This window comes from Anomaloglossus baeobatrachus, chromosome 2 (assembly GCF_048569485.1).
Source record: "Anomaloglossus baeobatrachus isolate aAnoBae1 chromosome 2, aAnoBae1.hap1, whole genome shotgun sequence".
Taxonomy (NCBI): Eukaryota; Metazoa; Chordata; class Amphibia; order Anura; family Aromobatidae; genus Anomaloglossus; species Anomaloglossus baeobatrachus.
Window position 1 is genome coordinate 280,353,520 of NC_134354.1, and position 144,179 is coordinate 280,497,698.

General features: G+C 45.4%; 1 protein-coding gene across 1 annotated transcript; it reads right to left on the minus strand.

The window, feature by feature from the left end:
* Positions 1–13,167: 13,167 nt before the first annotated feature.
* Positions 13,168–113,183, minus strand: RNPEP (arginyl aminopeptidase). Its single transcript, XM_075333799.1, has 11 exons — positions 112,776–113,183; positions 106,757–106,897; positions 106,326–106,471; positions 105,974–106,090; positions 68,622–68,857; positions 63,994–64,107; positions 40,477–40,589; positions 37,444–37,552; positions 32,203–32,427; positions 16,596–16,738; positions 13,168–13,517 (listed from the first exon to the last, which is right to left on the minus strand). Exons 1-11 carry the CDS (start codon positions 113,127–113,129, stop codon positions 13,368–13,370), a joined length of 1,848 nt encoding a protein of 615 aa, XP_075189914.1. The 5' UTR covers positions 113,130–113,183; the 3' UTR covers positions 13,168–13,367.
* Positions 113,184–144,179: the final 30,996 nt, after the last annotated feature.

A 144,179-nucleotide genomic window follows, 5' to 3' on the forward strand; every position in this document is an offset into this window, starting at 1 on the left:
GAGATAACCATGGTTAACTGAAGAGAAACAATGATACCAAGCACCAGCCTCCTTTTAAAGTGTCCAGTGGTGTCATTCTTACTTAATCATGACTGAATGATCGCCAGCCCTGTCCTCATCAACACCCACACCTGTGTTAATGGAACAATCACTAAAACAATGTTAGCTGCTCCTTTTAAGGCAGGAATGCAATGATGTTGAAATGTGTTTTGGGGGTTAACGTTCATTTTCTTAGCCAATATTGACTTTGCAAGTAATTGCTGTTAAGCTGATCACTCTTTATGACATTCTGGAGAATATGCAAATTGCCATTAGAAAAACTTAAGCAGTAGACTTTGTAAAAATTAATATTTGTAGCATTCTCAAAACATTTAGCCATGACTGTACAACATGACCCTCGGATTGTCAAAATTAGAAGTGATGATGACTACTGGGTTGCCACACTATTAGATCCCCGGTACAAGTCCAAATTTTGTGAAATAATTCCAGCCATAGAAAGGGATGCACGTATGCAGGAGTATCAGCAGAAGCTGTTACTCAATCTTAGCTCGGCTTTTCCACCAAACCCCAGTGGTGCACGGAGTGAATCTCCCAGTTGTAAATTGACAAACATGGGATGGTCTTGTCATCAACAGTCTAATCATACCAGCAGCACCGTATCTGGTGCTGGTAACACCAATTTTATTGAATCGTTCCATAATTTTTTTAGACCATCCTTTGCAAGGCCAACAGAGACAAGAAGTCTGACACATAGTCAACGGCTGCAGAGGATGATACAGGAGTATCTCCAAATGAACATCGATCACCATGACTTTGCAACTGGAGCCTTGCTCATTTTGGGCTTCAAATCTTGAAAAATGGCCTGAGCTTGCCACTTACGCCTTGGAGATACCTGTCTCATTGTCTCACCAGGGAAAATCTTTACGGCTACAGGCCTTTGTTGATTGTGGCTCTGCAGCTAATTTCATAGACACTATTGTAGCAAAAGAGCTGGGTTTGACTTTGCTAAGGTTAAATGCACCTATTAGAATATCTGCTATTGATAGGACCCCTCTCACTCAGGGTGTGGTTACTTTTGTAACTACAGAGATCTCCATGCTTGTTGGTGCTCTGCATGTAGAATCCGTGTCATTTTTTGTTCTTGAGAATCTGATGTCAGCAGTGGTATTGGGCATGCCATGGCTGCGCAACATAACCCGGTCATAGACTGGCACCAGGGTGAGATTGTGCGCTGGAGCCCTGAGTGTCAGGAGACGTGTATGTCTTTATCTGTTAACCTGACTAGAGCTGAACCTATCTTCATACCTTATGCATTCAGGGAATTTGCTGATGTGTTTTCTGTATCTGAAAAATTACCTCCGCACAGGGATTATGACTGCCCCATAGATTTTGTCTCAAATTCCCGACTCCCCAAAGGTAAAATGGATAATATTTCTGGTCCGGAGCGTCAGGCCATGAAAGATTATATAGCAGACAGTCTGCAGAGAGGGTTTATCAGACCATCCAGGTCACCAGTCGGCGCTGGATTCTTTTTCATTGATAATAAAGATGGTGGCCTCAGACCTTGTATTAACTACCGTGAACTTAATGCTATACTGTAAAGAATCAGTACCCTCTGCCACTCATCCCCGATCTGTTTAACCAGCTCATAGGAGCCCGGTGGTTCACCAAGCTAGATCTCAGGGGAGCATATAACCTAATCCGCATCAGAAAAGGAGATGAGTGGAAAACGGCATTTAACACTCCAGAGGGACACTATGAGTACTTGGTAATGCCTTTTGGGTTAAGTAATGTGCCGGCTGTCTTTCAGAACTTTGTCAATGACATTTTCAGAGATATTTGTGGTCAATATGTGGTGGTCTATCTAGATGACATCCTGATTTATTCTCCTGATGCTACGTCTCATGTTCAACATGTATGCACTGTACTCCAGAGACTCAGGGAGAACTCCCTATTTGCTAAATATGAGAAATGTGTTTTTTTTTAGGCAGAGGTAATTTCCTGGGTTATATTTTGCCTGCAGAAGGCTTCCGCATGGATCCCTCTAAGCTTTAACCGATTAAGGAGTGGGTGCAACCCAAGTCTCTGAAAGCCTTGCAGCGTTTCCTTGGGTTTGCTAATTATTAGCGCAAATTCATTAGAGATTTTTCCAAAATTGCCAAACAGCTCACCGATTTGACAAAAAAGGGGGCTGATGTGGTTAATTGGAAGCCAGAGGCGATCCATGCCTTCTCTACATTAAAAGAATGTTTCTCCTCAGACCCGATTCTGGTTCAGCCTGACCTTATGCGTTTGTTTATTGTAGAAGTCGATGCATCCGAGGTTGGAGTGGGAGCAGTGCTATCACAAGGCACTCCGTCTCTCACTCAGCTTCATCCTTGTGCCTTCTTTTCCTGCCAGTTTTCTCCCACAGAGAGAAATTATGACATTGGTAATCGTGAGCAGTTGGCGATTAAATGGGCATTCGAGGAATGGCGCCACTTCCTCGACGGCGCCAAACATAAGGTCACAGTCATCACAGACCACAAGAACCTCACTTATCTGGAATCTGCTAAGAGACTCAATCCTAGGCAAGCTAGGTGGGCATTGTTCTTCTCCAGATTTGATTTTGTGGTAATATTCCGGCGGCCTGGTACCAAGAACACAAAAGATGATGCACTTTCCCGTAGCTTCTGTCTCTCTCAGTCTGAAGACTCTGAACCAGTGCATATTTTAGCTAAAGGCATTATTATGTCATCTGTTTCCTTAGATTTGATAGAAGAGGTCCATAATAGCCAAGACCAAGCTCCTGAAACCACTCCTGTCCATAAACTGTTTGTCGCCCCCTCACTTCGCCTACGGGTACTCCAGGAATCCCACAATTCTGTGCTTGCAGGCCACCCTGGTATAGGCAATACACTCAGACTAGTAACCAGGAATGTTTGGTGGCCAACCGTAGTGAAAGATTGTAAAGACTATGTACTGGCTTGTGAAACTTGTGCTCGAGCCAAGGCACCCCGTACCCGCCCTGCCAGATCTCTCCAGTCCCTACCTACTCTAGTAAGCCCTTGGACACATCTCTCCATGGACTTCATCGCTGACCTTCCACCCTCAGAAGGGAAGACTTGTATCTGGGAAGTAGTGGATAGATTCAGCAAACAGTGTCATTTCATTCCTCTGTCCGGATTACCCAATTCTGAAACTCTTAGCAAGTTGTTTATTAGGCATATTGTGCGGTTACACGGGGTTCCGGAAAATATTGTTTCTGACCGAGGAACACAGTTCATCTCGAAATTCTGGAGGGCGTTTTGTAAAAAGATCAATATAGAGCTATCTTTTTCATCTGCCTACCACCCAGAGACCAATGGTCAGACTGAACGTTCCATTCAAACCCTTGAACAATATCTCCGCTGTTGTGTCTGTCCGTCAGTCTGACTCGGTGGAATATCTGCCGCTAGCTGAGTTCGCCATCAATAATCAGTATCAGGAATCCATCAAGACTACCCCCTTTTTCTGCAATTTAGGGTTGCATCCACGTTTTGGTTCTTTTTCTTCCGCTGTGGTGGATACTCCTGAGGCTGACTCAACTGTGGACAAACTGAAGGCTATCTGGTCTGAAGTGATAGAGAACTTGAAGAAGGCAAAGGTTGGTCAAGCCTCCTCTGCTAATAAGAGACGTTCCAAGGGCCCTAGCCTTGGCGTTGGGGACAAGGTATGGTTATCAACACGGAATATTAAACTCAAAGTCCCTTCTGCTAAGCTGGGTCCGAGGCTTATTGGACCTTACGAGATAATCGAGGTAATTAATCCCACAGCTTTCTGCCTGCAACTTCCCCCATCCTTTAAGATATCGAATGTGTTCCATAAGTCCCTCCTCAAGTTACATCGTGTCCCCATTCACCCAGTCAGTGACCCCTCTCCTCCTGTTTTGGTTGAAGGTAACTTGGAGTATGAGGTACAGAGAATACTTGATTCCCGTATTGTCAGAGGGGCGGTACAGTATTTGGTGCATTGGAGGTCTTACAGCCCTGAGCAGAGGTCATGAGTCCCTGCGAGCGATATTCATGCTAAGGGTCTGGTCCGGCGGTTTCACCTCCAGTTTTCTGGCAAGCCGGGTTTTGAGGGTCAGGAGACCCCTCGTGGAGGGGGGGGGTACTGTTACGTCACCACCGGAGTCCGCTCCAGCGACTTCTGTTCCGATCGCCAGGCGACGCCATGTTCCTGCCGTGGATGGTGCTGGTGATGGGAGAGGAGTTGATGCCAGTGGCACCGGAGGGCGCAGGCTCCGATCATGCACTGGGCTGGGTTATCTTGGGATCTGCACTACCACTGGCTGACTGTGGGTGGTGTGTGTCTTCCAGCTGAAGTTGCAAGCGTTCAGCTACAGCCAATGGGAAGACACCACACCCTTCTTAGTTCCCCTCCTGTCTGCTGACCTCTGCCAGAGATAGTTCTAATTTCCTGGCTCCTGATCCGCCCTATTCTGTTTTGTGATTCCTGTGTGCTGACTTCTGCGTGTTTTCTGACTACCCATCTGCCTGCTGTTTTTGTACCTCGCTGCCCGATCCGGATTTGACCTCTGCTACGTTTTCTGATTACGTCTTTGCTTGCCGATTCTGTCCCTGTTCTGCTATTCCTGGTTTGACCCTTCCTGACGACTACTCTCATCAGACTGCAGCCTTCCACAGGTTGTGATCTCCAGGGCCCTGTGTAATTCCAAATCCCTGTATAGGGGTTAAAGGGTTTCAGGGTTCTGGGGGTCCTGCTTGGTGAGTGGCTTCCCTCTAGCCTGTCCATTACATCCCATCTGAGTCTGTTGATCCAGGCAGGCGTTACAGTCTCTTTCTCCAGCTGTCTCTTTTCAGGGCTATCTCTTTCCCCGGCTGTCTCTTTTCAGGGCTGTAAACCAGCAAGGTCTTAAATCACATAAATCTCCTAGGAGACACTAATATAAAACTTAACATTTAATATGTTGATTAAAAAGTGAACAGGGTCACTGAAAAACGTGACATACTAAACACATATATAACAAATACATATATGGTGTTAGATCACAGCCCCACGTATTATCAAAAGAGGTGCACTAGCACACCATCACACTCAGTACCAATGTCTGGCCATTCGAGAATCAACACCAATATATATGACACATTTATATGTCCATATGAGCATCATGGACATGGAAACCTAAGAATTAACCCCTTGTTTAACTATCCTAGGAACTCACCACCTAATATAGGGGTACCCAGGAATAGAAGGGGAACAGGTCTCCCAAAAATAGCGGGCTCTATTAATGCAGCAAACCTGAAACTCGACTGTCATAGATCGAGTAAACTTGCTTCCTTGATTTGTTAATGCATTTTTGGGTGAAAACTTCCATCAATGTACACATAACTTCCGACGCGTTTCATTAATAATCCTCAGGGAAGTCAATAATCCAAATTAGAGGGTAATACCACCGTCATAAGGGCAAGCATCCCCGGTGGAACCCCAGTGCTGGACTGAAAATGAAATAAAAATAGCCATAAGTCCACCACTCTAACTATAACAATGTATCAAAAAAAGAACCCAAACAGGGCACTCACCCAAGAAACAAGTTCTATAAGTCCTTGTGCTAGGCCACATCAACTGCCCATCTATGAACGCACACTAGAACAAATAAGACTCTATTAAACCACCACTCATTGCAGAATCATAGGGGAAAAAGATCCCGAAATCAGGAACACTCACCAAAGCACGTCCTCCACATGTATTCTGTTCAAAAATGTGCCGCGCTGCCGGCCTCATGGGCCGCGCCATCTTATATCACGCGCGCATGCGCAGTACACCCCATTCAATGGTATGACGCACAACCGGAATCACCCGAAACCGGAAGTTAGCGCGTCATCATTAACCGCCGCCCACATCATCACATGATGTAGGCCGCCTATCCGGTGACGCTAAATCCGGAAAATGGAACGCAAGCCAGGTAAACATCATTAAATCGCGTCGTTACCTTACTAATGCTTGCGCTCCAATACTAAAAATCTTTATGATGGGACAGAGTTTGTAATATTCTCCGACTATGTGATAGTGGGGTTACTCTGATCGATTCCTGTGGAGGGGGTGTCTTTTGCCTTAACATCACTGTATTGTAGTGGTGTGTTTTTATCTGAGGAGTATTGCATTCTGCCTGTGATGAACTTGAAACGTTGTGAATTGAGCTTGCTCTCGTTCACTGCTAGTGTTTTTTAGTATTGGAGCGCAAGCATTAGTAAGGTAACGACGCGATTTAATGATGTTTACCTGGCTTGCGTTCCATTTTCCGGATTTAGCGTCACCGGATACACGGCCTACATCATGTGATGATGTGGGCGGCGGTTAATGATGACGCGCTAACTTCCGGTTTCGGGTGATTCCGGTTGTGCGTCATACCATTGAATGGGGTGTACTGCGCATGCGCGCGTGATATAAGATGGCGCGGCCCATGAGGCCGGCAGCGCGGCACATTTTTGAACAGAATACATGTGGAGGACGTGCTTTGGTGAGTGTTCCTGATTTCGGGATCTTTTTCCCCTATGATTCTGCAATGAGTGGTGGTTTAATAGAGTCTTATTTGTTCTAGTGTGCGTTCATAGATGGGCAGTTGATGTGGCCTAGCACAAGGACTTATAGAACTTGTTTCTTGGGTGAGTGCCCTGTTTGGGTTCTTTTTTTGATACATTGTTATAGTTAGAGTGGTGGACTTATGGCTATTTTTATTTCATTTTCAGTCCAGCACTGGGGTTCCACCGGGGATGCTTGCCCTTATGACGGTGGTATTACCCTCTAATTTGGATTATTGACTTCCCTGAGGATTATTAATGAAACGCGTCGGAAGTTATGTGTACATTGATGGAAGTTTTCACCCAAAAATGCATTAACAAATCAAGGAAGCAAGTTTACTCGATCTATGACAGTCGAGTTTCAGGTTTGCTGCATTAATAGAGCCTGCTATTTTTGGGAGACCTGTTCCCCTTCTATTCCTGGGTACCCCTATATTAGGTGGTGAGTTCCTAGGATAGTTAAACAAGGGGTTAATTCTTAGGTTTCCATGTCCATGATGCTCATATGGACATATAAATGTGTCATATATATTGGTGTTGATTCTCGAATGGCCAGACATTGGTACTGAGTGTGATGGTGTGCTAGTGCACCTCTTTTGATAATACGTGGGGCTGTGATCTAACACCATATATGTATTTGTTATATATGTGTTTAGTATGTCACGTTTTTCAGTGACCCTGTTCACTTTTTAATCAACATATTAAATGTTAAGTTTTATATTAGTGTCTCCTAGGAGATTTATGTGATTTAAGACCTTCCTGGTTTACATTTTGAAAAATTAAGGTTGATATCAACTACGTTTCTGCTATTATAAAATTATTTGCTCAGTATATCACATGGCGGGCTTTCTCTCCTCCGACCTGGACACCAGGCAGTGGGCTAGTGAGGCGAGGGACGTCTTTTCCGACAGAAATTTGGTCCTTAAAAAATATACTCCAACTATGAATGGAGCTTTTAAAGATCTAACTAGGGTTTACAAGGAGAGGATCACCTCCTGGTGGGAGGTGCAGTCCCTTGAAAGTTATTTAAAGGACAAGATAGTGCCTAGAAATCTTAGGATTACTTTACAACCTGGCCATAGGTACAAAAACGCTGATTTCACCACGAAATGGGAGAGGGAGGCTACTGAGAGTTCACTTAGAATGATGAGGTTGATCTTGGAGGAGGAGAAAAGAAACCTTGGGACTTTGGAGGAGTCCTTAAAGGAGCATATTGACACAGTGAGGAAATTCTCGGGTGAGGCCGATTTTCCCAATAAAGAAATAGTATTGCAAGGAGTGATTGAAAAGTTTCAGTACAAACTAAAGGAGAGGAAACATCGCTTCTATATCAGAGACTTGCAAGATTTCAAAGATAATAAGGCTTATGTGTATGTTGGAGGGAGGAATAATTATTATAAACAAAGTGAGACGGAGTTGTCCTCCACAGATGCTGAATTATCTGAGAATGAGGGCAGGGGAGGTGTTTTCAGACCCCCACATCAATACAAAAGATCAAGAGGTAGGGGAAGGTCAGGTTTTAGGGGTTCTGCACAGAACCAGGGAAGAGGTGGTTTTTTAGAAAATCAATACTACCTCCGCAGCAAAAACCCGGTGAATCTGTAGCTGTGGTGAGGGCTCCCCAGGTTATAAACCTCTCTTCTAGGTCCCTGAGTAATGGTGATCTTGCGGTACTGAACAGGGGTTTATCATTTGTACCCACTACGGATTTCAATGAATTTATGGCTATTAAAGACTTACACCTTTTCGCGAGACAATTGAAGTGGAAAAAGTTTTTCGGTAAACAGTCAGATAAAACATGTGGTGAATTAGGAATATCTGAGGACTTACTGCAGGATGTGCGCTTTTTGTTTCATCTTAGTGATGAGAACCCCAATGACAGAGGTGAGGGCCCGTTCACATCTTTGAAGAATAGTAGTAGTAGGATGCCCCCTGATGGGACAGAGGTTGATGTGGTTGATGTCTTTGTTAACATGGTAACGGAGGACATTGGTGGTGGTCTTCAATCACATTCGGGTAATTATAATCTAACCAAGTTTGAGATGCAGTGTCTACGCAGCCTTGAAGGTGACTCTAGCATTACGATTAAGCCCTCTGATAAAGGGGGCAACATCGTGATTATGGATTCTATGAAGTATAAGGACATTTGCTTGGGCATTCTGAATGATGAACAAACTTATGAGAAATTAATGTTCAATCCTATGGCTACTTTCAGGGCTGAGTTAAAATCACTACTTGACAGGGCTCTCGACGATAAGATCATTGATAAGAATGAGTTTGAGTTTCTTTTCCCTCTGTTCCCCATACTATCTACCTTTTATGTATTACCCAAGATACATAAGGGTTTGGATCCTCTCAGGGGACGTCCCATTGTATCGGGGGTGGGTGGTCTCACTGAGAAGTTAAGTATATATGTTGACAGGATACTGCGTCCATTTGTAGTGGCTCTTAACTCTTTTTTGGGTGACACCACTGAATTCCTGAGGAAGATTGATGATGTCTTTCTTGAGGAGGGCATGACCCTCTGTAGTATTGATGTTGAGACACTTTATTCCTCTATCCCGCATGATATGGGGATAGAGGCGGTGAAGTACTACCTAAATTCGAGAGGGAATCACATGTCTGCGCACAATGAGTTTGTGATTCAGGCCCTTCAGTTTTGTCTGACAAGGAATGTGTTTTCTTTTGGGGGGAAGTACTTCCACCAGCTCAGAGGTACTGCGATGGGGAGTTGTTGTGCCCCATCGTATGCAAACCTTTTTCTGGGCTGGTGGGAGGAAACCATGGTTTTTGGAGGTAACCTTGACACGGAGGATGTAGTTTTGTGGGTCAGGTTTATCGACGACATCTTTTTGATTTGGAAGGGTCATGAGGATGGTTTCAGGGACTTTGTGGGTTCTTTGAATAGTAACAACATGGGCCTTAGATTTACCTTTGAGATGCATCCTAATAGGCTGGCTTTTTTGGATGTCTTGGTAGAAAGGGGACCGGAGGGTAAGCTAATGACAAGTACGTACAGGAAGGAGACATCATCCAACTCTGTTACGATGGGAGAGTGCACACCCTAGGTCTCATAAAAAGGGCATCCCAAAGGGCCAATTCTTAAGGATGAGGCGCAACTGTTCTAGTGACGAGGCCTTTAAAGTGCAGGCTGAGGATCTAACCAAGCGGCTGGATGAAAGGGGCTATCCAAAAAAGGAGGTTGAGAGAGCCTTTAAATCAGTTTGTAACATGGACCGTAACGAGATTCTTAATCCAAGACCCAAGAGCAAAGAGTTGAATGAGCCGTTGAGGTATATCACCACATTTGACAATGGGGCAATTGGCCTACGTGAAATCCTTTGTAGGCATTGGCCGATCCTGAAAATGGACCCAATTGTGGGAAAATACGTACCGGATCATCCTTCTATAACTTATAGGAAGGCGAGATCTTTGAAGGACAGATTGGTCCACAGTTTTTTCAAAGAGGACAGACCACCATGGTTGACCTGTGGGGTTAGAGGTTGTTTTAAGTGTCACAACTGTAAGAACTGCTTCCTCGTTGAAGAGGGTAAGACTTTTCGTGGTCGGATCAATGACAGGACATTTGAGATTAGGTCACTTATCACATGTAGGACTAGAGGTGTCATATACAGGGTGACGTGTCCCTGTAATAAACATTATGTTGGAAAGACCATTAGGGAACTACGAAAGAGAATTGGCGAGCATAAGAATGACATCAGAAACAGGAATGACACCCCATTGGCTAGACATGTCAATACATACCACAATGGAGATGAGAATTGTATCAGGATTATGGGCATTGATCACATTAGACCACCACCAAGAGGAGGCAACTGGGACAAGTTGATACTCCGTAAGGAGTGTTTTTGGATTTACACACTGGGTACCATGGCCCCAAATGGCCTTAATGAGCAACTATCTTTTACCCCCTTTTTAGGTGCACCCTAGCGTATAGGGGTAGTGTAGGAGGGCCAGTCGACGGTGAGTGGGGGCGCCATGGGCGTGGGTATTGTTTACGGTGCCGACCTCTGCAGTAAGGTAGGGAGAGTTTCCAAAGAGTGAGGGTTAAATGTAGTGCGCACCTAGTTTCTTGGTTTTTCCTCCCTTTCCTTCTCCTGGTATAGATTGAGCATTTCTTGGGGGGTGGTTTGTAGCTTTTTCAGGGGGTTTTTTTGCTCTAGGCCTTCTGGATTGACATTGGTGGTCTGCCCTCTTTCTAGATCTCTTTGATGGTGCTTTATGTGTTCAGGGGCCATCTTTATGATGGGACAGAGTTTGTAATATTCTCCGACTATGTGATAGTGGGGTTACTCTGATCGATTCCTGTGGAGGGGGTGTCTTTTGCCTTAACATCACTGTATTGTAGTGGTGTGTTTTTATCTGAGGAGTATTGCATTCTGCCTGTGATGAACTTGAAACGTTGTGAATTGGGCTTGCTCTCGTTCACTGCTAGTGTTTTTTAGTATTGGAGCGCAAGCATTAGTAAGGTAACGACGCGATTTAATGATGTTTACCTGGCTTGCGTTCCATTTTCCGGATTTAGTGTCACCGGATAGGCGGCCTACATCATGTGATGATGTGGGCGGCGGTTAATGATGACGCGCTAACTTCCGGTTTCGGGTGATTCCGGTTGTGCGTCATACCATTGAATGGGGTGTACTGCGCATGCGCGCGTGATATAAGATGGCGCGGCCCATGAGGCCGGCAGCGCGGCACATTTTTGAACAGAATACATGTGGAGGACGTGCTTTGGTGAGTGTTCCTGATTTCGGGATCTTTTTCCCCTATGATTCTGCAATGAGTGGTGGTTTAATAGAGTCTTATTTGTTCTAGTGTGCGTTCATAGATGGGCAGTTGATGTGGCCTAGCACAAGGACTTATAGAACTTGTTTCTTGGGTGAGTGCCCTGTTTGGGTTCTTTTTTTGATACATTGTTATAGTTAGAGTGGTGGACTTATGGCTATTTTTATTTCATTTTCAGTCCAGCACTGGGGTTCCACCGGGGATGCTTGCCCTTATGACGGTGGTATTACCCTCTAATTTGGATTATTGACTTCCCTGAGGATTATTAATGAAACGCGTCGGAAGTTATGTGTACATTGATGGAAGTTTTCACCCAAAAATGCATTAACAAATCAAGGAAGCAAGTTTACTCGATCTATGACAGTCGAGTTTCAGGTTTGCTGCATTAATAGAGCCCGCTATTTTTGGGAGACCTGTTCCCCTTCTATTCCTGGGTACCCCTATATTAGGTGGTGAGTTCCTAGGATAGTTAAACAAGGGGTTAATTCTTAGGTTTCCATGTCCATGATGCTCATATGGACATATAAATGTGTCATATATATTGGTGTTGATTCTCGAATGGCCAGACATTGGTACTGAGTGTGATGGTGTGCTAGTGCACCTCTTTTGATAATACGTGGGGCTGTGATCTAACACCATATATGTATTTGTTATATATGTGTTTAGTATGTCACGTTTTTCAGTGACCCTGTTCACTTTTTAATCAACATATTAAATGTTAAGTTTTATATTAGTGTCTCCTAGGAGATTTATGTGATTTAAGACCTTGCTGGTTTACATTTTGAAAAATTAAGGTTGATATCAACTACGTTTCTGCTATTATAAAACTCTTTTCAGGGCTGTCTGTCTGTATGTCTCTTTCCCCATCTGTCTCTGTCTGTGTCTCTGTCTGTCTGTCTTTTTCTGTCTCTCCACCGACATCATATAACCTCACACATAAGCTTCAACTAACAGTTTATTTTGTTCCTACAGCAACCACTGACAGCTGCTATTAATAACCTATAGCTCCCACCTCCATTCAGTTTAATGGCGGCAGGATTTTATAGACTAACTGTAAAGCACGGGTTTAAATTTTTCTGTCAAAACATTTTTCTGTCAAAACATAGTCTACGACGCTCCCTGGGTCACATGAGGCATCTGTGCAAAATGTCGTGATTGTAAATGCGGCAGTGTGGATTCCTTTAGCGGACATACACACATACACTCAGCTTTATATATTAGTTATATCACATTCTGGAAAATCAACATAACACCACAACCCAGTTTGCTCTCCCTTCTCCCTAATGCCAGTCCTGCATACCAGCCTGTCTCCTGTTCAGGTCATTTAGACTCCTGCAATTAAGAGATCTTTGGTCACATGACTTAAGTCACCAAAGGTCCTTAAACAATCTTAACCACGGAATACAAACACTGGGGTCCACAAGAGAGTGGGGGCCCTGAGAAATTGCGCAGTTTGACTCCCCCCAACACCGGCGATGAATGTAACTAAGGCTTATTTTTGGAGTAGGGCTTATATTTCAAGCATAGTCCAAAAATCTTGTAATATCAAACTAGGGCTTATTTTCAGGACAGGTGTTATTTTTGGGGAAACACGGTAGGTGTGCTATAGACCCAGTATAAGATGATATTTTGTATGAATGCAAAAGATTATTTCAGCATCAACAATTGATAGTGTTTTTATAAATTGACTTCATTAAGTGTTATGAGCATTACCAAACATGAGTTTACGATGGTTACACAAAAGCATACATTAACTGAAGGCATTTTCCTGTAGACTGTGATGTTACTTAGATTTAAAAAGCATTCTGAATTGTTTTATTTTTTCCTGATAATTGCACATTACAGATTGTTTACCAGAGCTGTAAAAATTACAAATGTTAAGATTTAAGACTGATGTCTCCACAACTGAAGCAATAATTGGAAATTATTAGCAATGGCACATATAACGGAATATGTGATGCTTTCTCTTATAGTATTCAGCAGAATCAAAACGACACTTCATAATCCCATGATCTTTTTCACATAGTTGCGGACATTAGAGTGGAGCTGTGGAGATGTTTGCTTGAAGGTCTCAATCGCTAAAACACGAGCAGACTCTGATCCAGCTTGCATAGCTCGATACAATGGCAATGTATACTTTTGTTTTCCCTAAAAGTATAGTAGGTAGAGGAAGTAAAAAGGAAAATTTATGTTAACGGTGTGTGTTCATATACATACACAAATGATTGTGCAAAAGCTTTAGGCAGGTGTGCAAAATATGCTGCTATATATGAATAGAAGCATTAATATTTTCTGTGTATGTAGACTTGTGCAAATCCTACTCTATTTATGGAATCCCAAAAAGACACTTTATGCAGAGTTCAGGACTCTAGAAGGGGGGAGGGGTATGATTATTGGGGCTACAATTGATATTCCCTATTAGTATTGTCTTTGGAGCATTAAAAAAACCCAAGATTGTCCGGCGGAAACCCAAGCAAACAAACTCACTCCTTGGAGATGTTGTCCTTGGTGGGATTTGAACCCTACGCTGCAAGTGCTAACCGCTGAGCGACAGTATTTCCAGGGCTCCTCATTCTTCTTGATGTGTAAATCAGTTATTATATTGATTGCCTCCAAGTTTTTTCTGCAGCAGAACAATAACACAAAAACATACAGCCAGGTACCTCCCTGATGGTATTGAATGATGGATAAACATCTGCCTGTACTTCCCAGGATTGAGGACACCATTAATGTTAACTAAATCTCCAATGTCATTTGTTAAAATGCAGCCCCAAACGTGCAAGGAACCTTCACAATGCTTCATTGTTGCCTGCAGACACACTATTGTACTTCCCTCCCACCCTTTGGGAACCCAATTGTCTGTTACAGTCCAAACTGTACCTGCTGTCATTTTTTGGGGAACCCAATTCTAATGTTTTTGTGTATTGTTGAGACACCTAGCCTTCTTTCCATGTGAAAGGTACAATTTGTCTTCCATGAAGATTACTTAATTTGAATAGAAAAAAGCTGCAATGCAGTACCACATTTTTGGGGTCAAACACTGCCTTAACTTTACCTATTTTTAGGTGTTTGCAATGCAGTGAAATACATACAGATACTTAACCATCCTTAACCATCATGTAATACCATCAGGAACGCATCCGATTGATTCCAAATATATTCTGCAGCAGGTCGATGACACCAAACAACCAATGTCATTAAGAACTAACTTTAGTGTAAAGAAGAAGAACAAGGAGTCCTGCTAATGATGATGTGGCTCCAATAGAGCTCTAATCTCAACAAAATCAAATGTGTTCAATATTACACTTAGTTTCAAAAGGATTTGCCCAAATCTGCAGTCGTGGCCAAACGTTTTGAGACTGATTGTGAAAATGAAAAATGAGCATCATGCGTTTGCAGATTGAGTGTTTGTACTGCAACTGAAACATAATTGTAACCATAACCATTGTGTAGTGATGAACGAGCACTACCATGATCGGGTGCTCAGTACTTGTAAGAGCATTTTGATGCTCAGACAAACTCAACTCATTTACCGAGTATAATGGACGTCTATGGGGAACTCAAGCATTTTTCTGGAAGATCTGTACCTAGGAGACTAAAAAAAATTGATGAATTGATGTTTTAAAGGAAGCTTTTCACATTCTTGGCATTCTCTCAAACATCTTTGTCAGGTGGTCACTTTTAATGAAGCACCCTGTTCATTGGTAGCCATTCTAAGTTCGCTTTTGGAGTTACCGGCCTTCTGAATGTTATTGTGGCCATCAGGTGTGTTTTTACAGATATAATACAATATAGGATTTTATTTTTTTTACTCTATTTACTATGTCGTAAAAGTGATGAGACAGCTTTATTCTTTGGGTCATTACGATTACAATGATAGTATATTTACATTTATTGTATTGAAAAAAAATTGTTTTAGCATTGCTGTATTTTGAGAGCTATAGCTTTTTTATTTTTTTGCTGACGGAGATGTATGGTGGCTTGTTTTTTGTGGGACAAGAAGATTTATTCAATGGCACCATTTCTATCAATATATGACTTTTTGATACCATTTTATTCTATTTTGAAAAGACAGACTTTTGATACTTTTTTTTTTTTTAATGGTGTTCACTGAAGGAATTGACTAGTGTGAGATTTTTATAGATCTCGTTGTCCTGGACAAGTCAATACAAAATAGGTGTACTTTTTTTTTTTGTTCACTTTTGTGTTTACATAAATATACATATATATTGGTATATTTTTCAGTTTTGCTTTCTTCAGTCTGAATCAAACGTGCACATTCCAATAAAAACAAAGAAAGCCATTGCATGAAAAGGTATGTCCAAACTTTTTACTGGTATTGTATGTGTATATCACACACTTTTTGTCAAAAATACAATCTTTCTTCACTGAGGAAAAAAATGAGAAAAAAAAAAATTCTTTTTTTGTGGAGTCTGGAGAAACAGTTTTCAAGATGCTAAGTATTTAGGCTAGCAATTATTTTCAGGTATGTGGATCTCTAGTAAAGGGAACCTGTCACCAGATTTGGCGACCATAAGCTGCGGCCACCACCACTGAGCTCTTATATACCGCATTCAAGAAAGCAGTATATAAGAGCCCAGGCCACACTGTAGAACGTAAAAAACACTTTTATAATACTCACCTGGGTAAGGAAGGGGGGGGGTCCAGTCCGATGGGTGTCGCTGCTCTCCAGTCCGGGGCCTCCTCTCTCCGGTCTGGCGCAGTCCTCCTTCTGAGGCCCGTGTGCATGACAAGCCCTACGTCATGCACACTAGCCAGCATAGAGGTCCTGAGCAGGCACACTTTGATATGCGCTGCTGAGGGAAAATCAAAGTATTGTAGTGCGCATGCGTTCTTCCCTCGTTCCTGCGCATTACACTGCTTTAATCTTCCCACAGCAGGGCATATTAAAGTGCACCTGCGTAGGACCGCAATGCCGGCTTGGGATGGATAGAAGGACGGAGATCGCAGCAGAGAGGAGGTGTCGGACCAGTGAGAGGAGGCATCGGACCGAACAGAAACCCATCGGACCAGACCACCACCCTAGGTGAGTATTATAATGTTTTTTACGTTAAACAGCATGGCCTGGGCTCTTAGATACAGCATTCTGGAATGCTGTATATAACAGCCCACTGGTGGTGGCCGCAGCTTATAGTCACCAAATCTGGTGACAGGTTCCCTTTAAATATTCTCACAACTTTCTAGCAAATAATCCCATTGACTTACTTGGCTGAGCAGGAAATCTCTAACTTTGTGAAAGTGATCTTGATAATCATTTTTTATGACAATTTGAGCCCAACGGAGTTGCAGTTCAGCATTGGTTGCTTCAGAAATCTTTGTGTACAATTTTCCAAGCTCTTCAACATTGCCTACGTAAAATACAATTTAAAAAATTGCCACAATCTGTTTATTACGCCTAGGAGGTATATATGAAATCAATAAACAAAAGAAAAGTATAAACTTCATACAAAGGTGTTCTCGAATGCAATTTTTCTAATATTCAAATGCACAAAAAAAAAAAAATCTTCCATCTCTACTTTTGTCTTCTCATATCTTTTAGAGGCAATTCTGCCTTAAGGACTAACTCAGTAGATAAATGAAGGATTCATTTGAAAAGCTTACGTGAAGTGTAAAAAAATCCAACGGTCAAAGGAAGTGCCATATTTTTCCGATTATAAGACACATTTCCTCCCAAAAATTTGGGAGGAAAATGAGGGGTGCGATATCTGAATGTAGCTTACCAGGAGGTGGAGAATGGGTGCTGTGCTGGCTGCTGTGTGGAGCAGGGCAATGTGGCGGGTGAGATGCTCTGTCGGCTTCCAATAATGCCACCCGGAGTTGGTGTGTGCACAGATGGAACTCTCGGCTCAAGATCTCATCTGCGCACGTGCCACCTCAGGCCCATTGCTCTCCCAGCAGCGGACCTAAGTAAATGGTGCCTGGTGGTGGCGCGTGCGCAGATGAGATCTCAGCTTTTCTTTGAGCTGAGAGCTCAATCTGTGCATACGCCGATTCTGGGCACCATTTCTTTGAAGCCCGCACCGCTGTGATACGAATGAGACAAATATGAGTGAGTGATTGGATTAAAATAGGTATCCAGTCTTCAGAATAGTGATTATGGAAGTCATGATGTCCATGTGCTACAAGCTTAGAGCATTATGCCTGAACATGAGGAGTTAACGTGGTGAAAACATACCAGTGAACGTTGAGATGTTAGACAACAGCAAACAAACCTTACAAACAAACTTTGGGTTGTTATATTAGCAAGAGACAACCTTGAAGCACTGTGTGGTGGATAATCATAAAACTTAAGTAAAAACTTTAACTTTGCAAGAAACTGATGATCTAGCTTAAACAGCTGTGTATGAAAAAAGGAGACCCTGTTCAGTGAGTTAGGGACGCTCCTAAATTAGTGGACACACTTCTTCTGTGATGGTGATACCAAAGTATTTCCTGCTCGCTGACCGTGGTCCCTCCGGTGGGGAAGTGATGCTACAATATTTCGGTAATGTATTGATGTTTATTTGTCTATATACTATGATTTACATTAATTGAATCAATAGAACAGGGTAATATTGTTTCTGCCATTCCATAATTGAACATTATCCTGATGCTATCATAATAAATTGTTACATTATTGTTTTACCATAAAACTGTATTCAGTGTGCCTAATTTGTATATTAGTGAGCACTACGTAAGTAGGGGCGTATCTGCCCTGTCACTTTGACATGGTAAGACATAAATTGGCGTAGTCAGCAGGATAGTGAATCTCTGGAAGGGTGCATTTGAGTGGTATATTAGAAGAAGGTGCCATGGAATAGATTGATTTTGCAGGTGGGTTCTTTTTGGCACCAATCCAGATCTTTATAATTCCAGACGTATAAAAGTTTTTAAGAAAATTGTTTATAAGAAATAATCCTCCCGTCCTAATTTATTCAAGCAAGAGAATAATTTGTTGGCACTAGGCCAAATTTTTTGACTTTTTGGCACAAAGCCAGTAAAAATTTTTAAGAAAGGGAAAAAGGAGGACGATTGTGTGGAGATCCCTGGCTGGGATAATTGTTATAGCACAGGAGATGCGTTGCTGTGGATTGGCTGAACCCTGGTAGAACAAGCTCAAGGGTTCAGAACCCCATGATGTGGTTTCTGTACTCATGGGGGTCCGTGCAAAAGGCAGGTGATGGAACCCCCCCATGATGTTGTTTTTGTACTCATGGGGGTCCCTGCAAAAGGCAGGTGATGGAACCCCCCATGATGTTGTTTCTGTACTCATGGGGGTCCCTGCAAAAGGCAGGTGATGGAATCCCCCATGATGTTGTTTCTGTACTCATGGGGGTCTCTGCAAAAGACGCAATGAGCCTCTCGATGTTGTTAAAATTACTTGAGGGTTTCCCTGCAAAGGTAGGTGATGCAGTTTCATTGGGGAAACGCAATTGGGCGTTAGCCTCAGAACCCTATGGTGTTGTTTCTGTACTCATGGGATTCCCCACAAAGGCAGGTGATGTAGTGTCTTTAGGACAACGTATGTGGATTTTGCTCAGTGCCTACCGAGTTATGCATGAGCGGAATACCAATATATAAAGAAAGTGTTTACAAATGGAACAAAAAGTAGTTGAGATCGGAGGACAAAAAGTGGCGTTAGAATGTAATACTCGCTTACTCCGTGACAAGCTGGATCATTATCAGAATGTTGCGGAAAAAGCTGCAGTAAAGGTAGCTCAAAACAAGCATAAAAAACGCAGAGGTAGAGTTAACAAAGAAAAGGTGCATAAAAGTATTGCATCAGCCTCTGTAGCCTGGGATCTGGATCATTGGGATAGGGATGTGTGGCATACCACCTCCTCTGATGAAGACTGGGAAGATTTCCCAGATCCTACTATTGATCCACCTGGGAGGATTACTGTGAAATCCATTAAAAAGAGATCTGAAAGAACTGAATATGAAACAACATGATTCCAAGCATGGGACGGTGGGGAAAATCCTCAATATGATGAGGATGGACAGCCCATCTAGATAGAGGATGTAAAACCTCATATCCGCAGTTGTGTTGTCGGGGGCGGAGGGGTCGGGAACGCCGCTCGCCTGGGAATCGCTGGCGCTCGGGTCCGGTGCTTCTGCTCCTCGGTGGCTCGAGCACGGGGCCGGACCCGGGGGACTCGAGCAGCGCCTCCTCGCCTGCGAGTGAAAAGGGGGGTAGGTTTGTGGTGGGATGTCGGTTGTGACGCCACCCACGGGTTGTGGTGATGGTGGGCACCACCGCTGCTGGTGATTGGGGATCCCGGGAGCGATGGCGGACAGCAGCTAAGGTGTTGACCCCTCCGTGGGTAGGGGCTGTTGGTCCCGGGGCCCCGGCTGGGGAGCAGGGAGGAGGGATAGGTGCATGTGCCGATGCGGGGAGGCAGCGTGGGCGCGGGTGCAACGTTGTAGTGCAGCGCAGTGCCGGATGGCACTGGTGTACTCACTCAGGTAGACAAGGACAGAGTCTCTGGTAAACCAAACGGCTGGATGGATGGGGCCCACAGTCGGCTGCGGTGTTTTCACTCTCCCCGGACGGGTTGATGGTGGCTGTCTTTCCCTGCACCTATGTGTATGTGTTTGACTCCTATGGCTTCCCACGGGTAGTCCGCTCCCCGACGTGTACGTGTCGGGAGAGCCCGTTTTGCCCGCAGGCGCTGGCCCTTGGATCTCTGGCCCTTGGCGGTGGCTCTTATCCGGACGGGTTGGGCTGTTGCCTTCTGACGGGACTTGGTTGGGAATGAACCCCTGAGGTCCAGACTGCAATCAGAGAATTTGACCTTTACGGTGGCTTCCGAGCCTAGTCGGGGTCTGAGTACCCTGCCTTGGCGCTTGGTTTCAATCTGCTCCCCGGGTCGGTAGCGGCGGGCCACCGCCCGACCCCGGTCCTACGGTTCCGCTGACCTCCACCAACTCCTGCAGATGGCCACCACAGTCTGCCGACCTTGCTGATTGTGCCTGGGCTCCGACCCAGACACACACCAACAGTTTTACTCCTCTCACTTCCACTGTCTACTACAATCTGTTGTCTTTTCCCGCCTCCAGGCCTGTGAACTCCTCGGTGGGTGGGGCCAGCCGTCTGGCTCTGCCCCACCTGGTGTGGACATCAGACCCTGGAGGGAGGCAACAAGGGTTTTGTTTGACTGGTGTTCCTGACCAGAGGGAGGGGGTGTGTGTATGTGGTGTTATTCTGTCCAGGGGTCCAGGGCGTCACAGTGTGACTGTGGAAGATTTTTCCCAAAATTAGAGATGATATCTTGAAGTGCTTGGGAACAGAGCAAGTGGGGAAAAGTGTGGCAGAATCTGCCCCTACTCACGAGCTATAGTCTGCATCAGATAGTGATGCATAGGTAGCCAGCCAAGCCCCTATTTGGATAAAAAGGAATTAATGCCCCCATGTACATTTGCAAATTCATTAGAAAGGGGGGAATGTTCAAAGAGTCCCCACTTTAATTCATACAGGGGCGGAGGCTACTTTAATTTATGGAAATCCACAGAAGTTTAAAGGCCCTAAGATTAAAATTGGTGGGCTAGGAGTAAAAGTGACAATGGGTGTACAAACCCCGGTTGCTTTAAAAATAGGGAATTGACCCATCGAAAAATACAGTGTGTTGGTTATCCCTATCCCTGAATATATCTTGGTCCATAGATATATTGAAGGGAATGACCCTGCATCTGAAGGAAGGAAGAATTTCCTTCGGGGTCCAAAAACAGGATCTTGTACATTGTAACACAGTAATGGTGGGCAAAGTTAAAATGCCACCAATTCATGTTCTCCTAGCTACTAAAATGGTAGCTATGAAACAGTACAGGATCCCAGGGGGTCATAAAGAAATTGGGGAAACCATCAAAGAATTGGTGGGAGTAGGAGTAATGCGTCCTACAACCACTGCATGAAATAACCCAATTTGGCCAGTAAAAAAAGTGATGGATCATGGAGAATGACAGTGGATTATCGGGAGTTGAATAAGCATACTCCTCCCTTGACCGCTGCTGTTCCTGTATTATCAATATTGTTGAAAATATTCAAAGTCATGATGGTACCTGGTATGCTGTGATAGATTTGGCTAATGTCTTTTTCGCAATACCAATAGAGGAGAAGGTGCAAGATCAGTTTGCCTTCACATGGCTAGGGAGGCAGTATACTTTCACTAGGTTGCCTCAGGGTTGGATTCATAGTCCAACTATCTGTCACCGGACGGTGGCCGAACACTTGGATGAGTTCCCATTGTCTGCAGAAATGCAGTTCTCTCATATCAATGATATACTGATACAGGGAAAAGATGAATAGTCAGTAAAAGATCAGCTGACCAAATTATTCTCACTGAGATCCAAAGGGTGGGAGATTAATGATGCTAAGGTCCAAGGACTGGCTCAGTCGGTCAAGTTCCTAGGAATCCAATGGAACAAGGGACATAGGGAAATTTTACCCAAGGCAAGACAGAAAATAATCAATTTCCCTATTCCAAAGTCAAAACAAGAGACCCAATCATACATTGGTCTTTTTGGCTTCTGGAGACAGCATGTCCCATATTTGGGGCAATTGATTCCTCCATTGTACAAAGTGACTCGGAAAAAGTATGAATTTGAATGTTGTGAGGAACAACAAAATGCTTTTGAAATGGCCAAATAGGCCATTCAACAAGCTGTAGACTTGTGGCAAATTAAGAAAGGGGACATTAAATTACTTATTTCCGTGCAACACCTCTATGCAAATTGATCATTGTGGCAAAAGCAAGGGGCAAAGAGAGTAAACCCTTGGATTTTGGAACCGTAAATTGCCGAATACAGGAGAAAAATATACCTCATTTGAGCAACAGCTACTAGCGTGCTACTGGGCACTAGTGGATGCTGAACAAATGACAATAGGACATGTAGTCCTATTAGGACCTCAGATACCCATAATGCAATGGGTATTATCAAACCCTAAAACCAACAGGGTACGACATGCCCAGGAAATAAGTATCATTTAATGGAAATGGTAAATTTCAGAAAGGGCAAAGAAAGGAGAAGGTGGAGTTGCCACCTTACATGAAAAAAATGCTGAAATATCCGAGGATCCAGGAGTAAATCTTCTCCAAGCAGCTCAAATGGAAGACTCTCCAGTCAAATGGGGACAGAGCTATTCAGACTTGTCAGAAGATCAACCGAGGCACGCCTGGTTCCTGAATGGATCTGCCAGGTATGTCAATAGAAAAATACAGTGAGAAAGTGTAGCATACAATCCAAAGTTGGAAAAACACATTACCATGGAGGGAGAGGGAAAGAGCAGTCAGTATGCGGAATTGTATGCTGTCTTCCTTACTGTAAGTTTTGAGCAAGGACATGAATGTCATTTGTACACGGACTCCTAGTCAGTGGCAAATGGATTAGCCACCTGGATAATGGGGTGGAAAAGACATAATTGGTTGATCCATGGTAAAGAGGTGTAGGGTAAAGAGGTATGGCAAATTCTTGAAGAACTAATTCAGAATACCAAAACAACTGTGTTTCATGTAGATGCACATGTACCTATTGACTCACTCGAACGTCTGTTTAATTCCAAAACAGATAAAGCAGCTGCAATACTCAAAACATCCACTGAAGGAGAAAAAAACAGTAGTACCAGAGAGATCTACCCCTTTGTCTGCCGGATTGGATCTTCATTCTACTAAGGTTGTGTTAATAACACCAGGTAAGGTGGGAATCATTCCCACAGGTTTAGGATATCAGATTCCGAAAGCATATTATGGGCAAATATCTACAAGATCTAGTTTTGCTTTAAAAGGAGCAGTGGTGGTGGGTGGAGTAATTGATGTAGATTATCAAGGTGAAATTAAGGTAATAATGATCAATATGGGAGAAGAGCCTTTGATCATCGAAAAGGATCAGCGAATGGCACAGATGCTGCTGATACCTATATCCTTAGCCAAGGCTGAGGAAGGAAGCGCTCCTACTGAATTAATTCCTAGAGGAGACAAGGGTTTTGGGTCCTCAAATATCACTAATGTAGGTGCCAAAATCTGGATCCAAAAATTATCAAGGACCGCATTCTGAGGCTGAGGTCATTGCAGTAGTGAAGGATCGTACTCAATTAGTAATGAGACCTGGGTTGAGAAGTGGGAGTATGTTCCCCAAGAAAAATGCTATTTGCGGGAATAATGTTTGTGTCTCTTGATTACAGAAGTGAAAACCAGTTTATGAAATCCTTGGTGCAGAATTATTGGTCAATCTACAAAATGAAGTGTGAGATGTGGTGTGGTGGCTATGGGTCCTGGTACTCCCTTATGTGGATGGATGGAAGAATTTCTACCAGGAGGAGCCAATGGCCAATCGATTCTTAAAACATAATCAAGTGATTTTTGAGATATGTACCCACTCTCCGGATGGGTAAATCAAGGAAATATGAGCGGAACTAATACAAACTTACAATACTTGACATTCAAAGGAGGATCATGGGTGCCAAGAAATAAAAACAGGATTGACTAAATTGGGAACTGTAGCCACGGACAACATACAAATAAGTTTCAAATCAACTTTAAATACGGCGGATGCTTTTAAACCTATATTGCTGGAAAGGTTTATTCACAATAATTCATGGACATTTACTAAGATGTTTGTGAACAGGACTAATGAATCTTGTAGTAATATACAAGGGAATTTGAGGTGTAATGAGTAGTCTGAATACACACCAGGACAAGAAACTTGTGCTAATCCAGATGTGGGTTATTGTAGTCCTGTTGGACAAAAGTCCTGGTTGGTGTGATTTAGTTCATCGATTAGTATTGCAACATTCGGCATTGTGGGATCTTCCACATAATATGTATTATTAAATATGTGCTGGAAAAAAAATGACAAAATCAATGGAAAAGATAAAAATTGTAAGAACAATGAATGTTTATGTTGTTTGAACAAGGGGGCTTTGTGTTCAATAAAAGTATAATGCTCGGAGACAAAGGAGACCAAAACGTTTTGATGGTTTCATGTAGCAATGATCATGCATGACATCAATAATCAAGGACCGATTGTGATACGAATGAGACAAATATGAGTGAGTGATTGGATTAAAATAGGTATCCAGTCTTCAGAATAGGTGATTATGGAAGTCATGATGTCCATGTGCTACAATCTTAGAGCATTATGCCTGAATATGAGTTAACTTCGTGAAAACAACATACCAGTGAACTTTGAGATGTTAGACAACAGCAAACAAACCTTACAAACAAACTTTGGGTTGTTATATTAGTAAACCTTGAAGCACTGTGTGGTAGGTAACCATAAAACTTAAGGGTGCTTTACACGCTGCGACATCGCTAGCGATCTCGTTAACGATGTGACACGCTAGCGATCTGCCGAGATCGCACATAGGTCATTTTTATAGCGCCGGTCGCATGTGCGTTCTCGGCGGATTGCATCTGCGATCTAGCGTGTCGCATCGCTAACGAGATCGCTAGCGATGTCGCAGCGTGTAAAGTACCCTTTAAATAGATGTTAGACAATAGCAAACAAACCTTACAAACAAACTTTGGGTTGTTATATTAGTAAGAGACAACCTTGAAGCACTGTGTGGTGGGTAATCATAAAACTTAAGTAAAAACTTTAACTTTGCAAGAAACTGATGGTCTAGCTTAAACAGCTGTGTATAAAAAAGGGCACCCTGTTAAGCGAGTTAGGGATGTTCCTGAATTTGTGGACACACTTCTCCTGTGATGGTGATACCAGAGTATTTCCTTCTCGCAATACGCAGTTTAACTGCAAGCAAATACGCAACGTGGGCAGAGCCTTAAGCACACAAGAGATTGCTTCCCCCTCCTCAACATCCTCTGACCCTACAAATCTGTAGGTGACCCTGGGTAGGTAGAGGAACCTAAGCATATAACTCTACCAGTTGAAAATCAAATCAAAATGTCTACCATAGAGAAAAGATAATATCATGAGGTGAAGTAGTTATCTACTATCTAATAATATCTAACAATGTGTATTTAGACCTAATGTACGGTTATCATATATCAAGTGATCCTAATTGTGTAACCTGTAAAATACATAACCCATTCCTGTGTGTACATACAAAATACCAAATCAAAGTTGGATATAACTTGAGGCAAATTGGATTGTAGGATATAAATGTGGTATGAACAATTCTATCTCACACAATGGTAAAAAAAAAAATATGTCCATCTACTAGGTATGTCCGCAAAAGGGAATGCACAAGAGGTCTAGGGTGTATGGATATAGCATATCCCAAACAAGCAACTGAGTAAAAATATGAAAAAATCCTCAAGTTGTTCTCTACTATAGATATACTATCAAAAATATTAAGAGAAAAAGTGGAGGAAAATTAATGCACTTCCCTTAATAAGTGTCCATAATGGGGCCCGAACACATTTCCCCTCCACAATGACGCTTATCAGGAGGCCTTGGGGAGTGGACTTCCAAACGTTCATGTTATAAGGGATGCCCAGGTCTAGCATACATTACAAAGCCGTGCACAGTGTGATTCTACAGACTGTTTTCAATAAAATTGCGCCAGAAGCTGTGCAGGCGTAAATCGAGATTTCGGGTTAATGAAGAGGTTATTTAGCTGAAATTTCTATCTGTGTATGCTCCGCCTCCGTAGCCATTTTACTGGAGACCTGCAAACAGGCCATAAAATCACACTGTGCACACAGCCAGCGCAATGTAATAAGTAATCCCTTTACACACTGTAACATTGCTAGCGATATCGCTGTAACGTCACTTGTTTTTTGACGCAATAGCGACATTGCAGTGTGTGACACGCATCAGCGATCTGGCTCCCGCTGTGAGGTCGCTAATTGCTACAAGTCGTTCAGGACCATACTTTGGTCCTTTGTTTCCCGCTGCGCAGCATGTATCGGTGTGTTTGACACAGTTACAACGACATTGTTAGCGACCCAGCCCATAGGCGTGCTAGCGTTCCCTTTCCAGCGAGGTCGTTCTGCAGGTCCGTATCGCTGCTGCGTCGTTGGCCAGATCTGCCTGTTTGACAGCTCACCAGTGACTGTTAGAGGCTTTCCAGCGATCCCGGCCAGGTCGAGATCGCTGGTGGGATCGCTAGAAAGTCTCAGTGTGTAAAGGGGTCTTTACCCTGATGCACACCCATATGAAGAAGACATCATTAGATGAAAACTTTACAGGATGATTATTCAACAACCACAGATCAAATTTCTTCACTGCAAGTATCCATTTAATCAGCATCACAGCGCCATTATGGCCATGGCTTTACTTTATAGTGGTAAATCCTGTTGACAGGACCTCTTTAAGGGGTGCTTCACACATAGCGAGATCGCTGCTGAGTCACGGTTTTTGTGATGCACCAGTGACCTCATTAGCGATCTAGCTCTGTGTGACACTGAGCAGCAATCTGGCCCCTGCTGTGAGATCGCTGCTTGTTACACACAGTGCTGGTTCATTTTTTGGTCTTTGCTCTCCCGCTGTGAAGCACACATCGCTGTGTGTGACAGCCAGAGAGCAATGATCTGAATGTGCAGGGAGCCGGCGTCTGGCAGCCTGCGGTAAGCTGTAACTAAGGTAAATATTGGGTAACCAAGGGAAGCGCTTTCTTGGTTACCCGATATTTACATTAGTTACTAGCGTATGCAGCTCTCAGGCTGCCAGTGCCGGCTCCCTGCTCCCTGCACACGTAGCTGGAGTACAGATCGGGTAAATAAGCACAGCGGTTTGCTTATTAACCTAATGTGTACTGTGGCTAGGAGTGCAAGGAGCCAGCGCTAAGCGGTGTGCGCTGGTAACAAAGGTAAATATCAGGTAACCAAGCCCTTGGTTACCCGATATTTACCTTAGTTACCAAGTGCAGCGTCGCTTCCACGCGTCGCTGCTGGCTGGGGGCTGGTCACTGGTGAGATCTGCCTGATTGACAGCTCACCAGCGACCATGTAGCGACGCACCAGCGATCCTGACCAGGTCAGATCGCTGGAGTGTCAATAAAGTGTGACGGTACCCTAAAACACTACAGGCTTTCAAAGACACTAAGCGTTTAAAAAGGGAATCTGTCACCAGAATTTTACTAGCTCGTCTGAGAGCTGCATATTGTAGGAAAAGAGACTGATAATAATGTTTTACTTAGTTTACTGGCTAGAGCATGAGTTCTTAGATGTAGCAGAGCTTAGAAAGCTAACCCCATCCACACCACAGCTTTGTATGTGCATTGTATAGTGAGCTACTAATCGGAGGAGGGGGTGTAGTTGGTCCAGGAGGCACATGAGACCTAGTCAGATAATGATAAATTCCTTTCATTATATGGAAACAAGAGCACACAGCCTAATAAGTGACACATCCATGAAATCAGTGTTTCAGCCCCAACCTCATGCAATCCTCAGATTACATACCAAAAACCTGCTGACAGATTCACTTTAATGGTTTTAGTGGAAAAAAAAAATGCTGAAAAAACCCCTTCTAAAATACTCATGATATGACCAATAAAACCTGCTAAATAAATTAAACTTCAAATTTACAAAACTCCAGAGAAAAAGGAGCAATTCTTGAAAAGCCTTTTACTTGAAATATAGACGCATCTGACTGCCGGAGGAATGCACAGTTTGAATATACCCTAAACCTGGCATAGTATGTAACTAAGGTAGTGACACTAGAAAGGTGATTGAAAGGGACTTTCTTCCATTCTAAAATGTGAACATACAGTGGGTACGGAAAGTATTCAGACCTTTGTAAATTTTTCACTTTGTTTCATTGCAGCCATTTGGTAAATTAAAAAAAATTCATTTTTTTTTTCTCATTAATGCACACACTGCACTCCATCTTGACAGAAAAAAAAACAAATGTAGAAATTTTTGCAAAGAGTGAAAAAGTTAAAAGGGGTCTGAATACTTTCCGTACGTACTGTAAAAGGTCTAAGGCTAGTGCTGCATGTTGAAACTTGTCATCCAACACGATCATCACATTGCGACTTTGCATTAAGTCAATATTAATGCAACGCAACCTGCAATGCAAAGAATCACTTTTCTGTCTTCTTGAATGCAGGTCCCAACATGTGACCTGTCTGCAAATTCTACTTTTTATTATTTTTTTAACCCCTTCAGCCCCCGGGCATTTTGCGTTTTTCCGTTTTTTTTCCCCTCTCTTTCTCCCGAGAGCCGTACATTTTTTATTTTTCTGTCAATCTTGCCATATGAGGGCTTGTCTTTTGCGGGACGAGTTGTAGTTTTAAATGAAACCATTAGGTTGCTTTCACACTACGTTTTTTTAACATGCGTCATGAATGTTTTTTTTCCTGTAAAAGTGGATCCTGTTTTTACAAAGAAAAACGCATGCAAACGCATGTGTTACTTTCCACTTGAAGTTTATGGGCGGGCATTGAAGTCATGTGATCGGGAGTGAGGGGAACTGAACATGATAGACTGGGAGCCGGCATCTGACAGCTGCAGACGCTGGTAACCAAGGTAAACATCGGGTAACTAAGCAAAGTGCTTTGCTTGGATACCCGATATTTACCTTGGGTACGAGCATCCGCCGCACTCAGGCGGGGGAGAGAGAGAGGAGAGAGAGGGAGGGGGAGAGAGGGAGGGGGAGAGAGAGAGAGAGATCACGCCAGGCTGGTTTCTGGGCATGCTCAGAAGAGCAAGCAGGATCCTGTCTATCAGCATGCCAGCGTTCACATACGTTTGCGTGCAGTATAGTCAGGATCCAGTGAAAAACAGTATTTGGACGCAGCTCAAAAACGCTACAAGTAGCGTTTTTGAAAAAAGTTAAAAAACTGCAAGTCACTGGATCCTCACTATAAAGGCCCCGTCACACTAAGCAACATCGCTAGCAACATCGCTGCTAACGAACAACTTTTGTGACGTTGCTAGCGATGTTGCTGTGTGTGACATCCAGCAACAACCTGGCCCCTGCTGTGAGGTCGTTGGTTGTTGCTGAATGTCCTGGGCCATTTTTTAGTTGTTGCTGTCCCGCTGTGAAGCACAGATCGCTGTGTGTGACAGTGAGACAGCAACAACTAAATGTGCAGGCAGCAGGAGCCGGCTTCTGCGGAGGCTGGTAACCACAGTAAACATCGGGTAACCAAGAAGCCCTGTCCTTGGTTACCCGATATTTACCTTTGTTACCAGCCTCCGCCGCTCTCACTGTCAGTGCCGGCTCCTGCTCTGTGCACATGTAGCTGCAGGACACATCGGGTTAATTAACCCGATGTGTGCTGTAGCTAGGAGAGCAGGGAGCCAGCGCTAAGCATTGTGCGCTGCTCCCTGCTCTGTGCACATTTAGCTGCAGTACACATCGGGTAATTAACCCGATGTGTGCTGTAACTAGGAGAGCAGGGAGCCAGCGCTCAGTGTGCGCTGCTCCCTGCTCTCTGCACGTGTAGCTCCGTGCGCTGGTAACCAAGGTAAATATCGGGTTGGTTACCCGATATTTACCTTAGTTACCAAGCGCAGCATCTTCCACGCGGCGCTGGGGGCTGGTCACTGGTTGCTGGTGAGCTCACCAGCAACTCGTGTAGCGACGCTCCAGCGATCCCTGCCAGGTCAGGTTGCTGGTGGGATCGCTGGAGCGTCGCAGTGTGACATCTCACCAGCAACCTCCTAGCAACTTACCAGCGATCCCTATCGTTGTTGGGATCGCTGGTAAGTTGCTTAGTGTGACTGGACCTTAAGGCTATGTGCGCACGTGTGCGTAATTCATGCAGTTACGCTGCGCTTTGTAGCGCAGCGTAACTGCATGCGTCCTGCGTCCCCTGCACAGTCTATGGAGATTGTGCAGGGGCCGTGCGCATGTGGCATATTAGAACGCAGCGCTTCGGCTGCTGCCCGAATCGCTACGTTCTAAGAAGTGACATGTCACTTCTTCCGTGCACTTTGCCGGCAGCCCCTGCTCTGTCTATGGCAGGAGCTGCAGGCAGAGCGCACGTTCTCGCCGGCACCATGCGCTTCAGAACGGAGCTTTTCAGCTGCGCTCTGAAGCGCACCTTTTAGGTGCCGTGCAGAGCGCACACGTGCGCACATAGCCTAACGCACGCAAGTGAACGCATGTTGACGCGAGTCCATTGCAAATGCATTGAAATGAAAACGCATTTGCACTGGATCAGTTTTTGCGTTAAAAAAATGTTCATGACGCATGTTAAAAAAACGTAGTGTGAAAGCAGCCTAAGTTTTATCATATAGTGTACTGGAAAACGGCAAAAAAAAGTCCAAGTGTGGAAAAATTGCAAAAAAAGTGTGATTGCACTATAGTTTTTGGGATGTTTTATTCACAGTGTTCACTATATGGTAAAACTGATGTGTGGGTATGATGCCTCAGGTCGGTGCGAGTTTGTAGACACCAAACATGAATAGGTTTACTTGTATCTAAGGGGGTTAAAAAAAATTCACAAGCTTGTCCAAAAAAAGTGGCGCACGTTTTGCGCCATTTTCCGATACCTGCAGCGTTCTCATTTTTCTGGATCTATGGCTCAATGATGACTTATTTTTTGCTTCTTGAGCTGACGTTTCTAATGGTACCATTTTTGGGCAGATGCTACGTTTTGATCACCTGTTATTGCATTTTGCGCAAAATTTGTGGCGACCAAAAAAAACGTAAATTTGGCGTTTGGAATGTTTTTGCTGCTACGCCATTTACCAATCAGATTAATTGATTTTATATTTTGATAGATCAGGCATTTCTGAACGCGGCGATACAAAGTGTGTATATTTTTTTAACCCTTTAATTTTCAATGGGGTGAAAAGGGGGTGATTTGAACTTTTAGGGTTTTTTTTTATTATTTTTCATTTTTTAAAACTTTTTTTCACTTTTTTTTATTTTACTAGTCACCCTAGGGGGCTATAGTTATCAGCAATCTGATCGCTCTGCCCTATCTCCAGATCACAGCTACAGAGCTAAGATCTGCAGATATGCTACTTTACTTTCAATGCCGGCTGTATTCTGGCATTGAGAGGAAGTGACTCAAGTTAGCTACAGGCATCATAACATGACCCTTTGCTACCATGGCAACCACCGGAAGTCACGTGATCATGTCACGTGACTTCCGATGGGGGTGGGGTAAGTCAGCATAATGGTGGCGCACATATACATCTCTCTGCCAGATTTTGGCAGCGAGATGTAAGGAGCTAATAGTTGCGGGTGGAAGAGATTCCCCTCGTGACTAGCAGGCACACATGTCAGCTGTTGAAATCAGCTGATCTGTGCGCGGATCGCCGCGCCACGGCAGGGGGCAGGGATTAACCGCACATGATCCATGAAGTACCCAGTATGTCATGGGTCGTTAAGGGGTTAAGAGAAAGTGAGAGAAAAAAAAAAAAAAAACACCACCACTTCAGCTTACCATAGGCGACTGTGCTCCAGGACTTAAAGGTGCTCGTAGTCCTCCAGGTAAGCCAGGCTGGTATATAACTGAGGAAAGGAAAAAAGTGGGCCTAGCACCAAAAAAATCCAGAATATTAAAACATCAAAATTTTATTGGACATCTAAATTACAGGTGTGTCCATAAATGAGAGGACACGCATAAGGATACCCTACGCGTTTCAGACAATAAATAACAACCAGTCCTTAAATCATAGGTGTACGCGTAGGGTGTCCTTATGCGTGTCCTCTCATTTATTGACCCCCCTGTAATTTTAGACGTCCAATAAAATTTTGATGTTTTAATATTCCGGATTTTTTTGGTGTTGGGCCCACTTTTTCCTTTCCTCATTATTTTTTACAGTTCTAAAATTGTATAACAGGAAGTACCAGACAACTTGTACAAATGTTTTTAATCTCAGGATTGTATAAAAACTGTTGTCATGTGACCAGTGTTGCAATATAAACGTAGCCTTCAAATGGTGATGAAATGGGCAAACATAATTCTTACCTATTGGAAGTGGTGACTTTTCAAGTATTCTATCCAAAAAATAGACAAGCTGATAGGTTTTCCATTGTGTGATATTCACGTTACCAATAGACTCAAAGTCAAGTGGTGAAGAAGCCCACAGTTCAGCCAAAGCTTCAGATGGCTTCATCAGAGAGAAGCCTGAGGACAAATCTGGAAGAAATGGTGGCCAGCCAGGTGTGTTCAACCAATGGTCAAACTCAAAGCCTATGGGAGAAAACACAGAAATATAGACCTACTTTAAACTCTAAACATAAGGCGCATTGTACAAAGCACAAGAACTTCATCTGTGTGAAGACAAGAGATTATTTAAGATATACATTTCAGTCTTTAGAGGAGTTTTCTGGTCTAAAATGACCTGTCTGCAGTTTCTCTGTGTGTAACTATGTGACTGCACACTTGTTAATCCTCACACCGCATTCACTGTGTGGGGTGAGTATTCGCCGACATCAGAGCTGGGAATGGCGGTCACATGTGGCCTAAAGTATGTTATATGCATAGTCCTGGGCAGAATCTGACTAGATGGGCACGGCCTCACTCAATGCTAGTGCACTGACCAAGGCCGCACTCATATAGGCAGGTACCGGCCTGAAACAGACAGGTCAATTAGACCAGTCAACCCCTTTAAAGTCAAAAGGATAAAGACAAGTAAAACTATTAGCTGCTTTTATAAGTAATGTTCTTTAGAGCAGTGTTAACATACCTTGTTATACTGTAGAACATTTTCCCCATCAACAATATTCCAAAGTCAACTTTAAAATTTGACTAATTATATACATATATTATATATAAAACATATTTCACAATGCCTTCAATAAAGAAATAATCAATTTATGAGATCTTGCACCAATCCTCCAACATGATGTAATATTGCCTGTGCACATGGTTCAGTTGCATACTCGTCAGTCCATAATACCTTTAGCTACATCACAGATGCTTAATGTTGGAGTTATGGTGTATACATTGTATTCCTTTATCATGAATGCCTTCATAGCATCTTCACATATTTTTAACCATATTATTAATTTTCTCCCAATAAAAAGATAGTACAGTGTTGGACATAAGCTAGTTAATTCATGGGAGCCTCCTACATGTCAGCTTCCCTAGCTCTCCTCGATTTCTAATCCTGGCAACACATCATTACAACATGACGCAGGCATAACTGCATGCGTGATTTTGCAACTACAAATCCAAATCCAGTAATAGGAGCTGGGGATGCTGGCATGGAGGAGATGTTTACAGGGCTCCCATCTGGCGGCCATGGACCACAATCCCTCATCGGTACATAGTGCATATCCCCTAGGGCACCTTAAAAGTGAAAACACTTGGGCTGTGTTCACACCTTGTGAAACCTTTGTACTAGTTAAAACTAGATGCTGATACCATATATTTTTTTTTCAAAAGTTGTTTTTTTATTTTATTTTTTTTGTGCGGGGGAGGGGGGGGGGGGGGAGATTACCAGCCTTTTTATAAAAACTTTGGCACTTCGAAGCAATTATTTCATGTGCTTTAGTAGAAAAGGATCTCCATTAAAAAAAAAAATAAGTATAGGAGTGATGAGAGAGTGAGAATACCTTTTTTTCCCCAGTAACAGTCCTACTCCTGTCCTTGCACTATGGCTAATATTTCTGTACTCTACGGCTGTGTGATCTGTTCTGACAATGTGAAATGACACACAGAAGAGCTCTCAGATAGAAGTAAAATAATGTGATAATAGTGACTAGTTTGAATTAACTCATTTCATTGGTAAAGTATATATCCGCTCACCATAAGTCATTGATATCCAACTTGTCAGCTTTCACAAGTAAATACTGTATTTTTCGCTTTATAAGACGCACTTTTGTTCCCCCAAATTTTGGGGGAAAGTAGGGGGTGCGTCTTATAATACGAATATACAGATTATATACTGCAGGGTCCAGGGGAGGTGGGGGCAGCTCTGGAGCGGTGCTGGAGGCTGAGGGGGGCTGAGGGAGGCTGGTAGAGGCTGGTGAGCTGGTGAAGGCTGCAGCGAGAGATCTCCTGCTCCCACTCATATAATATGCACTGCTGCTGTCCATCACCTTGGTGCTGAAACCGCACCGCGGTGATGGGCTGGGGGAGCGGCGCATATTATATGTGCTTGTGCTCCCCTTTGATGACACATGCCCCCCCCACTTCCTGTGTTAGATATGGCCCCCATGCTGCTGCCCATGGTAAAATAAAAAACTCTTTACTTACCTCCTCCAGCGTGTCTCCCAGTGTCTCCCTGCTGCCGCTGTGATCATGCATGCAGAGATGTTACTCTGCTGTGCCGATCACATGACCGCACCGAGAACCAGGAAGTGCAGGAGCTCAGCAGCACGGAGGGAGACACGAGGGAAGACAGCGCTGGAGAAGGCAAGGAAAGAGTTTATTTTACTATAAGCAGCAGCATGGGTGCCATATCAAACACAGGGTGATGTGTGCCAGCCACAGGGGGCCATGGGCAGCAATAGGGGCCGTGTGCCAGCCACAGGGGGCCATGGGCAGCAATAGGGGCCGTGTGCCAGCCACAGGGGGCCATGGGTAGCAATAGGGGCCATGTGCCAGCCACAGGGGGCCATGGGCAGCAATAGGGGCCGTGTGCCAGCCACAGGGGGCCATGGGCAGCAATAGGGGCCGTGTGCCAGCCACAGGGGGCCATGGGTAGCAATAGGGGCCATGTGCCAGCCACAGGGGGCCATGGGCAGCAATAGGGGCCGTGTGCCAGCCACAGGGGGCCATGGGCAGCAATAGGGGCCGGGTGCCAACCACAGGGGGACGTGTGCCAGCCACAGGGGGCCATGGGCAGCAAAAGGGGCCGATTGCCAGCCATAGGGGGCCATGGGCAGCAATAGGGGCCGGGTGCCAGCCACAGGGGGCCATGGGCAGCAATAGGGGCCGGGTGCCAGCCACAGGGGGCAGTTTGCCAGCCACAGGGGGCCATGGGCAGCAATAGGGGCCGGGTGCCAGCCACAGGGGGCCGTGTGCCAGCCACAGGGGGCCGTATTCAATATAAGGGGGCCATATCCAGATTAAGGGGGCTAATTTTATGATGGGGGGGCTATGAGGGACATATACCCTATATGATTTGTTAGACGGACACTGGCATTATAAGACGGACCCCATTAATTAAAAAAAAAAAAAAATCTCTTTTCCTTCACCAAATTTGGGGGTGCGTCTTATAATCAGGTGCGTCTTATAAAGCGAAAAATACGGTAATTCAAAGGGTGAAGAAATAACTGATAGATTTTCTTGTAAAATCATTAGAATCCTTTATTTAATGCAATTTTGTTTAGCTTTTTTCTTTAATTGGAATCGTCAAACCCAGGTGGTAGAAAGCTTTACTCAATAGAGAAGCATTGTGGATATTAATTTTCTAAACGGTATGAATGTCCACGGTGATTTGTTATACATTTATTAGTTAAAGGGGTTATTCGGCTTGCTTTGCCTTTTTCTGGTCATTACACTATTGGGCTATATTGGGGCAGGTAAGTAGATAGTGACTACCTACCTGTCCTGCTGTCAGCCCCTCTCCCCTGGCTCACAGTGCTCATGTGACCGCTCCTGCTAGGATTTTGCTGCTTCCTGTGATGTCACGACGACTGGGCATGCGCTTATGCTGCCTTGTCGACAGGCATCCCAGCCGAATTCATGTAGCCGCCCTGCTGGGTGGGTACATGGTCCTAGAGTCCCCGCCCCCCTCTCTGCACCCTCCCCACATTCCATAGTGCAGGGGTCTCTCTGCCTGTACGCTGCATGCAGCCCCTGATGCTGCTGGCAGTGTGCAGGCAGTGACCCCCTTGCTGAACGCTGCCTGTGCTGGGACCATGCACTCAGCGCTGTATAGCAGATGACTGATTCCCATGCGCTCTGCAGATGGGAGCGCTGTATACAGCGATGATCAGCCGGCGGCCAATCAGAGGCAGCAGCAGATCATTGCAGTAGTGTATACAGAGCTCGGCTCTGTAGAGTGCCCGGGAATCTGCATCTGATATAAACTGCTGACTGCACAGCCCCCTGCAGAGGCCACGATCAGCAAGGAGGGGGCTGCGACCACAAGAGGCAGGAAACAGGTCACCTAGGAAACCAGGACAGGTGAGAAAAATTTGTGTTTGTTTTTTTGTGTGTGTGAAGAATGGCAGACTAGGAGGCAATTCTACAGGAGAGAGCATTACTACAAGAAGAGGAGCCCAAGGGGACATTACAATAGTATGGGCACAAGGAAGGGGGACATTACTATAGTATGGGAATAGGGATGAGCACATTACTACATTATATGTGCGGTGGATGTGAGGAACACTGCTATGTACTACCAATGATTGGATATACACAGCAGTGATATCTCATCTGTGACAGCACAATCACATCACATCCACCGCACATATAATATAGTGATGTGTCCATCTTTGCTGGAGCGATGAGAGGTCTGTGCTGGGGCAGAATACTGACAGCCAATGAGTGTGCAGAGAGCGGGCAGAATGCGGGTCTGGACAGTGAGGTCGGGCGGTGCCAGATGACTGTGAGGTTTGGCTCAGGAAGATGTCATGTTTGGTTGAGCTAAAAAGGTAAACAAAGAGCTGCAGAGAATAAAAGGGATAATTCAAGAGGAACAAAAGTTAGAAAAAAAAAAAAACAATGTAGGGGTGTTTTATATAACAATACAGCACAGATTAGCTTAACATTTTTTTGGAGTTTATGTCGGACAACTCCTTTAATAACATCTCAGCCTTATCTACACATTTATGATTATGAATGTTATGCGGGATTCTTTGTTGTTTATATGTAGATATCCCTATGTTTTTATAGTGAATTTCCTGTCTATCACTTATCTTATCACTAAGACGGACATGGTTGAATCACGTCAGCAGTTGAGCTGTATTACTTTACATTTAACATCATTACAATTAATCTGCTATGTTGTTGCATATGTCGCCAGCTTATCTACGTCTTTCTGTAATAATAAAAGTTCAGCTTGATCGTATTTTATCCTGGAAAATTTTGAATCATCAGCAAAAACTGCCACTTTGCCATCAACAAGGAAAGCAATAAACAGATTAAAAATAAATGATTTACTATTGTTTAATAGCACTTGGACATCAGACTTACATTTCCCTAAATGGCTACAAGGGTTAATAAAAATCTGTCACAAGTTACACGTAGGAAAATGAAGATACTATTGGATTGTGTATGTAATAGAGGTATGAGTGCTGGTATCAAACTTACCCTTTTTTTTATCAACACCCTTTTCCTTAAGATCTGGAAAATAATCCAAATAAAAGTCCAATGCTTGATCAGCAGTGATGCTCTGAAACTTAAATCTGTCAACATAAGCCTGAAAAGTACAAAATCATGTTATTTATCATAGTATACATAGGTGTTAAACATAATCCTGATAAAGTATGTCTCCTTTAAGACAGCACTTAATGAAAGTCTATCAGCACCTCTGAGACCAGCTTGCCTTAAGGGCTGATTGCAGTGATGTGTCACTTACTGGACTGCTTGCTGCAATTTTGCTAAAATCCCTTTTATCGTCTTCAGATTTCCTAGTTCTGTGAATGCTGAATTCTTTTTAACCCCACCACTGATTGGCAGCTTTCGGTCTATGTACAATGTAGACAAAATGTTGCCAATCAGTGTTGGGATATACAGAGCTCATGAATATGTAGGAGTACCTGGTAACATGGTAGCAAGATTACTTGTCCTCTAATGATAATGTTTTGCTGATAAAATAGTGATTTTTTAAAATAAATAAATAAATAATAATAAAAATACACCAAGCAGGCCAGTAGGTGACATCACTGGAATCAGAGTCTCTGTCTCTACATCATTCTGCTTTCACATGAGATAGGAAATACCTGGTGACAGATTCCCTTTATCCCTTATCTGACATAAACCACATATTCTCAGTGTCATCGGGAAGGGCCTCCGTAACTCTGAACACATACAGCACTGGAAAATAGTAGGTTCAGAAACTCAGGCACTATTGGGATAAGCATTATACATCTGGCCTCTTGCTGTAACTGATGAGATTAGGAGGTAATCCATTGGCAGTTAAAGAGTAACTATTTTTATATGTCAATAGTACAAGCAAGTGTAAGAAACTTTGTAATATCTTATCAGTAAAACATCCCTTGTCAATCACTTGTTTTCTCCCTGCACTAAACTTCACTCTCAAATACTGCTAAAATCTGTCTCCAGACGTGCATTCAGTGAGGTATCAAATTACACCTGCACAGGCTATGTGCACACGGGGTCTCAAATTCTAATGTACCCACATAATTTGAAGCACATGAAGATTCAGGAAAATGCTGGTGTTTTTTTCTCTTAAGGTTTTTTTTTACCTGTTTAGGACAGTCTTTTGTGGTGGCTCACCACACTGGAAATTCCTTTATTTTCTAATTACATATCTAATAGTGGTGGCTTCCAGGTAAAAGGTGCCTGAAGAATGGACATACTGCTTTTAGCTGCTTCAGTTTTTGAAGCCTGATGTGATTTAAAGAAGTTATTAAAAACAGAGCATGTGCACAGCATGTAGTTTTGAGATTGCTGTGCATATGTGCATTCTTCTTTTTAGGTCTTAAGCACTACAGGTGCGTTTTGGGAATACATATGAAATAGACAGTGTGTGCAACTACCTTTAGCTAGAAGAAAATGGAAACCGCAAAATAGCCAGAAATAAGGGTATTGCTGATGTACATGCGACAGATTATTCTGAAAAGTCGAAAGCTGGTATATCCATAAATACTTTGACTTTAAAGTGCACCAAATTACACATTTTTCAAGGTACAAGCTGTTGCTCTGTATCTTTTTTGCTTCATGATGCAAGCAGAAATGTGCAGTACGAGCAGCGAACACTCACCCTCCCTCCGATCCCCCATACAACGTCCTCATGTCATGCAGGCAGCTGATCAGCGTGTGAGAGAGCATCATCTGATCAGCATTTGTGCACTGCGCTCTCACATGCTGATCAGCTGCCTGCATGAGATGAGGACAACACACTGCAGGAGATTGGAGGAAGGGGAAGTAGAACAGTTTTTTTTAAGTGTGCGGTGTGATGGGGGCCCTGTACCAGAATGGGGAGTCATGAACCAGGATGAAGGATCATATTTACGAGGATGTGTGGCCATATACCAGGATGTGTGGCCATGTACGATGACCGGTATCATATATACCAGGATGGGGTCATGTATCAGGATGCGTGGCCATGTACCAGGATGGGGATCATATATACGAGGATGGGAGCAGAGTACCAATTTGGGGGATCATATATACATTACCATGACAGGTATCATATATACCAGGATGGGGTCATGTACCAGGATGTGTGGCCATGTACCAGGATGGGGATCATATATACCAGGATGGGAGCAGAGTATCAGTTTGGGGGATCATATATACATTACCAGGATGGAGCGCCATAAGGGGCTGGAATGGATAAATAGCATTTCAATTCAATTTAATGGGCAAATTTAATTTAGCATAAGAGCAAATTGAGTCACAGAAGAAAATTAACTAAACTCAAAGTACTACTAAACTTGAATCACTTATGTGGTTACTAGTGACTGCAGTATTGCATCAAAGCTGTTGGGGGGAGGAGTCTTTTAATTAAAGGATTATTCCCAAAATATAGTTATCCCCTATCTCTTATTGATCGCTGGAGTTCCTAATAGCTGGGACACCTAGTAATCAAGGCTATGCATAGCCCAGTCTGGAATGAAGTGGTAGTGTGCAATGCCTGTTCGACCTCTAATCCGCTCATTGTCTGTGGGGCTGCTGGAGAAAGTTGAGCAGTCTCCACTACATTTCTCTTTAAATAAGGGAAGGAAATAACCAAAATCCACAAAACCGGATGTGACCAATACACAGGATAAGTAATCCAATACTTGGTATCAACTGATCTGCTGCAGTCTGTGATCAAAATGTTGTTGTTACAAATTATAAAATCAGTATAGGAAAAAACTAAAGAGCAAAAATGAAAAACTGCACGGTCAGGAAGAGGTAAGAGGTAAAAGGGAACTATTAAATCTAATAGGCCCTATCAGTATGTCTTTGGGTTATGGGAGGAATCTGAAGTACCCGGAGGACTCACGCAAACACGGGGAGAACATACAAACTCCTTGCAGATGTTGTCCTTGGTGGGATTTGAACCCAGGACCTCAGCGCTGCAAGGCTGCAGTGCTAACCACTGAGCTACCACAAGACTGCAGAGCTAACCACCTGGACCACATACATTCAAAAGAAATAATTAAGCAGTACCTTTAGAAAGTCATCAAATTTTTTCTGATCTCCAACCAGGTGGGCAAGGTACGAGACAAAACAGAATCCTTTCTCGTATGGAGTTTCATTGTAGGTGTCATCTGGATTTACCCCTGTAGAGCAAATAATACTTTAGCCACTTCAGTCTTGAAGCATTTATACATTAATTCATCACAAGTCTTTTTTTTTAATTCGGCGGTGTCCCATTATTATCACCATACACACTGCTCAAAGAACACCACTGAGGCTATGTGCGCACGATGCATGTTTGCGGTGACCACATAGATGCAGCGTTTTTGTCAATAATGCATCCAAAAAACGCATGCATTTTAATCGATTTTTTGATGCGTTTTGATGTTTCTTTTCCACGTTTTTGCCCAATGCATTTTTTAAGTCAAATCTATTGACTGGAAGGGCTCAGAAAACGCTGGCAAGAAGGAATTGACATGCTGCATCTTCATGGTCACCACAAAGCAGCCAAAAAAAGCTGCAACGTGCGGACAGCAAAAATGAAATCTCATAGACTTTGCTGGGGAAGGAAATGCATGCAGGCTTTGGGACCAAAACTGCATCCGAAAAACGCGCAAAAAAACACAGCGTGTACACATGAGGCCTTACATTACACATTGGATATTGAGGATCTAAACATTTCAGTAGAAAAGCTTTACTGGTACAAATTGTGCGATCTGTACTGACAGTGTAATGCTATATTCACACAGAATCTGTGTCAGGCCATAACCTGCCTAAACAAGTGCTTAACAAAATGTAAAAAACAATGAACATGTACATTGCAAAGTATAAATTACGGTATTTGCTGTGCAGTATTTTTTTTATTCTTCACTGCTTCAAATGCGCAAAGATGTGAAGCAGTTAAAAGAAATCTGTTGGCAGGTTTTTGCCACCTAATCTGAGAGCAGCATAATGTAGGGGCAGAGATCCTGATTCCTGTGATGGGTCACTTACTGGGCTGCTCAATGTAGTTTTTATAAAATTACTGTTTATTCAGCAGTAGGTTATCGTTAGAGGTCTCCTTGGTGTTCTGCAGGTAGTCCAGCACGTACATGATCTCTGTATAAACCCGCCCACACCAATGATTACAATGTACATAGAAAGCTGCCGATCAGTGTTGTGGATGGGGTTACAGAGTTCCATATTCAGTATAACTGGTAAATCTGTAGCAGAGAAAACAGTAATTTTATCAACGTGACTACAGCGGTGTCAGTTGCTGACATGTTTGTTATCAGGGTCTCTGCCCCTACAGTATGCTGCTCTCAGATGGGGGGAGAAAAAACCTGCCGACAGATTCTCTTTAGAAGAAGTCCATTCTTCAGGCAGCATCCACTCGACAGACCCTCATAGTTATACATACAAACCTATTACAGTATATCACAAGTAAGTACACCCCTCACATTTTTGTAAATATTTTATTATATGTTTTCATGGGACAACACTGAAGATATTACACTTTGATACAATGCATAGTCAGTATACAGCTTGTATAACAGTGTAAATTTGTTGTGATCTCCAAATATCTGCACACACATCCATTAATGTCTAAACCACTGACAAAAGTGAGTACACCCCTAAGTGAAAATGGCCAAATTGTCAATATTTTGTGTGGCCACCATTATTTTCAAGTACTGCCGTAACTCTTGGGCATGGAGTTCACTAGAGCTTCACGGGAGCCACTGGAATCCTCTTCCATCCTCCATGACGACATCACTGAGCTGGTGGATGTTAGAGACCTTGCAGTCATCCACCTGTCATTTGAGGATGCCCCACAGATGTTCAATAGGGTTTAGGTCTGGAGATACCACGGCTAGTCCAGCACCTTTACCCTCGGTTTCTTTAGCAAGGCCTTCTGCTTGGAAGTGTGTTTGGGGGTCATTATGTTGGAATACTGACCTGCATCCCAGTTTCTGAAGAGAGGGGGATCAGGCTCTGCTTCAGTGTGTCACAGTTCATGTTGGCATTCATGGTTCCCTCAATGAAATATAACTCCCCACAGTCACCAGCACTCATGCAGCCCCAAAACATGACACTCCCACCACGTTTTACTGTAAGCATCACAAACTTGTCTGTACACCTTTAGTCTGCTTGTCTTTAGCAAGGTTTAGCAAACTCTGGATATGACACTGAGTACGTGCACTCAAGTTGTTTGTTCAACCATGGTGAGGCCTGTTCTGAGTGGAACTAGTCTTGTTAACACTAGAAGTCCCAGAGAGGGGTCATTTAATATTTCTGCCATTGAAACCCTATGGAGCTTGAAATTCCTGGGACTTCTGGTGTTAAACCACTGTATAGTTTTGCCCACCGTACTTCAGCTGTTTTAGGGTGTTGGCAATGTTCTTATACCCCAGGCAATCTATATGTAGAGTAACAATTGTTTTGTTTTTTTTCAGGTCCGCAGATAATTCTTTGCCATGAGGTGCCATGCTGAACTTCCAGTGAGCAATACGAGAGTGTGTGTGTGATTGACAACTCCAAATTTACCACTCCTGCGCCCCATTCCCACCTGAGACCGTGTAACACTAATGAGTCACATGACACGGGAGAGAAAATGGCTAATTGAGCACAATTTGTACATAGAGCGGTTTAGATATTAATGGTGGTATATTGAGTTAGAGAGCGCACCAAATTTACAGTGTTATACAAGCTGTACACTGACTACTTCACATTGTATTAAAGTAAAATATTGTAAGTGTTCTTCCATAAAAAGATATAATAAAATATTTACAAAAATGTGAGGGGTGTACTCACTTTTGTAATATACTGTATATAAAAAAAGAAAAAGGGCACTGACAAAAAAAAAAACAAAAAAAAAAAAAACGCCAAAGAAAACACTCCAGAAAAAACACCGCCAGTATTTTCTTGGAAGTGTATGGCAGTAGCAAAATTATGCAAGTACAAACAGTGAGCAAATAGCCTAATAATAACAAAAGGATGTTTCAATGGTCAACAAAGACCAAGATTATTAACAAGGGCTGGATTCCAAATTGATGTGAAAAAGCAATAAAAAAAAAGCAAATACAGGCTTATCCAATTTGTGTAAATTTCATCATATGATAAAGTGTGCACTACCCCCACGTGCCTATACACACTCCCGACAGATATTCACTAATGAGATAGCAGAGTGAGTCTTGAGCGATTTTCTCCCAGACCAGGATCAGAAATAACAGTCAGCTGCACTACTTGGTGGTATCAAAAATCCCGCTCAGCAAAATATATGCAAAATCATTACACATTTATGTGCACAGTCCCTTGAGAAAGCCACCAGGCGAAACTTGCGTTAGGTTGCTGGACCTATGAGGGTGGGGTGGGGGGGGGGGACTTTCCTCATCTACCATGGGTAAGCTGATTAATGATTTTGCACATATTTTGCTGAGTGGGATATTGGATGGTCATTTACTTCACTTTATTAGTATCTTGATATATTTATTGGCTGCCCTACCCCACTCAGTAAATGATTTATATAGTCACATATTCACGCTTTGATTGAGAAAGGCTTTCTTCCCCTGGAGTTTGCCTTCCCCCACTAGTGGGATTTATGGCTCATATTTCCTCTGTATAAATGAGACCTATGTAATGTTGTTTACATTTGATTTATTTCTAGACTAATCTTCAATAAAAAAAACCCCTGCTTTTAATGGATGTGTTACTCTAAATGTTCTATAGCTTTGATATTGATCTATGGGAGTAGAATTCCCAATATAATATTGTGGGAGAAACATTAATTTGCCTGGTATTATACAGTCATATGAAAAAGTTTGGGCACCCCTATTAATGTTAACCTTTTTTCTTTATAACAATTTGGGTTTTTGCAACAGCTATTTCAGTTTCATACAGTCATGGACAAAAGTTTTGAGAATGACACCAAAATTATATTTTCACATGATCTGTTGCCCTCTGGTTTTTAATTGTGTTTGTCTGATGTTTACATCACATACAGAAATATAATTGCAATCATATTATGAGTACAAAAAGGTTATATTGACAGTTAGAATGAGTTAATGCAGCAAGTCAATATTTGCAGTGTTGACCCTTCTTCTTCAGGACCTCTGCAATTCTCCCTGGCATGCTCTCAATCAACTTCTGGACCAAATCCTGACTGATAGCTGTCCATTCTTGCATAAGCAATGCTTGCATTTTGCCAGAATTTGTTGGTTTTTGTTTGTCCACCCGTCTCTTGATGATTGCCCACAAGTTCTCAATGGGATTAAGATCTGGGGAGTTTCCAGGCCATGGACCCAAAATCTCTATGTTTTGTTCCATGAGCCATTTAGTGATCACCTTTGCTTTATGGCAAGGTGCTCCATCATGCTGGAAAAGGCATTGTTGGGCGCCAAACTGCTCTTGGACAGTTGGGAGAAGTTGCTCTTGGAGGACATTCTGGTACCATTCTTTATTCATGGCTGTGTGTTTTTAGGCAAGACTGTGAGTGAGCCGATTCCCTTGGCTGAGAAGCAACCCCACACATGAATCGTTTCAGGATGCTTAACAGTTGACATGAGACAAGACTGGTGGTAGCGCTCACCTCTTCTTCTCCTAATAAGCTGTTTTCCAGATGTCCCAAACAATCGAAAAGGGGATTCATCTGAGAAAATGACTTTACCCCAGTCCTCAGCAGTCCACTCCCTGTACCTTTTGCACAATATCAGTCGGTCCCTGATGTTTTTTCTGGAGAGAAGTGGCTTCTTTGCTGCCCTCCTTGAAAACAGGCCTTGCTCAAAGAGTCTCCGCCTCACAGTGTGTGCAGAAGCACTCACACCAGCCTGCTGCCATTGCTGAGCTAGCGCGGCACTGCTGGTAGTCCGATCCCGCAGCTGAAACAGTTTTAAGATACGGTCCTGGCGTTTGTTGGTCCTTCTTGGGCGCCCTGGAGCCTTTTTGGCAACAATGGAAGCTCTCTACTTGAATTTCTTGATGATGCGATAGATTGTTGACTGAGGTGCAATCTTTGTAGCTGCGATACTCTTCCCTGTTAGGCCATTTTTGTGCAGAGCAATGATGGCTGCACGTGTTTCTTTAGAGATAACAATGGTTAACTGAAGAGAAACAATGATACCAAGCACCAGCCTCCTTTTAAAGTGTCCAGTGGTGTCATTCTTACTTAATCATGACTGATTGTTCCATTACCACAGGTGTGGGTGTTGATGAGGACAGGGCTGGCGATCAATCACTAAAACAATGTTAGCTGCTCCTTTTAAGGCAGGAATGCAATGATGTTGAAATGTGTTTTGGGGGTTAAAGTTCATTTTCTTAGCCAATATTGACTTTGCAAGTAATTGCTGTTAAGCTGATCCCTCTTTATGACATTCTGGAGTATATGCAAATTGCCATTAGAAAAACTTAAGCAGTAGACTTTGTAAAAATTAATATTTGTAGCATTCTCAAAACTTTTTGCCATTACTGTATATCTAATAACTGATGGACTGAGTAATATTTCTGGATTGAAATGAGGTTTATTGTACTAACAGAAAATGTGCAATCCGCATTTAAACAAAATTTGACAGGTGCAAAAGTATGGGCACCTCAACATAAAAGTGACATTAATATTTTGTAGATCCTCCTTTTGCAAAAATAACAGCCTCTAGTCGCTTCCTGTAGCTTTTAATGAGTTCCTGGATCCTGGATGAAGGTATATTTGACCATTCCTGTTTACAAAACAATTCCAGTTCAGTTAAGTTTGATGGTCGCCGAGCATGGACAGCACGCTTCACATCATCCCACAGATTTTCAATGATATTCAGGTCTGGGGACTGGGATGGCCATTCCAGAACATTGTAATTGCTCCTCTGCATGAATGCCTGAGTAGATTTGGAGCGGTGTTTTGGATCATTGTCTTGCTGAAATATCCATCCCCTGCGTAACTTCAACTTCGTCACTGATTCTTGCACATTATTGTCAAGAATCTGCTGATACTGAGTGGAATCCATGCCACCCTCAACTTTAACAAGATTCCCGATGCCGGCATTGGCCACATAGCCCCAAAGCATGATGGAACCTCCACCAAATTTTACTGTGGGTAGCAAGTGCTTTTCTTGGAATGCCGAGTTTTTTTGCCTCCATGCAGAACGCCTTTTTGTATGACCAAGCAGCTCAATCTTTGTTTCATCAGTCCACAGGACCTTCTTCCAAAATGTAACTGGCTTGTCCAAATGTGCTTTTGCATACCTCAGGTGACTCGGTTTGTGGCGTGCTTGCAGAAACGCCTGCTTTCGCATCATTCTCCCATACAGCTTCTCCTTGTGCAACGTGCGCTGTATTGTTGACTGATGCACATTGACACCATCTGCAGCAAGATGATGCTGCAGGTCTTTGGAGGTGGTCTGTGGATTGTCCTTGACTGTTCTCACCATTCTTCTTCTCTGCCTTTCTGATATTTTTCTTGGACTTGCTACTTCGGGGCTTAACAAGAACTGTACCTATGTTCTTCCATTTCCTTACTATGTTCCTCACAGTGGAAACTGACAGTTTAAATCTCTGAGACAACTTTTTGTATCCTTCCCCTGAACAACTATGTTGAATAATCTTTGTTTTCAGATCATTTGAGAGTTGTTTTGAGGAGCCCATGATGCCACTCTTCATAGGAGATTCAAATAGGAGAACAACTTGCAAGTGGCCACCTTAAATACCTTTTCTCATGATTGCATACACCTGCCTATGAAGTTCAAAGCTCAATGAGGTTACAAAACCAATTTAGTGCTTCAGTAAGGCTATGTGCGCACGTTGCGTAATTACATGCAGTTACGCTGCGATCTGCAGCGCAGCGTAACTGCATGCGTCCTGCGTCCCCTGCACAATCTATGGAGATTGTGCAGGAGCCGTGCGCACGTGGCGTTTCAGAGCGCAGTGCTTCGGCTGCTGCCCGAAGCGCGCGTTCTAAGAAGTGACATGTCACTTCTTTCCTGCGCTTTGCCTGCAGGTCCCGCTCTGTCTATGGGAAAAGCTGCTGGCAGAGCGCATGGAATCGGCTTTTTTTTTTTTTTCATTACGGACTCTTTCTGCAGCGATTTAAAGCGCACGTGTGCTCTTTACATCGCTGCAGAAATTTCTGCACTGATAGTATGCAACGTGTGCACATAGCCTTAGTCAGTAAAAAGTAGTTAGGAGTGTTCAAATCAAGAAATTGATAAGGGTGCCCATACTTTTGCACCAGTCAAATTTTGTTTAAATGCGGATTGCACATTTTCTGTTAGTAATATTTCTGGATTTGAAATGAGGTTTATTGTACTGAGTCCATCAGTTATTAGATAAATGAAACTGAAATAACTGTTGCAAAAACCCAAATTGTTATAAAGAAAAAAAGGTTAACATTAATTGGGGTGCCCAAACCTTTTCATATGACTGCACCTTCTCTTGCAAGTTTCTGACCCTGAGATATTGGTGCTTGATGAATTGCTTAATATTATATACACACACACACATACACACACACACACATATACACTGTAATCGTACACTTTGATAGTCTGCCAGACCTCCTCCTCCGGGAGCGCAGCCCAGACCCCTCTTGGCCCGACTATTGAGCAGCAGGGATAGAAATGCGATCCTAAGTGCGGCGCGACGCAAAGGCTCGATCTCACACAATAACGCTTCCATATTGATCTTCCCTGACTTCTCTGCGTCTCTCCAGAAAACGAGGGCATCCTTTATTCAAGTGAAAAGACGCCTTAGAGAACACCAGATTTCCTACTCCATGATCTTCCCAGCTCATCTTCGTGTGGTTTATCAAGAGCGTTCCATGTTCTTCACTTCTCCTGCGGAAGCGGATGATTGCATCAGCTCGCTGAAAAGGAAACGCTGATGCGTTGCTGATTCGGGCGACACCCTGGCGATCGTTGCTGGGTCTGCATCGTGGTCTTGGCCCACCTCTCCTTTTCTCTTCCGGAGCGAGGATGGTAATGCGACTCCAGTTTTTGGGGCATGGTGTTTGCAATCGTTGTTGCGACCGATTTTTGATCTCTCACTGTTGGAATCCTGCGTCCCTCGTTATTGAAGGCGAGAAATAATTTTTCCTCCTTTTCTCCTGTTTTTTAGGTGGAGAGGGGCTCGGGATCGCTGTTGCACCCGCTCCCCGTTCTTCGGGCTCCAGATTGCTGATAATGCTGGTGATTATCTGAAGATGCGCTGTTGCAATTGCGACCCTCCGGGCGCTTGAGGGCCCCAAGATGCGACCAATATGGGTCCTCCAATGAGCCAGTTGCCTAACCTCCCCCCGCGTCTGGATAACTGGAGGCGGGCCGGGGCTGCGTTCTCGGATATGACATGGCCTGCGATTATTGCTGAGTTCAGTCTGTGTTCCAGAGTCCCGGATTACCGCCACTTTGGTCGCAGTTGCGACGCTGGCGGGACCCGGATTGAGGTGAAGTCTGACGGGTCTTGGACCGGACCGCTGCTGCGTCACCAAAAGCACCTTCAAGCGGACTTATGTTATCCTGTATTTCTAGGTCTGGTATAGGTCTCCATTTGGGATCGCATTATTTTGTGACACATCTAAGCTCATAATGTTGATTGCTATTGTAGAGTTTTATGAAAGTTTTTTTAGGCTACCACGCATTATAGTATCTCATAACCTAAGGCTACTTGCAACTATCTCTCTGGTTTCCCCCATGCTCCCACTCCCCCCCCTCCTGCTCAACCCCCTTATTCCTGCCCTCACCCCCCCCCCCCCTTTTTTTTTTCTCTCTCTCTCTCCCCTTCTCTCTTGCTCTCCCCTCTTACCCCTATCTCCATACCCCCCTACTCCTTCTTATTTACACATGTTATAGGTTGTATAGCAAGGTAATTGACAAATTTAAGCTGTTGGACTGCAGGAGCCGCTCAAGTCCTTGTTTGAGGACACCCCCGTACCAAATATACTATCTAGCCACGTTGGTTCACCCTAGTCATTGCTAGGGAAAATCTCTCCTGGTCGCACTATTGGACCAGTTCTTGGCAGCAGTGTAAGTGCAGCCGGTTGTTTGCATTCAAGGGTACGTTCACCCAAGTTCTACTGCAGGTTAAGTTTTTGACATACTTCATTTAGTCTAGCAGGTGATCTCTTTCAATGGCCTTAAACTTAATGACATGGAATGTTAGAGGACTGGGTGCAGCCAGGAAAAGGGCGGCAGTATTTGCACATATCAAAAGATCCAAAGCTCAGATCGTATGTTTACAAGAGACCCACTTATTGCCAGAGACCACTAAAGTGCTTCAAAAGCCTTGGGTCCAATGGTCATCCCATTCTGTTCATTCCTCATATTCTAGGGGAGTATCAGTGCTAATTCACAAAACATTGCGCTGGGACCCAGGTAGGCTTATAAAGGATAATGATGGCAGATATGTCTTTATACAAGCTCACATTGATGGGGTAATGATAGTGATTCTAGCCATATACATCCCCCCTGCGATGGGAATTTCGATTCTGTATGAGGCGGCTAAGTTTGCCTCGCAATTCCCACAAGCTCTAGTGCTCTGCATGGGGGACTTTAACTTGATCAATAATCCAGGACTGGATAGATTCAGCGCCCGACAGATGTTGATCTCTCATACGATAAAAACCAGACTGAGCGCATTCCTACAGGAGGTGGGATGGCATGATATGTGGCGGTTCTATCATCCAGCACTGAGAGAGTACACGTTATACTCCCGGGAAAAACTCTTTATCCAGGATTGACTACATCTGTGGGAATGAGAGAGTCTGTGCTCATATACAAATGGTATGCCACTTGCCCAGATCAGTATCAGACCACTCCCCGGTATTTGTCGGCATTAAATGGGAGGGATGTAAATCACACAGAGTGTCACGGAAAATCAACCCTTGGTGGCTTTCACTTTTCGGAACTAATGATAGGATCCCTGACCAAATTATGGTATATACAGAGATGAACTGCATAGAGGAAAAATCACTCGGCCTATTGGGACGCACTTAAAAGCGTATTTGAGGGGATGCTGTCAATCCTCCATCTCATATATTAAGAAACAGGCGGCCAGAGAGGAAGAGGAACTGGCCACTCAAAATAGAACACTAGAACATAGATTTACTTAGGACCCATCTGAGGAAAACAGAGCCCAATGGTTACAAGCTGGGAGGAAATCTCTCTTATATTTACAGGACAAGGCCAAGAGGCATGTCTTCTTCAGGAACCAGAGGTATTTCGAGCAAGGGAACCAATCTAGTAGTCTACTAGCGTTTTTTGGTACACCAGTCCAATAGCAAGTCCTCAGTGGTTGATACCTTTTAATTCCTGGCCTGGAATTCTATAGGAACCTATATGAGTCCAGACTGACCGTGTCGGCAGAGGAAATTGCTGATTACCTGCGAGGTCTGGAATTTCTCAGATTGACTTCGGCTCAGAGATCGGCTCTGGTTGAGCCCATTACTATGGAGGAGATGGTGGAAGCGATGGGGGCACTTAATAAGGTAGGGCGTCTGGTCCTGACGAACTCCCAATTGAAGTATTTAGCAAATATCAGGGGGGTCTGGCTCCAGCCCTCCTGGAAACGGTTAAGGCTTCGTTCCGTAAGGGACGGTTGCCAGACTATATGAGGCAACCATCGTTCTGCTACTGAAACCCGACAAGGATCCATTGGATTGTGGCTCGTACAGGCCGATCTCTTTGCTGAACTCTGACTATAAAATACTTACCAAAATATTAGCAACTAGACTTAACAAGGGGATTTCCTCCATAATACACGAAGACCAGTCGGGATTCATTCCGGGTAGGAGTACCTCGAATAATCTGAGGAGGGCGCAGGTGATCTTACAGATGGGAACCAAGTTAGAGGAGGATTGGGCTCTGATCTCATTGGATGCGGCCAAGGCCTTTGACTCTATAGAATGGCCATACCTGCTGGAGGTGCTGCGGGCATTTAGTTTCAGCAACAATTTCATCAGATGGATTGAGATTATATATAAAGCACCGTCTGCTAACATCCAGGTGGGTGGCGGGGTGTCGAAAACTCTCCCTCTGGGGAGAGGAATCAGACAGGGATGCCCCCTATCCCCTCTCCTGTTTGCCCTGGCCATGGAGCCGTTGGAGATGCGCATTCGGGCGGACCCAATCTACCAAGGAGTGAAGCACCGAAAGGGAGATGAACGCCTGTCTTTGTATGCGGACAACTTGTTATTGTTCTCTTCTAGTCCGGATTCCTCCATTCCTAGGGCTGTGGAGCTTATTGACCGATTCGGGGAGTTTTCGGGCCTTGCAATAAATTGGTCAAAGTCATACCTCCTCTTTTTGTCCCGGGACAGAGAGGAAATGGCGAACACCCACATATGCAGGATTCCAGTGGTGGATCACTTTAAATACCTGGGGATTATACTGACAAAAAGCCCTTCGGAGATGATAGCAAGAAATATCGCCCCTCTTTTATCACATCTCGGGAAGAAATTTAATAGGTGGAGCCAGCTCCCGCTTTAAGTGGCGGAAAGGATTAACCTTCTCAAAATGATAGTACAACCAAAGTGCCTCTACATTACCCAGCATGTATTTGTGCAGATCCCCCGCTCCTTCTTTCGGTCCCTGGACTCCTTAATGATTACCCTTGTCTGGGGCGCCTCTAGATCAAAAGTCCAACTGGCCAAGTTACAGAGGCCCAAAGACCTGGGGGGTATGGCCCTTCCAGATCTTTATTTATACTACCTGGCTGGACAACTGAAATATCTGGGTCAATGGACGCTACCTAGTGTGATTGCCTCTCCGGTGGGATTTTTGGCAGAGTTTATGGGTGTGGATCTCCTATGACCCCTATTGTCTGATTACAAGAGAGCCCCTGAGGGTCGTATACTCCCGATACACAAACTGGGGGCCAGGGTCTGGAAGGAGGCTAAAGCCATCATTGGATTCCATGATGTACCAATTGAGACCCCCTTATGGGGTAACCTGGACCTTCCGCATTTTTGTGGGCTGCCGAGATTTGGTGAATGGAGGAATCGCGGAATAGTTTCCCTAAGCTCAATTGTCCATGATGGTGAACTCCGCCCTTTTGCGCAACTACGAGCGGAATTCAAATTGCCAGAATCCCATGGGTTTCAGTACCTCCAGATCAGGCACGCCTTTTGGGCTCAGTTCTCTGGTCGTGGGGTTAGATTCTCTTCCTTCCCAATCATCGGAATTATTAGATCACAAGGCCTTAGTGGTCTTATCTCCAAACTATACTCTTCTCTCATTCGGGCCAAAGCCATAAATAACCCTCTTTCTGTCCGGGATAGGTGGAGAGCCAGGATTCCTGAAATAGATGATGTAGTTTGGGACGACATCGTCGAATCCCATACTTTGGTCTCTCCTGCAATTAATAACAGACTGATCCAATTATACATAATACACCAGAGTTATAATCACCCCCCAGAGACTAAAAAAGATGAACAACTCAGCGGGGGAGGGTTATCCGAGGTGCGGGAGAGATGGTGCAGATTTCTGGCACATGATATGGGAATGCCGGATCATTCACTCTTATTGGGGTGAGGTTATAGCAGCTCTTTGTTCCATACTTGAAAATCCGGTCCCTATGAGCCCGATTTTGTGCTTATTTGGTGTGGTAGATGTACACTCTTGGTCCCAAGATGAGAACCTATTATTAAAAAAAAGGTCCTGTTTTTGGCCCGGAAGGGTATTCTACTAAATTGGATGAGTATACATCCCCCATCTAGGGCCTCTTGGATTGCACTGGTAAATGCTAGAATACCGCTAGAACAATTTGTATTCAAGTCAAGAGGTTCCTTAAATAAATTTGACAATATCTGGGGCAGATGGTTGGGTTCGCCCTTGACTTGGAGCTCACCCGGTTCCCTGGCTAATAATCTACAAACACTGTTGTCGCCGTAATAATTTTGTTATCATATTGGTGATATGGAAGGGGAATTCTATGGATTATAAAGCTATGTATCTGCAGTGTGATGTGGTCCCCGACACTTAGTTTGCATACTCCTTGTCAATAGGAGTTCTTTACCCCATGTTAGATATAACTTGTGAACAGACACATCTGAAGTATTTATTGTTTCAATGCCAACCTAAAAGAGCAGAAAGTGGATTTAATTATGGATGTTTTATCACTCTAGATATTAATCAATATTTTCCATATCCTGACTGTACAAACTGTTGATTTCTTCTTTGATGTAATGCCATACTTAACTTTCAATAAAACAAGTTTAAAAGAAAAAAAAAAAAGCCTCAATTCTAGGTACATTTGAACACATTTTAAAGGAACTGAGCTGGGAGATTGGAGAAGCAGTCACAGATCTTCTTTGGATGTCGCTTGCGTAAATCTTTTTGTCTCTTCTAATCCCAGAAAGACTCGATGTGAAGATCAGGGCTCTTTGATCATCACGTCCAGAACGCCATGTTTTTGTGTTTTTGGTTTTTTTTTTAACACTAAAGAGAATTACAGTGGATTAAATAAAAAGGTGAATAAAATGTGCAAACAGTTGCAGTCGATTAGCTGCAGCAGGTGGAGACAGCACAGGCCAGTGCCAGAGTCAAATAATCACATTGTAGACACCACAGTGGTAAACAGACTTAGGCCTCTTGCACACGTCAGTATTTTGCATCAGTGTGTCATCAGTATTTGGATGCCAAAAGCAGGAGCGTCTCCAAAACACAGAACAGGTCTCAGTCTTTCAGTTATAGATCTTCTCCGTATGTTCCACTCCTGGTTTTGGCATTGAAACACTGATGAAACACTGATGCAAAATACTAAAGTGTGAAAGAGGCCTTAGCTAGTGTCAAGATCTTGTAAGGGTGGTACCGCATCTCACAACCAGACTGAATAGCAAATGTAGAAATCAGTTCTTCAGCAACATCTGGATATAAAATTCCCACTGATCTAATGGTGTGGTGAAAGCCAAAGCGCGCAATGAAAACAGTCTGCGTATTGCACCCTTGCCCAACTCTAGTTTCGCCTGTTACTTACATTGTGTTTTTAGGGCTGTTGTCCTGCTACAGAATAAATTTGGACACAATTAGTCACCTTCCTGAAGGTACTGCATGTCTGACAAATATTTGCCTTTTGCCTGTATATATCAGCATTGAGGAAAGCAAGAAATGGATATTGTTGAGGACCGTAGACACGAGATACATAATGCTTACATTCCTTGATTTCAGAAAAAAAGGTGTTGGGTTTTGGTCAAGATTAATGTGGTCCTCAATGCTAAGAAATACAGGGGCAGATACCTTCCTGATGGTATGACACCATGGATAAGTGGCTGAATGTTTACGCTTATTCTTTGTCCTGCTGCAAGTGGAACTAATATCATAAAGAATGATCTTCAGTGTAAGGCCTCTTTCACACGTCAGCAATTCTGGTACGTATGTGACAGTTTTTATACGTATCAGAATCACAGACATACGCAGACCCATTATAATCAATGGGTTTGCGCACACATAAGCGATTTCTCACTGACCATGTCTCTGTGTGGCGTACATGCATATCCCATATGTTCTGGACGCAGACATGTCCGTTTTTTTTCTTGCATCACCGATTTCTATGGTGTGATCCGTGAAATATGGTACCAGAAAGACGTACTGTACATGGAGTATAAAAAGCTTCTTATTTTCATAGTCCAGCGACGCTATCTCCACCTGCTCCTCTCTGCTGCTTCCATGCTGGCCAATTATTCTTATGCATATGCTTTATGCACTGCACAGCCGATCCGGAAGTAGCTTCAGCGGTAAGCGATACTGCGGCTGGACACAGCACCTGGGAGACTTCAGCACCACGGACAGCAAGAGCGTGGACAGATGAGTTTACCTTCATGTGCTATCACAGATCACCGATAGCACATGTAGAACCCACGTGTGCCCGCACCGGACAACAGAGACACCCATTAAGCCCTCATCCACCGCACAGCAACCGTTAGGCAAGTGTTATAAAGTGTTTTTTAGGTTGTCACAGCGGCCTGGGCTCTTATATACAGCATGTTAGAATGCTGTATATAAGAGCCCGGTGGTGGTGGCCGCAGCTTATACGCCAAAAAAGTGGTGACAGATTCCCTTTAATTAATGCTAAGCTGGTCCTCTCTCTGTGAGCGTAGGTTGGCACTTTGGGAGGTAAACTAAAACATGTAGGGGGCCATTCATTACTTATATCTTGTTGTATCCTGATGACATTCTACACTGTTTTTTATAAAAAAAGTAAAAACCTTGTTTATTTTTTTTTTTTTATTTATATAGTGTGCTGAACATGGTGTATGTACAGTATATTGGCCACAGAGCTGCAGTCCTTTAATTTTTTTTCTATTCTACTCGAGAATAAAAAAAGCTAATTCAAACATCCATAAGCCTGTTACCATTACACAGAAAAAGACTGATTCTTTCCTCAGATGTCTAGTCAATTCAGGTTTGGTTTGTTTTGTTTTAAACTGAATCAAGCAACTTTATTTATTACCTCTTCAATGCATCAGTTAAAAATAGATGAAGCTCAGCTGGCATTCTGAAGTACACAGTAGGTTTTCACTGTGTGGTCCGTGGTCTACAGACCCTCAAATACAAAGTCTGACCCGTATATCAGAGAATATGGCATGCTCAGTCTCACAGAGAGGTGGATAGGTTTTAAAGGGAACCGGTCACCACTTTATTGGCGTATAAGCTGCGGCCGCCACCACCGGGCTCTTATATACACAGCATGTTAGAATGCTGTATATTAGAGCCCAGGCCTCTGTGACAACATAAAAACACTTTATAATACTTACCTAACGGTCGCTCTACGGTGGATAAGGGCCCGGTGCGAGCGCCTCCCCTTTCGGCAATCTTTGTTCTCCTTCTCCAACTGCGATGCATGAATAGGAATCAAGCCTTAGTCTTAAAGCAGAAAAAACACCAAGTGGAAACCAAACAGCAGAGGTACAAAGAACACTTATCTGAGAGGAGTTCTGGTAGGGAGCAGAGCTGGTTAAAGAATGTCCTTAAAAACACAGGAGCCATTGACCACTGGCAAGTAACAAGAGAAAACTACTCCGTTAAAATAGCCCAACCTGACCCTGATTGCCAGTCCTCCACAGGTGTGTAGCTTTCACTCCACACATCAACTGCACCGCCAGCACTGACCACAAGAGGGAGCCCCAAACTGTAAAACATTCACAACAGCCAAGCATTTAAGTGTACATTCACACCTGCTCCCCCCCCCCCCCCCCATCTACATCAGCCTTTGGGTAAGTTCACACAGTGCGTTTTTCGCGGCGTTTTTGCGCAGTTTTCGGGTGCGTTTTTGCTCAGAAAACTGCATGACTTTGCTTCCCCAGCAAAGTCTATGAGTTCTCATTTTTGCTGTCTGCACACAGCGTTTTTTTTCAGCTGCGTTTTTGCGGTGCCACAAAAACGCAGCATGTCAATTATTCCCGCGTTTTTCACTGCGCTTTTCATCCATTGAGTTCAATGGGATGTTGAAAGACGCAATGAGAAACACAAATAGCTGCGTTTTGGTGCGTTTCTAAGACCAAAAACACAGCTATAAACGCAGGAGGTGGGTAGTAAAGTGACGTGTACAGGAAGAGGATTCCTTCTGTCAGTATATACAGAAGCGTGAATCCTCCCGGTACAGTCACCGCCGCTTCCACCTCCCGTCCTGTGCATGTATGCTGCCGTGCGGCGCCATGTACAGGCAGGAGGTGGAAGCGGCTGCGAAAACAAAAGTGAACAGTAGAAAAAAAAAAAAAAAAGTTATACTCACCTGTCTGCAGGGTCCCGGTGCCATCCCGCTCCCATCTCCTCTCACGGTATCGCCGCTCCGGCTGTGTGCAGACGGCCGGGAAACCTCCGATGGATGCAGGACCTGGCGATGGATCACCTGATGCAGTCACCTGACGCATCAGGTGATCGTAAGTATCGCGGTGACGTGGGCGCCCGGCGGGTATCAGCGGATGCGTCAGGAGACTTCATCCCTGATTACCGGCAGCTGCTGCAGCGATCGGACGGGATCAGACCCCGCTGCAGGAGCTGCCGGTAATCAGCACATAAGTATTATTTTTTTTTTTTTTTTTGCACCGATGCATCAGCTCATTGTATAAACGGCTTTTATACAATCAGCTGCTGTGTGATGTGATTCACGTCCTTGATCCTGACACATCATCTGATCGCTTTGACTTCCAGCAAACCCATCAGATGATATTGGATCCGGATTAGACGGCGCGGGACCCTGACCCAGGATTACTGCGGAGGGGGGGGGTTCTTTATTTCAATAAGGATGGAGTCACTAATTGTGTTGTGTTTTATTTCTAATAAAAATATTTTTCTGTGTGTTGTGTTTTTTTTTTATCTTTACTAGAAATTCATGGTGGCCATGTCTAATATTGGCGTGACACCATGAATTTCGGGCTTTGGGCCAGCTATACAGCTAGCCCTAACCCCATTATTACCCGGCATCAGGGCAGCTGGAAGAGTTGGATACAGCGCCAGAAGATGGCGCTTCTATGAAAGCGCCATTTTCTGGGGTGGCTGCGGGACTGCAATTCACAGCGGGGGTGCCCAGAAAGCATGGGCACCCTGCACTGTGGATTCCAATCCCCAGCTGCCTAGTTGTACCCGGCTGGACTCAAAAATTGGGCGAAGCTCACGTCATTTTTTTTTTTTTTAATTATTTCATGAAATTCATGAAATTTAAAAAAAAAAAAAAAAAAAAAAAAAAAATAAAAAAAAAAAAGGGCTTCCCTATATTTTTGGTTCCCAGCCGGGTACAAATAGGCAGCTGGGGGTTGGGGGCAGCCCGTACCTGCCTGCTGTACCCGGCTAGCATACAAAAATATGGCGAAGCCAACGTCATTTTTTTTTGTTTGGTGGGGGCAAAGAAATCCTGCATACAGTCCTGGAAGGAGGATGCTGAGCCTTGTAGTTCTGCAGCTGTCTGCTCTTCTGCATACACTAGTGGAGAATGAAGAACACATTGAAGAAGGAAATGACATCAGACCTTTTTTTTGTTCACTGATAAAAAACGCATAAAGACGCAGTGAGCAAAAACGCAGCAAAAAACGCACCAAATCGCGGCAAAACGCGTGCGTTTTTTGCCGCTTTTTTTGACGCGGGTGCGTTTTTGTGCAGTTTTTGCCGCAAAAAACAGCGTCAAAAAAACGCAGTGTGTGAACCTAGCCTTTCTCTGGCTATATCAAGCCAGACAAAGAAGACGAAAGGGATTGATAAAGAAGCAGGTGGGAATGTGTAGTACAATGTTTGGCCAAGCCAGGATACACCGAGCACCTGTACTTCATATGACTAGTAATACTGTGCTGATAGATTCCCTTTAACTTCCTTCAATGAGCCTGCCGGCACTCTGCCGAAATGCACAGGAAGTGAGTAATAACAGGGGTCATCAGGTGACTCCGCGCAGTCATGACAACACATTGGTGGCCTATGATCGCATCACAGGGCTGCGGATAGTGGCGGGGAACAGTGTGATCCAAATGAGAGTGCATTTGACAGCACGGTCAGAGTTTGAGAACACAATCTGAGGGGTTAACATGAGCAGGTGGATACCACATGGCTCTCACATGCTGACGAGACATCACAGCGTATGGTGAATGAAATTAGGCAAAGCACTGATTTGAAGAATGATATGAAAGATCTTGAAAAACGTATGTGCTTACGGTGGAACAAGGCATCCCTTGGAGAGTTCTCTCAGTTAAGCTTATTCCTCATGGGCTTTGGGTTAAGATTTTTCTCTCCTTCCCCATGGAGGATGAACCATTTCGTAAAAACTGGGAGAAGGAGTGCAATATATGTTCTAGATCCTTTATGGACCTATTAAGTCTGAATAAAAAAAGTCTGGAAGTAGTAATTGAATCTATTCGCAGTAAATTAATGGAAGAATGAATGCCAACAAACATGGAAGTCCAAGGGTTTGTGCCCACGCTCAGGACTCGCTGCGTTCAGAACGCAGCGAGTCCTGACAAGGGGTTGGGGGGGGGCACGCGTCTCCTCTACAGGAGAACGTAGCTGCTTGTGTGACGCCCTGGCAAAGCCAGGTTGTCACAGAAAGAGTTAATCCTCCTTGGTAATCTGATCTCACACCGGTGCAGCAGGACAAACCACATCCCCCCAGGGTAAGAGAAAAGCAGAGGGGAGGGGCTGGAGCAGAGTGTATGGAGAGACGGACAGAAGAGGAGTCTGGAGTTGTAGCTCCCAGGCTGATAGTGAAGCGTGCTCCGAGAGGGCCGGGGCAGGCTGTGAGTGAGGAAGAGGCCAGAGGTAGCCGGGGCAGGGTAGTGGCCCCCCGGTACCTGGGTGACCCGGATCACTGCAGGGGAGTGTATTCCCCGTTCCCGGCTGAGGAGAAAGAGGAAGAGAGTGGAGAGAAAGGCACCTGGCTGCAGGGAAAGAACAACAGGAGCTGCTGCACCGTGTGTGGGACACTAACACCCCGTACCGAAGGCTGCGGACACCGGCGATTCCTAGTTACCAGTGACTCTGTGTGAACTACTTGTGAGTACGCCCGTGCCCTTGGGCACCGCCCCGCAGCACTGCGCCCTGCTCCCTGCTTACCTCATCACCGGGACAACCAACCCCCCCTACCCACGGAGGGGAGAAATAACAACCAAGCTGCTCCCTGTCACCGCTCCCGGGATCCCCCTAAAGAGCAGCGGTGGTGTCCACCATCACCACAACCGTGGGTGGCGTCACGGACAATCTCCCTTAACAAAACCCCTTTTACTGTGGAGCCTGGGATCACAGACCGGGTCACGCCACCGTGATACCCACAGAAGTGACCTCGTGGCCCGGATCTGAGTACCCCCCCCCCCCCCTGGTCCCCGGGCGACACACTTGTACCCACGATCAGGGTTCAGTGCGCTGCGATCTCTCTTGTGTTCTCCCTACGGAGGATGCATGCGATTCCACAGCAAACAATTGACATGCTGCGGTCTGGAAAGACGTGCCACAGGTCACTGTTTGCTGCGGAAAAAAGAAGCACAGTGGGCACGGAATTTCTAGAAATCCATTCACTGAACTTGTACTGTACGGTTTGGCCACAGCTGACGTATGCTACATCCAAAATGCGGCAAATACTGATCGTGGGCACACACCCTAAGACTGATATTGACAAACAGTTGCTATTGTGGAAAAGAGAAATAAAAGACTCCACTGCAAAAAATTTTTTCAAAGGGATGCCTTGACTTCCAAAACCACACGGTTTACAGATGTCAAATAACAAAACCTCTACATCGGTCATCCTCGGCATCATCCATTTCCTCTATGGAGAAAATTTTCGTGGCAATTGATCCTTCTCCACAATAAGAGGGAAGCAAAAGTGAAATTGTAATTTGAGAAATGAACCTAAGAAAAAGCCCAAATTTAATGTAGGACTAGCAACAGGAATATCCAAATTACAGGTGATTAGCCTTTCTACACGTTTTAGAGGAAGCGCAAATTGAATTACTGAATTACTGTCACCTTTTCTCCCGTATCACAATTTATTTAAAAAAAAACAAAAAAAAAAAAAAAACACACACCTGATACCACTTCACATGGAGGCAAGAACTTGATAGTGATGTCTAAAAAAAAATTTCCTCCATTAAAAAAAATCGGCTTTGAAATATTGAGCTTTTTTGAGACTTGTCACTGAGGAGTTTCGTTAGATACCGAGTGGCATAACCTATGACAACTTAAACAAATCGCAGTGAAATGCCATGCATGAGTTAAAGAAGCTAAGAGATGTGGCCATAAAGCTGACGGATAACAGGGGGTAATGTGGTAGTGTGGCCCTGTTCACTATATGAAAAAGAGGCTTTCCGTCAACTAAGAAACCATGGTTGCTATAAAAGGCTCTCTTGGTCCCCTGTTTTTCAGAAAAAAAAACTAATGTAAATTGTTGACCAAGCATTTCAAGATGGAATCATCAACAAAGTTACCGGAGATGGTCTTGTTCTACCCCCCCCCCCCCCTCCCCAAAAAAAACCAAACACCACACACTAAACTCCCCCTTGGAAGAAGCTATATAGAGAAACACATGTTAGGGTCTGTTCCTGGCTGCCTTGGGCTATTTATTACACTCTAGTCGGTATACTTATACTTGTGGGATCCACTTGGACTTTGTGTATTTATATATTAAAAATCGCCTTTGTACTTATATGAGCTTATACCACCATCTTACAGCTTTTATAAGTGTGTTAGTTATTTGAGCTTTATTTGTGATGTATGGATCGGCGGGGTTACGTCGCAAGTGACGCACATCCGGCATCGTTAGTGATATTGTAGTGTGTAAAACCTACGTGCGATTGCGATTGAACGAAAAACCGTTGATCGCATACACGTCGTTCAATTAGTAAAAAATTGAACGTCCGGTTGTTCAATGTTCCCGAGGCAGCACACATCGCAGTGTGTGACACCCCGGGAACGATGAACAGATCTTACCTGCGTCCCGCCCGCAATGCGGAAGGAAGGAGGTGGGCAGGATGTTTACGTCCCGCTCATTTCCACCCCTCCGCTTCTATTGGCTGGCTACCGTGTGACGCCGAACGTCCCTCCCACTACAGGAAGTGGTTGTTCGCCGCCCACAGCGAGGTCGTATAGAAGGTAAGTGCGCGTGACGGGAATTAATCATTTGTGCGACATGGGCAACAAATTAAACGTGCAGCACATACGATGGGAGCGTGTGCGATTGCATACGAGATCACATGTGTAATTGTAATATGTAAAAGTTTTTCACTATTTCTAGGCATAGCGTGGCACACTGCTACCATCTAGTGGGAAAACATCGTAATTACCTTGTGAAATTTGGCTTTATTTTTACCAGTGGTTATTGTGGTGCTACTTTGCTACGGTCGGTAAGATCAGATGCTCTCCAGTCCTGTTGTGACTGCGCGCGCTCCCGCTGACACAACAAGAGCTGAAGAAGCGAGAGCGCATGCGCTGCCCTCTCAGACACCAAACTGTGTAATGCGGGCTTTAAAAACATGGCGCTATGTGCAGGTGCCAACTCCATGTAACTGAAGAGAGGAATTTTCATACAGCCAAAGAGGGAGGAACAGGCCGCGGTGGGGGCGGGGGTCGAGGGCTAGGGTTGCGGGAATCATGTGCATAACCCGCCCGGACATTATCTGGAGGAGTGCACACGTCAATCAAAAAGTGGATGAATTTTCAAACTTCATAAACTTGGATTTCACAGCTTAAACATTCGAGCTGCCCACTAATGGTATGTACAGCCTGTGCCTGATAGTGCCAGTACTGGCACTGGCTTTACCTTATATACCAAAATCCTGATGTTTGGTTCCCTTTAAAGGGAATGGGCCACGTTTAATTTTTGTATTAATAGTGATTATGGAATCTATTTTTATTCAAAATTAAAATTCATTGTTATTTAATTTTAACTTTTACTCAAACACTGTGGGCTGCCTTCTTTGATTTCCTGTGTGTAACAGTTACCTCAAATCCAACACTCTGTGCATAAGAGATAGTAGTCAGCCTCCGACCCGATCTCTAAGGCCATCTTCAAACTTGCGAGTGACTCGGCGAGTCTCGCATCGGCATCACTCGGCACGGCCGCACACTCTCCGGACGGGAGCGCCTCAGCTGCACAGAAATACATGCAGCCGACCAGCTCCAGTCAGGGGAGAGCGCGTCCATGTCAGGTGATGCCGATGCGAGACTCGCCGAGTCACTCACAAGTGTGAAGCCAGCCTTACACTGTGGCTGCTCCCTGCTGTGACCTGGACACACCCTCTAGGTGTGAGCTTGCCTCGGGCCGCCACACCCCACCTCCTAAAGAGGAAATTCATGGATTGCCATTTTTTGGCAGTCCCATAGTCAGAGTACAGTACAGTACTCCATCTCCAACAGAAAGAATGGAGCATTTCATGGCTAGTCTTTGCTTTTACATGTTACTTTTTGGCATTCATGAGAATATTTCCGAGGAGAAAACTGCAAATCCCATCACACGGCATACACTGACTAGCACCATACTAACATTTACCAATGCCATTTAAATGTCTTTCCAGTAAAGTCTCCTGTACCAGTTTTTAAGTGGAATCTCACCGGGCAGGATAGCCTTTGTTTTCACACAAATCAATGACCTTTGTCTTGGAGAAAGAAAATCTGGTGATCTAGGGACAGGTTCGGCGTTTAAAAAGAGTAACCTCGTGCATCTCAAGAACACTCTTTTAGATGTTGTACTCTGGAGATGCTATGGCCCAGTTCTTTGGCCATTAAAACTGGTCCATGTCAAGGTCTCCCAGACCCTTGCAGTGTTCATTTTAGAAGCCTTCATGACAAGAATTTACTGTTCATTTGTTGCCTACCCTGGGTATCCCACTCTTGACAGGTACTATTGCAATGAGAATAAATATTATTAATTTGTCCCATCAGAGGTTTTCATAATATTATTCTTCAGGATAAATGTATCTGCGAGGTCCATACAATGTACCCTCTCTCTTTGCTCTGCAATTATGTCCTTTCCTAATTCCTTTCTCTTCTGCTATATGCATCATATAATCATACATCTTGAAACCAATGCAATATTAATCTTAACTGCATTCTATGAAAAATATTTTCTTCAATAGGTCAATTAATTGTAGACTTTGTAATGATACGAGTACAATAAATGCTTTTAGAAACGCACCAGGCTCAATTATGACCCTTAGTCTGTTCAATGCATGATCTTCTCCTGATGCATCCATGTGCTGACGAAGAAGGGCTCTTCCAATGGCTGCTTCTAGACAACTGTATGCATTTCCTGTAGAAAACATTGAAGACAATCTTAGGATAAATGGATTTTCTTTCAATCGCTCATATAAGTTCATTCCATAGATAATCTGCTAGCACTCACTGCTTCCTCTTTTGTAGAGAGTGCTAAATCACACAGTACCAATCAATCAAGAGGAGTCTCGTGCACTACCGGTATGTACTAAGACTTCCAGCAAGAAGAGCAAAGAACGGCTTGAGTATACCCTACATATCAGCTGAAACTGTACATAGTAAGCATATAGCCAACAGAACCAACATGTGATCACAGCTAAAAGCATGGGATGAGTCTATGAGACCATCCCCGCACCCCATCAATCTGTAAGTCAAAGTAAATAAAAACAAAAAAACAAAAACCCATGCCCTTTCACAACTTTATTAACCTCCAAAACACCCCTCCAGGTCTGACCACACGAGGTCCCACAATGATTCAGCTCTGCTACATCTGAAGCTCACAGCGAGTGCCATAGAACATTGCCTGAACCTTACAGCGGGCAGTCGAAACTGAGCCACGATCGGCGGTGAGGTCACTCAGGTTAGTTGCTGCCACAGCTGAAGGTTCACATGGTCCTCCATCTGTGACTGCAAATCACCTGAGCAACGTCATCATTGATCGCACGCCTCACTTCAGTCGCTGCCTCAACCTCACAGCGGGCGGTCATGTTCTATGGCCACTTGGTGTGAATTCAGATGTAGTGCTGGAAGCATTGTGGGACCTCAAGGGGATTACATCAGACCTGCAGGGGTGTTTTGGTGTAAATAAAGTGGTGAAAGAGGGTGCTTTTGTCTTTTATAGCAAAGGATTTTTTTGGCGTTTGCGTTTTAGTTTCACTTACAGATTAGTAATGGGAGATCTCAGGCGCCTCCCATTACTAATCAGGGTTTTATGGCAGCTGTGGGCTGCCATTAAATTAATATTAGGCTGGAAACACTTGTGTGTAAAATCGGGCCAAGTTGAATGATAAAAAGTCGGACGATTTCAGTTCACTTTATGATCAGTGTGCAATGCAACTGCAATGCGATCCTGGGATTTTTCTCATGATTGCAGTGCATGTGCAATGTGTGTTTGATGCGTATGGGATCCGTTTTTACTATGTCATCTGCCATTCAGCTCTACTACATGGCCGCTGACAGCAGACACAGACAGAGCCGCGTGATCAGAATGAAGTCGGATGAACGTCACCCGACTTCATTGTCATCCTGCGTCTCTGTGTGGCATGGCCCCTGATTTTCGGTCACCGGTGAAGGTCTCACCGGTGACCGCAAATTCCCTGCGTGACCGCAGTGAGCCTCGCGATCAGTGGTGCAGTCACTGAGGTTACCCGCGGCCACAGCAGAAGTCCTCCACCTGAGATCTGTGGCGGGTAACCTGAGTGACGTCATCGCTGATAGTGCTACTCACTTCAGTCGCTGCGGGGAGCTCACAGAGCGGTCGTGGTCGCAGCATGGGAGATGGAGCACGATGGGAGGTGCGCAGCATGGGGGGATGGAGCACGATGGGAGGTGCACACCTCCCCCCCCAAAACACACACACACACACACACACACACACACACAGCGCTCCACAAACAACACAACACACACACACCACTCTCACACCCCCCACCCAGAACATTTACAGCGCCCTACACAAACACTCGGCATCTACACACAACAACATCTATATATCTATATCTATATCAAAAATCATACATTAACTACACAATAAATTCTAGAATACCCGATGCATTAGAATCGGGCCACCATCTATATATATAATTGCCTTATTCTGTCTGTCTGTCTTGCTCCAAAATTGTGTCCTTACGGTGACACAAAGCTGATTGGCCATGGCCCGCCATAGCCCCCGCCCCCCGCACGGATTGGCCGCTCGCCTCGGCTCCTCCCCCCGCACGGATTGGCCGCTCGCCTCGGCTCCTCCCCCCGCACGGATTGGCCGCTCGCCTCGGCTCCTCCCCCCGCACGGATTGGCCGCTCGCCTCGGCTCCTCCCCCCGCACGGATTGGCCGCTCGCCTCGGATCCGCCCCCCCGCACGGATTTGCCGCGACTCAGACTCACACGCACACTCACACTTTCACACTCACATCAGATCGCATCCACGTCCTGCAGCGGCGGAACACACACACCTCACGCACACATCAGATCGCATCCACGTCCTGCAGCGGCGGAACACACACACCTCACACACACATCAGATCGCATCCACGTCCTGCAGCGGCGGAACACACACACACATAAGAACAGACACACACACACACACACACACACATCAGATCACACTCAAATACTCACAACATCCCGTGATATCGCTTGCTTCTCGGCGGCGATACTGTGCTGTGAGCTTCCAGGACCTGCTGGAGCATCACATGGCCGGAAGCATGTGGTATCTCCGGATGTTGTGAGTGTGTCAGCGCGTATGTGCGATATAGTCAGTGTGTATGCGATCGGATGTGTGTGAGTGTGTGTGTGTGTGTGTGTATGTGATCGGATGTGTGTGAGTGTATGTGAGTGTGTGTGTGTGTGAGTGTATGCGATCAGATCTGTGAGTGTCGGCAGAGGAGCACGGCGTGCAGCACAGCTGCGTGGACCGCCCACCGGTGGGCACAGGGAGAAGTGGGGTGTGTGTGTGTGTGTGTGTGTGTATGCGATCATATGTGTGCGTGTTTACTGTCTGATGTGTGACTGTGGAGCACGATGGGGGGGTGCACAGCATGGGGGATGGAGCACGATGGGGGGTGCGCAGCATGGGGGATGGAGCACGATGGGGAGTGCGCAGCATGGGGGATGGAGCACGATGGGGAGTGCGCAGCATGGGGGATGGAGCACGATGGGGAGTGCGCAGCATGGGGGATGGAGCACGATGGGGAGTGCGCAGCATGGGGGATGGAGCACGATGGGGAGTGCGCAGCATGGGGGATGGAGCACGATGGGGAGTGCGCAGCATGGGGGATGGAGCACGATGGGGAGTGCGCAGCATGGGGGATGGAGCACGATGGGGAGTGCGCAGCATGGGGGATGGAGCACGATGGGGAGTGCGCAGCATGGGGGATGGAGCACGATGGGGAGTGCGCAGCATGGGGGATGGAGCACGATGGGGAGTGCGCAGCATGGGGGATGGAGCACGATGGGGAGTGCGCAGCATGGGGGATGGAGCACGATGGGGAGTGCGCAGCATGGGGGATGGAGCACGATGGGGAGTGCGCAGCATGGGGGATGGAGCACGATGGGGAGTGCGCAGCATGGGGGATGGAGCACGTTTGGGAGTGCGCAGCATGGGGGATGGAGCACGATGGGGAATGCGCAGCATGGGGGATGGAGCACGATGGGGAATGCGCAGCATGGGGGATGGAGCACGACGGGGAATGCGCAGCATGGAGGATGGAGCACAATGGGGAATGCGCAGCATGGGGGATGGAGCACGACGGGGAATGCGCAGCATGGAGGATGGAGCACAATGGGGAGTGGGGATGGAGCACGATGGGGGGTGCACAGCATGGGGGATGGAGCACGATGGGGAATGCGCAGCATGGGGGATGGAGCACAATGGGGAGTGGGGATGGAGCACGATGGGGGGTGCACAGCATGGGGGATGGAGCACGATAGGGGGTGCGCAGCATGGGGGATGGAGCACGATGGGGGGGTGGACCACGATGGGGGGGGGGGTGCACACCTCCCCCCAAAACACACACACACACACACACAGGGAACCACAAACACCACCCTACCCAGACACCCACACACACAGACAACGCCGCTGACACACAACACCCAACACACAAACACTGCGGCACACACAAACATACGCACATACCGCACAACACACACATTGCACAAAACATACCTCCCCCAAAACACACACACACACACACACATACACAAACCGCGCAACACACACACACACACACAACGATACAGACACACAGCGCTCCACAAATAACGACACAACGCAACACACAAACAACACCGCTCTCACCCCCCGCTACACCCAGACAACACCCAGAACATGTACAGCCCCTACACAAACACTTGGTAACTACACACAACATCTATATATAATATATATATATATATATATATATATATAAACAAAAATCATACATTAACTACACAATACGTAAATTCTAGAATACCCGATGCGTAGAATCGGGCCACCTTCTAGTATAATATATATATATATTATATATATATATATATATATATATATTATATTATTATATTTTACACGTCATGAGTGACAGTTGAAGGGGTTATCACCTTCCTGAAAATCCTGGTGCACTAATAAATATTATATATATCAAAGAAAAATACAATTTCAACAACAGAGAATCTTCGGTGCTATTGTGAAGCAGCTGGGGTTTTTTTGCCCACGGTTGAACAAGACACACATGAAAAGGATGTAAGTTGGGCTGCACTTCTTAAGCGGTGTTGAATACAAGAAGCGGCACTCACCATCAACCAGGAAAAATACAAAGTTTCGTATGTGCTAAGAACCAAAAGGAACTACATACCATAGATCTCTGTGGTGATCCTTCGCTGAGCGTACATGGTGAAACCCTCATTTAGCCAAAACTCGCCCCAATGGGCATTGGTCACTAAGTTTCCAAACCAACTGTGGGATATTTCATGAATAATCACATCAGCCAGAGACCGATCACCAGCTAGTAGACAGGGGGTAACGAATGTTATGCATGGATTCTCCATACCACCAAATGGGAAAGATGGGGGCATAAACAAGACGTCATACCTAAAAAAAAAAAGAAATATATAATTATTATTGAGAGCATATGTTTATGCATGCTACAAACTAAACTTTTCAGTAACAAAACCCTAGTTGCTAAATGTATTTATGCACCCAGGCAGAAATAGTATATGCCAGGGTGGCTAGAATAGTATCTTTATCCATTATATTAATGAGTTATCTGGGGATTGGGTCCCTTAAGTCTGCAATATTTGATGAGCAGTGAGAAAGGGTATACTTTATGCGCCTATTAATAGGTCTAGATTAAAATTAGCTCAGATTTAAGGCACGGATATTAATTCCAGTCACTAGGTGATAGTGGGCAGTGTATTAAGTATAGTGTCCAGTGTGTAGTACTGAACTGAGTATTAAAGTTGTGCTTAAAGTAGTTACTCCATCAGTTGGGACACTATTTATATGCATATTTAATTTTATAGCAGATTAGGACCGATATTGGTGAATCCATCTGCTTATTTCTGTATCTGAACCTGGTTATTCTCTAACCGGGAGTTTCAGATAGGCTTCAAAAAAGTGCGAATATGAATTGTTTTTATTAAAGGGATTAATAAACGTTAAATTTTAACATTTTGTTCACACAGCCAGTGAATCAGAAAAACCCCTGCTGAACAAATTTGGGCTCCAAAGTAAAACAAAAACGATGGCTTCCCACCTCCTGCAGTGGCTACAGCATTCCAGAAATGTCGGCCCATGTTGCAAGAATGTAATGGGACTTGTAGAATGTACAAACTACGGCCATTGGGCAGTTTGGCTGCAACACATCAATATTCAGACACGGCCGATGTCCGGCTACAACTTCTTCTATTTCATCACGGCAAACAGCCTCCGTTAATTGGCTGCAACCTGCAAGTGACACAAGAAGCCATATCACTCTCCAGGAACCATGGTGCCGACATTACTATGAGGCTATGCTCACACAGGGCTTTTTTTAGTAAGTTTTTTTTCCTGACGAAAACCTGATCTTGTGACAAGAAATCTTTTAGTCACCTGTGTTTTTGGTGTGTTATTTCCTACAAAAAAAAATTAGCTTGTAGCAATGAAAAAAACAAAAAACAAAACAAAAAACAAACGCAAAGAATTGAATTGACACTCATCCTTTGAAATCTGCAGCAAAAATGCAGGTATTTGACAAAACCGTGAGGAATAAAAATCTGCAGGTGTTTGTGTGTGCGCACGAGATTACTGGGACTGTAAAAAGCAGCATTTTTTTTACAGTATTTGCATAAAACCAAGGCAAATCCGCAGCTTAAAAAAAAAAAAAAAAAAAAAAAAAAAAAAAATTATATATATATATATATATATATATATATATATATATATATATATATATATATATATATATATATATATATATATATATATATATATATATATATATATATATATATATATATATATATATATATATATATATATATATATATATATATATATATATATATATATGCAAACACGCACCAAAAAAAAAAAAAAAAAAAACCCTGTGTGAACATATACTAATCGTGCCGCTGTGGAAGGCAAGAATCCACTGTTATATTACAGTTGGGGTCCTTCGATCGATTAAGCTGAGGTAGTCCGGTTAAAAGTTTTATAACAAGTTAACAACTAATCCCCTTAATAAGATAAATTTAAAAGGGGTTATCTGAGAGCCATTTCAAAATGTAAAAACCTCCAAAATGTCTGCAATATTAAGTATTTCAGCTTTCTACATTTATATAGTCAGAAAATCATTGTATGCAAGTACAGACAGCCCTTACAGTTCCTTTGTGATCACCATCTACATTCCTCATGGGTCTTCTGCTGGTCTAAGGGGCTTTCACTTCCCCCATAGCATCCCAACCCCCATAACGCATCCTGTGGGTTCATCAGTGAGCAATCCTGGCTTCCCCATAGATATGCAGATTCAGGACCTGGAACTTTCTGCTGATACCGTTACAATACAGACATCAGTTCCCTTATTCACAGGTCTACTGCTCATTACTTCTGTCCATCTTTGCAAGTCTGCACCATAACATGTGCATGTAAACAGAAGCAGCTGTAAAACCCAGTCCACCCCAGCCACCCCCCCACCAATGTCCACAAACCAAGCATTACACAGTGAAAAATACACACACACACACACACACACACACACACTAGGAGTGGGGGGGGTGAAGCGGTCTGCTGTTTAGTTTGATCCTCTGTTGCAGCTGCACCAGGACAGTCTTCACTTTAATGGCCGCATTCTCAGTCCCAATGGCATAACAAGGCCGTGTAAATGCTAGGAGGTGCCCAAAGTCCCAATCACAAAAGAAAAGACTGGCCTAGTATGGTGGCTACAAACAACTGGACTGGATGCTGGACCAGGGCAGTGCAAATTTCTGTGCTCAGTTCTAATATGTACAGTCCTGTGCGCACGCTGTGTTTTTTTTTTTTTACCACGGACTTGCTACATGTTTTGCTGCAGTCCTTCCCCAGCAAAACCTATGGTTAAAAAAAAAAAAACAAAAAAAAAAAAAAAACAAAGAGAAGGTGCACAGTCATACTGTGATACTAGCCAAGATAAAGCCACACAGCTGATGGCTGGTATTCTCAGGATGGGGAGCCCAACATTATGGGGAGCTCTCCAGCCTAAAAATGTCAGCCAGCAGCCGCCCGGAATTGCCGCATCTATTTGATGCGATTGTCCCGGGACTCTACCTGACTCATCCCGATTGCCGTGGCAATCGGGGTAACAAGGATTTAATGGCAGCTCATAGCTGCCACTAAGTCCAAGATTAGTAATTGCAGAGTATGACACGCCATCACTAAACTGTAGTGACAGAAAATAAACACACACACACACACACACATACTCGTTTTTGGTGGTTTAGAGGGACACCTGACTGGAACATGTATTGTGGGGACTACCATTCCCTGCAGTGATATTAACAAGGCAATCATATAGGAATATTTTAGTGCAATGTGTAACCACAGTTATCACTTGAGCTAATCAATATTGCTTAAAATAAGGAACCTGACTTTTACTATCCTTGTGAGGACCGTTTCATGAACAATGACCATCTGAGGACATCTGTAAATACACACATCTCAGGGTTTTAACCACCTGGGGACTAAGATATTTTTCTGCTGTTAGGTCACTAACAATGGAGGTCTATAGGAGAAATTACATTTAAGGCTCGCCCACACAAGCGTATTTGCCCGTCTGTGCAGTGTCCGCAAATAGGGACCAAAGCTTTGGTCCCTAATTGCGGACACTGCACAGACGGGCAAATACATTCGTATGGGAGAGTCCTAACTTGTTGAAAAAAAAATCACCACACCAAGACCATGCTGTTTTTTTAAACAAACTGCCAATTACCCAAGAAATACAAAGTGAGAAAATGCTCCATCTACAATGCTTTTCATTTTGTGGTTATTATACTTTCCCTGTTCAGTGCTAGCCAATCTGTCAGCAGCATTTTTCTGCGAAAAAAAACAGGTATAAACATTTAATCTGTTTGAGAACAAAAATTGTTTGATTTGCCCATAATAACCAATCACAGCTTTGGTATCAACCTCTGATTAGTTGCTATAGGTGATTAAGACAGAGTGATAAGTACAGGCCAATGGATTTTTATAGAAAATGGTGCGTGTAACACCAGCCTTACCAATTTTACCATTGATGTTGCATTCAGGCCCTTAAAGTTCATTTATTATTTCCTTCCCGCAAAATGACCTAACTCTACATTAAAGGGGTATTCTGGGAATACAGAATTCCCAGTACCTGGCAGGACACCTGTAAGGAGAGAAGGGGGACTGGTGCTTATAGTCTCGTCACCGGCGGCCTTCCATGCCATGCAGCAGCCTCCATCACCGGCGCCGCAAAGTCCCAAAGTGTTGGGCCGGCATCTATCGTTCATGTTACCAGCGGCTACTCACGCTTCACTGGTTAGGCTCGATCTGCTTCTGAAGCCTGTGAGTGGCTGGCAATCACGTGTACAATGACGTGGTAACAGACACTTCCGGTTTTTGTAGCGCCGGTGACGGGAGCCCCTGCTCAGGACAAGAGACCGCGAATGATGGTAAGTACCAGTCCGCCCCCTATCCCTACAGGTGTCCTGCCGGCTGACAAGAATTCTCTATTCCCGGAATACTCCTTTAAGTTTTTAAGAGACTAGTTTACAATTGACATATGGTAACATGATTTGGATGAAGTGAGCACAAAAGCAGTACTAATATACAGCTGGGCTATTGCTACAATGGATGGGGTTGGAGCGAACTATGATCCCAGTACTGAAGTTAGACAGTAATACAGTTAGACCTACAGTGTAGGTAAATTAATAAATAAATGTGACAGACAAATATTGAATGCCAAAGTAACAAATTTATTCAACATTTTATATAAAATACATATGTAAAACAATTGAAGTTGCAGGGTTGAAACAGAGTGGAGTAAGAACAGTTCACAAGTTGTGGAAGGAGGGCGAGTACACTGAGGTCACAAAAAGCCTTTGGTAAAACAGATCAAAATCTTGGAGTTTCTTTTAGTAATACCTTTGTTGGTCCTGGGTTTTTGGGAAACCTTCTTTCCATTTAAAATTTAAGTTGAAATTAACCCAAAACTATTTAGTCATGTTGACTAAACAACTAGACACAATGTTAGCAATGGTAAAATGCTTTAGAGAAACCGAGAACAAAAATAATTTCATTCTATCTAATACTTACCATTCAATATGTCCAAGTAAAAGCTTATGTAACTGAGCAACATAAGCTTACAGCACTATGAAAATAAGTGTGAAAAACAAAACGCACAGTCAAGATTTACAGGTGTGCTATTCATATAATAGGGCCTATTGATATCCCTAATGTACCATATCAAATAAAGGACAAGCGGCTATATTGCACACTTGCTTGTACTATACCACTTTCAGACATGCAGGTACAAGTCTTTTATTATTAAACCTAAAGGGGTTCTGGAACCAAACAGGTGTACTCGCCTATTGTTGCGCCCCAAGGTCCTGGTCCGGACAATAATGGTGTTCCCAGAGCAATTCTGGCATCCTGGCTCTCCAGCACCTCTGTTAGAAACACTCTTCTTGAGCATTTGTAGCCACTTGTGGCTGAAGGACTAAAGGCCGGAAGATGCAGTGTATCCGAACATCATATGATGGCGTTCCAACCCATGAATGGGGCGGCACCTTCACGAAATCCCAGGCATGCACAGTGGAAGCATTGCCTGGGATGGTGGTGCAGGGCATGTGACCACTGTAAACGTGAGATTTGCTCCACAGCAGTCAAATGCTCCGCACCAATGCATCCTGGAATACCTGCCAGTAAACAACAGCAAAGAGGACCGGAGAAGACCTGGAGGAGCGGTGGGAGGAGGGAAGTCGCATTTCTGCAACATGCTATGGCACACCGATTACCAAATCATATTGCAGAAAAAAAGTTGTGACAACAGAACCTCTTCAACAACTCGACAGTTATTGTTAGCACATATTGATCATCATGTGTTACACACACTTTTGGGATTATAGGTTTTTTTTTTAAACAATTGCCACAAATGTTTTCTGTAATAACTGTTTCCAGCACCTTAATCTTTTATAATTTTACTTGCCCATCATCTCTTGCATTTGTATATTGCCATACATTTTTGTTGTTTTATTGACTAGGGATGACTTTGAAGACTGAAGGAAAAAAATGTTTTTCAAATTAATGCTGGAGAGAGAAAGATCAGATTTGGGCATCTCAATCCTGATTATAAGTGAAATCAGGTCAATCTGGTTTGACCCGAACATCAGTGGGGTCGCTTGTTTTTATTGATCACTTACAAACATTTCATTATCATGGCGGCAGTTGTCCTGCTGCTGGGTAGGGCCAGCTGTTCAATAAAGGGACATTAATTGGCCTTATCATATCAATAACTCACTTGCAATGCTTGACTGTGTGTATTTGCTATTTATATTGGTTCATTTTTGTAGTTATTTTTATGTTGCCCAGGTACATGGACTTTTATTTGGATATATTAAAGGAGCTCTGTCAGCTATTATGAATCCCATAAAGTAACATATAGGGCTTAAAGGGGTACTGTCATTTGACAAGTAAGATAGAGAGCTGGGGCCATGTCGTACTGGTTGCAATACGTACGGCACTGTTCTCCGCCCGCCTGCTATGTGTCGGGTTGTAATACCCAGGCGCATGCTCTCTGCCCAACACAGCAATGCAGTACCTCTTGAAAGTAGGGGGACCAAGGAGTCTGGGGTTTTATACTCATATGGTCACCCATTCTTGCACTGTTCTAAAACAAAAATAGTTGACTAAAAAGGAAGGAAAGAGTGGTGCCACTTGGGGATGACCAAAGCAGTAAAAAATATATACACACAATAACCCCCTGGAAGGACTTGGCCAAATTAAATGGCTACCCCACACTTGGTGGTGGGACCGCATGGTGTATACCGGAAAACTGATACGTGTTTCCGTAGAGTTTACAACAAGAGAACCAATAAAGTCACCCACGATCAAGTCGATGGAACCATTACTTCTGTAGGTCTAAATTTACTATAGGGGTATAACATGACAGTTGTTAGACGGATATAAAATGAAAAGTTTTTATTAACAATAAATACTAGACCATGGTAATGTGGCAACGTTTTGGGCTACAAGCCCTTTGTCAAGCCGTAACATAAAATGCGCAGGGTCTAGAATGAGAATACATATAATCAATTAAAATATTAATAAACACATAAGAAGATATAAAAAAGTTTACATGTCGTACATAATATAAATAAAACCGGGTTATCCTGATTCTGAATCATAAACACTCAATTATGTATATACACATATACACACACGTACATATGTCGTATCTCCACTAAATAATAGTACATCATAAATCATTGTTTGTTGAATTAGTCATAGAAAATCCATTGATACACAGATATGCATAGGCTATTAACTTAAGCAGTGTATAATACCATAATATGTCCAGTTACATTATTCTATATAGGGGAGAGAGTTAAGAAACAGGTCCCAGTGACTCCTGTACAATAATGAGTTTTCAAAGATAGTGAGGAATAGCTTACCTAGAGTGCTTTGGTTATGTGACCAACGGCCCCATAGTGTAAAGTGTAGAGCTTCAGAGCAGTTGATAGGCAACACCTAAAAGTTAGCTAGAGTATTACAGGGCGTTGTAAGGCTACGGTCCTCACGTGTATAGAAGCATTAGACCCACAGGAGACCCTTGGTGAAGAGTGATCTTACCTATCTGAGGGGTGATGCGGAGTCACAGCAGCGTGTGCGTGTGGGCAGCAAAGGAGCCCGTGCCTCTTAGGTGCAGCGGGCTCCGGCATCCACGTGGGGTGTACCGTAGCCTTACAACGGTCTGTAATACTCCGGCTAACGTTTAGGTGTTGCCTATCAACTGCTCTGAAGCTCTACACTTTACATTATGGGGCCGTTGGTCACATAACCAAAGCACTCTAGGTAAGCTATTTCTCACTATCTTTGAAAACTCATTATTGTACAGGAGTCGCTGGGACCTGTTTCTTAACTCTCTCCCCTATATAGAATAATATAACTGGACATATTATGGTATTATACACTGCTTAAGGTAATAGCCTATGCATATCTGTGTATCAATGGATTTTCTATGACTAATTCAACAAACAAATGATTTATGATGTACTATTATTTAGTGGAGATACGACATATGTACTTGTGTGTATATGTGTATATACATAATTGTGTGTTTATGATTCAGAATCAGGATACCCCGGTTTCATTTATAGTATGTACGACATGTAAACCTTTTTATATCTTCTTTTGTGTTTATTAATATTTTAATTGATTATATGTATTTTATCATTCTAGACCCTGCGCATTTTATGTTACGGCTTGACAAAGGGCTTGTAGCCCGAAACGTTGCCACATTACCATGGTCTAGTATTTATTGTTAATAAAAACTTTTCATTTTATATCCGTGTAACAACTGTCATTTTATACCCCTATAGTAAATTCTTGCACTGTGTCGTTCCAAAGTCTGAGCATAAACAGAAAAGTGACTTTTCACTCTGCTTTCCCATAGAGAATAGAATGAAAAGAGTCACTCTTCTTGTGCATCTACTGACTGTGGACTAGCACAGTATGGGAATGGGGGCAAGTATAAAAAATACATCACCGGATTTCCTGTTCCACCTACTATAAGCCCCATGAGTTTGAGGCTCAGAGTAGGGGATAGAACTGTTAGGTTTTAGGTAGAATTAATTTCTTTTGTTCTTTTCTAGTATGCTAACCTATAATTTAACCAAACTTAAAACCCGGTGCCTGGCTCAAAATGTTGTGTTTATTCTATCGGATTGCGTTTTAGAGCTGTTATGCGGTTCTTTATGTAAAACTTAACAGCAAGCCAGTTTCTGTCTTTCAGTGCAGATGGTTCTGCAGCGATACATGCCACACAGTCATTTTTTCCAGGCACTTTACATTTATGAATAAATTTAATCATATGTTTCTCTATAGCCTTCACTTCCTCCCTGTTCCAAGGTATCTTCTTTACAGGTTTTCGGCCTGAAAAATAAAAAAAATATATATATTTTAAAATACCGGTTTTCATATCAATATATGAGAATTGCATGATATAGTATTCCAATACAACAATATAAAATTTAAAAGAACACATGCCTTCTGATTTCTTTAGTTTATGGTCCTGCCCAAGCTCTGACTCACTTTGGTGCTGAATTTGTTCCAAAGAAGAAAAAGATTATATATATAAAATGAATACTGTATATACTCATGTATAAGCCAACCCCCCTGACTTTTAACATAAAAAAGTGGGAAAAAACTTTGACCCTCATATAAGCCGAGGGTGGGAAATACAGCAGCCTGTGCCCTTCTGTAGCCCCCCACTGCTCTTCTGTAACCAGTATGTAAGTCCCCTGTACCCTCCTGTAGCCAGCCTGTAGGTACCCTGTGCCCTCCTATGCTGGGTTGGCCAAGAACAAGTCTGCACCGGCAGGGTTAGCCGGGAAATGTAGCAGCCTGTGCCCTTCTGCGCCCTCCTATAGCCAGCCTGTAGGTCACCTCCTGTATGCCCTCCTGTAGATACCCTGAGCCCTCCTACAGTCCTCATGTGCTGGATCGGCTGAGAACAAGCCAGCACCAGCAGGGTCGGCCAGGAAATGCAACAGCCTGTCTGTTTTCTGCGCCTACATAGTAAGACAGGACACAAATCTGTAAATAAATCATGGCAAATTTACTTTAGCCGCGGGCAGTCCTGCATATACAATAGAACACGGACGGCTGAATAGAAGCGGCCGCGTTCCATTAAAATCGTGGCCACGTTCTATTTATATTCGCCGCTGCAAATACAATAGGGCGCGTCTAGCTCAATAGAACCGGCCATGTTCTATTTACATTCGCTGTGCAGCGAACAATAGCAGCTGTACAGCAAATGTAAATGCCTTGTGTGGCATGGCGCACCAACGCTTCTCACTGGTGCGCCATGCCACACAAGATTTCTTTTTCTCAATCTGTAAGTTATTGTGTATATTCCACCTGACAGGTTTCCTTTTAAATGAGTTTTTGAGTTTTGCATGTTAATGCAATATCGTCAGGATAGGCTTGAATCTGATCAGAGGGTGTAGAGCCACCATAGCAAGATCTACATTGTGAAAGGAGCCCGAAGCAGATAGCTAAATTTACTATGCAGTGGCCATGCCAGACTGCAGCAGCTCAGCTCCCATACTAGTGACTCTGAACTGAGCTAAATTAACCTGGCAGATCCATTACACAGTGAACAAAGCCATCTGCTTCTGGTTCTGTCAGGGAGACATCGATGAATAGCAGATTAGTGGGAGTGTCAGATGTCTGCACCCCACCAATCAGCATTTTCAACACTAAAGACAAATCGTGTGATTGGTGCATGACCTGAAATGTGTGTGAGTATGTCCCCACGAGCACCGTGACCTGAAAGGAAGAGGCAGGGTGCTTTGAATGTTGGTTATGAAGTCTGGATGTGGTGAATGTCCCCACTTGGTGCATGACCTGAAATGTGTGTGAGCATGTCCCCACGAGCACCGTGACCTGAAAGGAAGAGGCAGGGTGCTTTGAATGTTGGTTATGAAGTCTGGATGTGGTGAATGTCCCCACTTGGTGCATGACCTGAAATGTGTGTGAGTATGTCCCCACGAGCACCGTGACCTGAAAGGAAGAGGCAGGGTGCTTTGAATGTTGGTTATGAAGTCTGGATGTGGTGAATGTCCCCATTTGGTAAATGACCTGAAATGTGTGTGAGTATGTCCCCGCGAGCACCGTGACCTGAAAGGAAGAGGCAGGGTGCTTTGAATGTTGGAAATTAAGTTTGGATGTGGTGAATGTCCCCACTTGGTGCATGACCTGAAATGTGTGTGAGTATGTCCCCACGAGCACCGTGACCTGAAAGGAAGAGGCAGGGTGCTTTGAATGTTGGTTATGAAGTCTGGATGTGGTGATTGTCCCCATTTGGTGCATGACCTGAAATGTGTGTGAGCATGTCCCCACGAGCACCGTGACCTGAAAGGAAGAGGCAGGGTGCTTTGAATGTTGGTTATGAAGTCTGGATGTGGTGAATGTCCCCATTTGGTGCATGACCTGAAATGTGTGTGAGTATGTCCCCACGAGCACCGTGACCTGAAAGGAAGAGGCAGGGTGCTTTGAATGTTGGTTATGAAGTCTGGATGTGGTGAATGTCCCCATTTGGTAAATGACCTGAAATGTGTGTGAGTATGTCCCCGCGAGCACCGTGACCTGAAAGGAAGAGGCAGGGTGCTTTGAATGTTGGAAATTAAGTTTGGATGTGGTGAATGTCCCCACTTGGTGCATGACCTGAAATGTGTGTGAGTATGTCCCCACGAGCACCGTGACCTGAAAGGAAGAGGCAGGGTGCTTTGAATGTTGGAAATGAAGTCTGGATGTGGTGAATGTCCCCATTTGGTGCATGACCTGAAATGTGTGTGAGCATGTCCCCACGAGCACCGTGACCTGAAAGGAAGAGGCAGGGTGCTTTGAATGTTGGTTATGAAGTCTGGATGTGGTGAATGTCCCCATTTGGTGCATGACCTGAAATGTGTGTGAGTATGTCCCCGCGAGCACCGTGACCTGAAAGGAAGAGGCAGGGTGCTTTGAATGTTGGAAATTAAGTTTGGATGTGGTGAATGTCCCCACTTGGTGCATGACCTGAAATGTGTGTGAGTATGTCCCCACGAGCACCGTGACCTGAAAGGAAGAGGCAGGGTGCTTTGAATGTTGGTTATGAAGTCTGGATGTGGTGATTGTCCCCATTTGGTGCATGACCTGAAATGTGTGTGAGCATGTCCCCACGAGCACCGTGACCTGAAAGGAAGAGGCAGGGTGCTTTGAATGTTGGTTATGAAGTCTGGATGTGGTGAATGTCCCCATTTGGTGCATGACCTGAAATGTGTGTGAGTATGTCCCCGCGAGCACCGTGACCTGAAAGGAAGAGGCAGGGTGCTTTGAATGTTGGAAATGAAGTCTGGATGTGGTGAATGTCCCCATTTGGTGCATGACCTGAAATGTGTGTGAGTATGTCCCCACGAGCACCGTGACCTGAAAGGAAGAGGCAGGGTGCTTTGAATGTTGGTTATGAAGTCTGGATGTGGTGAATGTCCCCATTTGGTGCATGACCTGAAATGTGTGTGAGTATGTCCCCACGAGCACCGTGACCTGAAAGGAAGAGGCAGGGTGCTTTGAATGTTGGTTATGAAGTATGGATGTGGTGAATGTCCCCATTTGGTGCATGACCTGAAATGTGTGTGAGTATGTCCCCGCGAACACCGTGACCTGAAAGGAAGAGGCAGGGTGCTTTGAATGTTGGTTATGAAGTCTGGATGTGGTGAATGTCCCCATTTGGTGCATGACCTGAAATGTGTGTGAGTATGTCCCCGCGAGCACCGTGACCTGAAAGGAAGAGGCAGGGTGCTTTGAATGTTGGTTATGAAGTCTGGATGTGGTGAATGTCCCCATTTGGTGCATGACCTGAAATGTGTGTGAGTATGTCCCCACGAGCACCGTGACCTGAAAGGAAGAGGCAGGGTGCTTTGAATGTTGGTTATGAAGTCTGGATGTGGTGAATGTCCCCATTTGGTGCATGACCTGAAATGTGTGTGAGTATGTCCCCACGAGCACCGTGACCTGAAAGGAAGAGGCAGGGTGCTTTGAATGTTGGAAATGAAGTCTGGATGTGGTGAATGTCCCCACTTGGTGCATGACCTGAAATGTGTGTGAGTATGTCCCCACGAGCACCGTGACCTGAAAGGAAGAGGCAGGGTGCTTTGAATGTTGGAAATGAAGTCTGGATGTGGTGAATGTCCCCACTTGGTGCATGACCTTGTTGTGGAAATATCTATGAATTCACTAGATAGATAAGTTCTATAGTTCTAAAGTATTGTTCAATGTGTAGTCAAGTCTCTTATTAGATGTCTAGAAGACTGTGACCTTTAACTCTGCTTTCTCTAAACACAAAGTGTTCAGCACATTCTGTAATGTCCTAAGTAGTCTATCTATATTGCCTATGTGGCTATCGTTGGACATTAAGACCCAGGATAAGTTGAAGTATAAACACTTAGTATACTTGTTAACCAGTTTTCTGTGTAACCATATCATTTTCTTAGTAATTTCTTTGTCCAATACTGCCTCCAAAGATAGGATGCTGCATTGGTACTGTGTACTCATAACTAAACTGAAATTCGTTGAAATGGAGCCCACATGACGAATATAACCCATGTTTATATATACTAACCAATTATCTTCTGTAAATTAACAGATGTTTTGTTACCTCACCATATGATATAATTGGAGGTATTTAACCTCGTCCATTATAATTGTACAATACAACCTTTTCCAAAACTCTACGACATTGTGTGGCGTAGATTTATTGGGCTTGCAAGCAAAGGGTAATGATAATTGCGGACACGAGTTAGGGTACCGTCACACTTTAGCGACGCAGCAGCGATCGCAACAGCGATCTGACCTGGTCAGGATCGCTGCTGCGTCGCTACATGGTCGCTGGTGAGCTGTCAAACAGGCAGATCTCACCAGTGACCAGTGACCAGCCCCCAGCCAGCAGCGACGTGCAAGCGACGCTGCGCTTGCACAGAGTCGGCGTCTGGAAGCTGCGGACACTGGTAACTAAGATAAACATCAGGTTAAAGTGTGACGGTACCCTAATCCTGCTTGTGGAGCTCATTTGCATATAAATTGTGATGAGCAAGCACCAAAGTGCTCAGAAGAGGGGAAGGTGTCCGGATAATACTACTAGCAGGGAACAGCCTGCCTCAAGGTATCCCTGCCCTCTGGCGTACAGACCAAAGTGCCAGATGGAAGGCAAACCCAAGGATACACTCTTTGGAGACACGGTGGGCGGGGACAGCCTGGGAACACTCCTACAGTGTCACTGCAGAAGGCTTTACCGGCTGTCCCTTTCCACATTGACGCACATGGAGTTTCCATGTGTTCCCACCCACCAGCACGTCAAAGTGGGTGGGAAGAACAGGGACTTTGAATTTAGTAGTCCCTGCTCACATTTGTGAGGCGCTGGTGGGTGGGAACAACAGTGTGTCATCAGGGGGTTGGAGCCTGCCCCTGACGCGTCATATGACGCAAAAAGACGCTGCACACAGCCCGACCCGGAAGCACTCCAGGCCAGGCAGTGTCAGGAAAGTGACACCACAGCGCCGCCGACCGGAGGACGGACCCATTGACTGCTGGCAGCGTCTGCAGGAGCAGGGGAGTATAATTTATTTTTTTGCCCTGACAGAACTCCTTTAAATCTCTATAATTAAATAACCTAAGTTGGTTTCTGCTGTCTGACCACCGTGCCTACCAAACAGTGAACTCCACACTGAAAAACTGGTGACAAAATTCCCTTGTTACAGTCATCTTAACATAAGAAATGACACTGGTTGACATCTATTAAAGGAATTTTTCACCAGTTTGATGCTAGCTAAACTGCCAACGGCCATGGAAAGGGAAAGTATACATCTCTGCTTTTAATTTAGACATTTTGCTGCCTTTGTTGTGCTGGTAAAGTCAGAGAGGCTACATCTTCACTGTAATGAGAGATTTCTGGGTATACCAATATGTTTAAAATCCCTAAGGCTATATGCACACGTTGCTTTTTTTTCAGCGCGGAAAAAAACGCACCCTCTAGCAGAGGGGAGAATTGTAAACAATGCTTTTTGAGAAAAACGCATCGAAAACGCATGCGTTTTTCATGCTTTTTTTAGGTGCGTTTTTTAAGACTTGTCAGTGTTAATAAAGTTGGTTGAACACAGACCTTTGGAAAAAAAAATCTGTGATGTCATTTCCTTCTTCTCCACATTCTGTTTGGAAAAATGGGAGGGCTTGCAATGGAAGGAGCACCATTTTGAATTTTGGAAAAGTTGAAATAAACTTCGCGCACCATGTCACATTAGCAGGGCCCCTTGGGTACCTATATGTCAGAAAACCCCCACAAGTGATCCCATTTTGGAATCTGCACCCCTCAAGGATTTTAGTCAGGAGTATATTAAGCATTTTGAATCCACAGCTACTTCACCCAAAATGTTGCTGTAGCAACAATATTCTCACTTTTAGGCCCGTTTCACAGGTCAGTGAAAAACACTGACGTTTTTCACTGGCGTGTAAAACATGCACATGTCCCTCCGTGTGCCGTGAATCCGTTCTCCGTGGCCCGTGATTGCACTTAGTAATCAACTCACCTGCGCCCGCTCCCGCTCTCCATGGTGCTGATCGCTCCCGCGGTGCAGCATCCGGCCGGCGCTGACCCCCGCAGCAGCTGCTTCCGGGTCGGCTGTGTCGCGCATGAATATGCGCGACAGTAATGAGCTGGCTCAGAAGCAGCAAGCTGCACGGGCTGCAGAGGACATCGCTGGACGCCGGGTGAGTAAAAATGATTTTAATTTTAAAAGCACGTTTTTTTCTGGCACGTGTTTCACGGACCACACCACTGCGTGGTCCATGGAACATCAGTGATGCCAGAAAAAAATGGACATGTCTCCGTGCGGCAATCACGCACACGCGGGTACGCCGCACGGAGACACGTGCAGTGAAAAATCACTGACGTGTGAGCAGACCCATTCATTATAATGGGTCTGCGTATGTCAGTGATTCTGGTACGTTTAAAAAAAAGCACAAACGTACCAGAATCACTGACGTGTTAAAGAGGTCTAAGGCTATGTGGCCATGATCCAGCGACACGGCGTCTAGTACACAGTGTCAGCTTTCCTGCAGAGATGTGAGTGTTGTCCACGGGAGAACGCAGCTGCCCATGCCCACGATTTGGGTTCAGGCTGCTGTGGACTTTAGCTCTATTCTACCTTCAGAGAACACTCTCGTCTCCGCAGCATAAATTGACATGCTGATCCTTGGGAAGCCACGCCACCGGTCAGTTTATGCTGCGGAGAAAAGAAGCACAGTGGGCATGGGATCTCCAAAAATCCTTCCACTGTGCTTCTACTGCACAACGCAGCGTTATGGACGCAGGGAAAACACTCAGCGCCCAAACCACTGCAAAACCTGATTGTGGGCACACAGCCTAAAAAGCGTCAATGGATGAATGGATGTCAAATATATATAACGTCCCACCCCCGCCTGCATATTCTAAGCTGGCACCTTTAGTACCTTTCATGTGGCACTAAAGGGTGCCTAGCTTAGTATTTATCAAAAAAAAAATAAAAATGAAAAAAATGGCGTGGGGTCCCCCCTATTTTTGATAGCCAGTCAGGGTAAAGCAGACAGCTGTAGCCTGCAAACCACAGCTGGCAGCTTCATCTTGTCTGGTGATCAATTTGGAGGGCTCCCCAGGCTTTTTTTTTTTATTTATAAATAAAGAATTAAAAAAAAAATAACGTGGGGTCCCCCCAAATTAGATCACCAGCCAAGGTGAAGCTGACAGCTGGGGTCTGGTATTCTCAGGGTGGGAAGAGCCATGGTTATTGGACTCTTCCCAGCCTAAAAATAGCAGGCCACAGCCGACCCATAAGTGGCGCATCCATTAGATGCGCCAATCCTGGCGCTTCGCCCCAACTCATCCCGCGCCCTGGTGCGTTGGCAAACGGGGTAATAAGAGGTTGATACCAGATGTGTAATGTCACCTGGCATCAAGCCCAGCAATTAGTGATGTCACGGCGTTTATCAGATACTAGACATAACTAATTGACAGTTAACAAAAGCAAAAAAAATGACAAATTTTTTATTAGAAAAAACACTCCCCAAATCATTCCCTTGTTCTCCAATTTAATCAAAAAATTTGAAAAAAATGGGTCCGCAGAAATCCATTTGGATGTCCCACGTCGGCTCTGGACCTTCTAGAATATGGGGGCACGTTCAGGGAACGTATCCCCCATTTTCTAGGAGGGCAGACCCTCCATTTGAGGAGAGTGGGTGCCAAAAATCTGCACCCACTCTCCCCGGGTCACAGCTGCAGAGTGCCGAGCAGCCAGCACAGCTCTCTGAACACAGTGCTGGCTGTCAGCTGCTCTGCTCATGTGACCGCACTGACCGGCGTCTGCTGTGAAGGAGGAGGGGGCCGCGGGGGATCAGCGCTGCGACCGGACAGGTAAGGGGGAATAGGGGGTGACCTGGCAGGGCCTGGGGGGCATTTTTCTGTCGCATGTCTCAAGGCACATGCGACAGAAATCATAGGAGCAGGGCGGCCGGTGCGCTACTGTGCACGTGGCCATGTTGGATTTTTGGGAGGGGGGGGGGGTCGGGGGTCGGGGCGGGCACTTTGGCGACACCGGGGGCTTTCCAGGACTTTGCCAGGAAGTGAGGTCAACAGGAAACCTCTTGACCTCACTTCCAGGTAAATGCCTGCGTTCTGTGTGCCGACAAAGCCCGTGGACCGCAACAAAAAAGCAGCTCACTGCGGTGTAGCTGCGTTCTGACCCCACATCATTGATTCAATGGGGGAGAGAACGCAGCCACAACGCACAAAAGAAGTGACAAAGAGAATTTTGTTTACTTACCGTAAATTCTTTTTCTTATAGTTCCGACATGGGAGACCCAGACCATGGGTGTATAGCTAGCGACCTCCGGAGGACACACAAAGCACTACACTCAAACGTGTAGCTCCTCCCTCCGGGCTATATACACCCCCTGGATGACAATCTACCCAGTTCAGTGCAAAAGCTGAAGGAGGACATCCACCCATAAGTAGAGATAGAGTAAAACTCGGCAAAACCAGAACTCTGTCTACTAACAACAGCCGTGAAGCACACGGATCAAAAAAACTGCCAACAGGCAACAGGGAGGGAGCTGGGTCTCCCATGTCGGAACTATAAGAAAAAGAATTTACGGTAAGTAAACAAAATTCTCTTTTTCTTTATCGTTCCTTTATGGGAGACCCAGACCATGGGACGTTCCAAAGCAGTCCATGGGTGGGAAATAAACTAAACGGAGAAGTAGGCAAAACCTAACTTCACAAATGGGCGACAGCCGCCTGAAGGATGCGTCTGCCCAAGCTCGCATCTGCCGAAGCATGAGCATGCACTTGGTAGTGCTTAGAAAAAGTGTGCAGACTGGACCAAGTGGCAGCCTGACACACCTGCTGAGCCGTAGCCTGGTGCCTGAAAGCCCAGGAGGCACCGACAGCTCTGGTCGAGTGCGCCTTAATCCCCGACGGGGGAGGCACCTGAGAAGATTGGTAGGCATCGGCGATAGCCGACCTAACCCAACGAGCCAAGGTCGGTTTAGACGCCGAGAGGCCCTTGCGCTGACCCGTGGTTAGCACAAAAAGTGAGGTGCACCGCCGAAAAACGGCGGTGCGGGACACATAGATTCGGAGCGCCCGCACCAAATCCAAGGTGTGCAACGCCTTCTCAAAGCGATGCACAGGGGCCGGACAAAAAGAGGGCAATGAAATGTCCTGGTTAAGGTGGAAGGAAGACACCACCTTAGGGAGAAAGTCCGGAGTCGGACGAAGAACCACCTTGTCTTGGTGAAACACCAAAAAGGGGGATTCCGAAGAAAGCGCAGCCAAATCAGAAACTCTCCTGAGAGAAGTTATGGCTACTAGAAAGACAACTTTCTGTGAAAGTCTAGACAAAGGAACCTCCCTGAGAGGCTCAAAAGGGGGTTTCTGTAAGGCCGTGAGGACCAAATTAAGGTCCCAGGGATCCAAGGGTCGTCGGTAAGGAGGAATGATGTGAGATGCGCCCTGCATGAAGGTGCGCACCTGAGCCAGTCGGGCGATACGCCGCTGGAACAATACCGACAAAGCCGACACCTGTCCCTTAAGTGAATTGAGGGACAGACCCAACTGTAGACCCGACTGTAGAAAAGACAGGATGGTCGGCAAGGCGAACGGCCAAGGAGCATGGCCGGAAGAGCGACACCAGGACAGGAAAATTCTCCAAGTCCTGTGGTAAATCTTAGCCGAGGAAGACTTCCGAGCCTGAGTCATGGTGGAGATGACCTCAGAGGGAATGCCTGAAGCCGTCAGGATCCAGGACTCAAGAGCCACGCCGTCAATCTGAGAGCCGCAGAATTCTGGCGGAAGAACGGACCTTGAGAGAGAAGGTCTGGGCGGTCCGGGAGATGCCACGGCATCCCTACGGACAGGCGGAGCAGGTCTGGGTACCAGGCTCGCCTGGGCCAGTCCGGAGCAATGAGTATGACTCGACGGCCCTCCATTCGGATCTTGCGCAGAACCCTGGGCAAGAGCGCTAGAGGGGGAAACACATAGGCCAGACTGAACTGAGACCAATCCTGAACCAGTGCGTCTGCTGCGAAGGCTTGAGGATCGTGGGAGCGAGACACGTAAACCGGAACCTTGTTGTTGTGCCGGGAAGCCATTAGATCTACTTCCGGAGTGCCCCACTTGCGGCAGATTGATCTGAACACTGACGGATGCAGGGCCCACTCGCCGCCGTCCACGGTTTGACGGCTGAGATAATCGGCCTCCCAGTTTTCCACGCCTGGGATGTGGACTGCGGAAATGGTGGACTTTGAGTCCTCCGTCCACTGGAGGATTCGTTGAACCTCCAACATCGCCAGACGGCTGTGAGTTCCGCCCTGGTGATTGATGTAGGCAACCGCTGTCGCGTTGTCCGACTGAACCCGAATGTGCTTGCCCGCCAATAGGTGGTGAAAGTCTAGGAGAGCTAGAAACACAGCTCTGATCTCCAGCACATTGATCGGGAGGGCTGATTCGGACGGAGTCCAAGTGCCCTGTGCTCGGTGATGGAGAAACACCGCTCCCCAGCCGGAGAGACTGGCATCCGTGGTAAGGATCACCCAGGACGGAGTCAGGAAGGACCGTCCCTGTGAAAGGGAGAGGGGCTGAAGCCACCACTGAAGGGAGTTCCTGGCCTGTGATGACAGAGCCACCAGCCTGTCCAAAGAAGAGATCCGCTTGTCCCAACAGCGGAGAATGTCCAGCTGCAAGGGACGCAGATGGAACTGGGCAAAGGGAACCGCTTCCATGGACGCCACCATCTGACCCAGCACCTGCATGAGGTGTCTGATGGAATGACGGCGGTGCCTCAGCAGAGAGCGCACCGCCAGACGAAGGGACTGCTGTTTGACTAAGGGCAACTTGACAAGTGCCGGCAGAGTCTCGAATTGCATCCCGAGGTACAAAAGTACCTGGGTCGGGGTCAGAGTCGACTTGGGGAGGTTGACAAGCCACCCGAATTGGACTAGAGTGGCGAGAGTGAGCGAGACACTCCGCTGACAGTCTACACTGGATGAGGCCTTGACTAGAAGGTCGTCCAGGTAAGGAATCACTGCCAACCCCTGGAGGTGCAGGACCGCAACCACTGCTGCCATGACCTTGGTGAACACTCGGGGGGCCGTGGCTAAGCCAAAGGGAAGAGCCACGAACTGGAAATGTTCCTCTCCGATCGCAAAGCGTAGCCAGCGCTGGTGTGAAACCGCAATAGGCACATGCAGATAGGCATCTCTGATGTCGATGGATGCCAGAAAATCTCCCTGGGTCATTGAGGCAATGACCGATCTTAGAGATTCCATGCGAAAGTGCCGCACCTGAACATGCTTGTTGAGAAGCTTGAGATCCAGGATGGGCCGGGAGGAACCGTCCTTTTTGGGAACTAGAAAGAGGTTTGAGTAGAAACCTCTGAACCGTTCCCAGGCGGGGACCGGAACAATTACACCGTTGGTCTGCAGGGATGCCACGGCCTGAGAGAAGGCGGCGGCTTTGGAGCAGGGGGGGGTGGACAGAAAACATCTGTTTGGCGGGCTGGAGGAAAAAGGTATCCTGTAGCCGTGGGTGATGATATCCCGCACCCACTGATCGGAGACGTGTTGCAACCACACGTCGCCAAAGTGGGAGAGCCTGCCCCCGACCAAGGACGTTGCTGGCGCGGCCAGATAGTCACGAGGAGGCTGCCTTGGTGGCAGTGGCTCCTCCGGTCTTTTGAGGACGCGGCTTTGCGCGCCAGTTGGGTTTACGGTCCTTGGCTGCGGTAGTGGACGAGACTGTGGGCTTAGAGGATGACCAGTTAGAGGAACGAAAGGAACGAAACCTCGATTGGTTCCTGCCCTGGGTAGGTTTCTTGGCTTTAGCTTGTGGCAAGGAAGTACTCTTCCCGCCAGTAGCTTCCTTAATTATGTCATCCAGCTGTTCCCCAAACAGCCGTGACCCAGTAAAAGGGAGACTCGCAAGGTACTTCTTAGAGGAAGCGTCCGCTTTCCACTCTCGAAGCCACAAGATCCTGCGGATCGCGAGGGAGTTAGCGGAGGCCACTGCCGTGCGGTGAGAAGCCTCCAGGACGGCAGCCATGGCGTAGGATGCAAAAGCCGAAGCTCGGGAAGTTAAGGCATCCATCTCAGGAATAGAGTCCCTGGAGAGGGAATGAATCTCCGCCAGAGAGGCAGAGATAGCCTTAAGAGCCCACACCGCCGCAAAAGACGGAGAGAAGGAGGCTCCTGCCGCCTCAAATACAGACTTGGCCAGAAGGTCAACCTGGCGGTCAGTGGGATCCTTAAGAGAAGTGCCGTCGGCCACCGCAACTACTGTGCGGGCTGAGATTCTGGACACTGGAGGGTCTACCTTTGGGGACTGGGCCCAGTCCTTAACCACCTCCGGTGGAAACGGGAAACGGTCATCTGAACTACGTTTCGGAAAACGTTTGTCAGGACAGGCCCTAGGCTTGTTAACAGTGGTCTGAAAGCTGGAGTGGTTAAAAAACATACTCCTAGGTTTCTTAGGAGAGGTAAACTGGTGTACCTCTACCAGAGAGGGTTGATCCTCTGACTCCTGTGGGTTGAGGTTCAGTACGGAGTTAATGGACGCAATCAAGTCACTAACGTCCGCATCGCCCTCAGACAAGTCAATGGGGTACATAGAGGCAGAGTCTGAGCCCACAGTAAGTGAATCATCCTCGCCCCGCACCTCGGCTTGTGAATCAGAGCCGTGGGACGAGGAAGGAGAAGGGTCCGTGCGTCTCCGTTTAGGGGGACGGGGTCCTAGGACATGCTCTGAGGGCTCTGCAGAGCTCAGAGCCGCAGAGACACCCTGAGAGGGAGGCTGATGCATAGACAGCAGCGTCTGGGACAGCTGCCCCATGGAATCGGCAAACGACTTGGAAAGAGTCTGTGAAAAGGATGCTATCCAAGCCGGGGGTTCAGCCACCGGGACCGAAGCAGCCGGAGGGACCCCTGAGGAGGCTCCAGGCTGAGACACAACCATATTAGCACAGTTATCACAATGTGGGTACGTGCTAGGCTCTGGCAGAATTAGCTTGCAAGCAGTGCATATAGCATACATGTTTGCAGCCTTGCTCCTAGTGACAGACATGCTGCTGTGGAGGAAGCTCTGCAGCCAAAACACACTCCTGTAGAAAGCCTGAGAGTGTAATAAAAGTCCACAACCATAGGTTGTGGCTTACCAGCCCTGTTCTCTGTGTGTCCTCCGGATTTCACCGCTCCCCTGTAAAGTGACAGCTTTCCAAAAAGTATGCAGCAGTAGCATCCAGCGCTTCTCAGTGTTATAAAAACGCTGAGAAAATGGCGCTGGGAGAAGGAGGGGGGGCGTGTATAAGCCCAGGAGCGGGAAAAACAGAGGGCACAGAGATACAGGGGGGGTAGACAGGGGAGGGGACATCTCCTTAGAGAGGAGTGCCCTCCCCTCTGCTGGCCGGGCGGTGGGCGGCGCTGTATGCAAAACATACAGAAGAAGCCAAAAACGAAACTAGGCCCAAACTGAAGCCGGGGCCTAGATTTTAAAGTGCGGCCGACGAGCAGGCACCGTCGGCGCGGTTCTCATGGGAAATTCCCAGAACCGGCCGAAATTAACAGTAACGCTAAAGCACATACTGCCCCCATAATAAAAGCACCCGGGACCCCTGAAAAAACGTCTCAATACTTAGCTTTGAGACGCAGGGCCATGTCCCTGAGTGGGGGTTAACGCTCCTTCCAGCAGGGACCAGACAGGGCTGTGGATGGAGCCGGCCTCCTGCAAGCAGAGAGGACCGTGATGGCTCCCACTTCAAACAGAGCCTCGACAGAGGATGCGAAGGAGCACGGCATGTGAAGGCTCCAGCCTTATTAAGATCAACCTTAACAGCACCCCGCAGAGTGGAGCGTGAAGGGACATGCCGGGAGTCCAGACTGGACCCGCTTTTCTTCCAAATCTTTAAAAAATTAAAATAAAATTGAAAAAAAATATGAGGAAATAAAAGTGTGTGTATCCTCCTGAAACACAAAGCGTTGAACTGGGTAGATTGTCATCCAGGGGGTGTATATAGCCCGGAGGGAGGAGCTACACGTTTGAGTGTAGTGCTTTGTGTGTCCTCCGGAGGTCGCTAGCTATACACCCATGGTCTGGGTCTCCCATAAAGGAACGATAAAGAAATGCTGCTTTTCTTTCCGCACCGATTTTTGGCATCCAAAACGCTGCGTTTAGAAACGCAGCGTGTGCACTGATTTTTCGGCTTTCTCATACACTTTGCTGGGAAAGCTGAACGCATGCAATTTGCCACTGAAACGCTGCGGTTCTAAACGCAGCGTTTCCGTGGTAAAAAACGCAACGTGTGCACACAGCCTTAATCTACCTGCTATAGCTATTAAATAGCAAACTAACCCCTATTCATATTGCCCTCTTAAGGGCTCAAATACATCTGAAAATATTTCAGATTTCGGATCCGAAATTCGGACCCCATTGAAATGCATTGATTTCAATGGGGTAAAACACACGTCCGAATTTTTTTCGGCCGATCCAAAAAAAAAAATTCGGATGCATGTCCGAATTTTCATTTTCAGACTGAATTTCAGCCCCATTATAATAAATGTGAAAAAAAATTTCAGTCCGAAATTCGGTTGTACTTGTAAACGGAACCGAATTTCAGGCCGAAATTTTTATTTATTTTTTTTCATTTTATCCGAAATTGCGCAAATTCAGACCCGAAATTCGGATCCGAAATTTTTTTCGATGTGTGTCTTAGCCCTAAGGGTGCTTCTTTATGTTAACTGATGTTTCAAAAATGGTGCTGCCTCAGTAACTGACTGCAGTGGATTCACATGATCAGCAGAGACAGGACATAATCAGGACTGGCTATCAACTAGGGAAAGATGGATACCCTCTCAAATGCATTAAAAAAAACTTATTACTTACCACCATATTTTTTCATTCCACTGAAATTCGTACACGAAGTTCTTACAATTTTCTGGCTCTCATCGAAATTGATGAGCTCGCCTCGATATTCTGCAACAAAACTCCCTTTTTCGATTTCAGTTTCAGCAAACACTCCTCTTCCTGTAGAAAATATTTATCATTACCTAAGACAGTCATTCTAATGCATGACAATATTAAGGCAATTTAGTTAAAACTTGTTTTAACTCACCTTTAAGGGGATTGATGTATTTCATGGTCAGTCCAGGTTTGTCGGTGATGGCACTGACATAAGGTATGGCGTCTTTTTCGGGCGTTATCCTTCGCCTTTTCATTGTGAAAATCCAGTTGCCTATATCAAAGCAAATTCTACTACTTGTAAAGTATGCAGAAAATGAAATGTAGAACATATAACATCAACTGCTAAGGAACGCATCATAAGTTAGTACTTAAAAGGATATTGTCATGTTCTAGTCATAATGCAAGCCGGACATTTTTCATGTTACCCTGTAATCGCCGGCCTGTTCTAATGCTCACAACATATAGGCTCAGCTGCTCAGGCTCCCCTCTGCCTTCTGTCTAGGTGCCCTGAGTTATGTCCCAGACACACATGTGCAGTAGGGAATATCCCTGCTGAGATGCCAGGGCTAGAGCACGCGTTTGCTGTGGAGTAGGGGAATATCCCTGCTGAGATGCCAGGGCTAGAGCACGCGTTTGCTGTGGAGTAGGGGAATATCCCTGCTGAGATGCCAGGGCTAGAGCACGCGTTTGCTGTGGAGTAGGGGAATATCCCTGCTGAGATGCCAGGGCTAGAGCACACGTTTGCTGTGTAGTAGGGGAATATCCCTGCTGAGATGCCAGTGCTAGAGCACTCGTTTGCTGTGTAGTAGGGGAATATCCCTGCTGAGATGCCAGGGCTAGAGCACGCGTTTGCTGTGGAGTAGGGGAATATCCCTGCTGAGATGCCAGGGCTAGAGCACTCGTTTGCTGTGGAGTAGGGGATATCCCTGCTGAGATGCCAGTGCTAGAGCACTCGTTTGCTGTGTAGTAGGGGAATATCCCTGCTGAGATGCCAGGGCTAAAGCACTCGTTTGCTGTGTAGTAGGGGAATATCCCTGCTGAGATGCCAGGGCTAGAGCACGCGTTTGCTGTGGAGTAGGGGATATCCCTGCTGAGATGCCAGGGCTAGAGCACGCGTTTGCTGTGGAGTAGGGGAATATCCCTGCTGAGATGCCAGGGCTAGAGCACGCGTTTGCTGTGTAGTAGGGGAATATACCTGCTGAGATGCCAGGGCTAGAGCACGCGTTTGCTGTGGAGTAGGGGAATATCCCTGCTGAGATGCCAGGGCTAGAGCACGCGTTTGCTGTGTAGTAGGGGATATCCCTGCTGAGATGCCAGGGCTAGAGCACGCGTTTGCTGTGCAGTAGGGAATATCCCTGCTGAGATGCCAGGGCTAGAGCACGTGTTTGCTGTGGAGTAGGGGATATGCCTGCTGAGATGCCAGGGCTAGAGCACGCGTTTGCTGTGGAGTAGGGGATATGCCTGCTGAGATGCCAGGGCTAGAGCACGCGTTTGCTGTGCAGTAGGGAATATCCCTGCTGAGATGCCAGGGCTAGAGCACGCGTTTGCTGTGGAGTAGGGGATATGCCTGCTGAGATGCCAGTGCTAGAGCACTCGTTTGCTGTGGAGTTGAACCCTATGTGAGCAGTTCTTACCTTCAATGAGCAGAAGTCTCTTTTTTCAGATTTCAGTATCTCTGTGGGTATCTGGCAGAAATATGGAATACTTTTTACTGCTAAGACCCTGCACACCACTACTGCTAAGTGACATGACCAAGACTGTATCTGTGTCCCTACAACACGACAAATGTGTGTGTGAGCCTGCATTGTGGGGTATATAGAATATATTATAGAGCTGGGAAGGATCGTTCTAAGCAGTGAGCTGTTCCAGTATTAGTAGGAAAATACCCAGTAGAAGCATCAAACACAGCACCAATACCTCCCATCAGTATCCCACCACAGTGCCATGTAACCCATGCCCTGCACTCCCATCTACACCAATACTATACAGGCACAAGCTAGTATATCTGACTAACAGCCCCCAAAATATGAAGAACGGCCTATAGTTGAGTGTGGATATAAAATCTATGTGAGCAGAGCTAGAATAGAAATCACTGATCGCATTGAAGTCATTCTGACCATAAATCACCATGATATGAAGGTGAGGAGTTGTGTGTTACTGCTGGGAGGAAAGGGTTAACAGTGGAATATTGAGCTGCATTTCTGTGTGCAGTGTTGCTAGTAAATGTAACAATTCAGTATGAGCTGCTCTTGGTGCGGGGGGAGGGAGATGCTCTCCTGAGCAAGATAGATGGGGAATGAACATGATATCTATATAGTGTAAGGGATATATATTCCACATACTCCGCTTTCAAGCGGCCGCAATTGCGTCCCACTTTTGCAAGAACGGACCGCAAATGCGGCCACAAAAACAGCGGCAGTGTGAATGAAGTGCAAATAGTAAATTTGACAAGTCATTTAAGGGTACGTTCAGACGTGGTGGATTTTTCACAAGGTTTTGCACGGAAATGCCACTGCGTCCACGCCCTCCATTATACCCTGTGTGAACTGCAAAAAGCAGTTCACACAGGGCGGAAAATTGCCATCGTGGAAAGCAGGCCGCAGTGCGGCAATTTTCAACCACATCTTGTCAATTTGCCGCTCGGATTTCTTGCGGAATACAAACGGAAATTGCTTATAGGTTAGAATTGAACCGCTGTCAGACCGCTCTTGCAACATCTTAGCAGTGTATTTTTTGGCACTTTTGCCGCACATAAGAGCGCCAAAAAAGCACCTCAAAACCTGCAGAAAAGGTGGAATTAATTTTGCCAATTGCAATAACAAGCATGAAGTCTGTGACAGAATTACCTAACAGATGAGAATTATGGCTCGTCCACACATGCCGGATTTGTGGCGGCTGATCCGTAGCCGCCAGCAAAACCAGTACTGATGTCATTGGTCGGATTATTTTCATCCGGAAATTGATCTGGACTGCCGTTATTCTCAACCGCATCATGTCAATTTGACGGACAGGATCCATCCGATAATTTGACATGCTAGAATGGCAGAAACCGTGGCTAAATATCAGCCGCGGCTTCTTGCAGGAATTAGCAGTGGTAAGGAACTACCGCCGCTATTCCACCCTATTACTGCCATATATACCCTGACCAATTGGTATATATACTCTGGAATACCGCCGCATTTAGCGGCCAAAGTCCATACGGATTCCAGACGCCATACACCCGCAGCGTGTGGACGTACCCTTAGACTTAACTCAGATTTAAGGTCCGCTAAGAGGTCCCCTTATCCTTTATATATTACACATATATCATGTTTATTCACCAACTATTTAATCGCTTTGGAAAGTTACTGGAAAGCTGGGTATGTGGGATATATCTATTACACTGTATACTGTACATATATCATGTTCATTCCCCATGTCTTTTGCTCAGTACAGTTACTGGAAAGCTGGGTATGTGGGATATATCTATTACACTGTATACTGTACATATATCATGTTCATTCCCCATGTCTTTTGCTCAGTACAGTTACTGGAAAGCTGGGTATGTGGGATACTGTACATCCATTACACTGTATACTGTACATATATTATGTTCATTCCCCATGTCTCTTGCTCAGTACAGTTACTGGAAAGCTGGGTATGTGGGATACTGTACATCCATTACACTGTATACTGTACATGTATCATGTTCATTCCCCATGTCTCTTGCTCAGTACAGTTACTGGAAAGCTGGGTATGTGGGATACTGTATATCCATTACACTGTATACTGTACATATATCATGTTCATTCCCCATGTCTCTTGCTCAGTACAGTTACTGGAAAGCTGGGTATGTGGGATACTGTACATCCATTACACTGTATACCGTACATATATTATGTTCATTCCCCATGTCTCTTGCTCAGTACAGTTACTGGAAAGCTGGGTATGTGGGATACTGTATATCCATTACACTGTATACTGTACATATATTATGCTCATTCCCCATGTCTCTTGCTCAGGAAAGTTACTGGAAAGCTGGGTATTTAGGATATATCTATTACACTGTATACTGTACATATATCATGTTCATTCCCCATGTCTCTTGCTCAGTACAGTTACTGGAAAGCTGGGTATGTGGGATACTGTATATCCATTACACTGTATACTATACATATATCATGTTCATTCCCCATGTCTCTTGCTCAGTACAGTTCCTGGAAAGCTGGGTATGTGGGATATATCCATTACACTGTACTGTACATATATTATGTTCAATCCCCATGTCTCTTGCTCAGTACAGTTACTGGAAAGCTGGGTATGTGGGATATATCCATTACACTGTATACTGTACATATATCATGTTCATTCCCCATGTCTCTTGCTCAGTACAGTCACTGGAAAGCTGGGTATGTGGGATATATCCATTACACTGTACTGTACATATATTATGTTCATTCCCCGTGTCTCTTGCTCAGTACAGTTACTGGAAAGCTGGGTATGTGGGATATATCCATTACACTGTATACTGTACATATATTATGTTCATTCCCCATGTCTCTTGCTCAGTACAGTTACTGGAAAGCTGGGTATTTAGGATATATCTATTACACTGTATACTGTACATATATTATGCTCATTCCCCATGTCTCTTGCTCAGGAAAGTTACTGGAAAGCTGGGTATTTAGGATATATCTATTACACTGTATACTGTACATATATCATGTTCATTCCCCATGTCTCTTGCTCAGTACAGTTACTGGAAAGCTGGGTATGTGGGATATATCCATTACACTGTATACTGTACATATATTATGTTCATTCCCCATGTCTCTTGCTCAGTACAGTTACTGGAAAGCTGGGTATGTGGGATACTGTATATCCATTACACTGTATACTATACATATATTATGTTCATTCCCCATGTCTCTTGCTCAGTACAGTTACTGGAAAGCTGGGTATGTGGGATATATCCATTACACTGTATACTGTATATATATTATGTTCATTCCCCATGTCTCTTGCTCAGGAAAGTTACTGGAAAGCTGGGTATGTGGGATATATCCATTACACTGTATACTGTACATATATCATGTTCATTCCCCATGTCTCTTGCTCAGTACAGTGACTGGAAAGCTGGGTATGTGGGATACTGTATATCCATTACACTGTATACTGTACATATATCATGTTCATTCCCCATGTTTCTTGCTCAGTACAGTTCCTGGAAAGCTGGGTTTGTGGGATACTGTATATCCATTACACTGTATACTGTACATATATTATGCTCATTCCCCATGTCTCTTGCTCAGGAAAGTTACTGGAAAGCTGGGTATTTAGGATATATCTATTACACTGTATACTGTACATATATCATGTTCATTCCCCATGTCTCTTGCTCAGTACAGTTACTGGAAAGCTGGGTATGTGGGATACTGTATATCCATTACACTGCATACTGTACATATATCATGTTCATTCCCCATGTCTCTTGCTCAGTACAGTTCCTGGAAAGCTGGGTATGTGGGAAACTGTATATCCATTACACTGTATACTGTACATATATCATGTTCATTCCCCATGTTTCTTGCTCAGTACAGTTCCTGGAAAGCTGGGTTTGTGGGATATATCCATTACACTGTATACTGTACATATATCATGTTCATTCCCCATGTCTCTTGCTCAGTACAGTTACTGGAAAGCTGGGTATGTGGGATATATCCATTACACTGTACTGTACATATATTATGTTCATTCCCCATGTCTCTTGCTCAGTACAGTTACTGGAAAGCTGGGTTTGTGGGATATATCCATTACACTGTATACTGTACATATATTATGTTCATTCCCCATCTCTCTTGCTCAGTACAGTTACTGGAAAGCTGGGTATGTGGGATACTGTATATCCATTACACTGTATACTATACATATATTATGTTCATTCCCCATGTCTCTTGCTCAGTACAGTTACTGGAAAGCTGGGTATGTGGGATATATCCATTACACTGTATACTGTATATATATTATGTTCATTCCCCATGTCTCTTGCTCAGGAAAGTTACTGGAAAGCTGGGTATGTGGGATATATCCATTACATTGTATACTGTACATATATCATGTTCATTCCCCATGTCTCTTGCTCAGTACAGTTACTGGAAAGCTGGGTTTGTGGGATACTGTATATCCATTACACTGTATACTGTACATATATTATGCTCATTCCCCATGTCTCTTGCTCAGGAAAGTTACTGGAAAGCTGGGTATTTAGGATATATTACACTGTATACTGTACATATATCATGTTCATTCCCCATGTCTCTTGCTCAGTACAGTTACTGGAAAGCTGGGTATGTGGGATACTGTATATCCATTACACTGTATACTGTTCATATATCATGTTCATTCCCCATGTCTCTTGCTCAGTACAGTTCCTGGAAAGCTGGGTATGTGGGATATATCCATTACACTGTATACTGTACATATATCATGTTCATTCCCCATGTCTCTTGCTCAGTACAGTTACTGGAAAGCTGGGTATGTGGGATACTGTACATCCATTACACTGTATACTGTACATATATTATGTTCATTCCCCATCTCTTGCTCAGTACAGTTACTGGAAAGCTGGGTATGTGGGATATATCCATTACACTGTATACTGTACATATATCATGTTCATTCCCCATGTCTCTTGCTCAGTACAGTTACTGGAAAGCTGGGTATGTGGGATACTGTATATCCATTACACTGTATACTGTACATATATCATGTTCATTCCCCATGTCTCTTGCTCAGTACAGTTACTGGAAAGCTGGGTATGTGGGATATATCCATTACACTGTATACTGTATATATATCATGTTCATTCCCCATCTCTCTTGCTCAGGAAAGTTACTGGAAAGCTGGGTATGTGGGATACTGTATATCCATTACACTGTATACTGTACATATATTATGTTCATTCCCCATGTCTCTTGCTCAGTACAGTTACTGGAAAGCTGGGTATGTGGGATACTGTATATCCATTACACTGTATACTGTACATATATTATGCTCATTCCCCATGTCTCTTGCTCAGTACAGTTACTGGAAAGCTGGGTATGTGGGATACTGTATATCCATTACACTGTATACTGTACATATATTATGCTCATTCCCCATGTCTCTTGCTCAGTACAGTTACTGGAAAGCTGGGTATGTGGGATACTGTATATCCATTACACTATATACTGTACATATATCATGTTCATTCCCCATGTCTCTTGCTCAGTACAGTTACTGGAAAGCTGGGTATGTGGGATATCTATCCCTCATCATCCACATTACGAGCCTTGTGTACACTTATATTCATAATCCACATTATGCAACCCTATGTGCAGTCACCCCAAACATATAAAGAGCAACATACAGCATAAAATAGAGAGTTGTTTGCTGTGGAGTTGAACCCTATGTGAGCAGTTCTTACCTTCAATGAGCAGAAGTCTCTTTTTTCAGATTTCAATATCTCTGTCTGTATCTGGCAGAAATATGGAATACTCTTTACTGCTAAGACCCTGTACACCACTACTGCTAAGACCCTGCACACCACTACTGCTAAGTCATATGACCAAGCCTGTATCTGTGTCCCCACAACACACTTTAAACAAATTTGTGTGAGAGCCTGCAGTACCTCGGTTTGCCAGAGGTGGAATCTTGAGGCTTTTCTGAAGTGTGTATCAGCTTGCAGTACCACAAAGGCACCAGAGAGGGAGTGTACACACATTGAGCACACGCACTCATACACACTCATACACACTTTCTCTTATATATGTGTATAAAGAGGACACTTGAGATTTTGATGCTAGGTGTATAAACAAGGTCTTCTCCATTGATTAGCATTGGCAGCTTTGTGGGGACCTGATTTTTGGTCCCCACGAAGACAGAGGTCCCCACACTGTTGGTGTGTATTCAGGTCCATGTCCCCACAAGTATAGCAAAACAAGTACACACACACACACACCGAAAAATCCTTTATTTGAAAGAAAACCAAAAAGACCCTCAGTCACCACTTTATTAAAATCCCCAAATACCCCTCCAGGTCCGGCATAATCCACGAGGTCCCACAACGCTTGCATACTGATCCAGCGACCTCTGAGACATAGTACTCAATGCAGTCTCATTCCGTGAACGAACGAGGCTGCATGGGTAACTCCAGGTCATTTCTCACGATCGGAGATGTCAACACATTACCGCTCGCGAGAACTTCAGGGCCTCACAAGTGGTAATAGACTGCTCTATCACACATACTGTTGGGGGGACACATATTGCAACTTTTATTTCTGATCTATCAACCTAGCCCTCTTCCATCCATCATCTATCGATCTAATCTATCTAAGAAGAAGGAAATCCCCCCCCCCCCCCCCCAACATGCTTTATTGGATTGAATGTATAAAAACACCGGTACCAACCAATGGAAAAACCACATGCGGTTTTCGGGTGCGTTTTTTTAACGCAGGTGCGGTAATCTTTCAGAGGGTGCAGAATTTTCTTAAGAAAATTCCATTTTTTTAGTGCGCACAGGGCCTTCGAGAGAGGAAAAAAAAAATAAAATAAAAAAGGAATGGCACTGTATAGAATAAGGAAGAACACTGGAGGACATGTTACCTCTACTGTGACTGGCTTATACTATCTCCTGGGCTGATCCTGCCTGCAATCTTATTCTAAAGCCACCTAATACATATTAAACTAAAGTCAAATGAAGCCGCAATTATTGACAGGATGGCCAACTGTGTTTATGGGGGGCCTCGCAACTCTTAGACGATGTTGGGTGAGAGAAGGATCTGACCTATTGGATTTTTAATGACTGATCATTTTATTTGGTGACAAGATAGACACTTCCAGACTCCTCTGACAGGAGTTTCAGAAAATCCAATAATACTCACTCAACTTTATATTCATGTATGGGCAAGCTGGATAAGATTGCAGTTGAACAATTGCACAGCAGACACTGATCTAATGTATATGGGGCTAGAAATTCTTACTAGCCTTTCTGTGCACAAGTGGTGGAGCAGTGGTGGGAACTTCGACAGTGTAAAAAAACTGAGGCTATGTCTGGACTCTGGTCTTACCATCCCCGGCAGGCCACCAGTTATGTCACAGTCAAGTGGGATTAGACTGAAAAGGAGGACTAACTGTGCTGACAATGGCATAGTACATCACTCCTCTCAGCCCTTCAAATACAGCCCCACAGACTATAATGTGTACATGTTCTGTAAAAGGGATAGCACTTGTCCATGAAAAATGGGCTTCTGAATGAGGCTGGCTATCAAATTGTCATGGTATCAAATTGTCATGGTCGAGACACTGCTTACTGAGCAGCGACAGTAGCTGTGTCATCCTGCCTCTATGACTTCTATGGAATTAAGTAAATTTTCTCCAGGTAGGCGTGCTTCAGCAAGGGAGCTGGAAGATCCTGTGGATTAACACCACTTCTGAAGGAGAACAGCGTTTGGGGACATGATCAGTTCCTAATATTTTTTTTTCCCCCCCTATATACAGTACACACACACACACCCCAAAAATTATATATTTGCTGTGGCACGCTACCTACTATTTCCTTTCAAGAAAACTTGCATGCATGTCGATCCCAGTTTAGTGAGGTATCAATCATGCTGGAACCATATAGCACTGCTGGAAAAAAGTGAAGTCGCCCTTGGGAGTGTTTTAGGATTATAGATGTGCTAATAGGATGCCTATGGCCTGAAATATTCAACTGTCTGTTGATCTGTGAAATAATTTTTATTAGATAAAGACACATGCAAAAACGCATAATTTAAATTATATTTAAATTTAAAGTAAATTATATCATAACATATATATCTATATCTATATACACACACACACACACTCAGGCGGTCTCATAGCTTCTGATTCCACCTACTGCTTTACCGGTATGCAGCCAAACTTGAGATAAAAAGTGATCATTTATATTCCTTCATATCAAAAAAGTTTAAAAATGAATAGGTCACACAAAAGATGGTGACATACACCTTAGGAGGGTAAAATGCATAAAGAATGAACAAATTTAGAACAACATACAATAAACCAATGCGGCAATTAGCATAAAGAGCAGATTGAAAAGCAACAAGACCATGAATAAGCAAGTGAACAAAGTGCAACAAAATGTAGCTACAAACAGGGCTGTGGAGTCAGTAAGCCAAACCTTCGACTCAGACTCCTCAATTTCTCTTGCACCGACTCCGACTCCTACATATATTGCTTATAGTTAGGTGAAAAATGTATTGTAGTACATGAACATGTGTATGTGAACATCAGACATTTAATAATTTTTATGATCCAAATATATTGATTATTGTATAGAACATAAAATATATTTATTGGATACAACTTAACAAAAAAAAAATGTAATAAATTGTAAATATGTAATATACAGTTGATTACATATATAACTTGTGTGTATAATATATATATATATTGTATTACATATTTACAATTTTAGTTTTTTGTGTTGTAGAGTTGTATTCCAATAAATATATTTTATGTTCTATCTAAATATCTTGATTATTGTATCATAAAAATAATTAATGTCTGATCACATTGTAGTACAATAAATTTTTCACTTAAATATAAGCATTATGCTAAATATTATTTAGTAAAATATTCAGCACATTCTGCATTGCACTACTGTCCCCAATTTATTATATATTTTAGGAGTCGGAGCATTTTATACCGACTCAGACTCCACCAAAATGAGCTCCGACTCAGACTCCACAGCCCTGGCTACAAAGTGCAAGTTGCAAAGAAACCACATAAATTTAGGTCAAGTATCCAAGAAGATGATGGTACCCAAATAATCAAGATGAATAAGTGTAATAACATAGAATGATGAACAAATACAACGTTAGAGGCTACTGCTCAACTAGTTGTGATCTCAACATGTGTTTTGGCACAAGCCTTCTAAATTATAGGGTTTCTTTGCAACTTGCACTTTAACTGTATTTTGTTTCACTTTGTATGGATAAATTGCCTATTGATGATCTTGCTGCTATATGCTGATTAACAGTCAGTTTGTTATTAAAGCTGAACATGACAAAACAGAATTCATTATCTTTCCTCCTCCTCCTCCTCACTCAACCCCCCAACTGACCTATCCATCCAAGCCAATGGCTGCTCACTTTCCCCAGTCCCACATGCTGCTGCCTGGGAATAACTGTAGACTCTGCTCACTCTTTCAAGCCACACATCCAAGAGTTCTTCACCTCTAACTCAAAAATATTTCCCAGATTCGTACATTTCTTTCCCAAGAAGCTGCAAAAACCCTAGTGTATGGCCTTATCTCCCACCTGGACTATTGCAACCTCCTGCTCTGTGGCCTGCCTTCTAAGGCTATGTGCCCACGGGGAAAAGTGTCCTGCGGTTATATCCGCAGGATCTCCCAGAAAACCGCAGCACAACTTTGTCTGTTTACATGCTGTGGTTTATTTGCGGAATGTCCTGCGGATATGGTGCGGGCATTCTGCATTGAGGATACAGTACCATGGCTTCGGCACTGCATCCTCAATGCAGAACAAGTGCTGAGTGATCGGGGCGGTCATACCTCCATCACGCAGCACTTCTCTCCGTCTCCGGCCGTGTTTACACTGAAGGAGAAGGTGGGTGGGCCTGAACTAGCTCCAGCTGTCACATGATCGGAGCTCGTGCAGGCCCCGCCCAGCTCCTCCTTCCTGCTCCTGTGTACCGAGGGAAAATGACCGGGTGTCTGCTATCAAGGCAGGTAAGTGTGGGACCAAGGCAGGGGATTTCTGCACGTAATATCGCAGGAATAATTGACATGCAGTTATGTGCGGCTGTGGGATATCCGCAGTATATTCCGCAACCGCACATTCCGCAGCGTGGACACAGACACTCCATATGTCCCATAGGATAACATGGGGAGTGTCTGTACATGCTGAAACCTGCGGATTTATCTGGAACATCCAGATAAATCCGCAGGTTTTCCGTGGCAAAATCCGCAGAAGCAAGCTCCCGTGGGCAGAAGGCCTAACAGTCTTGCACCCCTACAATCTATTCTACACTATGCTGCCTGACTAATCCCCCGTCTCCCAGTTACTCCCTGACCTCTCCTCTCGTTAATCCCTACACTGGCTTCCCATTGCCCAACGACTAGTTCAAATTCCGAACCATGACCTACAAAGCCATCCACAACCTGTCTCCGCCCTACAAATGTGACCTAGTCTCTTGGTACTTATCTTCACGTAACCATCGATCCTCACAATATCTCCTTCTCATCTCCTCTTCCCACCACCACATCAAAGATTTCTCCGGTGCCTCCCCCAAACTCTGGAATGCTCTACCACAACATTTCAAGAAAGGCGAGCGTCTGATAAGCTTCAAAAAGCAACCTGAAGACCCAACTCTTCTGAAAAGCCTACAACCTGCGGAAACCCTCAGTCTGATATAGCGCCGCACAACCAGCTCTACCCTCACCTACTGTATCCTCACCCATCCCTTGTAGACAGAGCCCTCGCAGACAGGGTCCTCTCCCCTCCTGTACCAGTTTATGCCTTGTTTTATGATATGTCAAAAAGGGGTATACATAGTAGGGACAAGTATAATAAAGTGCCATGGAATAAATGGCGCTATAATAAATAACAGTGTTATTACCAATTTATTAACGCTTTGTTGTGCATTTTTAGCCTCCTGCTGTGTCTGTTACCCTGTGTGGCCTACTTACATTTAAAAACAAAAAAAACAAAAAAAAAAACCCTACTTTTTATCTCATGTTTGGTTACATAGCATTCCTTATAGGTTTTTTTCCTGTCACTTTAGCCACCATACTTTCACATGCTTGATTTTGGTGTACTTACTATGGTTATCATAGCAACTTTTATAAACTGCACCCGTTTTATATTGCTTTAATCAGCCAGGCCGGCATGGTCTTTACATGACTGTGTGCGTCGACCCAGCTGCTGAGCATGGCCATGCCTGCTGTGTGATATCCAGCATGACAAGGGTAATGAAGTGGGTGAAACCACTTAGGGACTGCAATAGGGCACAATTACTTCTTAATTCTCTTTATTAGCTGTTCATCCGGGCTGTAGTACAGCCTGTACTCAAGCTCCGAACAGAAGGGTTCTACAACAACCGTGAGCCTTATTTCACCATAATGTAAATTATATGCTGGTTATATGGAGGTGTTTGTTTTGCTTTACATTTCAGATGGCTAGTTTTCCTCTGTTACCTTTTAAAGAAGTTGCTCAGGACATTTAAAAAATTTCACAATGACTATAACATTTGGAATTCTAACATTTGCAATGCCTTGTTAAAATTTGGCAGTTTTTATACTTTCGGCACTCATGTCATGACAGCAGAACGTGCAATTACCATATAGACCATTGTAAGACTAGAGCAGAATCTGAACAATCGTTTACCTTTATAAATATTTGAGGAGCTAAGCTTACCTTCCCCAAACATATGGGCCAAAGAGTTTCTCCCCTACAGTTAAGAATTCTTCTATTACGCCATCATACTCCTTTTTGGCAGCCTGAATTACGCATGGTTCTGCCCAAACCCTGCTCCTAAGAGTAAAAAGATGTACAAGATTAACCAAAAAGGGATACAATTCAAAACCCCCAAAAACCTATATAATATATATATATATATATATATATATATATATATATATATATATATATATATATATATATATATATATATATATATATATATATATATATATATATATATATATATATATATATATATATATATATATATATATATATATATATATATATATATAATGTAACTAACCTTGGTCCAACTTCTGCAGACACTATATCCCCAACGACCAGGGCGACAAGGTAAGAAGGAATTGGATGGGTCATTTTAAAAGAAGTCGTCTCACCTTGGCAATCCCAGATATCAGCACTCATGACTGCTGTAAAGCCATCTGGAAGCTATGTGACAAAAAGAATAAAAATACAAACTGGGGCAAGCATCACATTCTCACCACAGGAAAAGGAAAGTGGGGGGGGGACAAAACAAGAAAAGTTCTGTATGCCTTCATATGCAACATGAAGACCGCTATGGGCACCGCACAACTTGGTGATTGTTTGAAGCCATAACATGTCATGGAGCATGAGAACTGATCAAAATATGGGGGAAGCAAGAGGGAGAGAAGACAGATATAAAGTAGTATTAATAGTAGCTCATTCGCCTCCTACATTTCATCACATACTTGCCTTGACATTTGCAGAGTAAGTGCTTTTCACAGCAGGTGTATCAAAACAAGGAAAAAAGCAGCGATTTAATACGGCTTGACCCTGTGTATATAAGTACGGCTTTTTCTTTCCAGCTGTCTGTTCAGGCTCTAACCAACATACCTAGAAAAAAAAAGAAACAAACATGAAGTCAACTTACATTATAAACTGCAATTTAGAAAACAAAAAACATACATCAAAAGACCCGGAACAGTGCTGTTTGGGCTATGTTCACATTTCCGTTTAGGATCAGTCACAATCCGCTGCTCTGATAAACAACGCAATCAGTTTGGTGGATTCTGTTGTTTCCCATAGACTTGTATGAGCGGCGGAATGTAACTGATGACCCGCGTAGCATCCGCCGCGCGGCGCATCAGTCGTTTACTGACTGACAGTCGGGCGGGAGGGACGCAGCATTCAACCTTTTTTGTTGCGGGGAAAAAAAAAACAAAAACAAAAAAACACCACAATCAAACCCCGCAGGATTCCGTTGGAATACGTCAGGAGGCATAATGTAAGTCAATGGTGTAGGATTCAGTTATCCTGCGTTACGTGACAGATTCCAGTGCAGAAATCCGTCATGTTTTACTGAGCATGCCCAGCATAACATCCGAAAGCATGTAAAATCAGTATATATTGCTTCCATCTCCTGGCTTTTGATTTGAAGCTCATAGGCAGGCCTCAGTGCTGTGCGTAGGAGCATTAGCTTCACCAGTACATCATGGTGCCGAAGATATATCTCCCATAACTATGCCTGCCAGAAACACCGCAATAGTCCTAACGAGACATCGGCTCCGAGGAGTCTAGTTGCAATCTTTTGAAGCAAGGTAGAGCTGACTCTGAAGAGGATACAATTGACGCGCCTCAGCTTTTGGTATATACAGTGCTCAGTCTTTGTGTCATCTTTCTAGCAGATGGACCAGTTCAATTACCTGTACACACCAGGAGGTCCTAGCTTAACAGTGGGGTCAGATGGCAGAGTGCTACTTTTGCTTTCGTTTCGAAATTATGAGCCATGGTTTGAATAAATTAGTCCTATTTTACAATTACATTATGAAATATAGTCCTCCGGATTAGTGATGTGGCTTACTACATGTGCAGGGCATTAGAGTAGCTTAGGTATTCATGGTTAAAACCACTGTCAGTATATGGGTGGTCATAACCATGCATACATTAGCTACTGCCCTAAACATGAGGTAAGAGACATGGCCAATCAGAACCATACTACATCTCTAAGGGAAGGTATTTGCTTATATTATTACACCCACTACACCTTGGAGATGGCAATACCCCTTTAATGACTTATGCACGGGGATAGTAGAAGTGTATACTATACTAGTGGACAGACATATTCACACCCATATGATTCGTAGCCCTGAAGAGTAGGTCTTGGTGAGTAACCAACAGGATGCCAAGTGTGTCAGTACAGGGATAACCTGATCACATGCTGGTGTCAATAGAGAGAATCAGGGATAAAAACAGAGCAACAAATACCCTGCAGTGAGTAAACTGGAAGAATACATGCAAGTAACAGGGCACTTAGGCTGCTTTCACACATCCGGTTTATTGCAGTGCGGCTCAAAAACCTATGCAACTGAAGCGGCGAAAAAAACGGATCCGTTGCATAAGTTTTTCCAAGCGGCCTGTCCGTTTGACAGATGCAGCTTGTTACTGAGCATGCGCAGTGCAAAAAACCGCACCCGGACATGTTTTTGCCGCAGGACGCCGCATCTGGCGTCCATAGGCTTGCATTGTAAATTGCGTCGCATCGCGTCGGAGCCGGCGCGATGCGTTTTTTTTCGCCGGAGACAAAAACGTTCACTTGAACGTTCCATCTGGCCGCCGCATCGGCTAAATAAGCCACATCCGGCAAAAAACGGACGCAACGCAAGGCCATGCGGCACAATCCGGCGCTAATAAAAGTATGTGGAAAAATCGCACCCGGCGGCAAAAAAAAAAAAAAACGGATGCGGTTTTCCAGCAATGCGCCGTGTTGTGCCGCACAGCAAAAACCGGATGTGTGAAAGCAGCCTTAGTTGACACGATTGATGAAAGCGTAAAAGCCATGCCACGGTGTACCCCAACAGGATGGTCTTATTCTTGCAGGTCACCGCTCCAGGCAGCCAGGCCCGGGTCCTGCTCTGCTGCCGTCCCCTTTGTAGGCTGCTGGCACGTAGAGAGCAATAATGCCATTTTGGATTTATTGGATTGCGGGAGCTGGATGTTTCATCACTTCTCAATAAGGCCTCATTCACACGTATGCCTTTAAAACGTGAAAAAACACAAAAATGGTACAGGTGTGAGTGTACGGTCCGTGTGTCCACCTTTACCGTCAGCGTTACCAGTGCTTTTCTCGGATGGATAAATCGCATGCCTTCTCTTATCCGTTGAAATGTTACAGCAGCACACCAGCGTTTTGTTTTTCAGCACTGTAGTACGGTTTTAAATGCAAATCCCTAGCCCCTGGAATTATAGTCGCCCTCCGGCATGTTCATGCTTATTTTGTCCCACAGCGCCATCTTGTGCCTGTAATTTCTGACTGGCCATAAGTCAGAGGTTTCATCCAAATCTCCCAGTGCATGTCTATGACAGCCAGAACAAGGCTCTCATAGAGATGTACCAATTAAAGACTGGAGCGGCCGGCAGGTCACAAATCACAGGACACCGACCAGAGCAGCAGTGACTGAAGATGAAGCTGCCAGAGGGCGAGTGCAATACAGGGGGCAGGGGACTTGGATTTAATAGACCACTCAGGGGGAAATAAAATAAACACCACACTGGAGTGATGCTTCAAATACGTACAGCACAAAGGTGGCACATGTGCTGAATCCATGATACAACATGGAAGTGCAACACAGCAGTGAATGAGGCCGGACACAGATGGTGACACCTGTGCACCCGGTGGGGAGATCGCTGGACTTCCGTCAGGAGCAGTATTACCCCAGGAGGGGGGGGTGGGGAGATCGCTGGACTTCCATCAGGAGCAGTATTACCCCAGGAGTGGGGGGGTGGGGAGATCGCTGGACTTCCGTCAGGAGCAGTATTACCCCAGGAGTGGGGGGGTGGGGAGATCGCTGGACTTCCGTCAGGAGCAGTATTACCCCAGGAGTGGGGGGGTGGGGAGATCGCTGGACTTCCGTCAGGAGCAGTATTACCCCAGGAGTGGGGGGGTGGGGAGATCGCTGGACTTCCGTCAGGAGCAGTATTACCCCAGGAGTGGGGGGGTGGGGAGATCGCTGGACTTCCGTCAGGAGCAGTATTACCCCAGGAGTGGGGGGGTGGGGAGATCGCTGGACTTCCGTCAGGAGCAGTATTACCCCAGGAGTGGGGGGGTGGGGAGATCGCTGGACTTCCGTCAGGAGCAGTATTACCCCAGGAGTGGGGGGGTGGGGAGATCGCTGGACTTCCGTCAGGAGCAGTATTACCCCAGGAGTGGGGGGTGGGGAGATCGCTGGACTTACGCCAGGAGCAGTATTACCCCAGGAGGGGGGGGGTGGGGAGATCGCTGGACTTACGCCAGGAGCAGTATTACCCCAGGAGGGGGGGGGGTGGGGAGATCGCTGGACTTACGCCAGGAGCAGTATTACCCCAGGAGGGGGGGGTGGGGAGATCGCTGGACTTCCGTCAGGAGCAGTATTACCCCAGGAGGGGGGGGGTGGGGAGATCGCTGGACTCACGTCAGGAGCAGTATTACCCCAGGAGGGGGGGGGTGGGGAGATCGCTGGACTTACGCCAGGAGCAGTATTACCCCAGGAGGGGGGGGGGGGTGGGGAGATCGCTGGACTTCCGTCAGGAGCAGTATTACCCCAGGAGTGGGGGGTGGGGAGATCGCTGGACTTCCGTCAGGAGCAGTATTACCCCAGGAGGGGGGGGGGTGGGGAGATCGCTGGACTTCCGTCAGGAGCAGTATTACCCCAGGAGGGGGGGGGTGGGGAGATCGCTGGACTTACGCCAGGAGCAGTATTAGCCCAGGAGGGGGGGGTGAGGAGATCGCTGGACTTACGCCAGGAGCAGTATTAGCCCAGGAGGGGGGGGTGGGGAGATCGCTGGACTTCCGTCAGGAGCAGTATTACCCCAGGAGGGGGGGGGTGGGGAGATCGCTGGACTTACGCCAGGAGCAGTATTAGCCCAGGAGGGGGGGGGTGGGGAGATCGCTGGACTTCCGTCAGGAGCAGTATTACCCCAGGAGGGGGGGGGTGGGGAGATCGCTGGACTTACGCCAGGAGCAGTATTACCCCAGGAGTGGGGGGTGGGGAGATCGCTGGACTTCCGTCAGGAGCAGTATTACCCCAGGAGGGGGGGGGTGGGGAGATCGCTGGACTTACGCCAGGAGCAGTATTACCCCAGGAGGGGGGGGTGGGGAGATCGCTGGACTTCCGTCAGGAGCAGTATTACCCCAGGAGGGGGGGGTGGGGAGATCGCTGGACTTACGCCAGGAGCAGTATTAGCCCAGGAGGGGGGGGGTGGGGAGATCGCTGGACTTCCGTCAGGAGCAGTATTAGCCCAGGAGTGGGGGGTGAGGAGATCGCTGGACTTACGCCAGGAGCAGTATTAGCCCAGGAGGGGGGGGGTGGGGAGATCGCTGGACTTACGCCAGGAGCAGTATTACCCCAGGAGGGGGGGGTGGGGAGATCGCTGGACTTCCGTCAGGAGCAGTATTACCCCAGGAGTGGGGGGTGGGGAGATCGCTGGACTTACGCCAGGCGCAGTATTACCCCAGGAGGGGGGGGTGGGGAGATCGCTGGACTTACGCCAGGAGCAGTATTAGCCCAGGAGGGGGGGGGTGGGGAGATCGCTGGACTTCCGTCAGGAGCAGTATTACCCCAGGAGTGGGGGGTGGGGAGATCGCTGGACTTACGCCAGGCGCAGTATTACCCCAGGAGGGGGGGTGGGGAGATCGCTGGACTTACGCCAGGAGCAGTATTAGCCCAGGAGTGGGGGGTGAGGAGATCGCTGGACTTCCGTCAGGAGCAGTATTACCCCAGGAGTGGGGGAAATAAATCAAGAAGTGGTGCTCGTGGTTCCATTATACTTTTCCTCTCCTGATTTTGGCTTACAGATACTTAGGCAGAATACTGACATGTGAGTGTGGCCAGAAAGGGCTCGGAGGAAAAAGATGTGGCCAGTAAAAGCAATCTAATAGTGCGATGAGAAATCTAGACGTGTGCATTAGTAATCACCAGCTCCACTTCAGTCCAGAGGTCGTAATATCCAACTAAAGAGAGAGTGACAAGAACCAAGGAACTCACTGAAGAGTCAAATCAGCAAAAGTGCCGAGAGTCACAGTGCATAAGGGGGCAAAGGCCGGCCCCCACAGGGTGCAACATAAGGGGGCAAAGGCCGGCCCCCACAGGGTGCAACATAAGGGGGCAAAGGCCGGCCCCCACAGGGTGCAACATAAGGGGGCAAAGGCCGGCCCCCACAGGGTGCAACATAAGGGGGCAAAGGCCGGCCCCCACAGGGTGCAACATAAGGGGGCAAAGGCCGGCCCCCACAGGGTGCAACATAAGGGGGCAAAGGCCGGCCCCCACAGGGTGCAACATAAGGGGGCAAAGGCCGGCCCCCACAGGGTGCAACATAAGGGGGCAAAGGCCGGCCCCCACAGGGTGCAACATAAGGGGGCAAAGGCCGGCCCCCACAGGGTGCAACATAAGGGGGCAAAGGCCGGCCCCCACAGGGTGCAACATAAGGGGGCAAAGGCCGGCCCCCACAGGGTGCAACATAAGGGGGCAAAGGCCGGCCCCCACAGGGTGCAACATAAGGGGGCAAAGGCCGGCCCCCACAGGGTGCAACATAAGGGGGCAAAGGCCGGCCCCCACAGGGTGCAACATAAGGGGGCAAAGGCCGGGGGCCAGCCCCTACATGGCGGAAGACTAGGGCAAATACTAGGTGCCAATCACTACGTGGTGGAAGCAGTGGGCAAAGTAGGTGCCATCCAGGGTCTGTCCAGCGCAGGACAACCCCACAGGACGCGTCCCCGAGGACAGCGCAGACGTCTCACCCCAGGGTTGTCCCCGACCTCGTACTCCACGGTGACCACCACGGGAGCTCCGGCGGTGAAAGCCTCGGGCAGCCGGATGACCAGCGCGCTGCCATAGCTGCTGAACGGCTTCTCCTCCCAGGACAGCTCCTTCCGCTGCCCGGCAGCCGCCTCCTGCCACACTCCCTGAACCTGGAGGCTGCTGAAGGAGTCCAGCCGCAGCTCAGGAGTCTCCGAGAGAACGCGCAGCTCCAGCCGCTCACTGCCCCGCAGCTTCCGGGCTTCCATGTCCACCTGCAGCTCCAGGTGAAAGTGCTCCAGCTGGAAGTCCCGGTAACTGGAGGCGCTAGCCACATCTTCCACCAGAGCAGCCATCCCGACCCCTAAGAATAGGAAGGAAGCCTGTGCGCTCTGTGACTATATCTTCCGCCAGACGTGCCTGCATCCTCCTGGGTCCTAGCGCTGCCGGCTATAGAGAGGCATACAGAGGTCCTCCGCCTGCAGTCACTAATCTAATCTATACAGTACAGGGCAGGATAGAGATATTACAGGGAGGTCCTCCGCCTGCAGTCAGTAATCTAATCTATACAGTACAGGGCAGGATAGAGATATTAGAGGGAGGTCCTCCGCCTGCAGTCAGTAATCTAGTGTCTATACAGAGCAGGATAGAGTTATTACAGGGAGGTCCTCCGCCTGCAGTCACTAATCTAATCTATACAGTACAGGGCAGGGCAGGATAGAGTTATTACAGGGAGGTCCTCCACCTGCAGTCAGTAATTTAATCTATACAGTACAGGGCAGGATAGAGATATTAGAGGGAGGTCCTCCGCCTGCAGTCAGTAATCTAATCTATACAGTACAGGGCAGGATAGAGATATTAGAGGGAGGTCCTCCGCCTGCAGTCAGTAATCTAGTGTCTATACAGAGCAGGATAGAGTTATTACAGGGAGGTCCTCCGCCTGCAGTCACTAATCTAATCTATACAGTACAGGGCAGGGCAGGATAGAGTTATTACAGGGAGGTCCTCCACCTGCAGTCAGTAATCTAATCTATACAGTACAGGGCAGGATAGAGATATTAGAGGGAGGTCCTCTGCCTGCAGTCACTAATCTAATCTATACAGTACAGGGCAGGATAGAGATATTAGAGGGAGGTCCTCCGCCTGCAGTCAGTAATCTAATCTATACAGTACAGGGCAGGATAGAGTTATTACAGGGAGGTCCTCTGCCTGCAGTCACTAATCTAATCTATACAGTACAGGGCAGGATAGAGATATTACAGGGAGGTCCTCCGCCTGCAGTCACTAATCTAATCTATACAGTACAGGGCAGGATAGAGATATTAGAGGGAGGTCCTCCGCCTGCAGTCAGTAATCTAATATATACAGTACAGGGCAGGATAGAGATATTAGAGGGAGGTCCTCCGCCTGCAGTCATTAATCTAATCTATACAGTACAGGACAGGATAGAGATATTAGAGGGAGGTCCTCCGCCTGCAGTCAGTAATCTAATCTATACAGTACAGGACAGGATAGAGATATTACAGGGAGGTCCTCCGCCTGCAGTCATTAATCTAATCTATACAGTACAGGACAGGATAGAGATATTAGAGGGAGGTCCTCCGCCTGCAGTCACTAATCTAATCTATACAGTACAGGGCAGGATAGAGATATTACAGGGAGGTCCTCCGCCTGCAGTCAGTAATCTAATCTATACAGTACAGGGCAGGATAGAGATATTAGAGGGAGGTCCTCTGCCTGCAGTCACTAATCTAATCTATACAGTACAGGGCAGGATAGAGATATTAGAGGGAGGTCCTCCGCCTGCAGTCAGTAATCTAATCTATACAGTACAGGGCAGGATAGAGTTATTACAGGGAGGTCCTCTGCCTGCAGTCAGTAATCTAATATATACAGTACAGGGCAGGATAGAGATATTAGAGGGAGGTCCTCCGCCTGCAGTCAGTAATGTAATCTATACAGTACAGGGCAGGATAGAGATATTACAGGGAGGTCCTCCGCCTGCAGTCATTAATCTAATCTATACAGTACAGGACAGGATAGAGATATTAGAGGGAGGTCCTCCGCCTGCAGTCAGTAATCTAATCTATACAGTACAGGACAGGATAGAGATATTACAGGGAGGTCCTCCGCCTGCAGTCATTAATCTAATCTATACAGTACAGGACAGGATAGAGATATTAGAGGGAGGTCCTCCGCCTGCAGTCATTAATCTAATCTATACAGTACAGGACAGGATAGAGATATTACAGGGAGGTCCTCCGCCTGCAGTCATTAATCTAATCTATACAGTACAGGGCAGGATAGAGTTATTACAGGGAGGTCCTCCGCCTGCAGTCAGTAATCTAATCTATACAGTACAGGGCAGGATAGAGATATTACAGGGAGGTCCTCCGCCTGCAGTCAGTAATCTAATCTATACAGTACAGGGCAGGATAGAGATATTACAGGGAGGTCCTCTGCCTGCAGTCACTAATCTAATCTATACAGTACAGGGCAGGATAGAGATATTACAGGGAGGTCCTCCGCCTGCAGTCAGTAATCTAATCTATACAGTACAGGGCAGGATAGAGTTATTAGAGGGAGATCCTCCGCCTGCAGTCAGTAATCTAATCTATACAGTACAGGGCAGGATAGAGATATTACAGGGAGGTCCTCCGCCTGCAGTCACTAATCTAATCTATACAGTACAGGGCAGGATAGAGATATTACAGGGAGGTCCTCCGCCTGCAGTCACTAATCTAATCTATACAGTACAGGGCAGGATAGAGATATTACAGGGAGGTCCTCCGCCTGCAGTCACTAATCTAATCTATACAGTACAGGGCAGGATAGAGTTATTACAGGGAGGTCCTCCGCCTGCAGTCACTAATCTAATCTATACAGTACAGGGCAGGATAGAGATATTACAGGGAGGTCCTCCGCCTGCAGTCACTAATCTAATCTATACAGTACAGGGCAGGATAGAGATATTAGAGGGAGGTCCTCCGCCTGCAGTCACTAATCTAATCTATACAGTACAGGGCAGGATAGAGATATTAGAGGGAGGTCCTCCGCCTGCAGTCACTAATCTAATCTATACAGTACAGGGCAGGATAGAGATATTAGAGGGAGGTCCTCTGCCTGCAGTCACTAATCTAATCTATACAGTACAGGGCAGGATAGAGATATTACAGGGAGGTCCTCCGCCTGCAGTCAGTAATCTAATCTATACAGTACAGGGCAGGATAGAGTTATTAGAGGGAGATCCTCCGCCTGCAGTCAGTAATCTAATCTATACAGTACAGGGCAGGATAGAGATATTACAGGGAGGTCCTCCGCCTGCAGTCACTAATCTAATCTATACAGTACAGGGCAGGATAGAGATATTACAGGGAGGTCCTCCGCCTGCAGTCACTAATCTAATCTATACAGTACAGGGCAGGATAGAGATATTAGAGGGAGGTCCTCCGCCTGCAGTCACTAATCTAATCTATACAGTACAGGGCAGGATAGAGATATTAGAGGGAGGTCCTCCGCCTGCAGTCACTAATCTAATCTATACAGTACAGGGCAGGATAGAGATATTAGAGGGAGGTCCTCCGCCTGCAGTCACTAATCTAATCTATACAGTACAGGGCAGGATAGAGATATTACAGGGAGGTCCTCCGCCTGCAGTCACTAATCTAATCTATACAGTACAGGGCAGGATAGAGATATTACAGGGAGGTCCTCCGCCTGCAGTCAGTAATCTAATCTATACAGTACAGGGCAGGATAGAGTTATTAGAGGGAGGTCCTCCGCCTGCAGTCAGTAATCTAATCTATACAGTACAGGGCAGGATAGAGTTATTACAGGGAGGTCCTCCGCCTGCAGTCAGTAATCTAATCTATACAGTACAGGACAGGATAGAGTTATTACAGGGAGGTCCTCCGCCTGCAGTCACTAATCTAATCTATACAGTACAGGGCAGGATAGAGATATTAGAGGGAGGTCCTCCGCCTGCAGTCAGTAATCTAATCTATACAGTACAGGGCAGGATAGAGTTATTACAGGGAGGTCCTCCGCCTGCAGTCACTAATCTAATCTATACAGTACAGGACAGGATAGAGATATTAGAGGGAGGTCCTCCGCCTGCAGTCACTAATCTAATCTATACAGTACAGGGCAGGATAGAGTTATTACAGGGAGGTCCTCTGCCTGCAGTCACTAATCTAATCTATACAGTACAGGGCAGGATAGAGTTATTACAGGGAGGTCCTCCACCTGCAGTCACTAATCTAATCTAAACAGTACAGGGCAGGATAGAGTTATTAGAGGGAGGTCCTCCGCCTGCAGTCAGTAATCTAATCTATACAGTACAGGGCAGGATAGAGATATTAGAGGGAGGTCCTCCGCCTGCAGTCACTAATCTAATCTATACAGTACAGGGCAGGATAGAGATATTAGAGGGAGGTCCTCCACCTGCAGTCAGTAATCTAATCTATACAGTACAGGGCAGGATAGAGATATTAGAGGGAGGTCCTCCGCCTGCAGTCACTAATCTAATCTATACAGTACAGGGCAGGATAGAGTTATTAGAGGGAGGTCCTCCGCCTGCAGTCACTAATCTAATCTAAACAGTACAGGGCAGGATAGAGTTATTACAGGGAGGTCCTCCGCCTGCAGTCAGTAATCTAATCTATACAGTACAGGGTAGGATAGAGATATTAGAGGGAGGTCCTCCGCCTGCAGTCAGTAATCTAATCTATACAGTACAGGGCAGGATAGAGATATTACAGGGAGGTCCTCCGCCTGCAGTCACTAATCTAATCTATACAGTACAGGGCAGGATAGAGATATTAGAGGGAGGTCCTCCGCCTGCAGTCAGTAATCTAATCTATACAGTACAGGGCAGGATAGAGATATTAGAGGGAGGTCCTCCGCCTGCAGTCACTAATCTAATCTATACAGTACAGGGCAGGATAGAGATATTACAGGGAGGTCCTCCACCTGCAGTCATTAATCTAATCTATACAGTACAGGGCAGGATAGAGATATTACAGGGAGTTCCTCCGCCTGCAGTCACTAATCTAATCTATACAGTACAGGGCAGGATAGAGATATTACAGGGAGGTCCTCTGCCTGCAGTCAGTAATCTAATCTATACAGTACAGGGCAGGATAGAGATATTACAGGGAGGTCCTCTGCCTGCAGTCACTAATCTAATCTATACAGTACAGGGCAGGATAGAGATATTACAGGGAGTTCCTCCGCCTGCAGTCACTAATCTAATCTATACAGTACAGGGCAGGATAGAGTTATTACAGGGAGGCCCTCCGCCTGCAGTCACTAATCTAATCTATACAGTACAGGGCAGGATAGAGTTATTAGAGGGAGATCCTCTGCCTGCAGTCACTAATCTAATCTATACAGTACAGGGCAGGATAGAGATATTAGAGGGAGGCCCTCCGCCTGCAGTCAGTAATCTAATCTATACAGTACAGGGCAGGATAGAGTTATTAGAGGGAGGTCCTCCGCCTGCAGTCACTAATCTAATCTATACAGTACAGGGCAGGATAGAGATATTACAGGGAGGTCCTCTGCCTGCAGTCACTAATCTAATCTATACAGTACAGGGCAGGATAGAGATATTACAGGGAGTTCCTCCGCCTGCAGTCACTAATCTAATCTATACAGTACAGGGCAGGATAGAGTTATTACAGGGAGGCCCTCCGCCTGCAGTCACTAATCTAATCTATACAGTACAGGGCAGGATAGAGTTATTAGAGGGAGATCCTCTGCCTGCAGTCACTAATCTAATCTATACAGTACAGGGCAGGATAGAGATATTAGAGGGAGGCCCTCCGCCTGCAGTCAGTAATCTAATCTATACAGTACAGGGCAGGATAGAGTTATTAGAGGGAGGTCCTCCGCCTGCAGTCACTAATCTAATCTATACAGTACAGGGCAGGATAGAGATATTACAGGGAGTTCCTCCGCCTGCAGTCACTAATCTAATCTATACAGTACAGGGCAGGATAGAGTTATTACAGGGAGGCCCTCCGCCTGCAGTCACTAATCTAAGCTATACAGTACAGGGCAGGATAGAGATATTACAGGGAGGTCCTCCGCCTGCAGTCAGTAATCTAATCTATACAGTACAGGGCAGGATAGAGATATTACAGAGAGGTCCTCCGCTTGCAATCAGTAATCTAATCTATACAGTACAGGGCAGGATAGAGATATTACAGGGAGGTCCTCCGCCTGCAGTCACTAATCTAATCTATACAGTACAGGGCAGGATAGAGATATTAGAGGGAGGCCCTCCGCCTGCAGTCAGTAATCTAATCTATACAGTACAGGGCAGGATAGAGTTATTAGAGGGAGGTCCTCCGCCTGCAGTCACTAATCTAATCTATACAGTACAGGGCAGGATAGAGATATTACAGGGAGTTCCTCCGCCTGCAGTCACTAATCTAATCTATACAGTACAGGGCAGGATAGAGTTATTACAGGGAGGCCCTCCGCCTGCAGTCACTAATCTAAGCTATACAGTACAGGGCAGGATAGAGATATTACAGGGAGGTCCTCCGCCTGCAGTCAGTAATCTAATCTATACAGTACAGGGCAGGATAGAGATATTACAGAGAGGTCCTCCGCCTGCAGTCACTAATCTAAGCTATACAGTACAGGGCAGGATAGAGATATTACAGGGAGGTCCTCCGCCTGCAGTCAGTAATCTAATCTATACAGTACAGGGCAGGATAGAGTTATTACAGGGAGGTCCTCCGCTTGCAATCAGTAATCTAATCTATACAGTACAGGGCAGGATAGAGATATTACAGGGAGGTCCTCCGCCTGCAGTCAGTAATCTAATCTATACAGTACAGGGCAGGATAGAGATATTCGAGGGAGGTCCTCCGCCTGCAGTCACTAATCTAATCTATACAGTACAGGGCAGGATAGAGATATTACAGGGAGGTCCTCCACCTGCAGTCATTAATCTAATCTATACAGTACAGGGCAGGATAGAGATATTACAGGGAGGTCCTCCACCTGCAGTCAGTAATCTAATCTATACAGTACAGGGCAGGATAGAGTTATTACAGGGAGGTCCTCCACCTGCAGTCATTAATCTAATCTATACAGTACAGGGCAGGATAGAGATATTACAGGGAGTTCCTCCGCCTGCAGTCACTAATCTAATCTATACAGTACAGGGCAGGATAGAGATATTACAGGGAGGTCCTCTGCCTGCAGTCAGTAATCTAATCTATACAGTACAGGGCAGGATAGAGATATTACAGGGAGGTCCTCTGCCTGCAGTCACTAATCTAATCTATACAGTACAGGGCAGGATAGAGATATTACAGGGAGTTCCTCCGCCTGCAGTCACTAATCTAATCTATACAGTACAGGGCAGGATAGAGTTATTACAGGGAGGCCCTCCGCCTGCAGTCACTAATCTAATCTATACAGTACAGGGCAGGATAGAGTTATTAGAGGGAGATCCTCTGCCTGCAGTCACTAATCTAATCTATACAGTACAGGGCAGGATAGAGATATTAGAGGGAGGCCCTCCGCCTGCAGTCAGTAATCTAATCTATACAGTACAGGGCAGGATAGAGTTATTAGAGGGAGGTCCTCCGCCTGCAGTCACTAATCTAATCTATACAGTACAGGGCAGGATAGAGATATTACAGGGAGTTCCTCCGCCTGCAGTCACTAATCTAATCTATACAGTACAGGGCAGGATAGAGTTATTACAGGGAGGCCCTCCGCCTGCAGTCACTAATCTAAGCTATACAGTACAGGGCAGGATAGAGATATTACAGGGAGGTCCTCCGCCTGCAGTCAGTAATCTAATCTATACAGTACAGGGCAGGATAGAGATATTACAGAGAGGTCCTCCGCTTGCAATCAGTAATCTAATCTATACAGTACAGGGCAGGATAGAGATATTACAGGGAAGTCCTCCGCCTGCAGTCACTAATCTAATCTATACAGTACAGGGCAGGATAGAGATAGTAGAGGGAGGCCCTCCGCCTGCAGTCAGTAATCTAATCTATACAGTACAGGGCAGGATAGAGTTATTAGAGGGAGGTCCTCCGCCTGCAGTCACTAATCTAATCTATACAGTACAGGGCAGGATAGAGATATTACAGGGAGTTCCTCCGCCTGCAGTCACTAATCTAATCTATACAGTACAGGGCAGGATAGAGTTATTACAGGGAGGCCCTCCGCCTGCAGTCACTAATCTAAGCTATACAGTACAGGGCAGGATAGAGATATTACAGGGAGGTCCTCCGCCTGCAGTCAGTAATCTAATCTATACAGTACAGGGCAGGATAGAGATATTACAGAGAGGTCCTCCGCCTGCAGTCACTAATCTAAGCTATACAGTACAGGGCAGGATAGAGATATTACAGGGAGGTCCTCCGCCTGCAGTCAGTAATCTAATCTATACAGTACAGGGCAGGATAGAGTTATTACAGGGAGGTCCTCCGCTTGCAATCAGTAATCTAATCTATACAGTACAGGGCAGGATAGAGATATTACAGGGAGGTCCTCCGCCTGCAGTCAGTAATCTAATCTATACAGTACAGGGCAGGATAGAGATATTCGAGGGAGGTCCTCTGCCTGCAGTCAGTAATCTAATCTATACAGTACAGAGCAGGATAGAGATATTACAGGGAGGTCCTCCACCTGCAGTCAGTAATCTAATCTATACAGTACAGGGCAGGATAGAGATATTACAGGGAGGTCTTCTGCCTGCAGTCACTAATCTAATCTATACAGTACAGGGTAGGATAGAGTTATTACAGGGAGGTCCTCCGCCTGCAGTCAGTAATCTAATCTATACAGTACAGGGCAGGATAGAGATATTAGAGGGAGGTCCTCCGCCTGCAGTCAGTAATCTAATCTATACAGTACAGGGCAGGATAGAGTTATTACAGGGAGGTCCTCCGCCTGCAGTCAGTAATCTAATCTATACAGTACAGGGCAGGATAGAGTTATTACAGGGAGGTCCTCCGCCTGCAGTCAGTAATCTAATCTAATCTATACAGGACAGGGCAGGATAGAGATATTAGAGGGAGGTCCTCCGCCTGCAATCAGTAATCTAATCTATACAGTACAGGGCAGGATAGAGATATTAGAGGGAGGTTCTCCGCCTGCAGTCACTAATCTAATCTATACAGTACAGGGCAGGATAGAGATATTACAGGGAGGTCCTCTGCCTGCAGTCAGTAATGTAATCTATACAGTACAGGGCAGGATAGAGATATTACAGGGAGGTCCTCCGCCTGCAGTCAGTAATCTAATCTATACAGTACAGGGCAGTATAGAGTTATTACAGGGAGGTCCTCCACCTGCAGTCAGTAATCTAATCTAAACAGTACAGGGCAGGATAGAATTATTAGAGGGAGGTCCTCCGCCTGCAGTCACTAATCTAATCTATACAGTACAGGGCAGGATAGAGATATTACAGGGAGGTCCTCCGCCTGCAGTCAGTAATCTAATCTATACAGTACAGGGCAGGATAGAATTATTAGAGGGAGGAAATCCGCCTGCAGTCACTAATCTAATCTATACAGTACAGGGCAGGATAGAGATATTACAGGGAGGTCCTCCGCCTGCAGTCACTAATCTAATCTATACAGTACAGGGCAGGATAGAGATATTAGAGGGAGGTCCTCCGCCTGCAGTCACTAATCTAATCTATACAGGACAAGGCAGGATAGAGATATTAGAGGGAGGTCCTCCGCCTGCAGTCAGTAATCCAATCTATACAGTACAGGGCAGGATAGAATTATTAGAGGGAGGTCCTCCGCCTGCAGTCACTAATCTAATCTATACAGTACAGGGCAGGATAGAGTTATTACAGGGAGGTCCTCCGCCTCCAGTCACTAATCTAATCTATACAGTAAAGGGCAGGATAGTTATTACAGGGAGGTCCTCCGCCTGCAGTCAGTAATCTAATCTATACAGTACATGGCAGGGCAGGATAGAGATATTAGAGGGAGGTCCTCCGCTTGCAGTCAGTAATCTAATTTATACAGTACAGGGCAGGATAGAATTTTTAGAGGGAGGTCCTCCGCCTGCAGTCACTAATCTAATCTATACAGTACAGGGCAGGATAGAGATATTACAGGGAGGTCCTCCGCCTGCAGTCAGTAATCTAATCTATACAGTACAGGGCAGGATAGAGATATTAGAGGGAGGTCCTCCGCCTGCAGTCAGTAATCTAATCTATACAGTACAGGGCAGGATAGAGATATTAGAGGGAGGTCCTCCGCCTGCAGTCAGTAATCTAATCTGTACAGTACAGGGCAGGGCAGGATAGAGTTATTAGAGGGAGGTGCTCCGCTTGCAGTCAGTAATCTAATCTATACAGTACAGGGCAGGATAGAGATATTCGAGGGAGGTCCTCTGCCTGCAGTCAGTAATCTAATCTATACAGTACAGAGCAGGATAGAGATATTACAGGGAGGTCCTCCACCTGCAGTCAGTAATCTAATCTATACAGTACAGGGCAGGATAGAGATATTAGAGGGAGGTCCTCCGCCTGCAGTCAGTAATCTAATCTATACAGTACAGGGCAGGATAGAGTTATTACAGAGAGGTCCTCCGCCTACAGTCAGTAATCTAATCTATACAGTACAGGGCAGGATAGAGTTATTACAGGGAGGTCCTCCGCCTGCAGTCAGTAATCTAATCTATACAGTACAGGGCAGGATAGAGATATTAGAGGGAGGTCCTCCGCCTGCAGTCAGTAATCTAATCTATACAGTACAGGGCAGGATAGAGTTATTACAGGGAGGTCCTCCGCCTGCAGTCAGTAATCTAATCTATACAGTACAGGGCAGGATAGAGTTATTACAGGGAGGTCCTCCGCCTGCAGTCAGTAATCTAATCTAATCTATACAGGACAGGGCAGGATAGAGATATTAGAGGGAGGTCCTCCGCCTGCAGTCACTAATCTAATCTATACAGTACAGGGCAGGATAGAGTTATTACAGGGAGGTCCTCCGCCTGCAGTCAGTAATCTAATTCATACAGTACAGGGCAGGATAGAGTTATTACAGGGAGGTCCTCCACATGCAGTCAGTAATCTAATCTATACAGTACAAGGCAGGATAGAGTTATTAGAGGGAGGTTCTCCGCCTGCAATCACTAATCTAATCTATACAGTACAGGGCAGGATAGAATTATTACAGGGAGGTCCTCCGCCTGCAGTCAGTAATCTAATCTATACAGTACAGGGCAGGATAGAGGTATTAGAGGGAGGTCCTCCGCCTGCAGTCACTAATCTAATCTATACAGTACAGGGCAGGATAGAGATATTAGACGGAGGTCCTCCACCTGCAGTCAGTAATCTAATCTATACAGTACAGGGCAGGATAGAGTTATTACAGGGAGGTCCTCCGCCTGCAGTCAGTAATCTAATCTATACAGTACAGGGCAGGATAGAGGTATTAGAGGGAGGTCCTCCGCCTGCAGTCACTAATCTAATCTATACAGTACAGGGCAGGATAGAGATATTAGACGGAGGTCCTCCACCTGCAGTCACTAATCTAATCTATACAGTACAGGGCAGGATAGAGATATTACAGGGAGGTCCTCCGCCTGCAGTCACTAATCTAATCTATACAGTACAGGGCAGGATAGAGATATTACAGGGAGGTCCTCCGCCTGCAGTCAGTAATCTAATCTATACAGTACAGGGCAGGATAGAGTTATTAGAGGGAGGTCCTCCGCCTGCAGTCAGTAATCTAATCTATACAGTACAGGGCAGGATAGAGTTATTACAGGGAGGTCCTCCGCCTGCAGTCAGTAATCTAATCTATACAGTACAGGACAGGATAGAGTTATTACAGGGAGGTCCTCCGCCTGCAGTCACTAATCTAATCTATACAGTACAGGGCAGGATAGAGATATTAGAGGGAGGTCCTCCGCCTGCAGTCAGTAATCTAATCTATACAGTACAGGGCAGGATAGAGTTATTACAGGGAGGTCCTCCGCCTGCAGTCACTAATCTAATCTATACAGTACAGGACAGGATAGAGATATTAGAGGGAGGTCCTCCGCCTGCAGTCACTAATCTAATCTATACAGTACAGGGCAGGATAGAGTTATTACAGGGAGGTCCTCTGCCTGCAGTCACTAATCTAATCTATACAGTACAGGGCAGGATAGAGTTATTACAGGGAGGTCCTCCACCTGCAGTCACTAATCTAATCTAAACAGTACAGGGCAGGATAGAGTTATTAGAGGGAGGTCCTCCGCCTGCAGTCAGTAATCTAATCTATACAGTACAGGGCAGGATAGAGATATTAGAGGGAGGTCCTCCGCCTGCAGTCACTAATCTAATCTATACAGTACAGGGCAGGATAGAGATATTAGAGGGAGGTCCTCCACCTGCAGTCAGTAATCTAATCTATACAGTACAGGGCAGGATAGAGATATTAGAGGGAGGTCCTCCGCCTGCAGTCACTAATCTAATCTATACAGTACAGGGCAGGATAGAGTTATTAGAGGGAGGTCCTCCGCCTGCAGTCACTAATCTAATCTAAACAGTACAGGGCAGGATAGAGTTATTACAGGGAGGTCCTCCGCCTGCAGTCAGTAATCTAATCTATACAGTACAGGGTAGGATAGAGATATTAGAGGGAGGTCCTCCGCCTGCAGTCAGTAATCTAATCTATACAGTACAGGGCAGGATAGAGATATTACAGGGAGGTCCTCCGCCTGCAGTCACTAATCTAATCTATACAGTACAGGGCAGGATAGAGATATTAGAGGGAGGTCCTCCGCCTGCAGTCAGTAATCTAATCTATACAGTACAGGGCAGGATAGAGATATTAGAGGGAGGTCCTCCGCCTGCAGTCACTAATCTAATCTATACAGTACAGGGCAGGATAGAGATATTACAGGGAGGTCCTCCACCTGCAGTCATTAATCTAATCTATACAGTACAGGGCAGGATAGAGATATTACAGGGAGTTCCTCCGCCTGCAGTCACTAATCTAATCTATACAGTACAGGGCAGGATAGAGATATTACAGGGAGGTCCTCTGCCTGCAGTCAGTAATCTAATCTATACAGTACAGGGCAGGATAGAGATATTACAGGGAGGTCCTCTGCCTGCAGTCACTAATCTAATCTATACAGTACAGGGCAGGATAGAGATATTACAGGGAGTTCCTCCGCCTGCAGTCACTAATCTAATCTATACAGTACAGGGCAGGATAGAGTTATTACAGGGAGGCCCTCCGCCTGCAGTCACTAATCTAATCTATACAGTACAGGGCAGGATAGAGTTATTAGAGGGAGATCCTCTGCCTGCAGTCACTAATCTAATCTATACAGTACAGGGCAGGATAGAGATATTAGAGGGAGGCCCTCCGCCTGCAGTCAGTAATCTAATCTATACAGTACAGGGCAGGATAGAGTTATTAGAGGGAGGTCCTCCGCCTGCAGTCACTAATCTAATCTATACAGTACAGGGCAGGATAGAGATATTACAGGGAGGTCCTCTGCCTGCAGTCACTAATCTAATCTATACAGTACAGGGCAGGATAGAGATATTACAGGGAGTTCCTCCGCCTGCAGTCACTAATCTAATCTATACAGTACAGGGCAGGATAGAGTTATTACAGGGAGGCCCTCCGCCTGCAGTCACTAATCTAATCTATACAGTACAGGGCAGGATAGAGTTATTAGAGGGAGATCCTCTGCCTGCAGTCACTAATCTAATCTATACAGTACAGGGCAGGATAGAGATATTAGAGGGAGGCCCTCCGCCTGCAGTCAGTAATGTAATCTATACAGTACAGGGCAGGATAGAGTTATTAGAGGGAGGTCCTCCGCCTGCAGTCACTAATCTAATCTATACAGTACAGGGCAGGATAGAGATATTACAGGGAGTTCCTCCGCCTGCAGTCACTAATCTAATCTATACAGTACAGGGCAGGATAGAGTTATTACAGGGAGGCCCTCCGCCTGCAGTCACTAATCTAAGCTATACAGTACAGGGCAGGATAGAGATATTACAGGGAGGTCCTCCGCCTGCAGTCAGTAATCTAATCTATACAGTACAGGGCAGGATAGAGATATTACAGAGAGGTCCTCCGCTTGCAATCAGTAATCTAATCTATACAGTACAGGGCAGGATAGAGATATTACAGGGAGGTCCTCCGCCTGCAGTCACTAATCTAATCTATACAGTACAGGGCAGGATAGAGATATTAGAGGGAGGCCCTCCGCCTGCAGTCAGTAATCTAATCTATACAGTACAGGGCAGGATAGAGTTATTAGAGGGAGGTCCTCCGCCTGCAGTCACTAATCTAATCTATACAGTACAGGGCAGGATAGAGATATTACAGGGAGTTCCTCCGCCTGCAGTCACTAATCTAATCTATACAGTACAGGGCAGGATAGAGTTATTACAGGGAGGCCCTCCGCCTGCAGTCACTAATCTAAGCTATACAGTACAGGGCAGGATAGAGATATTACAGGGAGGTCCTCCGCCTGCAGTCAGTAATCTAATCTATACAGTACAGGGCAGGATAGAGATATTACAGAGAGGTCCTCCGCCTGCAGTCACTAATCTAAGCTATACAGTACAGGGCAGGATAGAGATATTACAGGGAGGTCCTCCGCCTGCAGTCAGTAATCTAATCTATACAGTACAGGGCAGGATAGAGTTATTACAGGGAGGTCCTCCGCTTGCAATCAGTAATCTAATCTATACAGTACAGGGCAGGATAGAGATATTACAGGGAGGTCCTCCGCCTGCAGTCAGTAATCTAATCTATACAGTACAGGGCAGGATAGAGATATTCGAGGGAGGTCCTCCGCCTGCAGTCACTAATCTAATCTATACAGTACAGGGCAGGATAGAGATATTACAGGGAGGTCCTCCACCTGCAGTCATTAATCTAATCTATACAGTACAGGGCAGGATAGAGATATTACAGGGAGGTCCTCCACCTGCAGTCAGTAATCTAATCTATACAGTACAGGGCAGGATAGAGTTATTACAGGGAGGTCCTCCACCTGCAGTCATTAATCTAATCTATACAGTACAGGGCAGGATAGAGATATTACAGGGAGTTCCTCCGCCTGCAGTCACTAATCTAATCTATACAGTACAGGGCAGGATAGAGATATTACAGGGAGGTCCTCTGCCTGCAGTCAGTAATCTAATCTATACAGTACAGGGCAGGATAGAGATATTACAGGGAGGTCCTCTGCCTGCAGTCACTAATCTAATCTATACAGTACAGGGCAGGATAGAGATATTACAGGGAGTTCCTCCGCCTGCAGTCACTAATCTAATCTATACAGTACAGGGCAGGATAGAGTTATTACAGGGAGGCCCTCCGCCTGCAGTCACTAATCTAATCTATACAGTACAGGGCAGGATAGAGTTATTAGAGGGAGATCCTCTGCCTGCAGTCACTAATCTAATCTATACAGTACAGGGCAGGATAGAGATATTAGAGGGAGGCCCTCCGCCTGCAGTCAGTAATCTAATCTATACAGTACAGGGCAGGATAGAGTTATTAGAGGGAGGTCCTCCGCCTGCAGTCACTAATCTAATCTATACAGTACAGGGCAGGATAGAGATATTACAGGGAGTTCCTCCGCCTGCAGTCACTAATCTAATCTATACAGTACAGGGCAGGATAGAGTTATTACAGGGAGGCCCTCCGCCTGCAGTCACTAATCTAAGCTATACAGTACAGGGCAGGATAGAGATATTACAGGGAGGTCCTCCGCCTGCAGTCAGTAATCTAATCTATACAGTACAGGGCAGGATAGAGATATTACAGAGAGGTCCTCCGCTTGCAATCAGTAATCTAATCTATACAGTACAGGGCAGGATAGAGATATTACAGGGAAGTCCTCCGCCTGCAGTCACTAATCTAATCTATACAGTACAGGGCAGGATAGAGATAGTAGAGGGAGGCCCTCCGCCTGCAGTCAGTAATCTAATCTATACAGTACAGGGCAGGATAGAGTTATTAGAGGGAGGTCCTCCGCCTGCAGTCACTAATCTAATCTATACAGTACAGGGCAGGATAGAGATATTACAGGGAGTTCCTCCGCCTGCAGTCACTAATCTAATCTATACAGTACAGGGCAGGATAGAGTTATTACAGGGAGGCCCTCCGCCTGCAGTCACTAATCTAAGCTATACAGTACAGGGCAGGATAGAGATATTACAGGGAGGTCCTCCGCCTGCAGTCAGTAATCTAATCTATACAGTACAGGGCAGGATAGAGATATTACAGAGAGGTCCTCCGCCTGCAGTCACTAATCTAAGCTATACAGTACAGGGCAGGATAGAGATATTACAGGGAGGTCCTCCGCCTGCAGTCAGTAATCTAATCTATACAGTACAGGGCAGGATAGAGTTATTACAGGGAGGTCCTCCGCTTGCAATCAGTAATCTAATCTATACAGTACAGGGCAGGATAGAGATATTACAGGGAGGTCCTCCGCCTGCAGTCAGTAATCTAATCTATACAGTACAGGGCAGGATAGAGATATTCGAGGGAGGTCCTCTGCCTGCAGTCAGTAATCTAATCTATACAGTACAGAGCAGGATAGAGATATTACAGGGAGGTCCTCCACCTGCAGTCAGTAATCTAATCTATACAGTACAGGGCAGGATAGAGATATTACAGGGAGGTCTTCTGCCTGCAGTCACTAATCTAATCTATACAGTACAGGGTAGGATAGAGTTATTACAGGGAGGTCCTCCGCCTGCAGTCAGTAATCTAATCTATACAGTACAGGGCAGGATAGAGATATTAGAGGGAGGTCCTCCGCCTGCAGTCAGTAATCTAATCTATACAGTACAGGGCAGGATAGAGTTATTACAGGGAGGTCCTCCGCCTGCAGTCAGTAATCTAATCTATACAGTACAGGGCAGGATAGAGTTATTACAGGGAGGTCCTCCGCCTGCAGTCAGTAATCTAATCTAATCTATACAGGACAGGGCAGGATAGAGATATTAGAGGGAGGTCCTCCGCCTGCAATCAGTAATCTAATCTATACAGTACAGGGCAGGATAGAGATATTAGAGGGAGGTTCTCCGCCTGCAGTCACTAATCTAATCTATACAGTACAGGGCAGGATAGAGATATTACAGGGAGGTCCTCTGCCTGCAGTCAGTAATGTAATCTATACAGTACAGGGCAGGATAGAGATATTACAGGGAGGTCCTCCGCCTGCAGTCAGTAATCTAATCTATACAGTACAGGGCAGTATAGAGTTATTACAGGGAGGTCCTCCACCTGCAGTCAGTAATCTAATCTAAACAGTACAGGGCAGGATAGAATTATTAGAGGGAGGTCCTCCGCCTGCAGTCACTAATCTAATCTATACAGTACAGGGCAGGATAGAGATATTACAGGGAGGTCCTCCGCCTGCAGTCAGTAATCTAATCTATACAGTACAGGGCAGGATAGAATTATTAGAGGGAGGAAATCCGCCTGCAGTCACTAATCTAATCTATACAGTACAGGGCAGGATAGAGATATTACAGGGAGGTCCTCCGCCTGCAGTCACTAATCTAATCTATACAGTACAGGGCAGGATAGAGATATTAGAGGGAGGTCCTCCGCCTGCAGTCACTAATCTAATCTATACAGGACAAGGCAGGATAGAGATATTAGAGGGAGGTCCTCCGCCTGCAGTCAGTAATCCAATCTATACAGTACAGGGCAGGATAGAATTATTAGAGGGAGGTCCTCCGCCTGCAGTCACTAATCTAATCTATACAGTACAGGGCAGGATAGAGTTATTACAGGGAGGTCCTCCGCCTCCAGTCACTAATCTAATCTATACAGTAAAGGGCAGGATAGTTATTACAGGGAGGTCCTCCGCCTGCAGTCAGTAATCTAATCTATACAGTACATGGCAGGGCAGGATAGAGATATTAGAGGGAGGTCCTCCGCTTGCAGTCAGTAATCTAATTTATACAGTACAGGGCAGGATAGAATTTTTAGAGGGAGGTCCTCCGCCTGCAGTCACTAATCTAATCTATACAGTACAGGGCAGGATAGAGATATTACAGGGAGGTCCTCCGCCTGCAGTCAGTAATCTAATCTATACAGTACAGGGCAGGATAGAGATATTAGAGGGAGGTCCTCCGCCTGCAGTCAGTAATCTAATCTATACAGTACAGGGCAGGATAGAGATATTAGAGGGAGGTCCTCCGCCTGCAGTCAGTAATCTAATCTGTACAGTACAGGGCAGGGCAGGATAGAGTTATTAGAGGGAGGTGCTCCGCTTGCAGTCAGTAATCTAATCTATACAGTACAGGGCAGGATAGAGATATTCGAGGGAGGTCCTCTGCCTGCAGTCAGTAATCTAATCTATACAGTACAGAGCAGGATAGAGATATTACAGGGAGGTCCTCCACCTGCAGTCAGTAATCTAATCTATACAGTACAGGGCAGGATAGAGATATTAGAGGGAGGTCCTCCGCCTGCAGTCAGTAATCTAATCTATACAGTACAGGGCAGGATAGAGTTATTACAGAGAGGTCCTCCGCCTACAGTCAGTAATCTAATCTATACAGTACAGGGCAGGATAGAGTTATTACAGGGAGGTCCTCCGCCTGCAGTCAGTAATCTAATCTATACAGTACAGGGCAGGATAGAGATATTAGAGGGAGGTCCTCCGCCTGCAGTCAGTAATCTAATCTATACAGTACAGGGCAGGATAGAGTTATTACAGGGAGGTCCTCCGCCTGCAGTCAGTAATCTAATCTATACAGTACAGGGCAGGATAGAGTTATTACAGGGAGGTCCTCCGCCTGCAGTCAGTAATCTAATCTAATCTATACAGGACAGGGCAGGATAGAGATATTAGAGGGAGGTCCTCCGCCTGCAGTCACTAATCTAATCTATACAGTACAGGGCAGGATAGAGTTATTACAGGGAGGTCCTCCGCCTGCAGTCAGTAATCTAATTCATACAGTACAGGGCAGGATAGAGTTATTACAGGGAGGTCCTCCACATGCAGTCAGTAATCTAATCTATACAGTACAAGGCAGGATAGAGTTATTAGAGGGAGGTTCTCCGCCTGCAATCACTAATCTAATCTATACAGTACAGGGCAGGATAGAATTATTACAGGGAGGTCCTCCGCCTGCAGTCAGTAATCTAATCTATACAGTACAGGGCAGGATAGAGGTATTAGAGGGAGGTCCTCCGCCTGCAGTCACTAATCTAATCTATACAGTACAGGGCAGGATAGAGATATTAGACGGAGGTCCTCCACCTGCAGTCAGTAATCTAATCTATACAGTACAGGGCAGGATAGAGTTATTACAGGGAGGTCCTCCGCCTGCAGTCAGTAATCTAATCTATACAGTACAGGGCAGGATAGAGGTATTAGAGGGAGGTCCTCCGCCTGCAGTCACTAATCTAATCTATACAGTACAGGGCAGGATAGAGATATTAGACGGAGGTCCTCCACCTGCAGTCACTAATCTAATCTATACAGTACAGGGCAGGATAGAGATATTACAGGGAGGTCCTCCGCCTGCAGTCACTAATCTAATCTATACAGTACAGGGCAGGATAGAGATATTACAGGGAGGTCCTCCGCCTGCAGTCAGTAATCTAATCTATACAGTACAGGGCAGGATAGAGTTATTAGAGGGAGGTCCTCCGCCTGCAGTCAGTAATCTAATCTATACAGTACAGGGCAGGATAGAGTTATTACAGGGAGGTCCTCCGCCTGCAGTCAGTAATCTAATCTATACAGTACAGGACAGGATAGAGTTATTACAGGGAGGTCCTCCGCCTGCAGTCACTAATCTAATCTATACAGTACAGGGCAGGATAGAGATATTAGAGGGAGGTCCTCCGCCTGCAGTCAGTAATCTAATCTATACAGTACAGGGCAGGATAGAGTTATTACAGGGAGGTCCTCCGCCTGCAGTCACTAATCTAATCTATACAGTACAGGACAGGATAGAGATATTAGAGGGAGGTCCTCCGCCTGCAGTCACTAATCTAATCTATACAGTACAGGGCAGGATAGAGTTATTACAGGGAGGTCCTCTGCCTGCAGTCACTAATCTAATCTATACAGTACAGGGCAGGATAGAGTTATTACAGGGAGGTCCTCCACCTGCAGTCACTAATCTAATCTAAACAGTACAGGGCAGGATAGAGTTATTAGAGGGAGGTCCTCCGCCTGCAGTCAGTAATCTAATCTATACAGTACAGGGCAGGATAGAGATATTAGAGGGAGGTCCTCCGCCTGCAGTCACTAATCTAATCTATACAGTACAGGGCAGGATAGAGATATTAGAGGGAGGTCCTCCACCTGCAGTCAGTAATCTAATCTATACAGTACAGGGCAGGATAGAGATATTAGAGGGAGGTCCTCCGCCTGCAGTCACTAATCTAATCTATACAGTACAGGGCAGGATAGAGTTATTAGAGGGAGGTCCTCCGCCTGCAGTCACTAATCTAATCTAAACAGTACAGGGCAGGATAGAGTTATTACAGGGAGGTCCTCCGCCTGCAGTCAGTAATCTAATCTATACAGTACAGGGTAGGATAGAGATATTAGAGGGAGGTCCTCCGCCTGCAGTCAGTAATCTAATCTATACAGTACAGGGCAGGATAGAGATATTACAGGGAGGTCCTCCGCCTGCAGTCACTAATCTAATCTATACAGTACAGGGCAGGATAGAGATATTAGAGGGAGGTCCTCCGCCTGCAGTCAGTAATCTAATCTATACAGTACAGGGCAGGATAGAGATATTAGAGGGAGGTCCTCCGCCTGCAGTCACTAATCTAATCTATACAGTACAGGGCAGGATAGAGATATTACAGGGAGGTCCTCCACCTGCAGTCATTAATCTAATCTATACAGTACAGGGCAGGATAGAGATATTACAGGGAGTTCCTCCGCCTGCAGTCACTAATCTAATCTATACAGTACAGGGCAGGATAGAGATATTACAGGGAGGTCCTCTGCCTGCAGTCAGTAATCTAATCTATACAGTACAGGGCAGGATAGAGATATTACAGGGAGGTCCTCTGCCTGCAGTCACTAATCTAATCTATACAGTACAGGGCAGGATAGAGATATTACAGGGAGTTCCTCCGCCTGCAGTCACTAATCTAATCTATACAGTACAGGGCAGGATAGAGTTATTACAGGGAGGCCCTCCGCCTGCAGTCACTAATCTAATCTATACAGTACAGGGCAGGATAGAGTTATTAGAGGGAGATCCTCTGCCTGCAGTCACTAATCTAATCTATACAGTACAGGGCAGGATAGAGATATTAGAGGGAGGCCCTCCGCCTGCAGTCAGTAATCTAATCTATACAGTACAGGGCAGGATAGAGTTATTAGAGGGAGGTCCTCCGCCTGCAGTCACTAATCTAATCTATACAGTACAGGGCAGGATAGAGATATTACAGGGAGGTCCTCTGCCTGCAGTCACTAATCTAATCTATACAGTACAGGGCAGGATAGAGATATTACAGGGAGTTCCTCCGCCTGCAGTCACTAATCTAATCTATACAGTACAGGGCAGGATAGAGTTATTACAGGGAGGCCCTCCGCCTGCAGTCACTAATCTAATCTATACAGTACAGGGCAGGATAGAGTTATTAGAGGGAGATCCTCTGCCTGCAGTCACTAATCTAATCTATACAGTACAGGGCAGGATAGAGATATTAGAGGGAGGCCCTCCGCCTGCAGTCAGTAATGTAATCTATACAGTACAGGGCAGGATAGAGTTATTAGAGGGAGGTCCTCCGCCTGCAGTCACTAATCTAATCTATACAGTACAGGGCAGGATAGAGATATTACAGGGAGTTCCTCCGCCTGCAGTCACTAATCTAATCTATACAGTACAGGGCAGGATAGAGTTATTACAGGGAGGCCCTCCGCCTGCAGTCACTAATCTAAGCTATACAGTACAGGGCAGGATAGAGATATTACAGGGAGGTCCTCCGCCTGCAGTCAGTAATCTAATCTATACAGTACAGGGCAGGATAGAGATATTACAGAGAGGTCCTCCGCTTGCAATCAGTAATCTAATCTATACAGTACAGGGCAGGATAGAGATATTACAGGGAGGTCCTCCGCCTGCAGTCACTAATCTAATCTATACAGTACAGGGCAGGATAGAGATATTAGAGGGAGGCCCTCCGCCTGCAGTCAGTAATCTAATCTATACAGTACAGGGCAGGATAGAGTTATTAGAGGGAGGTCCTCCGCCTGCAGTCACTAATCTAATCTATACAGTACAGGGCAGGATAGAGATATTACAGGGAGTTCCTCCGCCTGCAGTCACTAATCTAATCTATACAGTACAGGGCAGGATAGAGTTATTACAGGGAGGCCCTCCGCCTGCAGTCACTAATCTAAGCTATACAGTACAGGGCAGGATAGAGATATTACAGGGAGGTCCTCCGCCTGCAGTCAGTAATCTAATCTATACAGTACAGGGCAGGATAGAGATATTACAGAGAGGTCCTCCGCCTGCAGTCACTAATCTAAGCTATACAGTACAGGGCAGGATAGAGATATTACAGGGAGGTCCTCCGCCTGCAGTCAGTAATCTAATCTATACAGTACAGGGCAGGATAGAGTTATTACAGGGAGGTCCTCCGCTTGCAATCAGTAATCTAATCTATACAGTACAGGGCAGGATAGAGATATTACAGGGAGGTCCTCCGCCTGCAGTCAGTAATCTAATCTATACAGTACAGGGCAGGATAGAGATATTCGAGGGAGGTCCTCCGCCTGCAGTCACTAATCTAATCTATACAGTACAGGGCAGGATAGAGATATTACAGGGAGGTCCTCCACCTGCAGTCATTAATCTAATCTATACAGTACAGGGCAGGATAGAGATATTACAGGGAGGTCCTCCACCTGCAGTCAGTAATCTAATCTATACAGTACAGGGCAGGATAGAGTTATTACAGGGAGGTCCTCCACCTGTAGTCATTAATCTAATCTATACAGTACAGGGCAGGATAGAGATATTACAGGGAGTTCCTCCGCCTGCAGTCACTAATCTAATCTATACAGTACAGGGCAGGATAGAGATATTACAGGGAGGTCCTCTGCCTGCAGTCAGTAATCTAATCTATACAGTACAGGGCAGGATAGAGATATTACAGGGAGGTCCTCTGCCTGCAGTCACTAATCTAATCTATACAGTACAGGGCAGGATAGAGATATTACAGGGAGTTCCTCCGCCTGCAGTCACTAATCTAATCTATACAGTACAGGGCAGGATAGAGTTATTACAGGGAGGCCCTCCGCCTGCAGTCACTAATCTAATCTATACAGTACAGGGCAGGATAGAGTTATTAGAGGGAGATCCTCTGCCTGCAGTCACTAATCTAATCTATACAGTACAGGGCAGGATAGAGATATTAGAGGGAGGCCCTCCGCCTGCAGTCAGTAATCTAATCTATACAGTACAGGGCAGGATAGAGTTATTAGAGGGAGGTCCTCCGCCTGCAGTCACTAATCTAATCTATACAGTACAGGGCAGGATAGAGATATTACAGGGAGTTCCTCCGCCTGCAGTCACTAATCTAATCTATACAGTACAGGGCAGGATAGAGTTATTACAGGGAGGCCCTCCGCCTGCAGTCACTAATCTAAGCTATACAGTACAGGGCAGGATAGAGATATTACAGGGAGGTCCTCCGCCTGCAGTCAGTAATCTAATCTATACAGTACAGGGCAGGATAGAGATATTACAGAGAGGTCCTCCGCTTGCAATCAGTAATCTAATCTATACAGTACAGGGCAGGATAGAGATATTACAGGGAAGTCCTCCGCCTGCAGTCACTAATCTAATCTATACAGTACAGGGCAGGATAGAGATAGTAGAGGGAGGCCCTCCGCCTGCAGTCAGTAATCTAATCTATACAGTACAGGGCAGGATAGAGTTATTAGAGGGAGGTCCTCCGCCTGCAGTCACTAATCTAATCTATACAGTACAGGGCAGGATAGAGATATTACAGGGAGTTCCTCCGCCTGCAGTCACTAATCTAATCTATACAGTACAGGGCAGGATAGAGTTATTACAGGGAGGCCCTCCGCCTGCAGTCACTAATCTAAGCTATACAGTACAGGGCAGGATAGAGATATTACAGGGAGGTCCTCCGCCTGCAGTCAGTAATCTAATCTATACAGTACAGGGCAGGATAGAGATATTACAGAGAGGTCCTCCGCCTGCAGTCACTAATCTAAGCTATACAGTACAGGGCAGGATAGAGATATTACAGGGAGGTCCTCCGCCTGCAGTCAGTAATCTAATCTATACAGTACAGGGCAGGATAGAGTTATTACAGGGAGGTCCTCCGCTTGCAATCAGTAATCTAATCTATACAGTACAGGGCAGGATAGAGATATTACAGGGAGGTCCTCCGCCTGCAGTCAGTAATCTAATCTATACAGTACAGGGCAGGATAGAGATATTCGAGGGAGGTCCTCTGCCTGCAGTCAGTAATCTAATCTATACAGTACAGAGCAGGATAGAGATATTACAGGGAGGTCCTCCACCTGCAGTCAGTAATCTAATCTATACAGTACAGGGCAGGATAGAGATATTACAGGGAGGTCTTCTGCCTGCAGTCACTAATCTAATCTATACAGTACAGGGTAGGATAGAGTTATTACAGGGAGGTCCTCCGCCTGCAGTCAGTAATCTAATCTATACAGTACAGGGCAGGATAGAGATATTAGAGGGAGGTCCTCCGCCTGCAGTCAGTAATCTAATCTATACAGTACAGGGCAGGATAGAGTTATTACAGGGAGGTCCTCCGCCTGCAGTCAGTAATCTAATCTATACAGTACAGGGCAGGATAGAGTTATTACAGGGAGGTCCTCCGCCTGCAGTCAGTAATCTAATCTAATCTATACAGGACAGGGCAGGATAGAGATATTAGAGGGAGGTCCTCCGCCTGCAATCAGTAATCTAATCTATACAGTACAGGGCAGGATAGAGATATTAGAGGGAGGTTCTCCGCCTGCAGTCACTAATCTAATCTATACAGTACAGGGCAGGATAGAGATATTACAGGGAGGTCCTCTGCCTGCAGTCAGTAATGTAATCTATACAGTACAGGGCAGGATAGAGATATTACAGGGAGGTCCTCCGCCTGCAGTCAGTAATCTAATCTATACAGTACAGGGCAGTATAGAGTTATTACAGGGAGGTCCTCCACCTGCAGTCAGTAATCTAATCTAAACAGTACAGGGCAGGATAGAATTATTAGAGGGAGGTCCTCCGCCTGCAGTCACTAATCTAATCTATACAGTACAGGGCAGGATAGAGATATTACAGGGAGGTCCTCCGCCTGCAGTCAGTAATCTAATCTATACAGTACAGGGCAGGATAGAATTATTAGAGGGAGGAAATCCGCCTGCAGTCACTAATCTAATCTATACAGTACAGGGCAGGATAGAGATATTACAGGGAGGTCCTCCGCCTGCAGTCACTAATCTAATCTATACAGTACAGGGCAGGATAGAGATATTAGAGGGAGGTCCTCCGCCTGCAGTCACTAATCTAATCTATACAGGACAAGGCAGGATAGAGATATTAGAGGGAGGTCCTCCGCCTGCAGTCAGTAATCCAATCTATACAGTACAGGGCAGGATAGAATTATTAGAGGGAGGTCCTCCGCCTGCAGTCACTAATCTAATCTATACAGTACAGGGCAGGATAGAGTTATTACAGGGAGGTCCTCCGCCTCCAGTCACTAATCTAATCTATACAGTAAAGGGCAGGATAGTTATTACAGGGAGGTCCTCCGCCTGCAGTCAGTAATCTAATCTATACAGTACATGGCAGGGCAGGATAGAGATATTAGAGGGAGGTCCTCCGCTTGCAGTCAGTAATCTAATTTATACAGTACAGGGCAGGATAGAATTTTTAGAGGGAGGTCCTCCGCCTGCAGTCACTAATCTAATCTATACAGTACAGGGCAGGATAGAGATATTACAGGGAGGTCCTCCGCCTGCAGTCAGTAATCTAATCTATACAGTACAGGGCAGGATAGAGATATTAGAGGGAGGTCCTCCGCCTGCAGTCAGTAATCTAATCTATACAGTACAGGGCAGGATAGAGATATTAGAGGGAGGTCCTCCGCCTGCAGTCAGTAATCTAATCTGTACAGTACAGGGCAGGGCAGGATAGAGTTATTAGAGGGAGGTGCTCCGCTTGCAGTCAGTAATCTAATCTATACAGTACAGGGCAGGATAGAGATATTCGAGGGAGGTCCTCTGCCTGCAGTCAGTAATCTAATCTATACAGTACAGAGCAGGATAGAGATATTACAGGGAGGTCCTCCACCTGCAGTCAGTAATCTAATCTATACAGTACAGGGCAGGATAGAGATATTAGAGGGAGGTCCTCCGCCTGCAGTCAGTAATCTAATCTATACAGTACAGGGCAGGATAGAGTTATTACAGAGAGGTCCTCCGCCTACAGTCAGTAATCTAATCTATACAGTACAGGGCAGGATAGAGTTATTACAGGGAGGTCCTCCGCCTGCAGTCAGTAATCTAATCTATACAGTACAGGGCAGGATAGAGATATTAGAGGGAGGTCCTCCGCCTGCAGTCAGTAATCTAATCTATACAGTACAGGGCAGGATAGAGTTATTACAGGGAGGTCCTCCGCCTGCAGTCAGTAATCTAATCTATACAGTACAGGGCAGGATAGAGTTATTACAGGGAGGTCCTCCGCCTGCAGTCAGTAATCTAATCTAATCTATACAGGACAGGGCAGGATAGAGATATTAGAGGGAGGTCCTCCGCCTGCAGTCACTAATCTAATCTATACAGTACAGGGCAGGATAGAGTTATTACAGGGAGGTCCTCCGCCTGCAGTCAGTAATCTAATTCATACAGTACAGGGCAGGATAGAGTTATTACAGGGAGGTCCTCCACATGCAGTCAGTAATCTAATCTATACAGTACAAGGCAGGATAGAGTTATTAGAGGGAGGTTCTCCGCCTGCAATCACTAATCTAATCTATACAGTACAGGGCAGGATAGAATTATTACAGGGAGGTCCTCCGCCTGCAGTCAGTAATCTAATCTATACAGTACAGGGCAGGATAGAGGTATTAGAGGGAGGTCCTCCGCCTGCAGTCACTAATCTAATCTATACAGTACAGGGCAGGATAGAGATATTAGACGGAGGTCCTCCACCTGCAGTCAGTAATCTAATCTATACAGTACAGGGCAGGATAGAGTTATTACAGGGAGGTCCTCCGCCTGCAGTCAGTAATCTAATCTATACAGTACAGGGCAGGATAGAGTTATTACAGGGGGGTCCTCCGCCTGCAGTCAGTAATGTAATCTATACAGTACAGGGCAGGATAGAGATATTACAGGGAGGTCCTCTGCCTGCAATCCCTAATCTAATCTATACAGTACAGGGCAGGATAGAGTTATTACATGAAGGTCCTCCGCCTGCAGTCAGTAATCTAAGCTATACAGTACAGGGCAGGATAGAGATATTACAGGGAGGTCCTCCGCCTGCAGTCAGTAATCTAATCTATACAGTACAGGGCAGGATAGAGTTATTACAGGGAGGTCCTCCGCCTGCAGTCAGTAATCTAATCTATACAGTACAGGGCAGGATAGAGATATTACAGGGAGGTCCTCCACCTGCAGTCAGTAATCTAATCTATACAGTACAGGGCAGGATAGAGTTATTACAGGGAGGTCCTCCGCCTGCAGTCAGTAATCTAATCTATACAGTACAGGGCAGGATAGAGATATTACAGGGAGGTCCTCTGCCTGCAGTCACTAATCTAATCTATACAGTACAGGGTAGGATTGAGTTATTACAGGGAGGTCCTCCGCCTGCAGTCAGTAATCTAATCTATACAGTACAGGGCAGGATAGAGATATTAAAGGGAGGTCCTCCGCCTGCAGTCAGTAATCTAATCTATACAGTACAGGGCAGGATAGAGATATTACAGGGAGGTCCTCCGCCTGCAGTCAGTAATCTAATCTGTACAGTACAGGGCAGGGCAGGATAGAGTTATTAGAGGGAGGTGCTCCGCTTGCAGTCAGTAATCTAATCTATACAGTACAGGGCAGGATAGAGATATTCGAGGGAGGTCCTCCGCCTGCAGTCAGTAATCTAATCTATACAGTACAGAGCAGGATAGAGATATTACAGGGAGGTCCTCCACCTGCAGTCAGTAATCTAATCTATACAGTACAGGGCAGGATAGAGATATTACAGGGAGGTCCTCTGCCTGCAGTCACTAATCTAATCTATACAGTACAGGGTAGGATAGAGTTATTACAGGGAGGTCCTCCGCCTGCAGTCAGTAATCTAATCTATACAGTACAGGGCAGGATAGAGATATTAGAGGGAGATCCTCCGCCTGCAGTCAGTAATCTAATCTATACAGTACAGGGCAGGATAGAGTTATTACAGGGAGGTCCTCCGCCTGCAGTCAGTAATCTAATCTATACAGTACAGGGCAGGATAGAGTTATTAGAGGGAGGTCCTCCGCCTGCAGTCAGTAATCTAATCTATACAGTACAGGGCAGGATAGAGTTATTACAGGGAGGTCCTCCGCCTGCAGTCAGTAATCTAATCTATACAGTACAGGGCAGGATAGAGTTATTACAGGGAGGTCCTCCGCCTGCAGTCAGTAATCTAATCTAATCTATACAGGACAGGGCAGGATAGAGATATTAGAGGGAGGTCCTCCGCCTGCAATCAGTAATCTAATCTATACAGTACAGGGCAGGATAGAGTTATTAGAGGGAGGTCCTCCGCCTGCAGTCAGTAATCTAATCTATACAGTACAGGGCAGGATAGAGATATTACAGGGAGGTCCTCTGCCTGCAGTCACTAATCTAATCTATACAGTACAGGGTAGGATAGAGTTATTACAGGGAGGTCCTCCGCCTGCAGTCAGTAATCTAATCTATACAGTACAGGGCAGGATAGAGATATTAGAGGGAGGTCCTCCGCCTGCAGTCAGTAATCTAATCTATACAGTACAGCGCAGGATAGAGTTATTACAGGGAGGTCCTCCGCCTGCAGTCAGTAATCTAATCTATACAGTACAGGGCAGGATAGAGATATTAGAGGGAGGTCCTCCGCCTGCAGTCAGTAATCTAATCTATACAGTACAGGGCAGGATAGAGTTATTACAGGGAGGTCCTCCGCCTGCAGTCAGTAATCTAATCTATACAGTACAGGGCAGGATAGAGATATTAGAGGGAGGTCCTCCGCCTGCAATCAGTAATCTAATCTATACAGTACAGGGCAGGATAGAGATATTAGAGGGAGGTTCTTCGCCTGCAGTCACTAATCTAATCTATACAGTACAGGGCAGGATAGAGATATTACAGGGAGGTCCTCTGCCTGCAGTCAGTAATGTAATCTATACAGTACAGGGCAGGATAGAGATATTACAGGGAGGTCCTCCGCCTGCAGTCAGTAATCTAATCTATACAGTACAGGGCAGTATAGAGTTATTACAGGGAGGTCCTCCACCTGCAGTCAGTAATCTAATCTATACAGTACAGGGCAGGATAGAATTTTTAGAGGGAGGTCCTCCGCCTGCAGTCACTAATCTAATCTATACAGTACAGGGCAGGATAGAGATATTACAGGGAGGTCCTCCGCCTGCAGTCAGTAATGTAATCTATACAGTACAGGGCAGGATAGAGATATTAGAGGGAGGTCCTCCGCCTGCAGTCAGTAATCTAATCTATACAGTACAGGGCAGGATAGAGATATTAGAGGGAGGTCCTCCGCCTGCAGTCAGTAATCTAATCTGTACAGTACAGGGCAGGGCAGGATAGAGTTATTAGAGGGAGGTGCTCCGCTTGCAGTCAGTAATCTAATCTATACAGTACAGGGCAGGATAGAGATATTCGAGGGAGGTCCTCTGCCTGCAGTCAGTAATCTAATCTATACAGTACAGAGCAGGATAGAGATATTACAGGGAGGTCCTCCACCTGCAGTCAGTAATCTAATCTATACAGTACAGGGCAGGATAGAGATATTACAGGGAGGTCTTCTGCCTGCAGTCACTAATCTAATCTATACAGTACAGGGTAGGATAGAGTTATTACAGGGAGGTCCTCCGCCTGCAGTCAGTAATCTAATCTATACAGTACAGGGCAGGATAGAGATATTAGAGGGAGGTCCTCCGCCTGCAGTCAGTAATCTAATCTATACAGTACAGGGCAGGATAGAGTTATTACAGGGAGGTCCTCCGCCTGCAGTCAGTAATCTAATCTATACAGTACAGGGCAGGATAGAGTTATTACAGGGAGGTCCTCCGCCTGCAGTCAGTAATCTAATCTAATCTATACAGGACAGGGCAGGATAGAGATATTAGAGGGAGGTCCTCCGCCTGCAATCAGTAATCTAATCTATACAGTACAGGGCAGGATAGAGATATTAGAGGGAGGTTCTCCGCCTGCAGTCACTAATCTAATCTATACAGTACAGGGCAGGATAGAGATATTACAGGGAGGTCCTCTGCCTGCAGTCAGTAATGTAATCTATACAGTACAGGGCAGGATAGAGATATTACAGGGAGGTCCTCCGCCTGCAGTCAGTAATCTAATCTATACAGTACAGGGCAGTATAGAGTTATTACAGGGAGGTCCTCCACCTGCAGTCAGTAATCTAATCTAAACAGTACAGGGCAGGATAGAATTATTAGAGGGAGGTCCTCCGCCTGCAGTCACTTATCTAATCTATACAGTACAGGGCAGGGTAGAGATATTACAGGGAGGTCCTCCGCCTTCAGTCACTAATCTAATCTATACAGTACAGGGCAGGATAGAGATATTAGAGGGAGGTCCTCCGCCTGCAGTCAGTAATCTAATCTATACAGTACAAGGCAGTATAGAGATATTATAGGGAGGTCCTCCGCCTGCAGTCAGTAATCTAATCTATACAGTACAGGGCAGGATAGAATTATTAGAGGGAGGAAATCCGCCTGCAGTCACTAATCTAATCTATACAGTACAGGGCAGGATAGAGATATTACAGGGAGGTCCTCCGCCTTCAGTCACTAATCTAATCTATACAGTACAGGGCAGGATAGAGATATTAGAGGGAGGTCCTCCGCCTGCAGTCAGTAATCTAATCTATACAGTACAAGGCAGGATAGAGATATTATAGGGAGGTCCTCCGCCTGCAGTCAGTAATCTAATCTATACAGTACAGGGCAGGATAGAGATATTAGAGGGAGGTCCTCCGCCTGCAGTCAGTAATCTAATCTATACAGGACAAGGCAGGATAGAGATATTAGAGGGAGGTCCTCCGCCTGCAGTCAGTAATCCAATCTATACAGTACAGGGCAGGATAGAATTATTAGAGGGAGGTCCTCCGCCTGCAGTCACTAATCTAATCTATACAG

What these genes read in the sequence shown, in the direction of transcription:
- RNPEP (XM_075333799.1), bottom strand. Translation starts at nt 113,129, where the DNA reads ATGGCTGCTCTGGTGGAAGATGTGGCTAGCGCCTCCAGTTACCGGGAC. An exon ending in AGGTCGGGGACAACCCTGGG is followed by an intron (nt 106,898 to 112,775) that starts GTGAGACGTCTG and finishes TTTTTTTTCTAG; the next exon opens with GTATGTTGGTTAGAGCCTGA. An exon ending in GGCCCATATGTTTGGGGAAG is followed by an intron (nt 68,858 to 105,973) that starts GTAAGCTTAGCT and finishes TTTTTTTTTTAG; the next exon opens with GTATGACGTCTTGTTTATGC.